Consider the following 144179-nt stretch of genomic DNA (forward strand, 5'->3'; position numbering starts at 1 on the left):
AGCATCCAAGTATAAGTGATGTGCTCTGGGAGTGAGGGATCCTGTCACAGCACACACAAACTTCACTGGAGTACCTCTCTTTACTCCCTCAGAAACTATCTTACCACTTGGATCATATGGATCAGTGGTTCTCAAATTTTTATTTCTCATTACCTTTATACTATTAAAAACTATTGAGGATCTGTCCAGAGTTTTTGTTAATGTAGGTTATATTTGTAGGTATTGTAGGTATTTACTATATTAGAAATAAAAACTAATTTTGAATTTGTAGACCCTCTGAAAGGGTTTCAGAGACAGCCAGAATTCTCTGGACCACACTTTGAAAACCACTGACCTAGATGTATTCAGGGGATCCCAGAATCAGAGAGTTACTTAAATAAGGGAGCTTAGAGGTCCTCTGGCTGGACCCCTTCAGTTTTTCCAGATTATTGTTGTTGATGTGGGGGTCTATCTGCCCATCTTTCTATATGTCTAGGGTTGGGACTGGAAAGTTGCTTCCTCACTCCTGGGATGATTCCATCCCAGCTGTGCTCAGCAGAGAGCTCTCAGTTCTTCAGCCGCTCCCCTTTCCTGCACCTGGGCACCCCTGCTCCCTCCTCCACCACTCCACCCAGCTCCTACAAGGTCTCTTCTCAGCCTTCTGCCCCTGAGCTCCTTGTGTGGTCTGAGCCCTCGGCCTGAGTCCATCAGGGAGGGAGCAACAGGCCTGCTTGTTTACAGTCGAGCATAGCTGAACCTTTATTTTAAATAAATAAAACTTTTAGCCATTTTGTATTTCCTTTTTCTTTCAAAAAAAAAAAAAACTTTTCCCTCCTCCTCCTGGCTGAGTCTCCATCTCCAGGGCCACCCAGGGTGGGAGAGGTGAACTGACAGGGGCTGGAGCTGATGGCCCATAAGGCCAGATAGGTCGGTTTCACACACATAGCTCCCAGGCTCTCCATGAATTCTAGGTATGTCCTAGCCCTGGGAATAAGGGCCAAACAAGAGGCTCGAGTCTTGCCACTAAACCATTGTCTGTCTGTTCTCCCCTGTTATACTGTTGTCCATCTGGGCTCCCACCCTCTCATTAGATGGCCATCCATCTGTCTTCCTATTGGACTGTTGTCCATCTATCAATGGGGCCAGAATGGGGCGGGGGGGGGGGGCTGAAAGGAAACTGGACAAGCTGGACCCATGATCAGTCAAGAATCTGAGTCCAGGAAAAAAAAGAGGCTGGTTGGCTACCCACACTTCTTCCCCCTCCCCACACTCTGTACCTCCTTTCCCGGCTCTCTGTCCCAGCCCAGGATGTCTGTGTTCCCTACCCCAGACTCCCCCAACATTTAATTTACACTTTGCTGAATGTTTTCAGACTGATGAAGTTTCCCCCCACCCAAAAAAGCGAGGGAAGTGAGGCAGCCAGATGTGAGAGCATTTCAAAGATCTTTTTTTGGACGCGGAGTGATGTTAAATAAACACCCAATGATATTCTTTCTGCAAAATGATCCATTTTCATGGCACCCAAGAGTTCGTCCAAGGGTCTCTGGGTCATTGGGGAAAAACGTTCAGTGTGCTTTGGCTCTGCATTCTTCAGGCGGCTACAAAGAGCTAATTCTTCCAATTAAGTGAAGCCCACATTGCTGATGGAGATGGATTGACAAATTATTTTCAATGCTAATTTATTCATGCTGATGGTAGGACTGATAGCTCTGTTGTATTTGGAGATTGTCTCTAGGAGAAAGCCCACCTGCCAAAGACACTGTAGTCATTCACAGTGGCCAGTGGCCTTTGGACCCTCGCTTCTGGTGATGAAGACTCAAGAATCATGTTCTCAAAGTGCAGAGTGTGCACTGTGGATGGGCATCTGTTTAGCCTTCATCTCATCTTCAATCACACGCTAAGGATTCTCTCTATTTCCAACATTTCCCTCCCTTCTATGTCACCATCTTTTTCTCCATTTTGTCAGTTGGAATCCACAACATCTACCCCAACAAAGATTTACTCAGCCTTGAGAAGCATTAGGAAAGGGAAAAGGGGGACGAGAGAGCATCTCGGTGGAAGCAAAAAACCAAGAGATATTGTAGGGGAAGTTGTAAGAGATGCCAGGAGGTGATAGAGGTGATAACTGAATAGAAATAGGAGAAGAGACTAGAAGCCCAAAATTTGGAAAAGAGGAATTGCAGAAATAAAGAAAGAGAAACTAGAAGCTGCTCATGTTTTTGTCACTGTCAGTCAATAAGCATTTATTAACCACCTGCTGTGTGTTAAACGCTGGAGATACAAAAAGATAGTCCCTAACCTCAAGATGCTCACAATATAGTGCATGGGAGACAACAAACAAATATATAGAGAATCTATGTACAGCAGAAATAGGAAACATCACTATAAGATGTAAGAAAAGAACATGAGTGGAGGAGGGAATTCGGGGAAGGAAAATTAGAGGCCAGGAAAGGAGGGAAGAAAGGTCAAGAAAGAGGGAATGGAGATGAAATCTGGGATAAAGAATACCAAGACAGAGAGTCTATTAAGGTCTAAGGGATAAAAAAAAATTAATAGAGTCTGGGGTCAAACAAAATTGGAATGTAGTATAGGATTTTTCTCTTCTTCATTTACATAGATTTAATTTCCTAATTATGTCTCAGATTATACTAATAATTTTATTACTCCCTAAGTATGTACCTGATTGTAAGATGCTGGGTAAAATGGGGACCTAGATTAGATGAAACATTTATTTGAGAAAACACCATAACTATGAAGGTAATATAGGGGATGAATATGTGTGATCTTGAGCAAGTAATTTCTTGTCTCTTGATCTCAGCTCCTTGTTTGTAAAATGAGATGATTAGGCTACTAGATCCTTCCCAGTTCTAAATCCTAAGAGACTCTCAACCCTACATGACTAAGAGCTGACTAAGTTGGAAGCCGTTTTGGAGTCCCTGAAAAGCAGGGACAGTATCATCTGCTCAAGAATCCATTCTTTCCCAGATCTGAACAGTTATTATTAATGGGTCTAGGGGGTTATAAGGCAGTGAATATGAGAATTTACCACAGTAAGGGGTCAGGGGCTGAGCCTTGGGGGACGGACACAGAGGGCAGGAAGACTAAGTTCTAGGGACAGACATTATGGAAGAAGAAGCATTTAGGGACTTGAGTAGTAAGCCTTCTGTACATTATTCTTCCTGAAGCTATACTTTGACCATGTCACTTCTTTATTCAAAAACTTACTGTGGCCACCTATTACATTTAATATAAAGTCTATATTCCTCATACTGGCATTTAAGGCTCACTATGATCTGACTCCAACATGCCTTTCCTGTCTCTTACTCTCTCTTCTTTGACCCCTATAATTATGTCTCCTTGGGGCACCAATTCTCCAGATGCAGATGATTAAAATTCTCTCCATTCTTTAAGTGGGCAGCTAAGTGGTAGATAGAGTACCAGCCCTATAGTCAAGAGGATCCGAGTTCAAACCCAGTCTCAGAAGCTGGCTGTGTGACCCTGCACAAATCAATTACCATATTTGCCTCAGTTTCCTCATCTGTAAAATGAGTGAAAAATAACTGGAGAAAAAATAGCAGACAACTTTGCTATGGATGTTTGGTATATGGAAATTACAACATTTTATCTAGCTTTAGAGTTCGTTTGGGTGCCTCATCTCCATCCTATCAACTTCAAATGATTGTAAGGCTCTGAAGAAAAAAAGTTAAGACTTATAAAATTTTCACATTCTTAGTCCAAAGTCTCAGCATAGCATGAAGGTAATATTGGTTCCTTAAGTCTATGCTCAGAGCACAAACTCCAGGAGACTCTGTGAACTAAAAAGGCTTTGAGTACAGGACTGGTAACCAAGAACCAAGCTAGTTTGGTTTATAAGTGTGTCACCAGCTTGGCTGCCCAGTTTTAAACACTTGTTTAACCCTGTTTAACCACCACAGTTCTTGAAGCCCATGTAAGTAAGAGACCAGTGAAGAAGTATGATAGTAGAGGGTGAACCCAGCCCAACAGGATCACAGATCTTTGAAATATTAATTGAATATCTTCCCTCCATGTCATTCCCATACAGTGTCTGGTACATAGTATGCACGAATAAAGAACTGCCAAATGAATGCATAAATGAAAGTTTAAAAGTCCTGGTCTCCATTGCAGAACTTTGGGTAAGAAAATTTATTATTCTGTGCCTCAATTTCCTGCTCTGAAAAACCTGAATTAGGTCAGGTTCCTTGTAGACTCTGACATCCTAAAAATTTCTCAACCTAGGATGACATTCATGAAATTCACAGTTTTTTCATCACCTTTGTTTTTCCTCCTTCTTCTTTACCTCTAGTCCCACAGCAGTTAATAGACAAATCAATCAACTTCCAAGAAGCTGTCAAATCCAACTCCTTCATTTTACAGATGAGGAAACATCCCAGAGACATTAAAAAACTGACCTGAGGTTACACAGTTAAGAAGTATCTATGACAGGATTTGAACATGTCTTCTTGACTTCAAGCCCAACATTCAATCCATTGTTCCACTAATCATTTATTTATGAGCCTGCTATAAACCAGTTGCTGTGCTAAAAATTCAAATATTAAAGTGAAACAATCCCTGTCTCATTATACAAGATTTTGGGGGGGGGTTTATTTATTTTTATTATGCTTTAGTTGTGCTTCGATCAAAGTCTAAAAAGCTTTAAATTTCATACCATCTTACTGTGGATTCCCTGAAACCCCTTTTGTCCTCCCTTCTCACCTCTATCCCCTTACTGATTACATCTTGTCTCTTCAATATCTTCCCTCTATATACTCAATATTTTCTTTTTGCATTCTTTCAAACTTTTCAGAGGTCACATGTATTCATTTTTTAAACATTTTATAATTCAATAAACTATTTCATTAACATGATTTTGACAGAAAATATTTCTTATGGCTCTTGTTCTGGGTTTCTATCTCCAAGGGAGTACACTGGCTTCCTTCCCTGTCTGGAATGACACAATTCCATCCACAAGTATGCGGAGGAGGGACCTGAGTGTGGAAAGGGTCAGAGTTTCCCTGCTCACACTCTTCAATCCCACACCTGAAGAATTCCTCTCTTTTCCCTCTAAGAGAACAAGACCTACCGCACCCACTAGACATGTTTCTTCAGCCCTATCTCTAACAGAATTTTTCCTCTTCCCAATTCCACTGGTAAGTGGTAAAAAAGCAGTGCAAGGCCTCCTTCCAAATAAGGAACTGCAAGGGATTGTGTCCAGTAGCATTGGGTAACTGGCACTCCTGACACATTCAATTCAATTCAACAAGCATTTTTTACAAAGAAATTATTGATCTTTTCTGTTTTTCTATTGCTTTTCTTTTTGAATATATCTGTTTCCCCTCCCCTACTCTATTTCTTATAACACAAAAAAGAGGAAAGGACAATACAAAAATCAACTGAGACTAATAGGATATACGGTGAAAAACCCACACTTTCCACCCACATCTCCAACAAAGAAGATAAGAGCATATTTTCTCATCTCTTAATCAGGGATAAGCTCCAACAAACATTTAGTAAGCCTTTAATATCTTCAGGACACTGGACCAGGATCTGAGAGTATACAGACAGAATTTGGGGAGCTTACATTCTCATTGGGAGTATACAACACACCACTAATTAAATTTTAGGACATTTTGAGAAAAGAGAAAATACTAATAACTAGGAGGATGCAAAAAGGCTTCCCACAGGAAGAGTTCCCAAGATTGAGTTTAGAAGGAAACTAGAGGTTCTATGAGGCAGAAATGAGAGTGGAAGAATATTCTAAGTCTGGGGACCAGTCTGGGCAAAGGCACAAAGGAAGAAACAGAATGCTTACTTGGAGAAACAGCAGATAGACTACTTTCACTATACCATGGGGAAAGGGAACAATTCAGGGATTTGCTAGAGCCAGCTTGAACCAGAGAGCGGATAGTTAAATTTTCAGTGTGTACATTTATACCTCAGAAATCAGCAAACACTACAAATCAGAGCTTGATTATTTCTTAAGTTTATTGTATGTACTTTTTAAAGTGATGGGGAAAATATTAATATGGATTAAACTTAAAAGCATACCAGATGTTGAAGACTATGATAGTGGATGTTTAATAATCAGTTCCAAACATCCATTATCACAGTCAACACACTGTAAAATAAGGTGGTAAAAAGTCTATATGAAAGGTTTTAAATAATTTTCCATGTTTTCTCATTTCCTTTTATTTCACCTTTGCATATCTATCAACAAATATTTTTTAATTTTCACATCAGAGTTCTGTTTAGAAGTGATTTTTAGTTAGAGGTTTCACTGGGGACGACCAAGAGATGGAACAAACTTCTGAAACCATCTAGTCCAGTCCCCTTATTTTTGTTGTTGTTCAGTCGTTTTTCGGTCATGTCTGACTTTCTGTGACCCCATTTGGAGTTTTCCTTCTCTAGCTCATTTTGCCTATGAGGAAACTGATTTATATAGGATTAAGTGACTTGCCCAGAGTCACACAATTAGTAAGTATCTAAAGGTTTGAACTTAAGGAGATGAGTCTTCCTAACTCCTTGCTCATCACTCTATCCACTGTACCTGCTAATTTTATCAGTAAGGAAATTGAAGTTCATGGAAATTAAATTACTTACTCAAAGTCATATAGGAATTGTGGCCTAGTAAAGACATAGCATAGTCCAGAGGAGAGAGCACTGGCCATAGAATCATAAAGATCTGGTTCAAATACTACCTCCAAATATTATTGTTCCATAAGAAATGACCAGCAGGATGATTTCAGAAAGGCCTGGAGAGACTTACATGAACTGATGCTGAGTGAAATGATCAGAACCAGGAGATCATTATATACTTCAACAATGATACTATATGATGATCAATTCTGATGGAAGTGGATTTCTTCCACAAAGAGATCTAACTCAGTTTTAATTGATCAAGGATGGACAGAAGCAGCTACACCCAAAGAAAGAACACTGGGAAATGAATATAAACTGTTTGCATTTTTGTTTTTCTTCCCGGGGTTATTTTTACCTTCTGAATCCAATTCTTCTTGTGCAACAAGAGAACTGTTTGGTTCTGCACACATATATTGTATCTAGGATATACTGTGACATATTCAACATGTATAAAACTGCCTGACATCCAGGGGAGGGAGTGGAGGGAGGGAGAGGAAAAGTCGGAACAGAAGTGAATGCAAGGGATAATGTTGTAAAAATTACCCATGCATATGTACTGTCAATAAAAAAGTTATAATTAAAAAAAACACTAAAATTTTTTTTAAATTAAAAAAAAAAACAAATACTACCTCCAAGATATATAGGTTAGTCACTCTCTAGGACTCAGTTTCCTCATCTACAAAATGAGAAGCCTGGACTGCAGATGATTTCCAATCTCTGCTCCTATGCTCTGCATGGGGAGAAAAGAGGATAGGAAGGGGAGAACCACATCAATGAAATGACATGTCTTTGAAATATCAAACTAAGTCCAGTTCTAATATGACCCACTGCTATTCCAGATAACTTGAAGAAACACAGCCACTGAAAGGCAGGGCCCAGTTTAAAAACAAATGTGGCTGGTGCCAGAGGTTGAGAAAAGCACACCATGATCACAGCAAGCTCTGTTGAGACCCAGTTCTCACCTACCGCCAACTGTCCCAGGTAGTCTGAACTCAGGCTTACCTGGCGAGCACTTTCTGAACCACACCTTCTGGGACACCTCCCATCTCCACTCCCTGCAGTGATTCCCCAGACTGCCTACTTTGGCAGTTTGGCAGATTTGGCAACCCTTGCAGCTCTGAGCCTGACACCCATGGCACTGCCCAGGTATCAGTCACCCACCTCTATTAGCAGAGCCTGGTCTGGCCTGTAGCAGTATCACCTCTCTTCTGTCACTTATACAGGTCTATAATTGGCATTTCTAAATCTCCAAAGAGTCATATTTTTCATAGATTAATAGCAACTTAAACCTGGCAAGGACCTCAGAGAGAATCTTAATTCAACTCCCTTTCCCCCTCCCCTCTTCATTTTGCAAATGAGAGTGAATCCCAAAGGAGCAAGTATTTTCTTAGAGTCACCGAAGAGTTGGTGGTAGGTTTCTACTGGTTCTTTGGAGTGTTGGAATCAAGAGACACCTTGGCTTGAATCCTGCCTCTGATGCTAATCACCTGTGTAACTAGGACAAGACAAGCCCTCTTAACCTCAGTCTATTTATCTGCAAAATGGGAATGAAATTATATATATATATATATATATATATATATACATATACATATACATATATGTAACATTTTAGAAAATTGTTGTGAGGACCAAATGAATATATATATGTATACACACACACACACACACACACACACAGTCCTTACCTTCAAAGATCTTTACATTATATTGGAAGAAACAAATAAAAATTAGATCCAAATACATACAAAGTAGTAATATCCCACTGAGGGATAGGGAGTAACAACCAAGAAGACCAGGAGAAGTTTCTTCGCTTACAATAAGCGACACTTGAATTGAGCTTTGAAAAAAATTAGGGATTTTAAGATGCGGAGACATAATATGGAATACATTCCAGACATGGCTGGCTGCCTGTGCAAAGGTATGAAGGTTAGAGAGATAAAGTGTCATTCAAGGGAGGAAGAGCAAGAGAGTCTGTTTGGATGAGCTGTAAAATGGATGGAACAGAATAATATACAATCAGTCTAGAAGGGGAGGTTGGAGCCAGGTTGTGAAGGGTGCTAAAAGTCAAACAGAGGAGTGAGTATTATATTCTAAAGGCAAGATTGAGTCATTAGTTTCTTGAGCAGGGAAATTAAATGGTCAGACTTAGGTTTTAGGAATGTTATTTTGGCAGTTGTGTGGATGATAGATTGGAAAGAGGATTGATGAGGAGCAGGGAGATCAATTAGATGGCTATTGTAACAGTTCAGGTAAGAGATGAAGAGTATTTGAACCAAGATGACAGTCATGTAAGAAGAAAGATGTAATATTTATATGTATATATAACTATATATATAGTTATATATACATATATTTCTTATGTATACCCATATATGCACAGTGGAGTAAAGGTAATTGAATATCAGCTGTAATTATGTTGTTGTTAAAGATGGCAGATTTCCTATTTCTCTATGAAATTGTTCGTGATGTGTAGAACAGATATTGAATTAACTGTGACAGAGAAATGGGTTGGTTCCTAAGAAATTATAATCAGAGAAAGGGTATCTTGCTTTTTTAAATAACACTGAATCTGCAGCCCTGACCCACACTCATGGCCATATACAGGACACGTGTGTGCACATATGTGTTTTTGATTGTATAAATACATATGTATTGTGGAAATAGCTTGGCAACTGTTTGGATATGAGAAGTGGGGCAAGAACAAAGTCAAGGATGTCTCCAAAGTTGCAGACTTGACCGTGATATACTCAATAGAAACAAGCAAGTTAGGGAGTGCTTAGGAGGAAAGAAAGTGAGCTCGGTATTAGACATGTTGAGTTTTAAATGCCTGGAGGATATAAAGGGGAAAAAACCCAATGGGTAGCTGATGTTATGGGATTATAGTTCAAGAGGAATCCATAAGGAAAATAACATAGACAGCACCTATTCCTTTCAGCTGCTTTTGTCCCAGAGCCCCAGAGAAGAACAATCATATGAAATTAATAATTTCAAGTTAAAAAGCAAAATGAAAGAGCAAAGTATTCCAAATTAGCAAAAATCTATGAGAATGGTTCATTAAATGAAGAAGATTGAGAGCATCACTTTTAAATTTGACCAACCAGGCTGGAAACTTTTAGTGGTGGAATAGTGGCCCCAGTCTTTCTCCTGTGGAAAGTCACTACATAGTGTAGACTGAACCCCACTGAATAAAAACATAATTTTGCTGAAGAAGATAAAGACTTCCTGAGGACCAGCAACTATGACAATTATCAGAAAAATCCCAAGCTAGGTGCAAATCTATCCAAAAAGATAGTCCTATTAATGAAATAAATTCTGACAAAATAAGTCATTTCTGGAAAAAAGGATGCCAAAACATCACCTCTACTGGGCCCAATTGACACTGGAAGATCTCCCAATTTCCAACAAAGAAAGAAAGGAACAGTCATTCCTCTGCTTTCCTAAAGAAAAGAAATTGCCTTCTTCCCTGGTATCCATCAGGAGAAAGAAGGGTATTCTCCACTGCTTGCCAGGAAGAAGAAAAAAGAAGGGGTATTTCCCAGGGGCTCCCTCCAAGGGTCTCTATTGTTCATCCTGAAGGAAGGGAAAGGATTGGAGGCAGCATCTGACCTTCTGCATTCCAAGCTCCGACCGACCTAAAGGTCAGCAGAGGTGCCCCCTTTTTAAAAGAAAAATCAGTTTTGAATCAAGCAGGTCCTGCCCTGTTGATACCAGAAAGCTGCTTCCTCAACATTGTTGGATGATTTGTGTTAGTGTCCTTTTTCTTGTAAACTAGTGGTCTAACTGAAGCCCTTTAAGGGGAGGGATGTACTGGGGGTGGGGAAAGTTAATTGAATATCAGCTGTGATTATGTTATCGCAGATTCCTAACTGACATTTTTCTATGAAATTGTCCACGATGAGCAGAACAGATATCGAATCAGAAAAATAACTGTGACAGAGAAATAGGGATGGCTCCTAAGAAATTATAATCAGAGAAAGGGTGTCCTGCTTTTTTAAATAACACTGAACCTGCAGCCCTGCCCCACTCATGTCCAGGACCGATTTTCTAGAGCCCATCATCAAAATATTTTATGTTCATTCTGGTATTTGACGTTTATCATCCTTGTCTACTTCAATATAAAGAAATCTTATAGAAACTAGAATCTTCCCATCTTATTTTGCCCTTGAGTTTTTAGTATACGGGTAAAATTTGACTTTTCCTCTTGGTATTACTGGGAGATACTATAAGTCCAATAAGAAAGTAGTCCCATACTTTGCCTCCAGTTATTTTGACAGTTGTGTAGATGATGGATTGGAAAGAGGATTGATGGAATCAATTAGATGGCCATTGTAACAGTCCAGGTAAGAGATGAAGAATATTTGAACCAAGGTAATAGTCTCACCTTGGACTTTCTCTCAGCATTTAAGACCTTCTCAACCTGTAACAAATATCTTCCAATCAAGGCTACTTAACCTAGAACTTCCCTCTGTCATGCTAATCTTCTACTCCCATTGGTGAGATCCACCAAGGGACCTTCATTTTGGAGAGGGATCCAGAATGACCAATCTTTACTCCCTTCTTTGCAGACTTAACACATGACCCTATGTAAGTACTCCCTTTCCCGCATTTCTTCATCTCCTTTTTTTGTATTTTATGTCCTGTTAAAATGTAAACCCTTTGAAGTCAGGATTTACCTCTCTTCTTTTCTTGCATTTGTATCCCCATTGCTTAGCACAATGCCTAGAACATAGTAAATGTTTGAAAAAAAAAATGATTCTTGCCTTGCCTTACCTTACCTTTTCCTTCTGGGAGAAGTTAAAACCTCAAAGTTGCATTTCAAGTCTGGTGAGGACTACATAGAACCCTGTGGGAGAGAAGAATTCATCTGAATCTCCACAATTGGCCCCATTGGCAACCTCAAGCTCAATTTTCCTCTGAGAAGAATCCAGATCATGGAGAGGCACTGGTCTGGAGAACTTTAAGACCCTATGGAAAAGCAGAACCTACTGGACTAGGGGAAAATGTATTAATTACTTATAGACTACTGAGAGACACTTTATATATTGTCTACATTTGTTAACAGCTTATTTCATTTTTTTTTTTGCATTTTCTGTATTTTTCTGTAGCGTGAAATAACATCTGTCCTATATCTGAGAGGCAGTTTGACCTCAGATTCAGGAAGGTCCACATCCAAGTCCCAACTCTAAAACATGCTGGATAAGTCACTGCTTTCAGTGCCCCCAGACAACTCTTTAAAACTATAAATTGCAGGGAAAGCTCAAATTGTACTAGCAGAGGAAAGTCTTCAACAGAAGTCCCCTTCACTAATTAAATTACAGGTCTGATTCAAAAACAGAGTGAAGGATAAAAGGAATTGATCTTTATATTACTCAGAATGCTTATATAGGAGCTGAGAACCCTGTTACTCACATCTGTACAAACTCAGACAGGTGCTACACATAAGCTGTATTTGGTAATTTTCCTGGAGTAAACTCTGGGCAAATGCAATAAGGAGTCAAAAAAAAAAAGTTGCTCTTTTAAGGCAACTCCTGAGGGGATGGGGGAATTATACAAGTAAATAGGGAGTAATTTGAGAAGGGGAGCACATTAACAACTAGAGAGATGAAGAAGTAGCATCTGAGCTGAGTCCTGAAGGAAGTTAGGGATTTTGAGAACCAGAGGGAAGGAAAGGAGTGAACCAGGCATGGAAGACAGTGTGTACAAAGAAATGGAGAGAGGAAATGGTAGGTGGAGTCAAGGGAAAAGCAAATATTCTTATTTGCCTTGAACACAGAGTACAAGGAGGTAATAGGACTCTGGAAAAGGTAGATAAATCCAAATTGTGAAGGGCTTTAAATGCTAGGCTAAATTCCTGTTTTATCTTAGAGGCAACAGAGATATATGGAGTAACATATCCAGGCCTGACCTTGCACTACTGACACCAGGAATTTCTTAGCAAATAATCTGTTGATAGAGAGGGAATAAGGCTGATTATTACAACTAGAATGATGACAAAGCTAAAATATGCCTAAAAGTATCTATGAATATAAGTGAAAGGACTAAAACCATGGGATGGGATAGTGGTATAGAAAAACCATATCAGAGTTAAAAACTTTTTTAACTTTTCCCCTTCCCGTAAAAAAGAAAATAAATCTATAGATGATATTAGTTGTCTCTATATACTAGCTTCTTAAACTTTTCCCAATCACAATCCATTTCCACCCAAGACATTTTTACACACTCCAGATATATAGTATGTAAAATAAGTATGCAAATCAAATATTTACTGATATATCATAAAGGAATTTATTTTAAAACAATTCTTTGGTCTACATATAATTTTACCATTTGCTAGAGAGGAAAGCAATTTTTCATACTAATGAGATGGAGAAATATTTCATACATTTACTGTTGCAAATTTTTGAGACACCCAATTTGTCTCAAAGAATTCAATTATACAATCCTATATGGGGTTGCAACCCACAGTTTAAGAAGCTTTGGTCTATATACAATGTCAAATATTTGGATGAAAGTTGAAAACTTATCCAGTTTCTAAATAAAGTGACTATTTGTAATGGCAGAAGCAGTCTATAATGATTTATTTAGCTCAAAGACAGAGCTGAAGTTCCAAAGGAGACTAGAATTGGTAAAGGTACTGAATTTGGAATTCAAGAACTGAGTTTAGATTCCAACTCTTTGATTTACTAACTACATGTCTTTAGACAAGTCATCTTACTTTGTTGGCCTTTTCTTTTTTTTATAAAGCTTTTTATTTTCAAAAAGACAGTTTTCAGCATTCACCCTTGCAAAACCTTGTGCTCCAAAGTTTTCTTCCTCCCTTCCCCCAACTCCCTCCCCTAGATGGCAAGTAATGCAATATATGTTAAACATTCAAAGAGAAGATCTAACTTAGTTTCAATTGATCAAGGATGGACAGAAGCAGCTACACCCAAAGAAAGAACACTAGGAAATGAATGTTAACCTGCTTGCATTTTTGTTCTTCTTCCCGGGTTATTTATACTTTCTAAATCCAATTCTCCCTGAGCAACAAGAGAACTGTTCAGTTCTGCACCCATATATTGTATCCAAGATCTACTGTAACCTATTTAACATGTATAGGACTGCTTGTCATCTCGGGGAGGGGATGGAGGGAGGGAGGGGAAAAATCGGAACAGAAGTGAGTGCAAGGGATAATGTTGTAAAAAATTGCCCTCGCATGGGTTCTGTCAGTAAAAAGTTATTTTAAAAAATATGTTAAACATGTGCAATTACTCTATACATATTTCCACATGTATCATGCTGCACAAGAAAAATCAGATCAAAAAAGGAAAAAATGAGAAAGAAAACAAAAAGCAAGCAAACAAGAACAAAAAAGTGAAAATACTGTCTTGTGATACACATTCAGTCTCCATAGTCCTCTTTCTAGATGCACTTTGGCTCTCTCCATCACAAATCTATTGGAATTGGCCTTAATCACTTTATTGTTGAAAAGAGCCATGTCCGTCAGAATTGATCTTATTGTTGCTGTGTACAATGTTCTCCTAATTCTACTTACTTCACTTTATCATCAGTTCATGAAAGTCTCTCCAAACCCCTCTGAAATCATTCTGCTGATCATTTCTTATAAAACAATAACATTCTATAACATTCATATATCACAACTTATTCAGCCATTCTCCAACATCCACTTGGTTTCCATTCCTTGCCACTACAAAAAGGGCTGCTATAAACATTTTTGCACATATTAATCCTTTTCCCTTTTATATGAGTTCTTTGGGATACAGATCCAGTACAGATACTGCTGGATCAAAGGGTATGAACAGTTTGATAGCCCTTTGGACATAGTTCCAAATTGCCCTCCAAAATGGTTGGATCAGCCCATAATTCCATCAACAATATATCAGTGTCCCAGTTTACCCACATTCCTTCCAACATTTATCATCATCTTTTCCTGTCATCTTAGTCGATATGAGAGGTGTGTAGTGGTACCTCAGAGTTGTTTTAATTTGCATTTCTCTGACCAATAGTGATTTAGAGCATTTTTCATATGACTAGAAATTTCTTCATCAGAAAATTGTCCGTTCATATTTTTGACCCTTATCAATTGAAGAATGGTTTGCATTCTTATAAATTTGAGTCAATTCTCTATATATTTTAGAAATGAGGTTTTTATCAGAACCATTGAATATAAAGATTTTTGCCTAATTTATTGCTTTCTTTCTAATTTTGTCTGCATTGGTTTTGTTTATACAAAAACTTTTTAACTTAATGTAATCAAAATTATCCACTTTGCATTCTATAATGTGCTATTAGTTCTTCTTTGAGTCTTATTTTTATATATTATAAATTTTAAGGGTTTTATATATAAATATTTTATAAGTATTTATAAAATACATATTTATATATAAAATCCTTAAATATATAAATATTAATATTAAGGGTTAGACCAGATGACCTCAAAGATCCTTTCCAAATCTAACAGAATAAATGATTTACAAGGTCCTATCTGGCTCTATACTATCAAAGATATCCTTTTGAGAGATCCTAATCCCTATATAGGGCCATTAATACCTCCCGAAAAGGAGAAAAAAAATTTTTTAAATGCATGTGTTCCCAATCTTTCCCATTGCATCCTCCCTCCCCTACAATGGGTCATCCAGCTAATGAGCATTTATTAAATGTTTCTTGTTCTCCCGGCATTATACTAAGCATTGAAAGTATCCAAAGAAAAACACAAATAGCCCCTGTCCTCAAGAAGCTTATGATTAAAGCTTATGTTACAGAAAAGACTTAAAAAGCAAGCTCAGAAAAAAAGGCACTAGTTGCCAGGGAGATATGAAAAGGCCTCCCATAGAAGGCAGGATTTGCACTGAGTCTTAAAAAGAGCTCTGGAGAGTAAAAAGTAGAAGTGAAAAGAAAGAGAATCCTAGGCTTAAGAGCCAGTCAAGATGGAGTTACCTGGGCAAGCAACCACAATACAACTGGATCAAAGAGTGTTTGAATAAGATGTAAGACACTGGAAAAGAAAGAAGCAGCCGTATTAAGAAGGGCTTTAAATGCCAAACAAAGGACCTTATATCTGATCTCAAAGACAATAAGGAGTCACTGGAGTTTACCGAGTAGGGGATTGACATGGTCAGACCAACACTTTAGGAAAATAGTTTTGACAGCTAAGTGAAGGATGGATTGGAGTAGGGAAAGACACGGGCACGGAAGACTATAAGAAGGATCCTATAATAGACCAGGGAGAGGTGTTGAGGGTCCAAACTTCCCTGGTGATTGTGGATTAACCCTGCCCCTGGCCCCTCTCCCCAGAGTAGGTCTGGATTCCTACCATTATTTTCCTCTAAGACATTAGAGATAATGATGACTTTGGGATTGATAACACTGACTCTGGGAAGATCCTAGAAACTGAACTTTGTTGTGTCTCTCTAGGAGGTGGTCATGTCTCTGCTGATAGGGATGTGAGCACAGCTAGCTGACAAGTGATTGGAAACAGGAGGCCATAAATCCCCCTAATCCAGCTCTGCCCTGGTAACTGCCCAATGCCCACTGTAATCCTTCAGGGATAAGGAGAAAATCTTCTCATTTCATGCTCCTTTTACCGATCTTTTCATCATCCTCTACTAGGAAAGACAGCTAGGTATAGAAACAGATAGTACAGGGGGCCTCAAGTCACCACCCCTATTTGTCTCAGTTTCCTCAACTCCAAAATGAGGATAAAAACAGCATAGCATCTACCTTGTTCAAGTGTTGTAACAATTAAGAGAGATAATAGTAAGTGCTAAATAAATTCGTGTTCCCTCCGTTTCACACACACATACACACACACACACACACACTCCTCAACTAAAACATATGTTCCTATATTTCTCGTTAGTCCCCTGAAGAGGATTCCTGTTTCAAGTGACTCCTTATTGCCTACTATCTTCACCATGAAGATCTCTCTCTGTCTCTCTGTCTTTCTGTCTCTGTCTCTGTATCTCTCTGTCTCTGTCTTTCTCTATCTCTGTCTGTTTCTGTTTCTCTGAGTCTGTCTCTTTCTGTCTTTCTTTGTCTCTTTCTATCTTTCTTTGTCTCTCTCTGTCGCTGTCTCTTTCTGTATGTCTCTGTCTTTGTCTGTCTCTGTCTCTGATTCTGTCTCTCTGTCTCTTTCTTTCTGTCTGTCTGTGTCTCTGTCTCTCTTTCTCTCTGTGTCTGTCTCTGTCTCTGTCTGTCTCTGTCTCAGTTTCTCTCTGTCTCAGTCTTTCTCCATCTCTTTCTCTCTCTGTCTCAGTCTCTCTCTGTCTCTGTCTCTGACTGTTTTTCTGTCTCTCTCTCTGTCTCTCTTTCTCTCTGTGTCTCTGTCTCTGTCTCTGTCTTAATCTCTGTCTCTGTCTCTCTCTCTTTCTGTCTGTCTGTCTGTCTGTCTCTCTATGTCTCTCTCTCTCTCTGTTTCTGTCTCTTTCCCTCTTTCTCACTTTCACACCCCACACACACCTCACCGAGGTCCAGCCCCCAATCCACAAGCCATCAAAGTAACATCTTCCTTATTCTGATCCAAGATCTACACAGTTCCCCTGGTTCTTTTCACAACACTGGGCTTGGAGAGCATGCCCATTTGAGCTGGGGTGGAGGAGAGCAGGAGGGAAGCAGAACTAAAGCAGATTCCACTTCCCTGATGCAGGGCCTGGCTCTTCCAACAACAGTGGCTGGACACTCTGTGCCTGAATTACAGGAATGGAAAAGAGCAGGTCAGCCCTTGTGGGCCAGCTTCCAGGCATTTGGCTCTGACTGCAGCCGCTGATGTCTCTTCCAATCTATCTTCTCTGAGAGGCCTTCATCTCATCATCCTGCTGTCCTCCCCCAAACTCTTCCCTCACCCGTTCCCACACTCTAGCACTATCAGCCTTACCAATAGGAAGGTCTTGACATGAATTCTTATTTTAAGTTCATTACCTTTTTTTTTTACTACATGTTAATTACTATATTTCAATATCATTGTTTTCTTTTGTAATTTTTGTAGATATTTTTATTTTAGGCATTTAAAAATTTAGAGTATGTTTTATTTTAGGTATTTAAAATTTTTATTCTGAGAAGAGTTCTGCAAATAGCCTTTTACCAGACTGTCGCTAAAGGGGTTTATGACACAAAAAAAGATTAAGAACTCCTGAGCTAAAGATACTAGGATGGGTAATGAGGAAAAAGATATTTTGGGTAAAAAGTAGCTTGTCAATCAAGTTGTCTAATAATAATAACCTATGTTCCAAAATGCACTTTGCAAATATGATCTCATTTGATCCTCACAACAACTCTAGAAAGTAGGTATTGGTATCATCCCTATTTTACATTTAAGGAAACTGAGGCAAGCAGAGTCACATAGTGTTTGAGAAGATGTGAAATCAGATCTTCCTGACTCTGGGTCCATTGCTCTATTCACTGAGCCCAAGAGTCCCCATCATGAAGCTGCTAGTCTTGGAGAAGGGTATTAATGAGAACCTGTTATCTCCTCAGATTGTAACTCCTTGAAAACCTTGACTTCCTTTGTAGCTCCAGAGTTCAGCACAGTGCCTGACACATGATAAGTCCTTAATTAGTGCTTGCTGACTGACTTTTCTTATATAGGCCACCATTAAGTGTAAGAGGATCTTACTCCAGAATAATTGAATTCAAATTCTCCATTAGCAGCTAACCAGGGGCTAAGGACTGTCTGGTGACCTTCCCCACCCAGCCCCTGTCCTTTACCTACCAAGAGTTTATTGTTCTGGGGGGGGGGGCGGTAACTCCTCAAGAGAACTGTGATCTCTCCTATCCCCACTTTAGATTTCTGAGAAAACCATTCAATTTGTGCCTTGAATTTAAGGGAGAGAGGAGATTTTTAAAAGCTCCCCAGAGGACTGACATGAAGGAGGTATGGAAAAGGTAGCTTTGTGCCCACACAGAAAAGTGTACACCAAGTAATAAAGCATTGTAGAATGCTGACAATTTGCTGAGAGACTAGTATTCCAGCCTTGAGGAGATATTTATAACAGGGCTACCAATTAACTAAGGGGTTCAGGGAATAGAGTGTTGGATCTAAAGTCAGAAAAACTCTTAACTGAGTTCAAATCTGGCCTCAGTCACTTACAGATTATGTGAACCTGGACAAGTCACTTGACCCTGTTTGCCTCAGTTTCCTCATCTGTAAAATGAATTGGAAAAGGAAATGGTAAACCACTCTAGTATCTTTTTTAAAAAATCAAATAGGGAAACAAAGAATCAGACACAAGTGAACAAGTCATTAAATATTAATGGAACCACCATTCTCCAAGTCACTCACTCAGGCTGACAACCACTTACTCAGCTCCCTTATCTAATTTATTCCAAGCCCTGTTGGTTTTACCTTCATAACAGTTCTCATATATACTCTCTTCTCTCCTCTGGTTCAGGCTCCCATTTCTTTACACCTCAAATATTATAATAGCTACTTGCCACCAAAACCTCCCTCCCCACTCCAGCCCATCTTCCATTCAGTTGTCAAATATTTATTCTAAGCAAAGCACCTCTGTTACTTCAAAGTCAGCTCACCTGAAACAAAACCCATGATCTACTTCCACCCAACAAACTAGTCCTCTTTACTTGCCTATTTCCATAAAGAAAATGTCTACCCTTCTTTAATTTTGTCCCCCCCCCCAAAAAAAAATTCTTCTTCTTTAAATCTCCCCTTACCACTAACTTTGGGAGTGTTTTTAAAAGTTTTGGAGCTTTTGTTCACCCCTATCTTACTCTTCTCTCATCTATGACTCTTTCCTTTTTTCTTTCTATGCCCAAGATCATCAAAATAAAATAAAACCTTCTCTACATCCTATATTTGCATTTTGACAGGGAAAAGAAAGAAACAGGGGGAGTGAAAAGAAGTTTCCTATCTCAAAACCCAGGCACCCAAGCTCAAAATCTACACTTTTATCCTTTCCTCTTTCCAGCATTTGCATTATCGAGTCCTACAAATTCTTCCTTTCAAAAATCCATTTTCATGTCCATCTTTTCTCTGTACTTCTATGGACGCCACTAAAGTTTAACCCACAGATTGATAACTCACCACACATCTGGATCCTACTAAAGCCTCCTAAACTCCTAGAAATCTTGCTTCTTTGTCTCTCCTCTTCACACAAATGGATTATTTCTCTTTCCCAAATATTACATTAATTGCACTCTTCCCCTTCTCAATAATATTTAATGGTCCCCTATTGCCTACTCAGAAAAATCCCAAGTCCTTATTTTTGCATTTAAGCACTTTCATATTTGGCATCAAGCTACCTTTCTAGATTTGTCTATTACTGTTGTCTTCCAATCCTGCTAAAGTGATTTACTTTCTCTCCTTAAAATCCAGTTTTTGCTCTCCTGGCTCCTTGCCTTTGCTCATACCATTCTTTCCGCAGTTCCTTTGAACAAACACCCTTAACTCTTAACTCTCCGGAATCAGAGACCTGGCCATGTTAAACAGTCACAAAATTCAAGGATAACACAATGGTTGATATTAATAATGGCTGATCATTTAGAACTGCTCAGTATTATTACTCGCATGGTGCAGAAAAAAGAAAACCCTATGATCAAAGAAGCAAAGTAATTTGCACAAAATCACATAGCCTTTCTTGCTGGTTTCAATTCCACTACTCTAGCTACTCTGCCAGGACACCTCTTCCATGGGATAGTGAAGGTGCTGGTGATTTATAATGAAAGGGCTATAATAGAAATAGTGATGTGATGTCATCAGAAGCTCACCTTTTATATAGCATCTTAAGGTTCACAAATTGCTTTGCATGTTATTCCATTAATCAAACAACATTGAGAAATAGGTGCTATTATTATTCCCATCTTGCACATCTTGCAGAGGAGGGAATTGAGACTGAGATATTAACATAGACCTTTTTGATTTCAGTTCTATTATTAGGAAAGGTAATGTGAGTAACTTGATGCTGGAAGCTATAATTAAGTAATGGTAATAATAATTATGATAGGGCAGCATGATTCTTGATTTTTCTGTGTTGTTAGCAATAGCACCATCTTTTCCTCTTAGATACTCTCCAAATTGGCTTCTAGGACTATGTTCTCTAATGAATCTCTTCTTAATTGATTACTCCTTCCCAGTGTTCTTTGCTGAGTCATCATTCCTCTTCTGTTCTATCCTAAACCACCTTCTTTTCAGATATATTTTTCTTTTTGTTCTTTTATTAGCTCTCAAGAGTCCAAGTATCAGCTCTTTGTGGATGACTCTGAAATTTATGTATCTAGCCCTAAACTCAAGTCTAAATATCCCACTACTGACCTGACATCCAAAAGTTGACTTTACTATCTTCCTAAGTTCATCCTTCTTCCTCAAATTTCTTTATTTCATAATATTACATAATTGGAAAAGTACTCAAAGAACATCTAGTCCAACCCCCATCATTTTAAGACGAAAAAAGGATCAGTGAGGTTTGTTCAAGCTCACACAGGTCATGAAAAATCCACCCTGCTTTTTTCAAACTCACCAACCATCTTTTCCCTAAAGTCTTTCCTAATTCTCTATGATAGAAATGATCTTTTCCTTCCTTACATTTTCCTAGAATGGGGATTCCTCCTTTAACCCAGTCACATTATTCTTGTATCATACTTATTTATGTGTACCTCATATCTTCAGTCCTCACCCCTTGCAATCTCCATGAGGTCAGGAATTGTGTAATTTTAAATCTGTGCATTTAAATCAGCAATTTATTTAGTCTTCTTCCTTCTTTCTGCTTCCTAATTTCTCTGGCTCCATTCAGGTCGCAACTAAAATCTCATTGTCTATAAGAAGCCTTTCCTAAAGTTTGGTTATGAAACCAAACTCTTCATCATTTCCTACAGCACAATAGTATTTAATCACAATCTTATACCACAGCTTACTCAGTCATTCCCCAATTAATGGGCATCCCCTTAGTTTCTAATTCTTTGCCACTACAAAAAGAGCCACTATAAATATTCTTGTGCAAATGCATCCTTTTTTCTCTTTCTTTGATCTCTTTGGGGGCATAGATGTAATAGTGGTATTGCTAGGTCAAAGAATATGCACCATTTCATAATTTGGGGGTCATAGTTTTCCTCGTATGTCATTTTATCCAATCTAATGAGCATGAGATGGTACTTTAGAGTTGTTGTAATATACACTTTTCTAATTATTAGCAATTTAGAGAATTTTTCATATAGATATTGATAACTTTGATTTGTTCTCTAAAAACTGCCAATTTATATTCTTTATTTATCAACTGGAGAATGACTCATACTGTTATAGATTTGACTATATATATATTGGAAAAGAAACTTTTTTTCAGAGAAACTTGCTATAAAGATTTTCCTCTTGTTTTTCTTCTAATTTTAGATACATTGGTTTTCATCCTAGTCCTATAAATTATTTCTGAATAGAAGTGAAAGAGTTCATTTATGTCGTTCAATATATCTTGCTAAACTATCATTTTTTAAGTATTATATTTACTGTTCTGTTAATCTGAGTAACTTAGATTTTTATAAATATTCATCATTTCATTTAAATTATTATTTTTATGATTAGCAGAATGATTTCAGAGAGGCCTGGAGAGACTCACATGAACTGATGTTAAGTGAAATGAGCAAAACCAGATCATTGTGCATAACAACAACAAGATTGTACAATGATCAATTTTGATGGATGTGACTCTTTTCAACAATGAGATGATTCAGGCCAGTTCCAATGATCTTGTGATGAAGAGAGCCATCTATACCCAGTGAGAGAATTGTGGGAACTGAGTGTGGATCACAATATAGCATTTTCACTTTTTTTGTTGTTGTTTGCTCACATTTTATTTTCTTTCCCATTTTTTCCTTTTCAATAGGATTTTTCTTGTGCAGCAAGATAATTGTATAAATATGTATGCCTATACTGGATTTAACATATATTTTTACCATGTTTAACATATATTGGATTACTTGACATCTAGGGGAGGGGATGAAAGGGGAAGGGAAAGAAATTAGAATGCAAGGTTTTGTAAGGATCAGTTGAAAAATATGTTTTGAAAATAAAAAGCTTTTGCTGTAAAGTTACCCATGCATATATCCTGTAAATAAAAGGCTATTAAATAAATAAATAAAACAATCAAAAAAAAAAAAAAAGAAAAGAAAAAGCTTTAATTAAAAATAAATTGTCAGTTTTATTAGCTTATAGTTGGGTAAAAATTGTTTTTAATAATTATTTTTATTTCTTGCCCATTGGTTATGAATTCATCATTTTCATGTTTTATATTGGCAATTTGGTTTTCTTTGTCTTTTGATTTTATTGTTTTTTTACTTCCACTTTTATTTATTAGTTTAAAAGTGTTTGTCTTTAAGCTTTCAATTTTGTTATCTTTGATTTTCAGGATTTTTATTTTTTAAATTGTTTTCTTTCTAGTTTTGAAATGTTTTTTTTAGTTGTATTCACAATTCACTGATCTGTTTTAATTCTCCTCCAGATACTGACCTTTGCCTGCATCCCACAAATTTTGGTATGTTGTTTCATTGTTGTCATTATCTTCAATGAAATTATTGATTGTTTTTAAGTTTTGTTTTTCTATTTGCCCATTTTTTAGGATTAAGTTATTTAGTTTGTATTTACGCTTCAAAGACTCTTTATTGAATAAAATTTTAATTACATTGTAGTTGGTAAAAGACAAATTTGATATTTCTGCTTTTTCCATGTTTATGAGGTTTTTATACTCTAATACATGATCAGTTTTTGGAATTACCTTTTTCTCATAGTTAATAAATGAGTATACTCCTTTCTATTTTCATTCAGTATTCTCCATATATCTATCAGATCTTATTTTTCCAAAATTCTATATATCTCCTTAACTTTATTCTTTATTATTTTATGTTAGATTTATTTAGGTCTGAGAGAGTTGAGTTAGATTTATTTAGGTCTGAGAGAGTTGAGAGCCCTTCTATTATAATTTTACTATTTCTTCCTATAACTCATTTACATTTTCCTTTAAGGATCTGGATACTATACTATTTGGTTCATATATGTTCAATATTGATAATAAATCATTGTCTATGGTACATTTTAGCAAAATGTAGTTTTTCTGTTTATCTCCTTTAATTAGATCTAATTTTGTTTTTGCTTAGTCTGAAATCATGATGGCTACCTCTGCCTAACATAAGATTATTCTTCATCATCTTATTTTAATTCTACCTGAATTTTTCCGTTTCAGTTATGTTTCATATAAACTACATATTGTTGGATCATAGTTTCTAATCCATTCTGCTATTCTCTTTCCCTTTATGAGTGAGTCCATCCTATTTACATTTACAAATAAATGTGTTTCTAACTGCATTTCTCTCCATCCTATTCTTTTATCTTTAGCCTTCTCTTTTTTGTCTGGTCACCCTAAGAGTCTACTTTGCTTCTGACCAGTGTCTCCTAAAGCTACCTTCCCTCTTAGCTTTCTCCAACTCTTTCTCTTAATTCCTTTCCTTCCTATTTCCCATTTCTGTAAGAAATAACCACTATAACCACTGTTATAGTATTTTATAATATTTTTTGGGGGGGAAGAAAGCTCTTTTTTATCTTATTATTCAACTATTCTAAGAATTACTTTTAGGTTTGTTTCCAATCTGTATTTTAATATGAGGCTGTTTGTCTTCTGTGTTTATGTCTTGAGTTTCCCTGTCACCAAAGTAGCTCTTTATGATCATATTCTCTTTGTTTGCTCATACTTATTTTTACTATGGACTTCATGTTACACACTGTGTGCATAGATTTCCCTCCTTGAGGAGAAATGAGTGAGGTTCATATGTTATTCACTCCACCTCCCTACTACTCTTTCCATTTTATAAATTCTTCCTTTTATGGCCTATTTGTGTGAAATAATATTTCCTGTTCTTACTCTCCTTTATCCCCCTCTTCCTAACCCTTCTATTCTTCTTTTTGAGATTAACCCAATATCTGTCCATTATTAATTTTTCTTTTTGCTGATGTAATTGGGATTAAGTGACTTGCCCAGGTTCACACAACTAGGAAGTATTAAGTGTCTGAGGCTGGATTTGATCTCAGATCCTCCTGATTTCAGGGCTGGTACTCTATCTACTGCACCACGTAGCTGCCCCTCCCATGTCCTCTAATTAGACTCTCTCTAAAACTCTTGGAGATGATAAAATTCTGAGAAGTTACATGTGTCCTCTTCCCATATAAGATTGAAGACCTCATTTAATCACTTATTATTTCTTATTCATGTTTACTTTTTTTTATGCTTCTATTGAGACCTATGTTTAAATGTCAAATTTTCTATTCAGTTCTGGTATTTTCCTTGAGAACACTTGAAAGTTGTCTATTTAATGCAATATCCATTATTTTCCTCTGTATGACTATTCATAGTTTTGCTGAGTAGGTTATTCTTTTTTAAGCCTAGACCCTTTGCCTTCTGAAATATCATATTCCAAGTCCACTGTTTCTTTAAAGTCATAAATGCTAAAGCTTGTGAGTTTCTAACTGTGGCTTCATGGTACTTGAGGTTTTTTTTTTTCTTTCTTTCTTTCTTTCTGGCTGTTTCTTGACCTTGGAATTCTGAATTTTAGAAAAAAATATTTCTTGGAAATTTCAATTTTAAGTGTCTTTCAGGAGGTTACTGATGGATTCTTTCAAATTCTACCTTGCTCTCTGATTCTAAGATATACAGGCAGTATTATTTTATGATTTCTTGAAATACAATGTCAGGACTCTCTTTTTTGTGATTTTCAGATAGTTCATTGATTTTTAAATTATCTCTTCTTGATATATTTTCCACATCAGTTTTCACATTTTCCTCTATTTTTTTTTCAGTTTTTAAACTTTGTTTTATTATTTCTTGATGTCTCATGGAGTCATTAGCTTCCATTTGGGCAATTCTAATTTTTAAGCAGTTATTTTCTTCAGAAGTGATTTGTACCTGTTTTATCAATCTATTAGTTCTCTTTTCATAATTTTCCTGCATAAATCTCAATTCTTTCCCCATTTTTCTTCTACCACTGTTATAGTATTTTATAATATTTGGGGGGGGGAGGAAGAGAGCTCCTTTTTATCTTATTATTCAACTCTTCTAAGAATTACTTTTAGGTTTGTTTCCAATCTGTATTTTAATGTGAGGCTGTTTGTCTTCTTCTGTGTTTATATCTTGAGTTTCCCTGTCACCACAGTAGCTCTTTATGGTCATATTCTCTTTGTTTGCTCATACTTTTTTTTTTTTTTACTATGGACTTCATGTTAGTAACTACACTCTCTGCTTATTTCTTGGGGGGATGTCTGAGCTGCATTTTTGTCTTTTTATATCTTTTTGCTATTTTATAGCTCAATCTGGAGATTTGCAAGCTTTTGATATTTCTAAAGTGGTCTTTACAGATTCAGAAAGAGGTCTATTCACTATTCTCCTAGTAGAAACTCACTACCTACCTGGTAGGAGGTGGTTCCCCATCCACTTTTGGGACCATTTGATTGTGTGTAATTGAGTTTCAGCAGACTCCTGCTGAACTTAATATTAGCATGGTGGGAGATTCTGTAAATTCTGAACTGTTGGCTCCCCTTGGTCTTGGTCTCCTGGTCTGATTATTTCACTGCAAGCTTATATGTCTGTCTAAATGAGCCTACTCTGTTCTTGGGTTCAGAGTCACCCAATTACATTTTGGCAACTTATTCCCTGGTCCTTACAGAGATAGGGCCTCTGTCACACACAATTGTTCCATTTTACCCTGGAACAGGTGACCCTGAACTGAGTAGTAGGAGACAGAGCTGCAATCTGGCACCTATTCCTGCTCCCAGACTGATTCAGGAGTGCCCTGGGATCTCTTTCTATTCCAGTGCTTCCTGTCCTGCTATTCAGTCTCAACCTCCTTATGGTCCCTGAGGAAGGGGATGCTTCCCACTACTACCATTACAATGATGATGCCCTACTGGCCAGCCTCAACCTTAATATCCACAGACCTTCTGTCTATCTTTCAGAGCTGCCCTGAACTGTGGGGTTGTAATTCATGGTATCCTTTTTTCCCTTTGGCTTTCTAAATCAAAATTCAGTCTGGATCATCTTCTAGGTTATTATGGAGGAGGTATACAAATACCAAAATGGTACAAAGTACCATCTTGAATTCACTTTCATAGAAAACTTTTCTTCTTTCTTTCTTTCTTTCTTTCTATCTTTCTTTCTTTCTTTCTTTCTTTTTTCTTTTTTTTTCCCGAGGCAATTGGGGTTAAGTAACTTGCCCAGGGTCACACAGTTAGGAAGTGTTAAGTGTCTGAGATCAGATTTGAACTCCTGACTTCAGGATTGGTGCTCTATCCACTGCACCACCCAGCTGCCCCTACATAGGAAATTCTTCTTTTTTTAATAATTATAACTTTTTATTGACAGAACATATGCCTGGGTAATTTTTTTACAATATTATCCCTTGCACTCACTTATGTTCCGACTTTTTCCCTCCCTTCCTCCACCCCCTCTCCCAGATGGCAAACAGTCTTATACATGTTAAATATGTCACAGTATATCATAGGAAATTTTTCAAAGGAGTAAAGGGAATATTTCAGTTAGTCAATAAACATTTATTAAATATTTATTATGCACCAGGTACTGTGCTGAATGCTAAGGATACAGAAAGAAGCAAAGTACAGTAAAGGAGCTAATGGGGACTTGGGGAATGGGTAATTTGGTAAATAATTATACTAACCATTGAAATAGCCCAAAATTAATAGTGTTATTGGAGAAAAATGAAAATTTAGAAAGAGATAGTTGGATAAATAATTCTTACTGACCAAAACCAAATGACTGAGAGTTGGATATGAAATCCTTTTAAATCTTAAATGGAAAAAATAAGCAACCGAGTGAAAACAGAGCTATTTCATCTTCACAATAACCAAATTTCCAATCCACAAAGTCACAAAAATGTTGGTGTCTCTTTGGGGAAGAATACCTGACCTTTTCTTACTAAAAGTGCTTGCAAGGCTTTAATTCCATTTAAAACAGCTTATCTTGGTGAATCAGGATTCCCAGTTCTGTTCTCAATCAAATCCAAAGCAAGAAACCAACTGGAGGCTAAACATGATATGAGAGTATCTCTTTCAGAAATTATACCAAGAATCAAGCTGTCAGCTGACAAGAAACAGAATCACGGTGTGCACTAACTGATTTGACTGTGTTTTGACAATAACTTTATAATGCTTTCAAAGGTGTTCTATGGCAAACACATTTTTATTTAGGAAAAAAAAATCTCTATTTTATTTCTTATATGTACATGCATGGTAAACTCTAGAATTAATTTCCTTTCCCATCAAAAGAAGGCATGGGAATGTTTATCAAAACCTAAGGTGACTGAAGGCCAATTTTAGAAATTCATCATAGGCCAGTTTTAGAAATTCATCATATCCTGATTTCAAATATCCTTTTACCCCCTTCTGAAATATATATATATATATATATATATATATATATATATATATATATATATCATATGCTACATATAAAACTATATATATATATATATATAACATATATATTATAATATAAAATATTATATATAGACATAGTATAATCTCACTCACAGAGAGCAAGTATATTTAAACCTTCCCCTTAACTCTCACTGATGCTCTCACTCAGCAGGTATAAATCTATAATAAAATAAATAATAATAAAAAATAAATAAACAAGGAGAAAAGAGAGGAACAAGGGAATGTCCATAGCTTGTGTCTCTCCTGCCCAAAGGCTATATTTCCTGAAACCAACCTGCTCACAAATGTTTAAGTCTAAGGAACTATCCAAGCCTTTTGAGAAATAATGTATCCTTTCAAAAAACAAAACAAAACAAAACTACCTATTTTTGATTGTCTCCTGCCCATGAAACTGAGCCAGGCAAGCAGCCCAAAGATAAAGCAGCCTTTTCCACTAATTAAAATAGAAGGGAGGAAAGGAAGGAGAATCCTAGCATTTAACAGACTGGGGGAAAGGTAGGGCCAATTAAGGAACAAAAATCATCCCCCAACTATTTCTGACAAACACATTGAAGTACAAATACAAGATGTAGACCCCAAGTTTTGTCTTGCCTTTCAGCGAGAAGTGGACTTCCAGGCCAAAATGATCTATTCTATTAGAAATAACAAACAAAAGAACAAACAAAAGAAAGAACAAAAGAGTGCCTAGAAAGGAAGAGCAAAACCCACCTCAGTTTCCATGGTCAAACCAGAGAGAGGGAGAAGCAGGGGCCCTGTCAGAGGACTTAGTTCTCTAATAGGAAAACAGCAGTAAAGTGGACATGGGGGACAGAACATGAATCAAGGGAAGATGACTGTGAATTGGATATCATACATCATCCTGCCTCTCCACCTTCTCAAAAATCTATCCTTTGGTTATGGGAAAGGATCATAGGATCCTAGTATTAGCTCCAAATGGAACTTTAGAGGCCTATTCCAATATCCTCATATAAACAGAGCAGGAAACTGAGGCCCAGAAAGATTAAGTGATTTGCCAGTGGAAAAAGATAAAAGCACCTGTACTTTAGCTGGACCACTTTCTACAGGAGTTTCTTTCATCCAATCAGTACATCTTACTAACAATATCTCTGAAATATCCTACTAAACTAAAAACTAAAATAATAAGGGACTTATTCAATGTCACCCAACTAGTGTCATAGATGGAATTTGAATCCAGCTCTTTGTTTGGGAATTAAGGAATCTCAAATCCCCTTCAGTACTTTTGTTTAATGACTTCTGTGAGAAGTTCATAGTTTCTTATACAAGTCTCCTTATCTTTTTAAAAAAAATATTTTAATGTTTAGGTCTGTTGATGACTAAGCTCATAATTTTAAAAAAAGATAATTTTTATAAGAACCTCAAATCACATGTTGAGAATTCTTCCCTGTGAATCCTGTCAACTCTATACTCTCTGGAAAATGTTCAAGTCTTTTACAGAGATTGTTTATATTTTAGCAGATGCTAGTGTCTTAGATTTATAAAGATTCCTCAAATGTTGGGGATCTCCTCTGATTTTCTTTGGTCAGCCCATTTTGAACCTTTCCCAAAGGCACTAATGATATCTTTAATATGTAAATGGAGTTAGACCCACTCAAATCCCTGGAATTCCACCTCCTGAGCCGGTTTGGCCCTGCCTGGCCTTCCCAGGCCATGGAAAAGGTGAGGCCTTCCCAAAGGGGCCACCTGCTTTGGCTAACAGATGCCACTGTTTTGACCTTAGAAAGACAGCTCCAGCAGAGAGCTGCTGTGGCTTCGGGGCTCAGGCCAGTGGGTGGGACGAGAATGTGGGCCATTGGGGAAGATCGGTTACAAAGTCCATTGTCTTCTGTAGCAAAGGCAACTGAGAAGAATTTAAAACAGCTTGTCCTGGGTCTCAGTGGCCCCTCTGGATGCAGATGGTGTGTCAACAGGTTTCAGTACTGGGCTTGTCATGGCTGCTGGAGACCTGAGAGAGCCTTATTGGAATGCAATTACTCTAAGTGCTTGCTGTTAGGGTGAAAAGGCAGGAATGCAATTATGGAGGGAGCATGGGGTCTGCTTTCATTGATTAGCCTGTCTTGTCTGATTACATTCCAGGCCCAAGGGATTTTCAGTTGCTCAGGTCTGCCTGGCTTTGTTGAACCCCCTGGCCCTCAGGTTTGAGAAGATGGTCACCTCAGTTCCTGAAGATTCCCCAAAGGGGAAAAGAAAGACTCTGGAGGCTTAGGAGTGAGCTCCACAAAATTCCCTTCGGTTTTCAGCATCCCGGAGTCTTGGTTTAAAAATCAGAAATAAAATGTCATTTCTATGTGTGACTCCTCTGAGCTTAGTTTTTGTTTTTGTTTTTGTTTTTAATGAGAATTCTTTTCCCCATCCTGTTGCCCCATGGGGTCCAGAATAGGATCATCTTCCCATATGCCTCAGAACTGACCAAATCCCTCCCTTAGGGTGATAGGTAACATGACACATCCTTTATCACTAGATCTAAATCCAGTAGAGAATTTGGTCCAGGAGTTCTTAACCTTTTTGTTATCATTGACCCCTTTGTCAACAGTCCAGTGAAGCCTATGGTCCTCTTCTCAAAAATAATTATTTTAAAATGCATTACATTTCAATATAATTTATTATATTTAATAATAAATATATTTAAAATGCATAAACCTCATAAGATTATAAAGGAAACCAAATACATTAAAATGGTTATAAAAATTTTAACAAGTTCATAAAATTTAGGTCACTTTACTAATAAGAAAAATGAGATCCAGGTAGTTTAAGCAATTTGCCTGAGATCATGTAGGTGGAAAGAAGCAAAGCTAAAGTTCAAACCCAATAATTCTAAGTGTGAATCTAGCAATTTTTGTCTGCTTACCATGTCTGAGAACTCAGGACTATACCAGGAAATATTTATATAGCAGCTCTTAGAATTCACACACACACACACACACACACACACACACACACCCCTGGGGTCTCGCTCAGGCTTTAAGCTACTGAAGAAAAGAGGTGAAGACTACCTAAGTTTCATGGACATTACTGGTGGCTCAGGTGATGGTCTTCTATTAAAAAAAACCACACACAGAATAAGAACAATAATAATAATAATAATTGGGGCAGCTAGGTGGTACAGTGGATACAGCGCCAGCCCTGAAGTCAGGAGGACCAGAGTTCAAATCTGATCTCAGACACTTAACACTTCCTAACGGTGTGACCCTGGGCAAGTCACTTTACCCCAAGTGCCTCAGCAAAATTTAATAATAATAATAATAGTCACTGAACCACAACAGCACTTCATGCAGCAGAACTGAACTCTGTCACTAGTCAGACTAATCCATCTTTTACAGTAATAAGTCCTAAGTCTTTTGGTTTCCTAAGGATTCCCATTGCAGAACTTCAGCCTGGCTGTGGGAAAATTAGTTAGCTAGTAGTCATAGGGTCAACTGAGAAAGATTTCTGTGGCCCTGGAAAGATAGTTCCTAGGTCAGAACCACTGACCCTCTTCAAGCCAAAGTACTTATTGTGGAACTGAGGAGTCACTGGAAACTTTCTTTCTTTTCCCAATATTGGTAGCTCTCCCCCACCTCTCTCCCCAAAGGTCCCCTCCTGTCTTTGTCAGAACTCCTCCAACTCCCATCTCTTCTTCCATTCCTAACAGCCTACGTAAGTCCCGACTCTCTCCCCTACCATCTAATCTGGGCTAACTCTTGTCCATTCTCTGGACATAAAGAAGGTCCTCTCATCGTGTCAAGCTCTTCTAGGCTTTGGGGTCCACAATAGAAACAACTCTGGCTCTGCCTTAGTCTTTGAGGCAGAAGCAGGTTATCTTACTACATCCTTTTCAAAAGGTATAGACTCACAGTGGTTCTCAAACTTTTATTTTCAGTATCTTTATCCTATTAAAAATTATTGAGGATCTTTCCAAAGAGTTTTTGCTTATCTGGATTATATTTATAGACATTTACCATATTGGAAAACTATTTTTGAATTTGTAGACCCTCTAAAAGGGTTTCAGAGATTCCCAGGATTCTCTAGGCCATACTTTGAGAACCACTGGACTACAGAGTAAAGTTTGCTATCTGTTCATTCACTTATTCATACCATAAATCATTCAGCATATTTATTTGTGAAGAAATCATTTATGGTCATTTATTATTCATTAATTCTTTTTATCATTCAAACATTGAGCATTCATTCTTATTTCAGTCTTAATTAGTATTGTTCCCATTCATTCGAACCTTGCTTCATTCAAATGCAGCTAGCATTTATTCTTTCAGCATTGTCATCATTCAATCTTCCATTCATTTAGGATTCATTTACCATTCATGAGTTTGTCTAATTTTCACTTTGTTTCATTCCACTCGGTGTTTACCTGCTTCAATCTGTCATCTCCAGAGAATTTCTCTGTAAATTAGTAGTTAGGAGGGGGTCAGGGAGGGAAAAGTCTAAAAGCGACATTCTTCACCAAATATCTAAGACTCTTTTGGACCTTCCTATAAACAATCCCACAACCAGCAAGAGTAGCCTCTGGGAACAGGATAAGAAATTCTGGGGGTTCTTTCAGAAAAGACTTCCCCTCTCCATTGTACCCCAGAAGAGAGGAGAAAGTATGACATAGAAGGGGGTGATGCTTACTACAGCCGATGGGGAGCATCTTGGCCTCTGAGTTCCTAAAAGAGGGAAGTAGAGAGAGGGGAAAGGGTTTGTGATCTAGGTTGTGAAGTTTGGGGAAAACAGGGAATTATCTGGGAGTCTGCTTAAGAAGCTTTGGGGTTTTAGGTTGGAGAAGTCCACTTGCTAAAATCTTGAATTCTGAGAAGAGGAGCTTTCCGTCCTCAGTGATTCCACTTTTCCTTCCCCAAGGTAGGTAACATAGTGTATCCATAATGTGCATTAGCAAGAAGGGAGATGCCAGCTTTCATGCTGCTCTGGGCCTGGCCAGCGTTCTGGATGTCATTAGCTGATTTGTTCTGCTCTGCAGAATGTACTTTTCATATTTACGTAAAAAAAACAGCTTTCGATCCGTGTGCCCTTTCTTCTGTGAGCTGTAGCACATGGCTTGCTTATTATGAATTAATCCTCTAAAGAGCATGTTCATTATTCTAATTTAATTGTGCTTCGTTTCAGAAAATAACTGAACCCAGTGCGGAATAAACTCCAATGCCGATCGGTTTTCAAGAAGTTAACCTAAGACAAAATACTGCTAGAGGGCAGCAATTTGGATTCATTAAAGAGAACCCGTGTAAATAATAAAAACAAAACTAAAATGCAGAATTAAATTAAGGGATAGGAAATTAAATTTGTGAATCTAATCTGAAATTGAGGCCTTCAATGTACAGACTTATACTGGTTTGGCTCTTTGCTCAGAGTTTAAGCTGAGGATCTGCGGAAGCCCCAGAACCCAGGGCAATGACTGCGCCTGGCACAGGGACACCCACTGCTCCTGCTCTCTCCCCAGGTACCCAAGAGAGAAGAAGGCAGGGTCTGCAGGGGAGATGCAGGGCTGCCTTCCGGTGATCCATGACCACATCTGGATGGCTCCTGCGCAGCCCAAAGGCTGGGTGAGGGAGAAAAGCTTGCAGCTGTGGCTCGGCAGCCAACCGGGGTGCACAGGAAATGAAGCAGATGGAGGGCGGTGGGACTACATCATCATCATTGAGGCTTGAGTTGATCTGTTGAGAGGAAGCAGCCCTGGGCCAGGCGGGGACGCACCTTGTGTCCATGTGTCTTGGGTTCAAGCGTTCCCTCTCTCCACCCACCCCCCAGCTGGCTCCTGGGCTCTCACAGACTGCAGTGGCCTGGGGGTATGAGCCCATGGCCAAGGGAGACGCCCCTTTCTCTGGACCCTTGAACACAAGCCCCAGCCGCTCTGACCTCTTCTTTGGAAGATCTGCTCCGAAGCAATGAGGCTATGAAATGAGGTTAACGACAGTCACCCCCCGGGTTAGTCCTCAACTGCGAATGAAGTCAAAGGTCAAAAAGGGAGGAAATTGGGGAGAAGAAGGAAGATTCATAAATTAACTCAACCTGAAAAGTTCAAGCAAGATGGCAAAAAGGGAATGTGGAAGAGAAAGTGGAAGAAAGCATTATAAAAACACTCCAATTATGAATCAGAGGTGAATCATAGTTGACTTGAGACCTGAGTCTCTCTCTGTCTTTCTCACTCTTCCTTTCTTATGTCATCTCTCTAACGCCATCTTTTTCCATTTTTCATTCTCAATCTCTCTCCTTCCCCCACTCTTCTCTTTTTTCCCTTTCTCTGTTCCTCTCATTATTTCTCTTGACACAATTACAAAATCTGGAAGGAAACACAGGATACATTTAATCCAGAATTTCTTTTTCCTAGATTTCAGAGGTTCTGTGAACTTGAATAGGAAAAAATAACATTCTTATTTTAATTAACTTCTCTAATAAAAATTTAGCATTTCCTCCTATTATGAATGTGGACAATAACTACTGTTCTGAAATGGGCTCTATAGACTTTGCCAGACTGCTAAAGCGGCCTACAACACAGAAAAGATTAACATCTCCTGGTTTTGTCCAACCCATATATAATGTGTATGATAAGTGGCATTTTGCCCAAAGACTTCAATTGTTGGTTTTCCCTTATATAAAATTTGACAACCTCTGCAACTACTAGCCATTATTACCTATTCAAAATAGTAATCTTCAAGTACTTTTGCAGTGGTTCTCAAACTTTTGTTTTCGGTATCTTTATCCTATTAAAAATTATTGAGCATCTCTCCAAAGAGTTTTTGTTTATCTGGATTATATTTATAGACATTTACCATATTGGAAAACTGTTTTTGAATTTGTAGACCCTCTAAAAGGGTTTCAGAGATCCCCAGGATTCTCTAGACCATACTTTGAGAACCACTGACTTAAAGTATATAACATTTGAGTATGTGACATAGGTGATATCCTCTCCCCTAAGCTAAAAATTCATCCATTCTTTCAAGTAATCCTGTGATATGAGCTTGAGGCCTTTTACCATCCTGATTGGCCTTTTTGGATGCCCTTGGGCTCATTGATGTCTCCTTAAATGGGACATCCCAGAACTCAATATACTTCCTCCGTCTTCTGAACATGACAGAAAACAGGAGGCCTCTGATTTCCCTATTATTGGGCATCTTTCATATCTCCAACTCTGTGTCTGACTTGGCTCTTACAGATCTCTCCAATCCACTCACCAACTTTGCATTTCACTGGGCACTATTCTTCTCACCTTCCACCCCAAGGCAGTCTCAAAATATATACATGTGGTACTTCAACAATGAAGTGAAGAATTCCATCCATCATAAATCTCAAACTAGGAGAGAGATTCAAGGCCTTATAATACAATTTTTCCTTATTACGGAGATCCAGAAAGTCAACTAATTTGCCCAAGGTTATACATATAGTAAAGATAACGGGTAGGATTATACTCGAACTCCCAAAACAGTGTTTTTGCCCTTGCACCATGCTGTTTTCACTCAACAGACTATTTTACCACATGAAACCAAATATCCAAATATTTGGCAATGGATCACTGAAGGATAGATTCCATTTCCCTCTTAGAATTGGGCACTGCATTAACAAAGTCACACTTTCTTTGCTTCATTTGCCCCTTGGAAGCTTGACCCAAGGTAAGAGTGAAGAAAATATCCAAATAATTTAGACTTCAGTGCTGTTGGTTATTTGATTAATTAAAAGCTAACTGCATCTGAAATATTCAACTAACTGAAGCAAAAATGTTTTGTTTTGGTTTTCTGCTTGAATTCTCTGGATAATTTAGCCAATTCCCATTGCTTTTGGCTGTCCACCTAACAAGACCTAAATCTTTAACCCATTCCTGGGTCATGACTAGAATTTAAAGCATCATGCCTTAGCAAATCCCAGTTCCCCCAAAGTACTCCCTAAGCCCCAGTCAAATAAACTGAGAAAGCTAGCCCTGAAAGTGTCAATTAGAAATGGCAATTCAAATATGTTAGCAACCCAGTTTTATCATATCATGGAGTGGTATGGTAGAATCAGACACTTAGGAGAGCCCTCAAGGGTCATCTTGTCCAACTCCTACCTGAACAGAAATTGGCAAACTTAACATGTTCAAATAGATCATTATGGTTTCTCTTAAACCAACCCCTCTTCCTAACTTTCCCATTTCTGATGAGGGTACTACTGTCATTCCAGTTAGCCAAGTCTGTGACCTGAGAGGTCTAATGGACTTTCCATTCTCTCTGACACTCCGTAGCTATTCAATTGTCAAGTTTTGTCAATTCTTACTCCTTGTCTCTTGCATTTATCCCATTCTCTCTACTCATTCCACTCTACTCTCTACTCCATCCTAGTTCAAGGTCCCATTGTATTTCCTTAACTATTGGATCATGGAACTGGAGATAGAAAGCACCTAGTCCAGCCCTCTCCTTTACTGATGAGAAAACGAGGGCATAAGGAGATTTAGTGAGTTACTCAGCCCACTGCCCTAGCCATTAACTGTTCTCTCTGTCTTCAATCTCTTCCCTTTCTAATCAATCCTCTGCAGAGCTGTCAAGTTGACATACCTAAAGTAAAAGTCTGACCATACTGCCTTCCTGCTTAAGAAACTTCAGTGGTCCCTTCTTTTCTACTTCTAGGATAAAATACAAAGTCCTCTATTTGGCACTTTAAGCTTTTCATAATCTGGCTCCAACCTGTCTAGACTAAGTGCACATTACTCCTCCCTCATGCTCTACATGTTCCAGCCAAACTTGTCGACTCGCTGTACCTCATATACAACATTCCATTTCCCACCTTCATGCCTTTGCCCAGCTTGAAATGCTCTGCCTCCTCACCCCTGCCTCTTGGAATACTTAGTTTCCTTTAAGGTTCAGCTTAAATGCTAGCCATGACTATCAATCAACTAATCAATAAGCATTTATTAAGTATATATTACTATGAGTGCCATGTCAAAAGAGGCATCAATGGGTAGAAAACTGGCCTCAGAGTCAAGAAAATGAGTACTCAAGTCCCATTTCTGCTAGGCTGTAAGCAAGTAAGTCACTTAAAGTCTCAGCATTGGCTAACTAGATCCTGGGCAATTTTCTAAGATCATAAGTAATAGAGCCATTGCCAATCTACGTTACTAGAGGGAGTTTTGGCACTGGGACTTCCCTTCAGCAATGAACCTACATATTAGGTTGAAAAAAAGAAAATATACCAGAACACTGTGCCATATGCTGGAGACACAATTGACAAGAATGAAATAGCCCTCGCTTTCTGAGTTTATGTTCTATAGGGCAAACAACACATCCACACATAAGTATATATGAAATGTATACAAGTAATTTGATGGGAGTGGAGTCAGTGACAGATCCAGCTCTTCCAATTTAAAAGCCATTGCTCATGTCAGATGCCAAATGGGAAACCTTGATTCCAATGGAGCTGGAGCTGGGCACACAGAGCCCACTATGTCTAAAAGGAATGCACTCATTTCCCCCGGTCCTAGCTTTGAGTTTTCACCATAAAGAATATAGGATTTACCTGCATCATGGAAGGGTTCCCAGTCAGGCATCCAAATGCCATACTCAGTGAAAGTAACTTCTCACTGTAACTTTCAGGCACCCACAGGACCAATTCAAAGACACACTAGCTCCTTGAAGTCAGTGTTTCACACTGGTCATAATGAAGGAGAGGGATGAATTACTGAGGCTATAGTGATCTTTGGGTTAGCTTCTGTAACTATAATCATATTTTACATGTGTATTACACAAAATAGTCTTCAAAGTATTTTCACAAACATCTCATTTGATCATATATAATATGACTTATAAAAAGGACTTTTTTCTCCTTTTTTATTATTGCTCAATAGAAATGAGACAAAATGGAAAAGATAGCAAATTTCATAAAAATGAACAAATAATATTTTTGAAAGAAAATAAAGAGACATAAAACCAATGTAACATGTCTAAAGCACTCTTGGTGTTTTTATATCCCTCTTGTTTTCACAGTAAATGGCAACAACCAAATGGAATTAGCTTCCATGTTTCACCTTTCCTTAGCATGGCTTAGTTCCTTAGACGAGACATCTGTCTACTTCTTCCTGTGCTCCATAAGACACAATAGGCTCTGATTCTGACTTCCAGGGCAGAAGGAAAGAGCCATGCCAGACTGAAAGCTCTCCTTTATATTCCAGGCATTATTCTTTAGTACACATCTGCAGTGGGCATATGGGCTGTGCTGTGATAGCTGAAAAGATTTTCAATTGTATCTCTATTTATTGGATTTGACCTACGAGCCAAAAGGCGAAGGAAGAGTGGAAAATTAAAGGTGATTTGCTATTAGCTCTCTATTCATATTAGAAAAAGTAAATGCTCTTGCGGTTTTCCTTACAGAGGTGTCTTTATTCATTTGACATGCCTTTAATAACTAATTCTAGTTGTCTGGTTGCCAAGACAGATTTCCTACAGGCAGACTTGAAAGTGCCTCAGTACTTTTTGCATGCCCGGCTTCAAATGATCCCAGAACAGCAAACATTCAACTTCCCTCCAGACCACTGAAGTATGGGAATAACATAAAAGGATGAAAATAATGGGAAAAGTAAAGAAAAGAATTTTGCGTGCACCATGTGTGAGCTGGACGAATGAAGCTCTCTTAACATGGTTATGGCTGTGTCTACAGAGACAGGGCACAAAGAGATGTGAAAATAATATGATGAATATGCTCGGAGGAAACAACCAAATCAATCCACTGAATCCCAGACCTTAAGATCTGGAAAGGACCTCAGAGGCCATCTAGCCCAAGCCAAAGGATACATGTAAAAATAATAATAATAAATTTAAACTGCTTTGGGGTCAGAATGATCCAACTTGACCAAACTTAATTGCTCCATCTGTATAGGCAAGGAGGGAATGCATCAAAAATAAAAATAAAAAATTACCCCAAACGGCACTTACAGGGGCATAACCCAGGAGGGTAAGTTATATATCTTCCCTTGCTGAGACTTTTCTAAGGGAATGAGGTTTTTCCTGTACCTTGTCTCTGTCTCCTCCTGCCCCTGGAGGTGAGGTCCTAGCTAGGAGGAGGGAAGGGAACAGAAATCCAACACTTCAAGGCTCTAGGCAACACCCTCATTGAAAGAAACTCACAGAAATGTACTCTACAAGAAACCACCAAGAATCCTGAATCCAACAGCAGACATAAAACCCTTCCAAGAAAGGAAAAAGAACAAATTTCAGTTCTAATTCTCACTAACTCATCTATACAACTTCAGTGCCTTGGAGAACAGCTTAACCTCCCAACCAGTATGGATATTTTCCTGTTTTCTCCCAGGACCGGTTAAACGTCTTTGGCTGTTCATAACTCTGGGTCACAGAGGCAGCCTTTGGGAGTCCCTGGTAGGATAAAAGATTGCAAGCTCCGTGGCAACAGAATCCCGTGACTGCGCATCAGGCCGGACCTCCTCCATCAGTCCAGACCTCCTCCATCAGCCCAGATTCCCAACAGCAGAGACCACGGTTCCTCCAATCCCCCGAGCACCCAGCCCAGGTCTCCGTCTATGGTCCCACTGAGTCGATGGTGTCATTATGTTGAAGAATGAGGTGTCGCCCAGGAGATCAGGCTGAACTTGCAGTGTTTCTGGGGAGGGAGTTTCGTGGCCCTGAGCCACAAACCAGGGTTTAAACTTGGTTGTCACAATAACTTGAAGCCCATTAAGTTTATTTATGTTCCAAAGCAGGCCCACTAGAGAAGGACCATCATAGTCATAAATATCAGGACTGCCACTCTCCAGACACAACCAGCCCAGCCTCCCTCCCTCTCCCAGCTCTGCATGCCCCAGGAGGGAGCAGAGGCCCTGCTTACACTCACCAGACAGCAATACTGGCTCAGACCACGGCCCGCACCCAGTGTGACCGACAGCACTTACCACTTACCGGTGGTACTCATTTGTGCTATATTTGCAAGGAGAGAGCTTGATATAAGAGAAAACTTCCTGATCATTAAGGCTATCAGAGAGTAGAATGGGCTACATGGGGAGGTACTGAGTTCTCTCAGAAGTCTTCAAGGGAGAACTGAGTGACTTCTTGTCTGGGATTCTTGTTCAGGGACAGTGACCTCTGAGGGCTTCCGTCTTCACAGTTTTATGATCCCATGACTCTGAAAGAGTGTATCTATGAAGAATAGATTCTCAAATTCTCTACATGAAGGGCCTACCTGGAAACTGTTTTTAGAGGAAAGTGCTGAGATCTAGAACAAAAAGGGGATTTGTGATCAAGTCAAAAAGGAGAGCGTTTCTGGACAGCTCCCAATTTCCACTGGGAAGCTATAAAATTATGCCTTACACCTGAACAATAGTCTCTATTTTGGAGAAAAAGCATTACACATACAGGTACATGAAGGCTTTTAGGCCTGCACATAGCATAAAGTGCCACATACACACAAATCTCTAAATATCACATTTGCCCTCTAAATATCACATTTGTCTTATCCTGGGAAGTTTCGTAAAGATCATAGATTGAAAAGAAAAGTTTATGAAGACAGAAGTTATTCTGCCTGACCCTACCCTGCCTCCAGTGAATACTTAATGACCATGGAAACATGCGTGAGCTCAGCTGGGTTGTCTCATACACTTATACATGTCCATGAGGAATTGTCCATGATGGTCTTTCCCCTCAAGCTCAGTTCCTGCCTAGTATGGGGAATTTGGCCTCCACTGAAGCTGAAAGAGAAACTCATTCCCTGCTTACTTTCCCATTTTGCATTGCATGAGACTTTGGGAAGGAAGGAGGGGTGTAGGGTGGGTGTTAGAGAATTGCTGTTCTTCCTTCCTTCCAAATCTGTGCTTTCCCTGTACTTCCTTCCAGAAAAAAATAATAATGAGTTCATATGTCTATAGCAAGTCATAGTTTACAAAACATTCTCCTCACAACAATCCTATGAGGTCAGTTGTCTAAATCAACATGAAGTAATGGAAAGAACTCTGGAGTCAAAATCCTTGGCTTCAATTCCATGGTTACTTATTGCTTATGTGACCTCAGACTATTCATTTCAACTTCCCTTAAAAAAAGTAAAGAAGTCAATTCTAAGAATTATTAAGTGTCTAGTACAGGTCAAGCACTGGGTTGAGTGCAAAGGGTAGGGCTAGATGGTCTCTATGACCTTTCCAGCTCTAAATCTGTAATCCCGTTATCTCCACACTCCAATAGATGAAGTGTCCCAAGGTTAGATAGCTAATGTGAGCCAGAACTCTGAATCAAATCAGAAAGGGGTAATATAGGAGGAATCATAGCTCCATCATCTGAGAGTCAGAGGAGATCTTAGTAAAAATCAAGACCAAAATCCTCATTTTACAAAGAAAGAACCAAATCCTAGAATAGAGGTGTCCAACTGCCAGAAGGTCACAAGCATCTCAAACCAGATTAAAATGTAATTGAGAAATGATTAGAAAATTAATAAGTAAAATATGATACAACATAGATAATGTTAATTTATGCTTTCCTACATCAAAACATGACTCCCAGAGATTTATTTCTGTTTTGAGTTTGACATCACTAGGCTAAAAGTTAAGTGACTTGACCACTTTCACCCTGGTGGAATGTGGCTATTTGAAGCCAGATTCTCTGACTCCAAACTCATTGTATCCTGCTCCTTCAGGTGAGCATATTTGAGGCAAAATAAGGAAACCACTCTCTATAGGTAAGACTAAGTTGGATTCTTTCATGTGGAAGAGGGAAGAAGGAACATTGCTGTTTGGGGTAGTAGAAAAGACGCTAGCCTTGAAATCAAGAAACTTGGGTACAATTTCTGGCTCAATCATTGGCTAACTGTGCAACCTACAGGGAGGACTATGAACCCATTTCTTTTGCAGGAAAACAAGGTAATTATGCCTACAGTCTCCATATCATAAGATTTCTTGCGAGAATCTAGCCAAATAATAAATGTACTTTTTCACAAGCATGATATATGATTTAATTGCTTTTGTGAGTTAAGTACATAGTTTGTTGTGGGGAAGGGGGAGTGAGGAGGGAATTATAACATGAGCCCCTTGCAATTTTTTCCTATCTTGTTGAGCAGGTAGTCCTTGTCAAGGGAGAATGTACACAATGCTGATAAATTCATAAAGTATTTGACCTTTAATCAGTTCTAATATTTTCAATCCACAGAGCCTTCTTAAATGCCTACAGCCCTGGCCCCTACACTCCCATTCATCACAATTACTGCTCCAACTGTCGGAGGCAGGGCATGAAGCACCATTTGCTGACGTCCAATATTTTATCACTAATAAAGAGAAACATTCCAAGTATTTTCACAGTTCTGATACTTTCCAGCACTGGGCCCAGGAGGAATGAGAAAGTTGTGATTTATGCTATTTGCTAGCAATTGTTAATTAGCCATTCTGGGCTTGGAACCTAAGGGACTGACGTTTTTTCCTAGCCTAAAGCTGAAACCAAGGTCTGCTGAGACTTAGAATGCTGTGGAAGGTTGGCCTTGAGGGTTCTGTCTGGGCACACCATAGGCATTTAATATATGCTTTGTGAGTGATTGCTGGTACGAAGCATACAAAGGGCGCATTTTTCTTCCTTAAGGAATTCAAAATATATTTCTGGAATTTGGCAACTTGGTAAACAAATATGTTTGTTAGGAATATAATTACTACCACTTTCAAGGTTCTATTTCTCCTTAACTCTCAACCGACTTCCTTTCCTTCTTATTATTCTTTCTTTCATTCTCTTACTACCCTGCCCCCAAAAAGTTAACATATGGACAGCCACCTTTCTGGTAGACTGTTCCTTTCTCCTTCCCAGTTCTAGGTCTACAAAGGTCAGAAGTTCCAGCTGTGGCATTCCATTGACCCAGAAGCTATGACTATACATCAGTCAAAGATTTGGGTGAAAAGGAAACCATTCAATTATCCAAGTGTTTTCATTCATATCATTCATTCAAATCTATTAAATTCCTACTAATAACTGCTCCAATTTATATATGTCTCTACTGCAAAATACTTTAACATCTATCATCTCACTCACCCTTCACAACAATCCTCTGAGGTGGGCAAGAAGGGATTTTTAATCTCATTTTGCAGATAAGGAAGCAGTCAGAGAAGCAGATCATATGGCTAACAAGAAATATCCTGCTTCTGACTTCTCCATGTTTTGCTGCCATTTGCTTTCTCACCTTGGAGATGCCTGTGGCCAGCTTTGATTAGTAAGTTTCTGATCTGGCCCAGCCTTTCAGAAAATATTCAGGTCGTCCATGATCAATTCTCTACCCTCTTACTCAGTGGTTCTCAAACTTTTGTTTTCAGCATCTTTATCCTATTAAAAATTATTGAGGATCTCTCCAAAGCATTTTTGTTTATCTGGGTTATATTTATAGACATTTACCATATTAGAAATAAAAACTATTTTTGAATGTGTAGACCCTTTCAAAGGGTTTCAGAGATCCCCAGGATTCTCTAGACTATACTTTGAGAACCACTGCGACTTACTCTTCAGATTTTTCTATCTTGTCCCCATGTGGATACCCCTGGTTCCAGCTTCCTTTTATGTTTCAACTTTCCCCTTAGAATAAAAGTTCGTTAAGGGTAGGGCTCCTTTAATTTGTATTTCCAGAATTTAGCAGTGCCTGGCACATACACTTAATGACTACTTTATTTAGCTAGCTTGATAGCTATCTTTCTATTCATCTCATTATCTCAGCAGGGATCATTTCTTCTGATTGCTCTATCTGATCCACTATGGTCTTCTTACTACTATGTTGATGAAAAGAATACAAGATTTAGCATTAAATAATCAGAGTTCAAGTACTGGCTCTGCTGCTATTATTGCTTGTGTGACAATCACTGGCAAATCCCTTCAATTCCCTGGGCCTCTATTTCTTCATCTATACAATGGATATTTTATTTTTCAGCTTACCTGCTGGGAGGATAAGAATATTAAGGGACAAAGAGAGACAGAGACAGAGAGAGGGAGGAAGAGAGAGAGAGAGAGAGAGGATATGTGTGTGTACATATGGATAAAATCATGTATTGTTATTGTTGTTCTGTCACTTTTTAGTTGTGCCTAACTTTTTTTGACCTCATCTAGGGTTTTCTTGGCAAAAATACTACAGTGATTTGTCATTTTGTTCTCCAGCTTAATTTATAGATTTATAGATGAAGAAACTGAGGTAAATAGGGTTGAGTGACTTGCCCAGGATCTCACAGCTAGTAAATGTCTGAGGTCATATCTGAACTCAGGAAGGTAAGTCTTTCTGACTCCAGACCTAGCATTTTATCCACTGGGCCACCAAGATTATATATACATATACATATTATATGTCTGTGTAATATATAAAGAATTATTTATACAGAGTTAGAGATAAAGACAGATAGAAATACACATATTTGTAATTACACTGTCTTAGCTACTTGTGAAAATAATATTCTTATATTTATGGATGGATATGTCTGCATGTACATATTTTACATATATATGTTATGTATGTGTGTGTATATATATATATATATACACACACACATACAAATATATTTGAAGGCATTTTAAAAGTGCAAAGACTGCTAAAAGAGAGACAGTAATGACAGCAGCAGCAGCTGTAGCAGGCCCCATGTGTGTCCCCTAGCCCTAGACAGCGCATATTCAAGGATATTAGCCATAGCCACAGGCTCCAGGAAACAGCCTAAAATTGTCCCAGATGCCCTATGTCCTGTGGGATGGAGCAGCTCCCAGCACATCTCTCTCAGTTTATTCTTCCTTAGAGAGGTATGAGACAAGGATAGAGCCAGTACCAAGAAGAACCCAATAAGGCCTTAGGGAAAGATCAGATAAGTTCCTTATTATAGGTAATAGACCTGGGGGATGACTTAGTTATCTCCAGGGTCTGAAGGTAGAAATTAGCAAAAGGGAAAAAAATCTAACAATAAGAGCTATCTCAAGCAGCAGGAGCAGCATCTAGATTCTCCCTTATTGGAGGTCTTCAAGCAAGAGGAGAGCTCACTCAATTTTGCCTTGGACCAATTGACCCCCAGCTTCCTCCTAACTGAGATCCTGAGATTTTGCTTTTGGAAAGAAATGGAAAGGGATTTCCCTAATGGAAATTCATAAGAATCTAGAAAATTTCTAGTATTTTCATTAAGCTCTCTGTATGAAAGCCTATTTTCCAGGTGATCATCCTTTAAAGTGACATGATGCCCTTCTCAGAGAGTTGATAACACTAACATCCTCTTGGTTTCTACAGATCCACAGCTTCTTTGAACTCCTCCTGACTGACTCTGAACAGCACAAATCTTGCCCCCATTATGTGTAAATGAGATCAGACTTTCCCTTGCCATCCTACCCACTCACCTCTACTCCCCTATCCAGAACAACCCAGTCTTTGCCTCTCACCACAAGGGACAATTCAGACAAATGGGGAAAATGAAATTCACATAGTCATTACAAAGCCGTAAAGGTATATTTAGGAAAGGGAGACTTGAGAATAAATATGTGGTCTTTGAGAGAGAAAAGAAGAGGGGTGAATAAAGGGAAACCTGAAGGGAGAAAGAGGTGTTCTCTAGTAATCTAGAGGATTTCAATTCAAAGAGTAATTAATTTTCAATATCTGGATTCTCCAAGACCCCATTTGAACCCCTTCTCCAGCCTAGGTGTATAAAGCTGAACTGTTCCCAGGACAAGGACTATGAGGTGGCCATTGTTGTTATAATTGTATCTTTGTATCCCCAACCTAACATATTGTCCTATATACATCAGTTAATTAATCTATATCCAGTGAATTGAATTGATTCCCTCATTTGCCCCTCCCTACCAGGGATGCAGTTGCAATGCCTTTTCTTCCCTACTTCCATCCAACTGTACTTCTTGCTGCTTGTGTAACCTTAGTCCAATTACTCCAAGTCTCCATTTTCACATCCATAAGATGAGATGATTGACCTAGATGGTATCTGAGATCCCTCCCTTTTAGCTCTAAATCCTGTGTCCTATGATTTGTAGACACTATCCCCAAAACAGCTAGCAGGGCATTGCGCATGATGGGGAAGGCAAGTGAGGACTGGACTCCACTCCCAGTTCCATCTTCTCTCGTTTTAGTTCTACTTGTTGGAAACTTCCTCTCTCTGTTCCTCAATCTCTCCATCTGTGAAACAGAATCTGATCAAGATCCCAGATCTCCCTAGGAAAGAGGATGAGTTGTAGGGAAGAACCGTGCTTCCCCTAGAGCTGATTAGAATAGAAAATTCGGCTGTGTTGTATAGATATAACTCTGATTGTGGACAGAGAGTCCCCAGCAAAGTGGTACCAGTCTACCCCGTGCTACTGCTAATAGGAAGCCCTGGAGTAGTGCCATCCTATCAAGATTTTAGGGAGGATTCAGAGACAGAAGACTAAAATATGAGGTATTTCTACCCCATCACCACATATGTGCACACACACACACACAGCCCTTACTTTTAGCTTCATGGGTAAGGTTTACATACACATTTTGTATCCCTGGTTTCCTATGGTGGCTTTTACAGGTCTTGCTAATTTATTACCCGTGGTTACACTTTTAATGGAAATCATGAAGAAACGGTAAAGGAAACATGAGCTAATTTTTTTCCAGTGACACATTTCACTGCTATTTAAATAGCTGTTTTGCCAAACCAAACACAGAGCTCACAGCCAGTGGTGACACATGAAGGGGATCACTGTGGCCGCTCTGCCTGCTGCTGCCTTGGATCCAGAGAAGGCGGGGACATTCTCTCTGCTCTCCCCAGCCCTGCTGCCGCCTTGGGGTTGAAGGGTGGGGAGAGACGGACTCGAACGCCAGAGCTTGAGGTGACCACAGCACCCACTCTCTGGCTGGCTCAGGACTGAAAGCCCTGACTACTTTTTGCCTCCTCTGATTGTCCTAATGGCATTGGGGCACTAAGAAGCTCCCATCTCTGGCCAGTAACTGCTGGGAAAGTAGTCAGGAGTCAGATTGGGGGCCCCAGAGCTACCCAGTCTCCCCAGAAGGCTCCTTCGCTTTCCCTGACAGATGATTTGTTCAGTCCCCTAACTCAGCACATTATCAGATTGCCTAAAACCAGAGATAGATCTGGAAGAAACCTTGGCCAGCTTTGTTTCCAGAGTCATGACATTAGCCTGCCTGCACAGGGTACCTTTGTTGGGCAAACTTCACATTTCTGACTTTCCGGCTCGGAAAGATTGGCTTCCAGCATTTCCTTCTGCCCTCGGCCACGGACTCAGTGATGTCACAAAGGCTTTATTAATTTTAAAAGAGACTAATTCAGAGAAGTAAGGGGAGGGCGAAGGGGACTGGAGAGTTGGAGGGGGGAGGGCAACCAAGTAAGAGACTATATCAGGAGAAAACTATTTCTATGACATCTTACCAAAGCTTTTAAAATTAAAATATGAATGGGTAAAAAACAGGGAGGAGGGACTCAGCAAAGAGCAAGCAGCAATGATTCACTAAGAATTTGATCCCTCAGAGGCATCAGACAATTTCCTTTCATCTTCACTGAGCCCAACAGGGACTGACTTTCATGGAGGCAAAGAAAAATCTCCTGCCCATCAAATGTAGTCCTGGCCAAGTAAGTTTGGGTCCAGGTCATAGTTATCCTCCTGGTAGAATGGGAATACTGGGGAAGTGAGGGAGAAACATGGTAGGAGATGGGATAGCATGAGAAAAGGGTGTGGAGAGATACAGAGGAAATGGTCTATGATTCTAAGGGAGAATGATCTAGGACAGCAGCCTCATGACACTTCTTAACTTAGGTCCTTCTACCCTTCTGTGCCTCCGTTTCCCTGTGTGTGGGATAGGCAAGTGCCCACATCCAACTCCCATTCTTTGCTGAGAGGAGAAAAGAGGCTGCTACAGAAATCGGTCTCCAGTCCTCCTGGCAGAGCTGCAGAAACAGCACTACCTCTGCTGCTTTCCAGGGAGCCCACATAAGTGGAGCTCAAGAGACAAGTTAACTGTTGTCTTCCTTTTGCCAAAAAGTATATTAAATTCACTGACCACATTTTTCCAAAACCCCAATGCAGAGGGACATTCTCAGATCAGATGCAAAACGCACTGGCTGAGCTCTGGCATGCCGGGCACCGCACATGTTTCATTTCATGTTATTAATATTTAAACCAAAGCAGCTGTTCCCTGGTTCTCCCTGCTCCCCCTTCTCTTTCTCTGTCTCTCTCTCTCATATACATACAACACACACACACACATACACACACACACACACACACACCCCTTGATCTCCTCTGGGACTCTTCAATCTTCCCAGAATCAATCAGATACCCAGGGAGAAGCCCATTCCTCTGCCCTTTCATGGACTCTTGCCCTTTGTTCTTTGACCTTTTCCAGATCAGTAATTATTGAGAAATGAATTAACTACTACATCTCAAACCTGGTGAGATTATTAGATTTAATGGCTAGTAAGCAGTGTTCTGGCTGTCACTCAAGAGATGGGCATTATACTATTCTTTATTAGTCAAAAACAACCAACAACATCAATATCAATCAACAGTTTTTATTAATATCTTTTCAATGTTTAAAATCAGCATCACATGCATATTAAAAGTCACATACAAAATCCAAAGACAAAGGTCCTGGATCTGTCAACAACATAGTGAGTTTTCTCTACCTCTTCTTCACCACCAACATGATAACATGATATGCAGTACTAAAATGAAATTCAAGAAGACCTGAGTTCAAATTTCACTTCTAACATGTACTAGCTATGTGACCATGGACAAATGGTCTCTCTAAGCTTCAGTCCTAAATATAAAATAAAACCATGGCAATGGCTGTTTTGCCTTCCTCATATGACTTTTTATAAGAACCAATAAAATAATGTATGTAAAGTGCTTTGATGGTATGTAAATGTTAGCTAATTTTTTTTATTATTCATCACTGCAAAAGGCCTCAAGTAGCATATCCAATTATTCCCTGTCCCACATCTGGGTGTCCTAAGTATAAAGGAACTGGATGCTACAGAAACTCTGGGACTCTGGGCTATGAGTAGTCTTTATGAGAAACAATAGCATATTTACCATTTTGTCTGGGAGACTGCTAAGGGGACTCACATGGGTTATGAGAAAGAACACAGTGAGAATGGGCTCTGGATCCCTGGCATCTGGTAATCTTAAAACAAGGGGAGGGGAAAGGGAAAGGACTAGGCAAAAGTTCAATTGGCAAGGCAAACCAATCAAGCAGATGAGACAAAGAAAGAAAAAAGAAAAAACAATTTTAAATTTTGTTGTTCAAAAACAATAGTAATTGTTTGTAGTAATTTTATGCTATTGTATTTTATAGCAAGTTTTGTATGTTGGTGAACATGTGTAAGTTTAATTTTATTATAAGTTTTGTCTAATGACAATGGTAAATATCCTAATAGTTTCCAAAATTTCACTTTAATTTGCATTAGTGACTACATCATTCAAAACTGCTTCCTCAAGTTCATTTCATCTGGCATATAGTGAATTCAGAGCCATCACGGTATGAAATGGAAATGCTTCACCATGTAGACTGATGGGATGGAGGTAGAGAAGGTTAGCTATAAGGTCCCTATAGAGAATGCTGTTAATATAACTTCTAGTTCACTTTGGGATACCTAGACGTCTATTAAAGAAGTTTTTAATTTTCCCTCTGATTCACAGACAGTATTCATTTATTCAGTTCCAATTTTATCCCAAGGATTCCTTATTAGAACTTTCAGATGGGGGTGTAGGATGAGAGAAAGTAATTATTCCATTTGTAGCAGTTACTTCTAGGCAGTCTGTAACAATGAATAATACTGAATATGGAGCCAGTAAAATTTGAAGTCAACTAATCCATTGACCACTTACTAGCAGTGTGATAGTGAACAAGTCGTTCAACCTCTCTGTACCTCAGTTTCTTGGTATATAAAGTGTGGGAGTAGAATTAAATGTCCCCTTCTTAAACCATGGGTTGTAATCCTATATGGGATCTTATAACTGAATGTATATTTATTGTATATGTCATATATCATAATTTACTATCAGCAAATCTTTGATTTGTATATCTGTTTATATACCCAGGGTCATGTAAAAATCCCTCAAGTGAAAAGGGTCACAAAAAGGAAAAGTTTAAGAGCTCTGCTCTAAGATGCCTTTTAGATCCTCCTACCACCTTCTCTCTCCAATGATGAATAAGGCTTGGTCTCAGAATGCTGAACTTCAAATAGAAATCTAAGGAATGACTTTTTTGTATTCCAGGTCATCCAATCTACCAAATTGACTCCACTTCCTTCAGTCCCTGATAACATACACAATAGAAAGTCCCACAAGGATCCTGAACTCCATAGTACACAAAAGACACTTGTACTAAGTCAGTGGTAACTGCTTTATCAAAAGACAAGACACATGGAACTGACAAAAACAGAGATGAAGGACCAAATTCCCGGACACTCTGGGGCAAGAGCAACTAAAGTCCTTCACTGATTTGTTAATATACCCCGTATTATATGTTCTGAAATAGCTTTCTTCATAATTGGGGGAAGAGGATAGGGCTATTATATACTATTAGAATTTACTAATTAGTTCTTACAGTTGGGTATAGCTATGATAAAACCCCCGAGGGCCACACCATATCAGCACCATGGTCAGCATTCTGTTCCTTGGCTTACCTGCTGACACTATGCCTATTGGGCTGTGAGGTTGCATTTGTCAGTTCATAGTGTTCCTCAGAGACCCTAGAGGAAATTCATTAGTCTCATCTTGATGTGATGACCAATATCGCTGGCCCCTCACATTCATATCTACCCACTGAACTATGGGAATACCACTGCCTAACTCTACTAGTAAGGTTTGAAGGAGCTTACTTATGAGCCATCTGATGCCAACAAAGATCATTTCAAAAGAAACTTCTCTCCTTCCCTCCACACACCCATACACACCAGTCTTTGAGAGTTAGACACTGACTGTAATCCAAGTATTGGGGACCTAGCTGAAATACATTGTGGGTATTGGGGAATACTCTCCATTTCCCCACATCCCAGAGCTTAACATTACACTATTTGTATATGCATCCTATGTGTATGTGCACGCACACATACACATACACACAAAGCATTAACCAGCTAGCCAAGACTACCCAAAACTACCCAATAAGTCTCCTATGTCCTTCCCAACTGTCCACAAGAATAAACCCAGGAAGTCACAAAGATACTCTCCCAAAGATATTTTACTAGCCAGGTAGTAAAAAACTAACACACAATCCCTTCCCTCTGAGCTCAGCTACCAAACCTTGCTAGTCAGGAGCATCTTGTTCAGAGACTTACTCAGTTCAGCATTACTTCAGCCACACTAGAGTCTCTGTCCCACAAACATTTTCTGCATTTGCCATCAATTGGAGTGACTGCAAGGTACCTGTTTGTTTCTTATCTCCCTATTTAAACGTAAGCTCCTTATGGGCAGGAACTGTGTCTAATCTAAACTTTCTATCTTCCTCATGTCTAGTATAGTGCTTTGACAATAGTAAAAATTTATTAAATGTTTGTTGAATGAATGAATAAATGGCACGGGGCCCAAGTGGTCATGCCAGATTGAGTCAGACATTATTCCAGCTTACATGCAGTGTTAAAGCCAATCTCAGGGGCCAGAGGCCTGTCAGTGACATCAGTGATGAGAGTAAAAGAGGCCTTTCCCTGGATATTGGTGCTCAGGGCTGGGTGGGACTGACAAGGAGGACAGCATCTTGAGTGGGTAATTCCAGACGACAGCGGGAGCTGAGAAGACTGTGGGTAATTTGGGGAATTTTTGGAAACTGTTAGGGTGATGTCAGCCTCAAGGAGAGAGTAGTCCAGCAAAAAGTGTGTGAAGGAACAGTTTATTAGTCTAGAAAGGTTTTTCAGACTCACAATCCTCCACACCCCACCCCCAACCTTCTCCCACCAGGAGGGTCACATGGATGTAATTATAATACACAAAAGGGGGTGAGCCTGGGCTGAATCCAGGAGAAAAGATGTGAATGCACCAATTTTATTATAGATTATTGATAAGTAGCCAAACACTGCACAGGCACACACACACACACACACACAGCCAACAGAGAGCTAAAGTGTGCAAGATTAAGAATCAGAAAATTAAGTTGAAATGCCAGAGCTGTTACTTAACTGAACCTGAGTAATGTCAGCCTTCTTCATGCTGTCCATTCTACCAAAGTACCTTCTGGACCAGTGATGGAGAAAATGGCAATATTGTGGATTAAATTTTAAGTTGTATCTTGCTTTCTTGAGAACAAGTTGTTAAACATTTACCAACACACCACTCAACTTTGGAACCCCACTGGATCCATCACTCTTGTGACTGGTGAGCATGAAGCTATAATCTCACATGGCCAGCTGTAACTAACTGAGTCCTTGTTGTGATTTCCACTCTAGTCCTTCTTGACATCCACTGTGCATCTGCCTCCATCCCTTATCCTTCCCCTTCCTACTTTCTACCTCTTGCTCTGGAACCATAATCAAATCCATACTGCCATTGCCACTAGAAAGGACCAGCCAATCAACTCTCCTATGATTCTATTCATCATCCTTGCAATAGAATAAAGGCCAGCAAAGAGCACAAACAAATAGAACATCTTTGAAATCTTTCAAAAAGATTCAATTTATTATATGCTTATAAATGAAAGCAAGTTGTATGCAATAGTTTCATATATAATCTGTTTTTTCTGTTCTGCTATGTATGTATATGGAAATGCCCACTTTATTTAATAGTTAAGTCTAAAATTAAAAAATTTTTAAACAAATATATGATCTCTAAAGGTTTTGTCCCTCTAATCTAAAGATCCTTTACTCAGGGCTTAGAGTTAGAAGTTGTGAGAGCATGTGGCATCTCCTACTTCAAAAGCACACCCTGTTTCTCAGTGATATATTAGAGAGAGAATTTAGGGAAAGTCTCCTAGAGATTGAGCCTGGGCTTCCTACTTTCTACTTCCCAGAATGACATAAAGAGCACCTATTTGGATTGTCTTTTTGCCCAACAAAAAGTCATCTAAGTGGACTTCCCATAGTCACAGGCTTTACTCTCAGGATTTCTAGTGTCCACATTTCAGTGTCCAAAGGAACAGATTTGAGATGTCCAAAGGAAGATGAAGAAGTAGAAAGGTAAAAAAAAATAAACAGTAAAAAAGGCATTTGAAGGGCTCTTTGTGAAGATGTATTATAACATTAAGGAGTTCTATGAAACAATGGAAAGGGGATAAAGAAGTGAAGCAGAGTAGTATAAGAGAATTTTAATTTGTTTTAGAGAAATGTTTGAAGCTGGGTCTTAATCCTATTTCTTTGAGAGCTGGTCCTAGTAAGAAGAACCACTGGCCTGGATTAGAAGTCCTCCACAAACCCACCCCATGCTCAGAAAAATCTGACACAGGTCCCAAACTAGTAAAAGCCACAGAAACTGGAAAATGAATGGATGCCCATTAATTGGAGAATCATTGGGTAAATTGTGGTATATGAATGTTATGGATTATTATTGTTCTGTAAGAAATGACCAGCAAGATGAATACAGAGAGGCTTGGAGAGAATTACACAAATTGATGCTGAGTGAAATGAGCAGAACCAAGAGATCATTATATACGTCAACAATGATACTGTATGAAGATATATTCTGATGGAAGTGGATTTCTTTGACAAAGAGACCTAATTCAGTTTCAATTGATCAATGATGGACAGAAGCAGCTACACCCAAAGAAAAAACACTGGGAAATGAATGTAAACTGTTTGCATTTTTGTTTTTCTTCCTGGGTTATTTTTACCTTCTGAATCCAATTCTCCCTGTGCAACAAGAAAACTGTTTGGATCTACACACATACATTGTATCTAGGATATACTACGACATATTCAACATATATAGGACTGCTTGCCATCTAGGGGAGGGGGTGGAGGGTGGGAGGGAAAAATCGGAACAGAAGTGAGTGCAAGGGATAATGTTGTAAAAAACATCACCCTGGCATGGGTTCTGTCAATAAAAAGTTACTATAATAAAAAAAAGAAAAAAAAGAAAAGAAATTATATTAAAACAAACTAGTAAAAGCCATGTCTTTTACTCATTCTCTAACTCCTACTTCCCCTGCCATAGATCTTCCCATATAGACACAATCCTTTCCCTCACTGCCCTGTCACCCCAAAGCCATTATAGTTAATGGCCTCCTAATATACCCCACAGACTAGATTAGTGGTAGCTGATTCCAACTTAATCAGTACCTTCCATCCAAGGGGATACAATAAACATTGAATTTAACTGAATTTTATCTTTCCCTAGGTCTAGCACCAATTTACCAATCCCCAAAGAGGAGTCTCTTAGAGCCCCTAAAAGCTCCCTGGATTCCCCTTTTCCTGACATTTATCTTCAGGTTCTTTTCATTTCAAAGAACAAAAGCCCTTTATGTACTGTAAGTGTTGAGAGCCCACACCTCTGACAAGCCATAGATCACACTACTGGGGAGGAGAGGTGAGTGAGCTGGTGAGCCATCATAGGAGGGAAACAACCCTCCTCTCCAAGGCCCCTTTAAGACATGGAATTTGGGCCTAACTATGTGGAAAAGGAGATTCTATTTCCTATAGAAGAAAGGCTGAAAACTAAGAGAAATAGGAATAGAGGAAGCCAGGAAAAGATATGCAAAAGCAGGAGTAGAGGAGGAATTTGATACTAATCCAGCCTAAAGGAAGGTGATTCTGGGAACAGTTGAAGATAGGGAAACAGGAAGAAAAATAGGAAGAAAAAAAGAAATAGAAGACCTATTTCATTCATTCAAACAAACATTGTTCAAGCATCTATTGAATGTAAGAGACTTTGGTGGGTGCCAAGAGAGATACAAAAATGAATAGCCCAAGTCCCTGACCTCATGAATCTTACAATCTGGTAGAATACATTAAATTAAGGCAAAATATAATGAGTTCAGAAATGCACTTCCTGCAAGGGGAATCAGAAAAAGCTGCATGGAGCAGGTGGCATTTGAGATGAGTTTTAAAGAATGGGGAACATTTCAAAAGAAAGTCATTCCAGGCAGACAGGAAACATGAGCAAAAGTATATAGAGAGAGAATTCAAGGTATATTCAGGTTATTCAAGGAATGCTATGTAGCCGACTTAATTGGAATATAAGATTCATGAATTAGGAAGTCATGAAAGATGAATCTGGGAACATAGGTTCAAGAAGCTAAGTGCCAATTAATTTGGGATTGAATTCAGCAGTCAATGGAAGTCACTGAAACTTTTTGAGCAGGGGAGACAATATGATCAGAGCTGTGCTCTAGAAGGGTGGAGCATAGATTGGAAAGGAGAAATGATGGGGACCAGAAATTCATTAACAAGTTACTAAAACAGTCCATCAGGGAAATAATGAGAACCAGAACTAGGGTTGCAGCACTGGAATGGAAAGAAGAGAAGATGTTAAAGAAACCATGAAGGTAGAATTAATAAAGTATTGGATGAGGGAGGGGAGAGGGCGTGCTGTGAAAGAAAAAGGAGAGTCAAAGATCCAAAGTCAAAGACCTTAGTTTTGAAGGATATCCTTAACAGAAACACTAGTTAGAAAAAGAAGCAGGTTTGGAAGAAAAATGATGCCGATTTCAGCTTCAAAGATGTTGACTCCAAGTGCCAGAGGAACATTTGGGCTGAGATTGCTAACAGGCAGTTTTAAATGCAAGTCTGGATTTCAGAAGAGAGGTCAGGGCTTGAGATATTGGAATCATCTGCTTTGAGGTGATAATTGAAGCCTAGTTAAGGAAAAGAATACAAACATAGTACTCCTTCTGGGCTAACCCACCTCCAACTATACTTGCAGGAGAGAAAAGAATAAGCATTTGTGAAGCGCCTACCAGTACATAAGGCACTGTGCTAAAAATTTATAAATGTTATCTCATTTAGTCTTAACAACTGCCTGCAAGGTAGGTACTATTATTGCCCCCATTTTACAGCTGAGAAAACTAAGGCAAACAGATTTAGTGACTTGCCCAGTTTCATACAAATCTGAAGTAAGATTTTAATTCCACTCTTCCTGACTCCTAATTCACCAGTTGCCTCTACCCTGAGTAGAAAGGCAATTTCAAGATTTTTCTTGTTTCAAGATATTCTATGGATGCAAACTCCTAAAACTTTGTTCCTATGCCCCTACCAGCTCACTTTCCTTTAATAGTCAGTCAGTAAACAAATAACTCCATAAGAGAAACAACAGTTTTATTTTCATTTATTCCCAATACCTGAATGCTTCTGGAATTGAAGATATATTAGAGAGGATAATTGTCAGAGTGAGGCTCTAGGGAAGGATGGGATCAAGAAATAGGTGAAGGAGACCATGTTGTTATTAAGTTGTTTCAGTAGGGTCCAATTCTCTGACATCCCATTTCAGGACCGGTTGGCCATTTCCTTCTCCAGATTATTTTTCAGATGAGGAAACTGAGGCAAACAAGATTAAGTGACTTGCTCAAAATCACACAGTTAATAAGTGTCTAAGGCCACATTTGAACTCCGATCTTCCTGATTCCAGACCTGGAACTCTGTCCAATAAACCCCTTGACTGCCTCTGATGAGACCATAGAATATTGTACAGTTCTTCCTGTAATACAAGAGAAAATGAAGAGAGGGTAAGCTTAGAGAGAAGTTTATAGACAAAGAGGGAAATTGAGGAAGCTGGGAACCTTTATCTGATCTAAAGGAGGAATTGAGAAAATATGCTTAATATATTGGATTCCTTGCAATCTAGGGGTGAGGGGAAGGGGGGAAGGAGTGAGGAGAAGGGAGGAAATTGGAACACAAAGTTTTGTAAGGGTTAATGTTGAAAAATTATCTACACATATGTTTTGAAAATTAAAAAACTTTAATAAAAAAAGAAAATATGTTTAAAGTGAGGTAATCAGATAATTATGTGAACATGGGAAAACCTGAAAGAAATAATGGACCCTTTGGGGATGTCAATGAGAGTTAGAAAAAAGGATGAAATTTCAGAACTTGAAGGAAATCTAGAGACTATCTCCTCCAAACCCCTCATTTAACAAATGAGGAAACTGAGACCCTGAGAATTGAGGTTATTTGCCCAGTTAACTTGGGACCTTGAATTAGAGTCTCCAACCTCTCACTACAAGTCAGGCAGTCTCCTCAGCTACAAAATGGTGAAAGTCACAACATCTAGCTTGGAGGGTGGAGGGAAGATGGATATTTGTAAAGGAGTCATCACAATGCCAGGCACACAGTAAGTACCATATAAATGTCTGTTCTCTTCCCCTCTTCTTCTCACAATATTACAATGCAATAAAGTCCTGGAAAAGGTTAAGTAGCATGAACCTGCAGTGGACTCAATCTGCCCATTTTGTAATTTATTAATAATTTTACATTTACATAGCCCTTACTATGCACCAGGCACTGTGCTGAACATTTTGCAAATATTACCTCATTTGGTCTTCACAACAACCTTAGGAGGTAAGTGCTATTATTATCCTCATTTTACAAAAGGGGAAACCGAGGCAAACAAAATTCAAGTGACTTGTCCATCTAGTAAGCATGTGAAGCAGGATTTGAACTCAAATCTTCCTGACTCTAGACCAGGCAGTCTGCCATGCCATTTAATGATCTGCTTTTCTCCAACAATGGCCAGTAGTCTAGAAATGGAGAAATAGATTATGGAGATTCATGGATTATAGGAAACTGGAGAAAGATGATTTGGATGATTCCACAACCAGGCTTCTACACCATATTCTAGCAATCTACACACGATGCCATCCTCTTTTTCTCCTTTGCCTTGTGTTATCCTGTGCCTTATTGACATTAATGAATTGCTTTCTTGTATAAGTATCCCCAACTCTCATAGTACAGTGCTTGGCATACAGTAAGCACTTAATAAACACTTTATGAATCTATCCATCTCTTCTAAGTGGAATACTCTATTGTTATCCTAAATAAGTATTCTGATGGTTCTGTGATCTCATTGATGAGATCGAAAGAAGCAAATGGGAAACCCATCCATCTCCACTCATCCTGTGAGATTCTTTGAGAAATCTCCTACATGGGAACCATTCAACCCACCAGAAACCTTTCTCCCAGGAAATCCTATGTTCTCCCATATGACCAATCAATCTTTTTTTCTCATAATAAATATCCTTAATGGCATCCTTTACACCACTTTTCCAGCATGAGTCCTCATTTGGAATATACTGCCTCTATTCCCACCCTCTCCATTGCCATTGCCTCCCAGGCAATTCTCGGCTTCAATTCTTTGATTATTCTTTGATGTTTAATGATTTACTCATTATCTACCACTAGGAGAATACGAATGCCAAATAAATGAAGGAATGAATAAATGAAGGAGGGAATGAGATAGATCATTGAGAACCTTATAAAAACTGCATAAATTTCCAAACTAGCCCGATATTCCTCTATGAGCCCAGTCCATTTTCCATTTACAGTGTCTGCTAGTGAACAACATATCCATTGCTGCCCAAAACATGGTCTTGACAAAACATGATCTACATTTACTTACTATCAAACATCCCATATGTTTATTGTTTGTTGTCTATTTTTAAAGCATTGGCTTTAACAGAACAAACCTCCCAAGTAGGAGATTTGAGATTTTGACTCCATCTCCCAGTGGATTCTAAGGGTGAAGACATGTCCATTAACACCTCAATGGGAGCACTTCTCCAGGGTCTGGATACTTGTTGACCCATTCACACCTCATTGAGGATGAGTGATTAAATCTCCTAGATTGGAGACAGTTTGATTGCCTTGGGCTATTACCATCTGTGCCACTGCTTTGCACTGAGCCTATAAAAAGGAGTCTTCAGTGGAGAGTCGTATCTCAGGTATTTCCTCAAAGAGCTCCACACAGACCAGAGGCTGTAAGCAGAACTGAACAAACTTGGGTTCCAGGGAGGTAATATAGTCATCTCCCCTGGGTGGGGAGACAAGTACATAGGTACATTAAAGCTATACAGGTTCTTTCACCTCTGCAGTCCAAGAATGAAGGAAGGAAGAAATAAAAGCATTTATTAAGAGCTTGTGAGGTGCAAAGCCATGGGGATATGAATAAAAGAGTAAGACAGCCCCTATTTTCAAGGAACTCACATTCTAACAGGAGAGATACCACATATGGAAGTCACATGGAGATACCATGGTCCTTGGGGCATAGCAGCAAAGCAGATGGCAATGCTTCCTTTTTAATGACCTTTCTACTGATAAAATCATATCATTTTCTACTGTGAAATGTTTGCTCTTGCCAAGGACTTTGGCAAGCCAAGAGCTTTCTTTTTCAAGTTTCCAGAGGCTATGGCTGCAGTTCCAGAAGGAGCAGTTGCCATCTCCACAGGATGGTGGATGATGACTGGATATAAGGGGAGATGGGTGATTAGACCTGCCTAGCACAAGATTCCCAATGTCTCCTCTCAAGGTGTCTTGCTGCTTCAGCTAGTCTGACTAGGTGCTTTGTGGTGATAGCTGGTTGGCAGTTGGTGGGAATGGCTGGTGCCTTCTCAAGAATTGAAAATGCCTTCCCAGTTGATAGTTGTAAGAGTTGGACAGGAAACAGGATCAATAGTTTGGAAGTACTGCCATCCCCAGAGCTCCTGTACCTATCAAGACTGATATGGAGATGCAGTAATAGACTAAGTGGACAGATAGCAAATAGAGCATTGAGCTAGAATCAGAAAGACCAAGGTTCAAAGCCTGCCTCAAATTTTAACAAGCTGTATTACCTTCAGCAAGTGTCTCCATCTGCCTCAGGATCTTGATAGTACCTATTCTGAAAGGTTGGTACAAGCATCAAATTAGATCATACTTGCTTAGTGCAGTACCTGGCACACAAAATGCCCTTAATAAATGCTTGTTGTCTTTTCTTCTCCCCGAGTTAGAGGAGAGCAAAAATCTAGACATGGCCCTATGCTTACCATCATTAATTATTTGAATGATATAAATCCAAAAGGAAAGCAACCGCAAGCTTGGGAGTTTGAGAAGCTAATAATATTCTAGAAGAATATGGGTGAATTACTGGACAGCACCAGACTCTTAGAGAGGAATGGGAACTGGAAGAACAATAAGGGACAAAGTCACATGAAGAAGCAATAAACCTTAGACTTGGCCTTCTAGAATGACAATAAGAAATTCAGATGGTACAAGGGTAATGGAAAAAGGGTTGCCTCTCTAAAATTTTCAAGTTTATTACTTTACAGGGGAAATCCAAGCTTCTATACATCCCTAGAGAAATTCTAGCATTTCCTAAGCAGGATCCATAATCACTCACTTAATTATAATATATAGACTATTGACTGGTTTCACGCTAAATACTAGAAGCAGGAAACCAATTGTAGATACTCACAGACACCACTCTGAGACTCAAAAAAAAATGCTGCATTCACTGCCTCATTTCTCTGAGCAAAACAACTCTGTCCAAGCCTATCCAATTATCCAGACACAGATAAACCCCCGAGTCCATTCCCTTATACAGAATTGCCTTCCCATCTATCTTTTCCCCAGAAATGAAAATGAATCAGCATGAGAGTCAAGCTTCTCACTTGACCCACCTGCTCAGCTCTCCGGAAACACAGACAAAAATCCCCAACCCAGTGCTAACTCAGTTATCTCTGGAATCTGGGCATTAGGTGGATAGGGCAGCTGAGGTGCTAGGACCCAAGACACCACCAGAGAAATAGTTTTACTCATCCCTTGTCTCATGTCACAGAAATCCTGAGTGACAAGAGCAGCAGGATCAGGGGGAACATTTGCTAATCTGAATGAACCTTTGGACCAATAACAATAACTCACAGTGACTTAAGATTTACTAAGGATTTTCCCCATAACTCCATGGAATAGTCTACCAGTATTCCTAATTTGCAGAATAAGATTCAGAGATTAAATGATTTACCCGTGCTGACACAGATAGTAAGTCAGAAGAAGAATTTGAATCCAAAGATCCTGAATGAAAATCTGGTGCTCACTCCACTATTACCATACTGTCTTACCAGAAAGAGGAGCATTGGATTTGTAAGACCCAGATGAACTTTGAAGTTATCCCAAAAAGCCTCACCTAAATCTTTCAGCCATATATTAAACTTTAACCAATAATCAACACCAAAATAACTCTAAATCCAATCTTAACTCAAAATCTTAAACTAGTAATCACTCCAATTTAAGCTAAGCCTTACCCCTTACAAATCCAAAGCAGCTTCATGGGATTAACCAATAGGAAGTGCATGAGATAGAAGAAGATGGGGTCCTTTTCTGTTTAAGTTTATGCAAGTGGGTATATCAGAACAGAGAGCCAACAAAGTCAAGGAAATAGCATTACTCAAGAAAACAGGCAGTAGACTGATAAAACAACATCAATATTGACAGAGGAAGAGCAGGAAGATGATTGACAAATGAGGAGATGAAAAATTGAGAAGATATAATAGATAAAGAGAAAGCTAGAGAGATGCTGAGTTCCCTACCTATGTTGGAAAAATTAGTGCCTTGATAACTCCTTTACATAAGTACTCACCCCACCCTTCTATGATTTTTGAAGTCAACTGACAGACTATACAATCCTAATGCCAATCCCAACTTCAACCTACACCCAGGTAAAATAAAAATCAAATCCCAGCCAGACCCAGTTCTAGTTAGAACCCTAACCTAAACCTAATGTCTAACTCATCCCCTGATCTAAAAAATAAATGGGAAGAAAGGTTCTTTGAGGAGAGAATAACCATGAAACACGACCCAAGAGCCAGAGCAGACAGCTGTCTGCTTTTCATAGTTTGAAATATGTCTTTAACAATTGTCCTTTGGTTTTGAGTCTGATAGTAGAATATTAACATTATTAAGGGATTTCATGCAGGAAAAAAAAAATTTGTTTAAGAGAACCAGACTTTGCCGATTCATGGCTAAGAAAATCAGGCACCTGTTAGTTATTTCCTCAGTGAACAGCAAACTAGGATCAGAGTTCATAAGAAACCCCCCTTTGGGTTGCCAAGATTCATCAGGAAATGGGATTACCTGGAATTGGAAAATGATGAATAACTGCTTTAGACACTGACCAGCTTCTAAGCATAGAGGAGACAAGGACATCATGTCTCAGGTATATATGCCTCCAAACATTTTAAAAGATGTCCCAGAATATTTATTACTTGCTTGTTTCTTAGGAGAGATTCATCTAGTACTCTTCATTTTTTACTGTAGTCTAAACTATTGGAAATGTTTATGTGTATATGTGTGTGTGTGTGTGTTTGTATGTGTGTGTGTGACTCCTTTTCCCTTTCATTTGCCCAAATATCAGATGCCTTTTAAAAGAAACTATGTTTTAAATGGTTGAGATTTATGGATCCTGATTCCATTTCCAACTTTGCCAAAGAGATGTAAATTCCATGGAATGTTCAAAGAGACTTTCGAAAACTTCTAGTTCTAAATCTCATTTTACATATAAAGAAACAGTCTGGGAGAAGGGAAGTGATTCCTAAGACCAGGCACTGATGAGTACCTGACATTGGGGGCAGAAATAAGACTTATGCAGAACTGGACCAAATGAGGCAATAATTGTGGAGCATTAAGGACAGTGCCTGGCTCATAGTAAATACTATTTAAATGTTAAGTTATTATCATTGTCATCATTATTCCTTCCTCTCAAAGAGCACATCTTTGTGACTAAATCAAAAGTCCAAGAGTTACCCAGAAAATATATTAAATATATCTAGATCTAGATTTTTATCTTTATCTAGATCTAGATAGTTATCAATATCTAGAGATAGCTAGGAGACACAGTGAATGGGATGCTGGTCCTGGAATCAGGAAAACTTTAGGTCAAGTGAAATGTCAGATGCTAGTTGTGTGACCCTGGTCAAGTCACTTTCTGTTTGCCTCAATTTCCTCATCTGAAAATGGGAATTCTACCTCCCCGTGTTGTTGAGAGGATGAAGTGAGTTAATAATTATAAAGCATTTGGTACAGTATCTGTCACATAGTAAGCACTCTGTAAATGTTAATTAACATCATCATCATCATCATCATCATCATCATCATTATTATTATTATGAAAAATACCCTTAAGAACCTCTCCACATTCCACCCATAATCTTTACTTCTTTCTTAGAGGAAGATTCCCACACCACTAACAACCACTTTTCCACTATCTCAGATTCCCCATGGAGATAGTAACAGGGTCATAACTTCCTCTTCTCAGTCTTTCCCACTGAGTCAGCTACTGAAGAGCTCCTCAGAAATGAGAGCTAAATGTGATTTGGAGAATCAAAACAAGAATCAAATCAAATCCAAACAAAGATAACTTTATGGATATGTCTCCCAGGGTTAATGCACTCAATCTAGATACTATTTTGATTGGGCCCATTCTTTAGCCCTGATGCCTGAGCAGTCAGTTTCCCCCTCCCCTACAAAGTATAAACATCCAGCTTCTGGTGTCTGTGAGGGCTCAGTCCCTGGCCCCATGGCATTGTATTTTTTCACATGAGCTTCTTAAATCATTCTGTAAAAACAAAGCAGAAGATAGCACAGCCTGTGAAACCACTGAGGAAGATCACTGGGGAACCCTCTAGATTCCAGAATCATCCTAGCTAAGTTAGCTTTTTCCTGCAATCTTTCAAGCATTCATAGACGGGACAGCTGGAGCCAGGGCTACAAGGATTAACTCATTTAAAATATTCACAGTTGGTTAGAAACTCTAAGTCTCCAGGAAAGAGCATGAAATTCATAGACACAAAGAATCTTAGAACTGGGGTCATACCACCCAATATAAGCCCCCCTTACACAACATTCCTGATATCTCGATCTTCTAGCCATCACTTAAATAATTCCAGTGACAAGGAATTCACAATCTCACACTTTATTTCATTTGTAGATGAATTTAATTGTTAAAAAGTTCTTCATATTGAAGGAAAATCTGCTTCCTATAACTTCAATCTGTTCATCATAGTTCTGTCCTTTGGAATAACATAGGATAAATCTAGTCTGTTTCCACATAAGCCATTAAATATTTGAAAATAGTAGCATTAAATTTTCTCTTCTCCAGGCTAATCATCTCCAGCTCCTTCCAACTTTCTTGTGATCGGAATGCCAAAACTGAAAGAAACTTAGAGATTATCTGGTTAAACTCTGTAATTTTAGTAAAAGGACACTGAAATCTTTTCCTCTTTAGCACAATTTTCAGACCTGTTGCTATACAAATTACTTTCTTCTACACTAGTTTGTAAATGCCCTCTTGAAAACATAGTGCCCAGGAACTAGATATGATCTGATCAGGACAGTATATAACAGTACCATCACCTCCCTTTTTCAGGAGTACTAATTGCACTACGTTACCTGATGGGATTGACATTAAGGAATTATGATGTCGAATTTATGCTGAATGAAATGAAGAGGACTAGGGGAACATTGCACATAGTAACAGGAACATTTTTCAATGATCAGCTATGATTAACTTAGCTCTTCTCAGTAACACAATGATCCATCCAAAAGACTCAGGATGGAAAATACTGTCTTCATCCAAAGAAAAGACTATGGAGTCTGAATTCATGAAAGCATACTATTTTCACTTTTTTTAATGTTTTTTTTTTCCTTTCTCATGATCTGATTCTTCTTTCACAATATGATTAATATGAAAATATGTTTAATATGATTGTTCATGAATAATTTAGAAGATAATAAAGAAATTACCTTGAAATACTGAAGAAATGTGAGTTTCTAATTCTCCGAGTTTAAGTGATTATTTCAATAACTACTTGTGTACCATTGGACTATCAGGGCATACATGATTGTTAATGTAATTTAATTGAATTTTTTAATGTTTTAAGTTCAGAATAAACTAACAGTAAAAACGCATACTTAAGATACACATAAGCATAACATGCTATCTCTTACTAGTTGGACAAGCTAGACAATAAAAGTTAGAATAGCAAATTATTTGGGGAGATCAAAAATTGTCCAATTCCAAGGAATACCTCCTGATCTCATACTTATCTTAAGGAATAACATTTGATATCATGATGGCGTTCCAGTTCTTTCTAACAATATCATCCAGAAGACACAATCAAACTATTCTCTGTCCAACCAGATCTATCAGAGCAGAGAGTTCTCAAGTCCAAAAGCTTAACAGAAATCTCATGCAAGGTATATATGTAAAAGGAGAAATTTCATGCCTGGAGTTTCATCCCCCTGATGAGGTTTATTGTCCACCCCTGGCACCATGGGATGACTTTTGATTCCCCTAATAATCAGTCTAGGAGGGGATCCTCAAATTTGAAATGATGCTGAAACCCTCTACATTAGAGAAGTTTCCCAAGGCATTGCAAAAATGTGTTTCAACACCAGAGTAATAAATAGGCTTTGCTGTAACTGAGGGCTTGGGTGTAAAGGCGTTATTAAATAACTTAAACCAAAAGAATAGCCCTGCTCTACTTATAGAGAGACTAGATCTAATGGTCCCTTTACTTTGAAGGACTGACTTCCTCTACCCTTCACACCCCTACCTCTTCTCCTAGGATCCCCAGCTCCCCTAGGTCCACATTAGCAATTTTAAAAGATCTCACTTGGTCCATATTTCCTGCTCCATGCTTGACCTCTTGCCTGTAACATTAGCATTCCCCAAATCCTCTTAGCATATTCTCTCCAGTCCAGTTAAAGACATCCTTCAATCCACACATATTTGGAAGTGTGGAATGGGTTTGCTACATCCCAAAGGCTTGTCCCACTGTCCCTCCTTCCATGTAAAAGGCAAATCTTATTGTTCTGTCCTTCCCTCCCACCATTCCTTCTTCTAATCTTTCCTGTTCTGACCCATTATCCCTCAGTCCCTCCTCCTCAGAAGCTCTCCAGTAATCAGGAGGCATCAGTGGGCTCTAATCAACCCCCTGTTTTGACTATTTTAACAGCAATAAAAGGGCCATAAAGAGAAAGTCACAGGGCCCCACTGGAACTTTGAACGCCTTCTCCTCAATATAATTAAAAACACCAAGTGCTTATTTCAAAGCTGTAAGTGACAGCTCTGGCAGTGTGCCTATTGGAGGAAGCCTAATTATGCTATAAATTAAAGGACCTTTTTTTTACCCAACATTATGACCTTTAATAAGATTGTTTTTACAACCAGCTGTCAATAAATCATCCAGGAGCACCAGTGAGAAGTGTTCTCAGAGAACTTCTGTGAATTTCATTAGTTGCCGTTTATTTGGTTTGGGCCAGCAATGATGTTTTTTAAATCTCAAATTAAAAGCTCTGAACCATAAAAGCTAATTCAGAAAAGTTCCCATTCCAGCCTCTGAAAATGAACCTGCCTAATTGTAGAAATTAGTCCAGACAGGTTTCAGCCAGAAGGTCATTAACCAGGAGGCAGTGACAAGTGTCTAGAGATCAGTGAGCAACTGGTCCTTCAGGTGACTGGCCTTGACAATGATCAGCCAGCTCCAATCATGACTGACAAGTCCTCAGAGTGACCAACTGGTCTCCCAGGAGTCACCCTTAGGCAAATGGATTAGGAAATTCTTCAATTCTCTCCAAACTAGGGACTATTAACTTTTTTTTTTTTTATCACAGACCACTTTGGTGACAATATGGTGAAGCCAAAGGACTCCTCAGAATATCTTTTGCCTGAATTCATGATGGAAGGAAATTCCAAATTTCTTTCAGAAGTTGGTGAAAATAAAGATTCCTTATCCATGAATTGTTAGAGGGCCAAGTTAAGAACCCTTGCTCTAACCTGATTTGAAATTGTTTCTCCATCTTTCTACAACTGTGATTTCCATAGAGAGGTACATGATGAAGTCAAGTTAACCAGCATGCTCCAGGGTCATTGTGAGGAAAGGCTCTTGAAAACCATAAAGTGCTATAGAAACATGAATTATTACTGTTATCACCTTTTTTCCTGAGTATGTCCCTCAACCCTTTGTCCCCCAGCCAGATGAGGTACAGAATGTCAACACAAGACAAAATTATTCTACATTCATTGCTGCATGATGGTGAATACAAACACAGATAGATGTTTGGATATACAAGTTTCAGAGACACGGCTGCATTTTAGAATAGAAAGAACATTGGACTTGGATCTTGGGAATTGAGAGATCAGGATTCCACCCATCACTCTACCATCTACTACCTATGAGCTATGAGATTTTGGCCAGATTTTGGTCAACCTCAATTTTCCTCATATAGAAATGGGAATGATATCTCTATCACCCATGGCATGGTTGTTTTATAAACAATGAAAGAGCCAGGAACTGAACCTGTTATTTCAATAGCAGTAAAATCCCGAAAGAGTAAATTCCTTCTATCAATGCCATCTCTTTGCAGTTGATGGTCTTAAGAGAGTCATTGTGAGGTAAAATGACTTGCCTATTGAAAGGATAAATGACTTGTCCAGAGTCACACAATCCATAGGTGCCAGAAATGGGATTTGAATCTAAAGTTTCTTAAATCAAAGGCACACCCTTTATCCATTATACCACAATCCTTCTGTAGAATTCTCTATCTAGAAGGCTTATAATTCCATAGGGAAGTGGCTCATGGGGGACAGTACATGGAAATTTAGGATAAGAACATGTCACTTGAAAACACGCATATATAGACAATACACAATGTATAAAAAGAAATATAATTTGTAGTAGAAATGTGGTACAGAAAAAAGCACAAAGGAGGAAGAAATGGGATTCAGGTTCAAATTCTGGCCTTCCATTACTAACTATATGAATTTTAGCAAATCCTCTGGGCTTCCATTTCCTCATTAGTAAAATGAATGAGCTGCACTCAGTGATCTCTTAGGGTCCCTTTCAGCTCAGTGTTTCTATGATTTTACGACACAGAAAAAATATTATATGCAAACATAGTCTATAGAGATGTTTCATTTATATTTGATTTGTTACTAAGCAGTGGTGTTTTGTTTTTATTTTAATAAAGTATTATTATTAGAAGGGTGTCAGGAAATAAGCCTGTTAACACATCACTCTATAAGCTCCTCATCTCACCCCCACCTCTGTCCACATAGAAAGACTGTTGATGAAGACTGAAGCAGAGAAGTCTTTTCTGTTGCTGTGAGGAAGTCAAGACTTGGACCCAAGGGTAAGGTAACAGAAGGGTTGTCATAGTCAGTGTTTGCAGGGAAGATCTCTCAGAATCCCTCTTTATTCATTCTCTACCACACCCCCCACCATGATCTCATAATTGTACCATCCCCCCTCAATGAAACCCCTAAGCCCCTTGATTTTTCCCCTATGACAAGAACTTCAGTGGTTCTAAAATTTCCCAATGAAAACCATCAGGGAAGTCGTGCTTGGGAAATGAAATGCCAGCACATGAGTCCCAGTGACTGTGAAGAGTCCCATTGAACTGACCTGCGCTCTCTCTACTTGGAGTCATTCATCAATCTCTGGGTCATCTGGAGCGTCTCACCTCAGGCTCACAGATCTGGTTTATGTACAATACACATTTTTTCCCAGTTTTTATTTCATCTGATTTCTTCAAGCAGCCATTCCATTATTCCTTAACATTTGAGTTGAAAAATGTAAATTACAGGCGCCTGTGGATTGACGTAATGTGAAAAGAAGGCAGCTGTTTTCTCTCTCTCTAAACCTGGAACATGGTTTTAAAAAAAAAAACTAATAAACCCCTTGAACCCCATGAAGACCATTTTGACTTTTTAAATGACCATTCCCAGAAGGAAAGCAGGAAAAGTGTTTTCTTGGTGAGGAGAGACTTGTCGTTACATCCTTAGGGGAAGATAAAGCTCATGGGCCTGCAGAGACTCTGGGAGATTGCCCCAGACCACAGCCATGCTCAGTGACACGGTCTTTGCCTACTCAGGCTAAGGAGGTAGATTCTGTGGCCACAGAGATACTCTGAAGGTCTTAGGGAGGGGTCTGTGGTTACTTGTCTGGCTTAACTAGGCCTTTACTCTCCAGGGAGGGGCAATGGAAGAAAACGATCAGCAATGACAACCTCTGGAGCGGTCATTTTCTAGGGGATTAGGGTGTGTGTGTGGGGGGGGAAATGAATGACTTCAATAGGACAAATGAGAGCTAAGATGAAGAGAGCATCTACTCTAACCCCTTCATTTTACTGATGAGTAAATAGTTGTTGCTGTTTGCTTGTTCAGTCATGTCTGACTCTTCATGAGTCCATTTGGGTTTTTCTTGGCAAAGATACCAGACTGATTTTCCATTTCCTTCTCCAGCTCATTATAAAAACAAGAAAAGTGGGGCTTAAATTAAGTGACTCATCCAGTGTCATACAGATAGTTTCTAAGCTCTGATTTGAACTCAGGTCTTAGCTGTCTCCAGATTTAAGGCTCTGCCCAGGGCACCCAGAGCTTCAAGGAATTTGTGACTTGCCCAATGCCAACTAAGTAGTAGGACCCAGGAAAACCTAAATTAATCAGTCACTCATCTAATCTACTTTATACTGTCTAGACCCACAGCTCCTGCCCAGTACCTTTAGACCCTATTTCATTAATCTCGCAGATACATTTTGTTGATTATTTAATCATCAAGGTGCCTTCCCATTTCACCAAAACCTATTCTTTGTGAAGGTTGAGTTGTCAGATGCATAATCTTTAACCAATTTTTAAGATAAAATCTACATTTGAGTGAAGCCTGGTGCCTTCATCCATATTTTCTAGTTGATATCCTAGGAATAGTCTAGTTGACAGTTCTGGTGACTGCTCTTGCCTTTGGATCATTAAGTCCTTGATTTTCTTAGGACATAACTTTTTTCTTTAAACCTCAGCCCAATAGACATCCCAAATAAGTCTGATTTCTGGTCTAAAGTATACTTCAAATCCTAGTTCATTTTTGCAACGCAGAAAACCCCAATAAGTGATCTCAGCTTGAGTGATCTCTACCTAAGAAACCAGCTACATCACTTCCCCAGCTCATTTTTTTCGTAACTAGCTTTTCTAGTGCCCCAGGGGAGCAATACACAGAACTCTATCTTTGAATTTAGTAATATGACAAATAGTACTAGGCCTGGAGTCAGAGAGACTTGTGTTTAAATGTGGTCTCAGATACTTCCTAGCTGTGTGACCCTGGGCAAGTCATTTAACCCTGTTTGCCTCAGTTTCCCCATCTGTAAAATTACCTGGAGAAAGAAATGACAAAACAACTCTAGTATCTTTGCCAAGAAAAGCCCAAATAGGATCATGAAAAGTTGGACATGACTGAAACAACTGAACAACAACAATAAAAATTTATATTCCAAGAGGAGCTATTTCATGGTAGGTATAGTAAAGGTAGAGAATGAAGACTTTATGGATTTGGCTTTTCTCAACAATGCAGTTATTTAAGACAATTCTAATAAATTTGGGGTGGTAAGTTCCTTTCACATCCAGAGAGAGAACTATGGAGACTGAATGTGAACCAAAGCATAATATCTTCACCTTTTTTCTATGTTTATTTGGTTTTTTTTCCTTCTCATGCTTTTTCCCTTCAGTGTGATTTTTCTTGTATAACATGACAAATATGGAAATATTTTTTAAAGGATTGTACATATTAACCTATATTAGATTGCTTGTTGTCTTGGGGAAGGGGAGGTAAGGGTGAGAGGGGAGAGAGAAACATTTGGAACACAAAGTCTTACAAAATTGAATGTTGAAAACTGCTTATATATGTTTTTGGAAAAATAAAATACTATTACAAAAAAAAAATGAAAACTCTAAGGTCAGTGGACCTTGGTTAAAAGGTTGTTTCTGTTGCCTATCACCAATGTCATCTGAGGTCAATCATTTAATCTGTCTTGATCTGAGGTGGGGGGGGGGGAGATTGGACTAGATAGTCTGAGGTTCCTTCTGGCTCAAAATAATGATACTATAACTCCTAGAATTCCATTTTATATTTAACAATTTGATAAATTTGATCTTATGACAATAATGACAATTATAATGACAATAATAATCAGTTTTCTTATAATGACAAACTCTATCTTTTAATTTGACAATATGACAAATTGAGACATATACTAATCTGCTAATTTCTGCCCTGAAGAAAAAATATTTAACAGATGACATTTGGAATAAGGATAAAAATACTGACAATCTAGAGCATTTGGGTCAAATATAACTTCAACTTCTTACTGCCTTCATGACTTTGGGCAAATGCCTGAGCCTTCTATGTGCCATCATTTTCCTTATTTGTAATATAAAAGTATCAGATTAATGACCTCTAAGGATTTTGTTGTTCATTTTGCTTTGTTTCTCCCCTCCTCCCAAGTTATCCATCTATAATTACAAACAAATAGGAAATTTGGGAACAGAGGTTTCAGATCCCCTAATTTTAGACATTTCATTCCTGATAGATTCCAACAAAGAAATCTTTCAAAAGGAGAAAATGAGAGATTAAAGATGATAAATAGGGACACAGGATTATTTGCAGACCATAACCCTGGAAGAGATGAGAGTAGATGGGATCAAAAGTCAGCTAACCATGCATACTTGGCTTTTGTTGTCCTTGTCAAGAAGAGATAGCCCACTCTCTAAAGCTGGAGTTACAATGAAAAGGCCAGAAGGTTATTGTAGGAAAAGCAAAGAAGAAACTACATTAGGGAGCTCAGTCAAAGATTGATTGTTGAAATATAAGGATGATTTGAAAGAACTGAGCATGTTTAGCTTGGAGAAGAGAAGAAGCAGTGGGAACATGATCACTCTCTGCAAGTATCATGTGGAAAAGGGATTAGATATATTCTGTTGGCCCCAGAAGACTGAACTAGCAGAAATGAGTATTGAGTTACAAATTAAGACTTGATGTCAGCAAAAACTTTCTAATAATTATGCTTGTTCAAGAATGGAATGGGCTTCCTGGGGAAGGAGTGGGTTCTTCTTGGAGGTCTTTATGTAAAGGATGGATGATCTCTTGTTGGGGATATTAGATGGGGATTTCTTTTGTTGTGAGTGGATTGAATGGCCACTGAGGTCCTTTCCAAATCTCAAATTCTGTAATACTCTATAAAGAAAGAAATGAGCTCATTTTCCAAGAGAGGCTTAAAAGAGAAGGCATAAAATAAGATTATGAGGAATATTAGGGAGATCATAGAAGAGGAAAAAATTGATGAAAAAGATTGACCCAAAGCCACTGGCTTTCTAGTTGTTCCACAAACAAAACATTTCATTTCTGTTAATTATTTCCTAATTATCCTGATTATAGTTTGCTTCATATATATTTGTTTGCATGCTGTTTCCCTTACTAGATTGTAAAATCCTTGAGGAAATGAACTCTCTTTTTCCCCTTTCTGTACCTTGGGTGCCTAGTAGAATGCCTTATACATAATAGGTATTTAATAAATATTTAATGATTGATTGATTGATTCCAGGAACAACCATAGATAAGTCTCTCCAAAAGTTTCCTCCAGAAAGCCCAGATTTTATCTATAATTAGAAAGTCCAGAATTAATTTTCCAATTTTGTTTTCTCAAGAGACTTGAATATGACTGTTGATTGGATACTCAGAACTATGTCTGCTGTGAGATGAAATATAGTCCTCTGCCTCCAGAATTCCACTGAAGAGAGGTATCAGAAGACAATGCTACAGTATTTATATGAAAAACAAACTGATCAGTATTCCTACCAATACCCAAGGAGGCAGCATGCTAGAATGAAAATAACATTGACTCTAGGAATTGCATTCAAATCCTGCCTCAGATGCTTAGAAAAACCTTTCTGTACTTCAGTTTCTCATTTGTAAAATGAGAACTTTGGACTAGATGATCTCTGAATTCCTTCCAGCTCCAGATCTATGATCATACAATCCTCAGCTCACCAACTAGTTCATGGTCAGTAAACCTGAGGGAGAATAGGAAGGAGGAAGCTGAGGGTTTGGGAGGAGGAAAAAGAGAAGTGATTGCTTGAGTTTTATTTGTGGGACTGTATTACACAGACAAGAGCTAGCTTATCAAGGACAAAAGTCTATGTCTTTCTTTGGAGATTGAGCCATGTTTCATTTCACCTTCCTATAGCCTTACATAAGAACCCTAGCAATGATATGCAAATAAAAAGAGAATTCCAGAGGAAAAATGAAGAGCTAGAATGAACCTTGGTAAGCCACATAGGCCCAATCAGACAGTAAGTTACTTTTTAAAAAATAATTCAGACCTTAGCAAGTCCTAGATTCTGCTTCAGACTCTAATCTGAAGTTTCTGCCTACATCTCTAATTCCACCTCAGCCTCTTACTTACTCTAACTTACTTACTCTAACCTTCCTAACCTAAGTATTAGCCAAACCGTAATCTCAGATTCTAAACTTACATAACACTACAACTTCAAACTTAACCCTAACCCTAACCTTAACCCTAATTCTAACAACACCTGACCCTAAATGGATATAACTCAGATCTTAACAAGTCCTAGATTCTGCCTCAGACTTTAACCTGGTCACTATCTACATCTCAAACTGTAAATTTTTCAAGAACAAGGATAGTGATTTTTTTTTTTTTTGCTGGATGTCCTATATTATCTAATATTATGCTATGCAGAATGATCAGAAAACATTCACTGAATGAATCAATGAATACTCTCCTTCCAAACAATTGGAGTCCCAGATAGATGAAGTCTAGAGTCATACTGACTGGGTGAATATGGGCCCCCTTGTTTGAGACTCCCTGGAGTCTCCCCTAATGCTGATCAATTCATATAGACTATGTGAGATTTAAGTCAGACTTTTTCCTGTCAAGAGCACTTTTATCTCAGGAGTGAGGCTTCCTAACTGCTGCATCCTACTCATCCTACTTGTATGTAAGTTCTTTTTGCTTCAGTCTCTGCCTTTGTTTCTCCTTTTCCATCTGCGAGTGTATCTTTCTTTGTGCCTCTCTATGTTTCTGACTCATTCTTTCTCTCTTGATCTTGAGCTTGGAAGGCTAGGACTTAAAAGTTGAAAAAAAAATTTTAAACTAGGAGAGTAAATGTGGAAATTGTTACAGGGAGAAGGGGAGATATAAGAAGGCCTTATTGCAGTGGCTGATGAACTCCTCAGACACATCAAATGTCAGTCTGTCTCAACCAGCCCAGTGAAAAGAAGTGCCAAATTCTCCTTATAAATCCTGAAGGAGAGAGAGGGCCCTAAAGTTTCTAGATTTGTTCTCTCCAGCTGGTAGGAACATACTGGGTCTCTCCAGAAAGCCTCCTCCCTTCCAGTCTGGTTCCAAACAGGCTTCTCCCAATGCCTCCTGTTGCTGCCTGTGTGGCAAGGCTTAGAGCAGAGCTGTGCTGGGAGGGCCTTTCTTCAATTTCAGAGGCTTATAGAAGGCAACCCTGAGGGATTCCAGGAAATGATTCTCTACAAAGTGTCTATGGTTATCAGGATTTGGGAAGGGGGGAGGAGAGGATTTGAACTGACGAGAATGTTGGTAATTGTCATTGTCCTCTCCCCAGTTTATCCCAGGGAGAGAGAAATGGGTCAGTACCAATCTAAGAAGGTCACTCCAAAACAAGAAGGCTTTTTTTCCCCCTTGTCAAATTGAAACATTCTTTCTGGTTTAAATTGACTAAAAATGTTCTCTCTGTGCCTCACTGCCCTTGTTTGGGCTATATTTTAGGGAGCAAAATGTTAGGTCCTCAAAGACGTTAACTGAACATTGTTAAGTTAAAAATAAAATCTCTTTTTAAAAAAAACAGCTGTTCCATCCAGTCTATTTTGCCTTTCATTGTGATGTGAAAAATTTCTCTTAGGAAGATTTCCAAGAAAAGGTTAGAGGTTCCTATCTATGGGGCTTATGGGTCTTGATTGTCAGAAATCAAATCCATCAAATGGCCAAACAGGCTTAGCCAGCCAGCAAGTCTTACAGGTGAATGGGAATCTAAATTGGATCAAAATTCTATTTCAGGATTTTGTTTTAAACCATTGGGACAGGTTTGAAAGCTGTCAGTGTACTAGAAACACCACATCTGGAATGGCAACTTTGGCCTCCTGTTGGCTGATATAACTCAACATGTCTGTCAGACTCTTTTTTTCCCTCAAATGGCCACACTTTATTTGGCTTCTGTCCCTTTTATCCAACTCCTGATTCAAAGATGGTTGTTAAGTTCTATATTTTTACCTTCATATAAACTGCAAGCTATATTTTACCACTAAGTTGCTTTCTCTCTCCTTAGAAGTAAAAATGGTAGAAAAAGAAGTTAGAAACCAAAATTTATACTGATTACCAAACTCTCCCAGAAGAAACTGAAAAAAGAGTACCTTGTAATTTTCTTAACTATAGCTATATATCCCCTGTAATATTATAAAAGTTGTTCCTGGGAAGCTTACCCTGAAGACGTTCGGACCAAGAGCAAGGCCTTGGGTTGGATTTAGAAATGTTCTATTCATTGGAATGGGAGGCTATTATCTACAGCTTTGCAGCAAGTGAATGAGTTTGGAATACAGAAGTGATCAATTCCTAGTCTTAAAGAGACCAGGGAGAAAAATGAATGGTTAGGTCTGGAGGAATCAGATCCATGTTTTGGCTGTGGTCTGACATCAGCTTTGACCATAACGTAATGTCTTTTTCATGGAAACCCACACTTTGAATTCACTCTGAAGTTAAAGGCGAGAGCAATATAGTAAACGTTTAGTAACAACTCCCCCCACACACATACCTAGATTTATTAGCCAGTTAAAACTTTAATGGTTAAATCTGAAAACCTTTTATTTCAATGGCCCCAGGGATGTGCACAGCTGGAATGCTGAGTTTAATATATTCAAATTGGAATAAAAAACCACGGTAACTAGGAAGTTAACTTTCTTTCTTAGATGCTGTTCCCAAAAGACCAAAGTGGGTGTTGGAAAGCAACATATACAGGATATTCACACAGGCCCTTCCATCTGGCCCAGTGGTAATAGAGTGAGTGGCAAAGGAGACAGGGAGGTCATGTTAAAGGGAGCACATAGAATGATTCCCTTTCCACTTATATATATTGCCTAGCTCCTTTTCCCTCCTGGCATGATACTTAGCAATTGGGCTATATCCATAGTACTCCCAAATCCAGACCTTCATATTTGAGGATAAAAGCTCCTCTCTGAAAGTCATCTGTGAGTTGTGGGAGGTTTTTTGGAGATATGCACTAACAAAGATTATAAAAGAAACAAAGAGACGGTGACAATGGAGAGAGATGTTCACCATTTCCTAGTTTGCATTGCCAGGCTTAGAAAACCTATATACCACTAGCTTGCAATGATAGTCAAAGAAGAGGTAATTCAGACTTTGATGTGAGTACTGAATAAATGAATGAAATGCATACTATACCTTTGGCACTAAGGATACAAATGCAAAAGTAACATAGTCCTTGACCTCAAGGGACTTACATTTTAACATAAAGAATCAAAATATCTGCGAGATTGTGGCCAAGAAAAGGAGTTTTAGTCTAGGGAGTCACAGGAATATTAAGTAGAGCTACAAGATAACTGATTGCCATACACTCTCCTGAACCAAAGATAGTAAGTATTGTTTTGATTGCTGTTCTCAAAGAAGTTGAATGGGAAAGAAGAGAATGAGGTAGACTGAGGAAAACAAAAACATATGTTTACCATATACATGATTCCAGGGCATAGGGAGAGATGTCTAGAGTGGATAACCTGAAAAGACATGAAACATGATCAAGGATAAGCTAGGTAGAGGAATTTGGGGATGTTTATACTTAACCACTCCCCTAATCAGAACAGCTCATCCTCAGGGTGAAGTTTTGGAGCTTAGAGGATTAACTCCCTCATGGAATGGGATATGGTCTCTGGAGGTCTTATCTAGCAGGGTTCTGTGCTAAGCAGAAAGAAGGGGAGTAAAGAGTGAGCAGACAGCAAGATGAGTGGAGAGTTGGATGGGTAAAGGCATAGCACCCAAAGACAGTGGATGACAGAGGCAGATCCTAAGCTACATAAGCTAACAATTTGACCGTGTCACTCTCCCGATTGGTGTGCATAGGTGACAGGAAAAGACCAGATTGGCTAATTTAGAGCCAATCTCTAGTATAAATAATGTTGCTGCTGTAGACTTTTTCTGTAATACTTTTCTAAAGTACCATACTGAATGCCACCCTTGCTGTGATGTGGAAGCAATCACTGAGACAAGTGCTGTTTCCTTCACCAATAGGAGATACATGTAGAAAAAACTTAGCCATTTTGATGATGAGTACAAGTAAATTTCTTGGTAAAATTTAACCTATTGTTGTTTACTTTGCCTTTTATTTCAAGAAAGAATATTATAACAATAGCGGCTCACATTTTTTATAATAATAATAATTTCATAATTTTAACTTTATTACTAAAACAAAGGATTACATAAATGTGAGCTGCCATTATAATAATATCCTTGTCCTCACATACTCCAATAACTACTCTATTACAAGAAATCTTAGATTTAATTGGATTTCATACCACATACTCTAATACATGGGCAGGAATAGAGGCAAAAGGATGATGGAACCACAGATGCAACATTTAAGTATCTAAAGTATGCCCTGTGAGAGCTGGAAGCTACATCTCAATCAACTTTACAGGCTTTATTTGAATTCCTTTATTATCACAAGCTCTCACTTCTGGGTGACTTGAACAGCCTTACTCTTCTTGTTGTTCATGTATTTGAATCTCCAAGTTGCTTACTTTCATGGTGAACACAATCGCAGTCCAGGAGCTGCCATGGGGAGAAGTCACAACCACCCTATAATTACTCCTCTGGCTGACTTCCCAGTGGGTCAGCCCAGAACAATGGTATACTGTACAAAATGCCAGCATAAAATAGACTCCCAGGTTACCCACACAGCTGCAGCTGCACACTTCCCCAGGCACCAGAAGCTTCCCCAAGTTCAGTTCCTCTCCCCACAGCTAAACCAATTTTGCCCACATGCAAGGGTTACAGCCAATTTTATATCAGCAACAATAGTAACTTCCTTCCCATTTCCTTAAGTACTCTACTGGGTCCACATGCCAGAATGTTGGACTAGATGTCCACCGAATTTTCAACTCCATCACCATTCTGAAATAGCAAAATAATTATGTACAATGGACTGCAGTTCTTTCTCTTATGCTGCTCCTCTTCTGGGCTGTAGGGTTGTTGGGAGAATTAGAGCTAAATGCAAATCTAGAAGGCAGATTCCTAGTTCAGTGAATAGAGCAGTGGGTCTAGAGTCAGGAAGAACTGAGTTCAAATGTGACCTTAAACATTTACCAACTGTGTGATGCAAGGTAAATCATTTAACCCTGTTTGCTTTAATCCATTAGAGTCAGAAATGGCAAAATACTCCAATATATTTTCCAAGAAAATCCCACATACAGTATTGTATGGTCCGTGAGTCATAATGAGTGAGTCACAACTGAACAACAACAAAATGCAAACCTTGAAGTTCAACATAAATGCCAGGTATCGTCATCATCATTACTGTTATTAATACAGCAACAATATAATGCAAGAAAACTTTTATTAAGTGCCTACTGTGTTGTGTACAATACCATTGGTCCCTGAACAACAAACACAAAGTTCAGATAAAATACAGCTTTTAACTTACATTCTACTACAGAGATAAGACACCAACAGAGAAAATGGCAAGGTTTACTATTAAATAATAAATAAATAAGAGAGTTCTAAAACAAAATGCTCTGGAGTCTGGGGGAAGGTCATTACCAACCAAGAGGAATCAAGAAAGGCTTCTTAAAGTTTGCATTCAAGTTGGGCTTTAAAGGATGAGTTGGGGGAGGAGGAAATTAAGCAAGGCAAGAGAAAATTTCATGCATTGAGAAGAACTTAAGAAAAAACCTAGGGATGTAAGAGCACAGAAAATGTTCAAGGAGAAGGCAAACGATTGTTCTGCTATAACAATGAAGTGTGGAAGGAAGTGAGATGAAATAAGATTGGAAATGTAGGCTGGCAACACATTGTGAAATGCTTTGAATGCCAGGCAGAGGAGTTGGAGCTTTTCTAATAGCAATAGTAGTCATATGCATGCATGAAAAAAAAAACTTGCTGGCAGGACAATAAAAATAATTATTATCATACCTATATATCATTTTTGTTTTCTTAATAATAGCTTTTTATTTTCAAAATATATGCAAAGATAGTTTTCAGTATTTACCTTTGAAAAACTTTGTGTTCCAAATTTTTCTCTTTCCCTTCCCCCCTCAGTCTCTCCCCTAAACAGAAAGTAATCCGATATAGGTTAAACATATCATACCTTCTTTAATATATGTGTTGATATGCATATTTATACCTTTAAGTGTTCATATTTGACTGCAAATGTGAATGCATATATTTATATTATTTGCATATATTTATTTAAATATAATAATCATAGCTTTTTATTTGTATGCTTATATAGCTGTTTTAAACAGTGCTTTAAGATTTATAAATTACTTTACATATGTTTACTCATTTGAGTAAAGTAAGAGAGTAAGAAAAAGCCTAAAACAACTTTGTGAGATAGATGCTAATGATATCTCCATTTTACAGGAAAAAAAAAAAACGCTATAGCTGAGAAAAGTTAAATGACTTACCCAGACTCTGCAAGCTAGGAAGTGTCTGAGGCAGGATGCATACTCAAGACTTCTTGACTGCAGACCAACATACTTTACTCACCACAACAGTAAGTTGTCTTTTGAATGAAAAATAGATTGGGTAGGAGAGGTAGAAAGCTAACTACCTGTTAGGATGCCATCACAGTAGTTGAGTAAGGGGGAAATAGCCTATACTCAGGTGGTAGAAAGAGAAAGAAAAAAGGGAAAGAAAAAAAAGAGAAGAAAAAAAAAAGAAAAAAAACAGAGAAGAGAAAACAGATATTAGAAACATTGCCAAGCTAGTATGAGACTTGATGGCTAATTTAACATCAGAGTTCATAAGAGAGAGGAGTCAAAGATAACTCCAAGCTTATGAACAGAGGAGATGGGATGAATGTCATTCCTCATAAACTATGATAGACAGAAAAAAAGAAGTGAGAAAAAGGAGCAGGTTTAGAAAAAAAGACAGAGTGCTACTTTGGACATGAAAAACTTGAGTTCTCGAGGGACATCTAGGTGAAGATAACCTGTACAAAATCAGAGATTCCAGTGATGGGTGTATGGGAGTGTAATGGAAGTAACAGAAGTGATAGAGGCAATGGGAAGCTAGAGGAATCAGAAGTAATATGGGACTGGGATGTGAGGTATGGAGTCTATTAGTAAGTTATTCCTGAAAAAGAACCAGCAAAGACAGGTCCATATCTGTCAGGAAACCTGCAAATTAGAAAAGAATTCCTTTCCATTACTCATACACACAATTTCTTCCTTCTTCTGCATCACATACATATATACATGTACATGTGCATACTATTATACACTATAGAAACACATATTTATTTATACAAATACATACAGACAAGCTTTATATACACATTCACAAAATCTCAGTGCTGGATGGGATATACATCCACAGGGATGAGAAGGAAGCAGAGAAAGATGGACATGGACATGGAAATGCCAGAAACATTGTCTATGAGATGAGCAGTGTTCCTCAGTTCCATTCCAGATTCTCAGTCCAGGGATGGTCAACCCAACTTCCACCCACGGAATCACAAATCAAAGGGCAAGGATTTTCCTCATCCCAGAAAGCCCTCAGTTCACACTGGCCATCACAGCCAGCATCTAATGTACCGTGGTTTGTGGCCATGAGTATTTCACAGATAGATCCGTCAGGGAAACATGATCAGAGCCTGAGATGAGAGGGGTCTCAAAGGACCTGCAATCTCTGGGTGTATTTTCCAGTTCTAAATCACTAATATGTCTCATATGGAGGCACATGGACCTTCACAAGGTTTTCGATTTCAAGGCCATTTTGGGTTTTTTATGGGGTCTGACATTCTCCGCACAAACGTTTCAGAATTGACAAGCAGGCCCCAGAGACCTGCCTTGGACATCAGTGGGCCCTTTCCCAAGGGGCAGAATGGCCCTTCAGCTAATCTCACCCTCAAAGTCATGAATTTCAACTCCTTGGCATAGATACTTTACCAATCGCAGGAAGTTGGGAAATAAAAGGAATTTTTCAAATAAAAAGATGTCAATTTAATGGCCAAGGACCTGGAAACAGATGTTTCTCACACAGCTCAAGAGCTGCCCACCCTCCCATCCGTCCTCCAGGTTTTCAAAGTCACTTCTTGTCAGGTGCCCTGGTTAAGAGGCAAAATTAACGAGCTGTGCTCCATTTTACTGCTGCCGTCTGATGTGGGAGCCTCACTCCGGAGCCACTCGGAGGACCGGCGCTCAGCCCCCAGACCCTCCTCCCAGCAGCACAGCAGGGATCAAAGCTGAAAGCAGCTCAGCTTTTATGGCAAAATGATTAAAACCACGTGAGGCTTGTTTCCTCACACGTGACCTCCCAACAAAGTGCAGGAGAGCAAGTAGATAAAAGGTGAAGTGGGGGATACCCATGAGTAGTAGGCCTCTATACCCCTAGGCCAAGGACAATTCATTCTAGACCTGTTCTGGCCTAGAAAAGTATAACTAGAGTGACAATGAGCCATTACACACAGAAAATCTGCAAACAGATACACATATACATGTGCACACACACAAGTGCATTCATATGTTAATCCAACTGCATTCAATCACAATGAGGGGAGACATAAAATGCATCCTTCCTCTTGCCCATGATGCTTCTCTCCACCTAATTTAAATCCTCCTCCTCCTAGATGAGCATTCCATCTGCCCACATTCTATGTCCACACAGCACAGAATGAAGTCCATTTGGCCAATCAGTTCTGGTAGATGGCTGAACTAGATAACTCCAGTCTCTCAAATCCAGAGGACACACTTCCCCCAGGGGACAATAATAACCAACATTTATATAGGGCTTTAAAGCTTTCAAAGCACTTAAGGTAACATTATCTCATTTGATCCTTATAACATTGTGAGCTAAGTACTAAGGTACTATCTTAAAGTATTTTAAGTACTATTATCCCCATTTTAAAGATGAGGAAATTGAGACACAGAAAAGTAAAAATTAGCTCCTATTCTCACAACTAGCATCAAAGCTTGAAACCAAGATTTCTCCTGATTTCAATTTCAAAAGTTTCCACTAATTGCTTTGCCTCTAAATACTAGATCCCGTCTTCAGATTTCCCCCATTGTAGTACAGAGACCACTGATTTGGAGAGCTCACCCCCAACATCATTTCCCTACCTCCTTTTACACTCCAAGGACCTGGACATCTGTCATTCCCATAAGCTCAAATGTCAGCCCCTTCTGGAGGAGACTGGTAAGGGAAGAGCTTGTCCCTCCTTTGGGGATGTGGAATTATAGCTAGAAATCTGGAAGGATGGTTATCTTATGAGAGAAACTCCAACTCCCTCATTTTACAGATGAGGAAGCTGAGGTTTATGTTAAGTTACTTGGCCAAAGACATAGGATTTGAACACAGAAACACTGACTACAACTGGTATTCTTTCTACTACACCACAATACCTCCCATGGGTTCAATATAAATGTTGATATTTATCAATTCTATGTGATGTTTGTTATAACCGAAGAGGTCACAGGGCATATCTAGGAGAGAACAGAACTTTGTTTCAAAAGGAAGTAGCTCTGGCCGAGAGGAATTGAGGAACAAAGCCCAACTTGGTGATTTCCAGTAAAGGGAGGATGATACTTGTAGTGGAGGTAGGGGAGTAAAAGAAAAGTGTTATAGATCAGAGCTGAAATCAGTCATTCCAAAGTTCTTTCTGGAGGATACAATGTGTGCCCAGTGGCAGTAGGGGGTATAGAAACTGTCATCCCCCTATCCAAGAACTTAGTCTCTCTCACTGATGAGGCACATCCTAGAGACATGAAAAGATAATCATGAAAAGATCAAGTTGTGGCTGTCTGTTAGTTCAGTGCCAGATGAATGATTTAGATTATAGGGATGGAAGAGATCAGAGAAGGGAAAGCTCAGTGTGGGCTGGGTGGTCAAGAAAAAAAAAAGACTCACTAAAAGGAGAGAAAGTTGGAACTGGACTCAAAGTCTGAATGGGATCCAGATAGGGGGAGAGGAGACAGATGGGGGAGTCTCATCAAGAGAAAGAGCATGCGTAAAGGTGCCAAGACAAGGAAGCACCTAAGCGGGGGTCCTCAAACTACGGCCACAGGCCAGATGCAGCAGCTAAGGACGTTTATCCCCCTCACCCAGGGCTATGAAGTTTCTTTATTTAAAGGCCCACAAAACTAAGTTTTTGTTTTTCACTATAGTCCAGCCTTCCAACAGTCTGAAGGACAGTGAAGTGTCCCCCTATTTTAAAAGTTTGAGGACCCCTGAATTAAGGTATTTTAAAGAGAGTGAGCGGAATACTGTGGCTCAGGTCAAAGATACATGGAGCAGACTAATGAAAGATACCACTGGAAAACAGGAAGGCAAACCATGGGAGCAGCAGCCAAGAGTCCCATTTCTGGTCTCTGCTTTGCTCAGATGCATTACCCTCAACACCTCCCCTTTGTCCCCCTCCCCCTTTCCTCACTCCCACTCTGTCTTTCCACTGATTTCAAGATTTTAGAGGACTGAGAATTTCATTTCTTCTTATAAAGAGGTTGAGATACCACTCTAGGAAGTCAATGAAAATTCTCAATCAAAGCACTAAGCAACATTAATCTAGAAAATGAGCTCCTGCTCAGAACCACCATTTTGAGAGGCTGAGGCTTTGTGAATTTTATTCATACAGCCACTACTCCCTCTATAGAATTCTTGGTTTCATCAGCATTACAAAACAGACTATCCCACCCCGCCCCCACCTTTGGGACCCACCATCTCCCACCTCCTACTTTCTAGCTCTCCTTTATGTGTTGTTTCTCGCATTCAAATTTAAGTTCTTTGAGAACTAGAACTACCTGTCTTATTTCTGTTTCTAGAGGACTTCCCAAACACAAAGTAAGTATATTTAAAATGCTTCACTCATCTATCTCTGTTTCCTTCTCTCTATCCCTATATTCTCTCTCTCTAGTTTTTTTTTTTTAATCTATCTTTCTACCTATCCTTCTGTCTATCTATGTGCTACAGAGGGAGAGGCCAGAAGCAAAGAAACCAGGAGGCTGATGCAGTAATCCAGGCATGAGGTAACTGGAAGGAGGGAATCGATCAGTTGTATAAAAATATAGGTCAGCTCATTTGGAAAGTGACTGAATAAATTATGATATTTGGATAAATTGGAATATTACTGTTCTCTAAGAAATGATGAGCAGGCTGATTTCAGAAAAGTCTGAAAAGACTTACATGTCCTGATGATAAATGAAATAAGCAGAACCAAGAGAACATTGTACATAGTTAACAGCAAAATTATGTGATTATCAACTGTAATAAATCTGGCTCTTCTCAGCAGTGTAATGAGTGAAAGCAATTCCAATAGACTTGAGATAGAAAAAGTCTTCCACATCTAGAGAGAGAACTATGGAGACTGAATATGGATCAAAGTATTTTCACCCTTTTTTGTCTGTTTGTTTCTTACTTTTTTCCTCATGATTTTTTCCCTTTTGGTCTGATTTTTTCTTGCACAACATGACAAATATGGAAATATGTTTAAAAGGATTGCACAATCTAGAACTATGCTCAAAAAGCTATTAAACTGCGCATACCCTTTAACCCAGCAATGTTTCTACTGGGCCTTTATCCCAAAGAGATCTTAAAGTTGTGGCAGCCCTTTTTGTGGTGGCAAGGAACTGGAAAATGAGTGGATGCCCATCAGTTGGAGAATGACTGAATAAGTTATGGTATATGAATGTTATGGAATATTATTGTTCTGTAAGAAATGACTAGCAAGATGATTTTAGAGAGAGACCTACATGAACTGATGCTAAGTGAAATGAGCAGAACCAAGAGATCATTTTTCACTGCAACAACAAGACTATACAATAATCAATTCTGATGGATGCAGCTCTCTTCAACAATGAGATGATTCAAACTAGTTCCAATTGTTCAGTGATGAAGAGAGCCATCTACACCTAAAGAGCTGAGTGTGGACCACAACATAGCATTCTCACTCTTTCTGTTGTTGTTGTTTGCTTGCATTTTGTTTTCTTTCCCAGTTTTTTTTCTTATTGATCCAATTTTTTTCTTGTGTAACAAGATAACTATATAAATATGTATACATATATTGGATTTAAGATATATTTTAACACATTTAACATGTATTGAACTACTTGCCATCTAGGGAAGGGGGGAAGGAGGGAATAATTTGGAACAGAAGTCTTTGTAAGGGTTGATGTTGAAAAATTACTCAAGCATATGTTTATAAATAAAAAGCTTTAATAAAAAAAAGTAATAATAAAATAACAATAAAAGGATTGCACAAATTTACCCTATGTCAGATTGCTTGGGGAAGGGAGAAGTAAGGCATAAGTGAGAAAAATTTGGAACGCAAAGACATATATATGAATGTTAAATACTATCTTTACATGTATTTGGAAAAATGAAATACTATTGAAAAAAATCTGAAGGAAGGAAAAAAAAAAAAATCAGTCAGGAGCAATTCACGCTGCCTTTACCAGATGCACCTCTAACAAGTTCAGCATAGAGCCCTACAAATCAAGCAGAATCCTGGAGTGTCACAGAATCATAAGATGAAATACTGAAAAGGACATTACTGCTCATCTAATCCATGTACTAAGAGGTTCCCAAAGGACTATCTTAGAAACACAGATGGTCACTTTCCTTAGGGTGCCAACAATCCTAAAGGTGCCCCATTCTTTGTGACCACCAGGACAACCAAGGCCCTGCAATTCAATCTTCCCATTAGCCATCTATGTCCTCAGATTTATTTGACTACAAGAGAACTAGCTTTCTTTCGCTAAATCAAACTTTATCAGACAGTTTTACTGTCGGCAGTTAAACTGAAATGTGTTTGTGCAACAGTAAACACCTTGTTACTGTGGGGAAGGATTATATAAACAAAGGCCTCGGTGAGGCACTGACTCACTGTATCAGGAGGAAGCAGCAAGCTTGGAACACAGACTGGAGGTTCCCTAGGGGTGTCTCCGGGGCATCCCTGGAAGCATCTCTCTTTCTCATTACTGATTCCCCAAGGAGCATCCTCTGGTTGGGCTGTCCTGCTCTCATCAGAAGGAAATTCCAGGCAAATGCGCATCTGTGACAAGCCATTTCCACAAATGATCTCAGACAACATAGGACCTAGACTGTCTGGGAGTGACTCCAAGACAAGGTTGAGAGAATAAGCAGGAAAGCTGAGGAAGATGGAGATCAGGGTATGAGTAAGTAAAGGAAGGATGAGGCTTGGGATTCAAGTTTCTTTGGGATTGTGCATATGATTGGGAGGGGGAGTAGTCAAACAAGTGGGAAGAGAAATAAGTATCCAATTCTTCTACAATGGGGCTAGCAAAACAAGGCTAATTCTGACAAGAGGACTCAGATAGTGAGATGAGATCAAGCTATCTGATCCAAGAATAAGGATGAGAGAAAGAGAACAGCTCAAGAAAGAAAGATGGGAAGTACTGTAGGAGCTCAGTCAGGACAAGGACAAGAGACAGGGGACAGATTAAGCTACCACTTTCTTAATCTCCAGTGAAAATCAAAGGAAACTGATCCTGAAATGGAGAGAGGAATAAGATAACTAAACAGAATCTATCGATTCCTCAAGAAATTGAGGATGGAACTCATCTCAACTCAGTAAACATTTATTAAGCATCTTCTATGTACAGAGCACCATGCTAAGCATTGGAGCTAGGAAAAATTCCAAATTTAAATGACACAATACCTGCTCTTGTGGATTTAATAGTCCAGCCTCTGGAGTTGGAAAAAGATCTGAGTGAGATAAGGCTCCTGGGGTGGCCACAAATAAGTTCTGCCTCTCTTTATCACTCTTTGGTCCTTTGATGCCTCCTTGGACAAAATCTATGTTTCAGTGTCCTTTATGAAGGGAAAGAAGGAGCTTTTACATCATGAAGTTATGTGGTTAGAAGGAGACTAGGAAGGATGACTTGTTCTGAGGAGGTGGTTGGGGGAAGCAAAGATAAGCAGAAAGCATTGGGGGGGGGAAGCAAAAAGGGAACAAGGTGAATTGAAGATTTTATACTAGATATGGGGCATTCACAGCTCTTCCAGTAAGAAAGCAGATTTCACAATATGAGATCAAAGATCAGCAGTTTGGCTATGTTACCTGGACTTTTGTCCTGTTCTCTATCTGTTCACAGCCTCCCTATCCCCTTGCTGTAGCTTGAAAGTGTCTGAATCAGAATTTGAATTCAAGTCTTCCTGACTCCAGATCTAGCACTCAGTCCACTGAATCACCTAACTGCCTTTGAATCCACATAAGAATTGGGACTCTGCTAAGAATACCTGGTAGCCTCCTGCAGTCCGAAAAAACAGGAACACCTAACTTTGCTCCCAGCTTTTGCTTTCAAAGATATTGTTACTTAGGGCCCTTGCTTCTGCTTATCTCCCCAAAGCCAAAGCTAAGAACCTGGACTTCTATCTATCCTGTCATTGGCTTTTACACTATCCTCCCCACATCACCTCTACCATATTGGTCAAGGCTAAGCCAAAGATTTCCCAGAGTTTCTCTGGTCATGGAGAAAGAGATCACAAAGTCTAAAGAGACTATAGCCACAAAACCCCAAGGCACCATAATCATGGAAATATGTCACCACACTCACTTCCTGATGACCCCAAAGTCTTCAAACTCCACAGTTTATAGAGAAGATCCCTTTCACCACAGGAAGACCAAGAGGTTAAGCTGAACCAGGCCACAGTCACAGTGATGCGCCATAAATCTAGCTGTTCATTCCAAGGAAATCATTGCCATACTTCCCCAGTCTCCAACAGACATTCCCAAAAGAGCAGGGAAGGGGACAGAAGGAACTGTCAAAGACACAATATTATTGACTGACCTTAAGACCGCTATCATCACCCAAATTCTCCAGGGGTCTCTGTGTCTAAGACCTCAGGGAGCTTGCAGCCTAATTTCATGGCCAGCACTTTCCCATAATTACATATAGTAATGAAAGGACCACTGACACAGGTAGTCTAGACCAAATTCTTTTCAGTTCACATACGGATAGAATGAGCTAGAATGGCTGATGGATCCATGGGCCCAATTCTTAAGACCAAGCCTTCTGTTTCTCTTTAATTGACTTACTCATGATTGCTATATTCAGAGATATCTTGGGTCTGCTTACCCTAGATTGTTTCATTTGTAAAAGGCTCCAAATGGGTCCCTCTGTATAAAAGGCTCGCTTTGTCTACCTCCAAATAAAATCCCACAGGCCTGAACCCCACAAGGCCATTTAATTTACATGGACAGAACTGAGCTCATTGTCTGGCTTGTAGTTACCCCAGTGGTTTTACTTCCGAAACTTTGACCAAGAGTGAGACCTAAGGATGGCAGCAAGGAGGAAGCAGGTGTTTCTTTGATTCTTTTTATGTGAATGAGTGGTGTATGTTATCAATAAGGGCTATAATTAACTTAGAGAGGAATGTGATAGTGTTGCTATTCTTTGCTATTTAGAATCAGGCTAATGAAAGCACCTAGAAATACCAGACCTTCCTCTTCCCCACTCCACCCCAGAGATGAACTATTCTGCCATGAAAACATTTTACCTTATGTCAACTATTTTGCCATGAAAACAGCTTACCACCCTTTCATAATCAGTTTGGCAGTCACAGAAGAGTATATTTAAGAATTCTGTCTCAAGATTTCTAGATTTCCTTACTTCCATGAATTATTCTATGCAGCCTAAGAGTAGGAGAGAGTCTAACAATTATTATTGTGTGTGTGTATATATATATATATAGAGAGAGAGAGAGAGAGAGAGAAATATATAGATATATATTATGGTATCTATTTAACCTTTTATGGTTTGCAATATATCTTATTTGATCCCCCAACAAACCTGTGAGGCAAATACTATTATATTTCCCATTTTACATTAAGGAATTGAGACTGAGAAAGAAAAAATAATTTGCCCCGATCCAAAATTCACTAAGACTCTAACAAAGCATTTAAACTCAGGTCTTCCCAATTCTAACACTATCCATTGAATAATATAGTGCCCTTATTAGGGTTATTGACAGCAGCTATTGTTTCCTAGTTCCCACAGCTCAAATATCCTGTCTCTGTGATCATAACAGGGGAAATAATAAGGTGGGATGATTCAAAACATGGTGCTGCACAAAACTCAGTGTAGCCAGCTCTAATTCCTTTGGGCAGCGCCTCAAAGTTCAACAACAGGGTCCCGGATGGAGCATCCTGTGGCTAAGTGCCCAGAGACAGTCTGGTAGGTCAAGTGTATGGATGCACTGGGGCAAGGATAATAGCTGTTCCCACAACAATAATGGAAGCTAAGAGCTGGGACTGGCGCCAGGGACCAGATAGCACTTGGGGAGATTCTAGTATTTTGAGGATGACTGGACTAAGGGGCCCTTAACCCAGAAATGATGTAATTTAATCAAAAGAGATTAAATTATATAAGAGAAGGAGGAAGTTTTTTCCACCTTCATGTGCTTGCCCTGATATTGAATAATATTCTCTCCAGTTTGTATAACTTATGAGCAAACAGCCATGTAATATCTTAGCACTTCCAATTACCCATGAGATCTTGGGCAAATCACTTAGAATTTCTGGGTCCCAATCTCGTTATCTGCAAATAAAAGAGAAGGCCTATAGCATTATAGCATTCCTTCTAGCTCTAATTACTATAAACTTGGGCTAGTTTCATCAGTAAAGTAAGGGAAGTGAACTAGATAATCTTTGAGATCTCTTCCAATGATAGATTGATTGATAGATTGATAAGCATTTTATAGCATCTACTATGTACCAGGCACTCTGGTGGGTTCTCTGTTGTTGTTAACAAATATTATCTCATTTGATCCTCATAACAACTGTGCAAGATAGATGCTATTATTATCATCCCCATTTTAGTTGAGAAAGCTGGGACAATAAGAGATTAAGTGATTTACCCAAGATCATATAGCTAGTCAGTATTGGAGACTAGTGTTGAATCCAGGACTTCCTAACTCCAAATCCAGCTATCTACTGTACCCCTAAGTAATAGGATTGGTGAAGTCAGAAATCAATAGATGGGAGAAGCAAAAAACAATAATGGGATAATCTAAGTATCATGTCCATGATGACCAAAGCTTACAAAGACAAAATCTACAGAAGTTATTGTTGGAGCTAGCACCATCTTTCTAGGAGAAAAATAAGAGCAAATGAAGATGTGGACAAAGTCAAAATTCTCAAAACCTGTATTTTCCAAGATCCCAAAACACATCTCTCTCAACCAACAAAGTCTATCTTTACCTCAGAGAACTACTCTTGATCATCTATCTTCCTACCCCTTTACCCTTTTCCTGTCCCTACTCCTCCAATACTCAATAGTATATGATCAAAAAACACATGTGTAACTCTGTTTAATTAAGAAATGACCTCAACCAAATCAATTCTAGCTGTTTTAAAGTACTGTCACTTGTTCTAGTGATATAGGGATTGTCATCCTATGGTCCAGTAACAGTCTTTTTATATCCTATATCAAAAAGAAGGGAGGAGAGAGAGAGAGAGAGAGAGAGAGAGAGAGAGAGAGAGAGAGAGAGAGAGAAAGGGAGGGAGGGAGAGAGGGACGGAGGAAGGGAGAGGGAGGGAGAGAGAGAGGGAGGAAAGGAGGGAGAGAGAGAGGGAGAGAGAGAAGGAGAGGGAGAGGAAGAGGGAGAGGGAAAGACAGAGAGAAGGAGGAAGAGAGGGAGAGACAGAGACAGAGACAGAGACAGAGACAGAGAGAAAGCTATAAACATTCATGAAGGTGTTACTGTTTCAACTCCTGAGTAAGATTTACCAAAATGTAGCCTCTTTGATAGCACAGTCCACAGGGACATCTGTTTATGGAATCCACTTTGGGTGGTCCACTGACAAGGGCAGAGAAATCAACAATGAAAGAAAGATTCTGACTGAGCTGGAGAAGACAAGCTTTTGAAGTTCTGGCTCAAAACCTTCTGCCCAGGCCTTCTCTGACATCTCAGCCCTTGACTTCTGGCTGCAAAATCAGCTTGGGGTGGTCTCCCATTACAGGCACATACCCAGTCTCCATAGCAGTAAACCAGTGTCATCTGTGTTGTATCTTTTCCAATGTTATATAATATGTTACACTATTGTGATCCAATGCAGTGTTTGTCAAATCAGAGTTACTTATTGTTTTACTTAGAATCTTTATAACTAAATAATTAGCTTCTCTGATCCCCTCAGCAAGGAGGGCTTTTTTTCCTAAGTTGATGTCACATCAATTTATATTTTTCCTTATCTATTTTTCATATTCTGCTAAATATTGCATTTGCCAGTAATATTCCTATCCTGACTCCCTAGGTAGTATTGACAAGATTATAATTTTATTGTAACTGGCCTATCTCTTAACACAGCGTATTGTATATTGCAGGTGCTTTGTAAATGACAGCTAAAAACAAACAAGAAAATGGCATAGAATGAGATATTTCTATTCAACAGGCCTTTGGAACAAATTGTTCTCATCCATCCATTCTGTCAGGAGGAAATCTTCACATGCTTGGGGTAGACACCCCCCTCCCAATACCAATGGGTTTGAAGCCTGTCAGTTACCCTCAACCTGGTTTAGCCCATCTGCCAAGATAATTTTAGTGAGATGTGCCTACTGTGGTGCTACAGCTTCTTGCAGTATTGCGTATTATTGTATTATGTACTGGGAATTAAAAAAAAAAGAATTTGCAAACTATATACAAAAAAAAAGATACAGACAGAATAAATTGAAGATAATCAACAGAGGAAAGGCACTAGCATTAAGAAGGATTAGGAAGATTTCTTAAAGAAGGTAGAATTTAGCTAACATTTAAAGCTAGGAGATAGAGATATGGAAGAGTGAGTCACAAGCATAGGAGACAGCCAGTGAAAATGCTCAGAGCTGGGAGAGAGAGTGCTTTATTCAGGGAAGAGCAAAGGAGTCAATGTCACCAGATCACAGACAATGTGAAGGGGATCAAGATAGAAAAAGGTCAGGTTATGAAGGACTTTGTACACCAAACAGAGGATTTTCTATTTGATCCTAGAGATGATAAAGAGCCACTAGGGGGTTATATGGTGTGATCTGAACTTTAGAAAGTTCATAGATGTGTGAGTGGAGGATAGATTGGAATGGGGAGAAACTTGAGGTAAGGACACAAGTTTGAGGAGATTAGGGTCTGTACTAGAATGATGGCAATGCCAGAGGGGAGGAGGGGCTTTTATGAGAAACCCTGAAAAGGTGAAAACAACAAGTTTTGGTAAAAGATTGGTTATTAGAGGGCAAGAGATTGGCTATGAGAGAGAGAGAGAGAAGTTGAGAGGGATTCCTAGGTTGTAATCGTAGGAGACTGGGAGGACAGTGTTGCCTTCTATAGTAATATAGCGCATGGAAGGAGAAGATAGTTTGGAAGGAAAGATACTGAATTCAGTGTTAGACATAATGAGTTTAAGATGTCTACCGGACCTCTAGGTGGAGACCTCCAATAGGCAGTTGGAAGAGAGTTCTTAGTTTTCAGAGGTTCTGTTTCACTTATTTTTTGTCAAATGTCTAAACAAAGATTACAAAACTACTCAAGATGGTTTTTTTCTGTGCCAGCTTTCAACTATGGATATAGGTGTTGATATTTTTGAGTTGCTGAAGAGATGTACTGTACTTTAAAAAAAAAAAAGGCTGAGAATGAGGGTGGAAAAACTTCAGTGAACTCATCCAGATGGCATTTGTACCAATGGAACTTTTGGAATGGTAAAAGGAAGGAATGACTAGTTCAGGACGAGAGCAGTACTTAATTGTAAAAGTAACTTTAAAAAAGTAAAGTGATAAAATTCAGCTACATCATTGAACCCTGGGCGGGACTTAGTGTCCTCATTCACAAAATGAGAGGGTTGGACTTGATGAGTTCTAAAATTCATTCCATTTCTAAACCTATGATCAGAGCTATGATCCTGTAATTGAATCTGACTGTCTAAATATCAGTAAGATTCAAGCTCAGACACAGAGTCTTTTGATAATGTTCCAAGAATTCTTTTACGAAGAAGCAAATTGTGGAAGATTTCTGCTGCATGGTTTTGATGATACAATAATGATAATAATGATCACTTATGTAGTGGTTTAAAGTTTGCAAAGCACTTTATGAATATTATTTCATTTGATTCTCACAACAACCCTGGGAGGTAGATGCTATTATTATCCTCCTTTTACAGAGGAAGAGAATGACCTGTTAAGTGATTTGACGAAAATTACACAGCTAGTAAGTGAATGAGATAACATTTGAACTCAGGTCTTCATGATTTCAGGTCCAATATTCTATCTACTGCTCCACCTTTATGGTTCTTTAATCAACTAAAGGACATAGAGTTCTTAAGGTTGAAGGATCAAGTTACATAACTTGGGGGATGAAGAAATGAAGTCTATTGAAAGTGAACAAGAATAGATTTGGAATTTAGTTTCATGGTATCCTTACTAATATTATGTTCTGTGGCCTCATCACTTCATGGAAATAATTCTGGGTTCTTGAAGATCATGTGAGCAGAACACAAGCTCTGGCAGGTAAAATATTACCATAAACATCACCATAACCATTATCATCATCATCATCACCATCACCATCACTATCATTATCATCTGTACTTAACACTGATCCATGAAAATTTAAAAACAACATTTTAATAGATGCCAAATGTTCATTATCTCTGATTTACATGGAATGAAAAGCTTTCAAAATGCTTTTCAAAGAAGATCAAAATCATGTGGGAAGAGGATGGAGGGCATATCACTTTCATTGTCTTATCTGCAACTGGAGATGAAACAAGGATACTTTCAGTGATGTTACATACTAACAATTTTATTCAACTACAAAAAGTAATTATATATATACCTTTGCAATAGTCCATAGAACAACCTATACAAAAGGATAAAAATGAATAGCAGCTTGCTCCAGGATATTCCCTCCCAAAACTGTATCCAACGAGATAATATAAATAATAATAACAAAGAACTAATGTAAGAAATCAAAATCACACTGGAATAGGAGAAAGTACTAATTATCCCTAATTATCTTCATCCTATCTGCTACAAGAGTTGTCCCATGGATATTTTCAGTGAGCCTACAGAGTATGAGGTTTGAGTCCAATGATTTTATTCAACTATAAAAGCAGGGGTTTTTCTTTTATCCACCCATGTAATAGTCTGCAAAACATTAAAAATGAAAATAATAATATCAGGAAAACTCCTTGTCTTTAGATTATTTCTACTTGATACCCATCAAATATAAATAAAAATAGATAAAAAATATTAAGAAAATGAGCTACATGGATATAATAATATAATATATGGTGATAATAAGATGAGAAGATGAGATGATATTAATAATCATGTTACCTAAAGTACTAGTAAATCAGATTGTAGAGATATAACTTATTGACTTACCATCCCAGCACTATTGATTACTGTTCATAATAATCAAAGTAGAAGAAAGGATAACATAAGATTTACAGGCTGAATTTACTTGAAATTGTCATGATAATTATTTTAACACAGAATATAGCAAAATGAATGAGCATTTTTCTTTTTAGTACCACAAGAAAGCTAAATAAATGGGAAAAATCAAAAGTACCAATGCCCCATCTGATAGAATACTTCAGTGTGGATAGCACTGACCAATAAAGTAGGGAACCATAAGGATGAATGAGATGGATTGAAGATATGCATAGTTTCCTTATATGCCAGAAAATATAATAAAATTAGAAACAGATTTTTCCTAGTTATAGGAAAGGGGAAAGGCTTATAGTGGGTATGAGCATGCTGCAGAATATAAGTCTCTACAGGATTAGGGAACCATAAGGATGAATGAGATGGATTGAAGATATGCATAGTTTCCTTATATGCCAGAAAATATAATAAAATTAGAAACAGATTTTCCTAGTTATAGGAAAGGGGAAAGGCTTATAGTGGGTATGAGCATGCTGCAGAATATAAGTCTCTACAGGAAAAAAAAAATGGAACTAAAAGACAGAAAGGAATTAAATGATAAGCAGAGAAAACAAGAGGCTCAGATGGCAGACATGAGGAATGAAAGGGGAATAGTAAGAGTACCCTATTTGTACCCTTATAATGTCAGGAAAAAGTAAAGAAGGCCAAGAATACATTGGATGGCCCCTGGCAATAAATTTAAACTCATCAAAAATAAGAGTTATACAGGATATACAGGCACAGATGAATTGCAGTTTGCATAATTGGAGAGAATATCAGAATCAATAAAACCACTGTTTATTTGAGTATTTCAGCATAATGCTAATGCTAGTTTATTTGACATCCATATGGAAAACTTTTCTCAATTTAAAATACTTCATCAAAAGAACTATATCAAGAACAATTCATAAAAAATATGGCATTTTTTAGGGATGTAATATAAGCCATTATGGTTCTACCTGGCCTTAAGAACATTATCATTTCTTTAAGATCTCTTTAAAATAGAACTAAGCATGGTTTGTAAGTTGAAGAATTCACAAATACATCTCATTAATCACTTGATGTATCTCATTGAGCTATAGGACTCCACTAATAAGTCACCCTGATGACCAACAAATACATTAAATAGCTCTTTCATCTTATGAAATCCTGTTACAATGACAATAGAATATCATTTGGACTTAATAAGTTGCAAAATTCTTGACATATGCCAAGGATCAATAAAGACAAAAGGTTCCAAGTTTGAATCTAATAATCAAATATAATCAATAATAGACAAAGACCATACTGATAAAAGCTTTGGCATTTTTTAGGCAAGATATGTCACACATAAAACCAATTAAGGAGAAAGGTGGGGTTAATGGAATCATTATTGCCATTATGAATTCAAAGCTCAATGACAAGAATATATTTTGAACAATTAACATCTACATGATTCATATCTTGATGTTCATCTTCAAAACCATAAAATGGACCATAACAGATTTGGAAAATATGCTAATAAAAGCCTATATCACCCTAAGGCAGCAATAGAAAAAATAATACTTTCTCACCCCCCAAAAAAGAGAGAGAATAGGATTGTTTGACATTTTTAGAACAAACAGCAAATAGAACAAAAACCTACAGAAATATTTTTTTGGAATGAGCAGTATCACCAATTCATCACTGAGAAATATAAAAGGCTGATAGCTAGATATCACTAAATTTACTGAATATTGTTTAAAGTTATTTACCTCCAAGTGGAACCCTTGAAATACTCCAAGAATGGACTAAAAGAGCCTTAAAAGAATAACATGCTTATGAACCTGGCCATCAATATGTTGGCCAAAAAAATAGTATGAAGTAAATGGATAAATCAAGTGAATTTGTTTATGGAAACAAGGAATTATGAGAGTCATTTGAAAGCCACTCATCACCATCAGAAATTATAAAAGGGTTAGTTATAAAAAGCCCAATCAGCAATCAATGCAACCTCTACAAGGAAATAAAAAACCAATTCATTTTCACAGCCTAATGAATTAAAAAAATCTATGCATTTTTATAGATCACTAAATATCTTGAGAATACAAGCAAAAAACTATGCTAGAATCAAATGAACAGCTAGGTTGCATAGTAGATAGAACAGAACCTGAAGGCAGGAAGATTCATCTTCCTAAATTCAAATCCAGCCTCAGACACTTAACAGCTTGTGACTTTGAGCAAATCACTTAACCCTGTTTGCCTCAGTTTCCTCATAAGTAAAATCAATTGGGGAAAGAAATTGCAACTGTTTCTGTATTTTTGAAATCCCAAATGGGGTCACAAAAAGTCAGACATGACTGGAGCAACTGAATAACAACAAAAAGAATCAAATCATTATTACAGACTGAACTATTTCCCCCAATTGCCCAGATCTGATCCAAAGATATCATGATACCAAAATAGTCACCACCTCTAAGCCACATGGAATGAAAAGTTTTCAAAATAGAGACCTGGCAAAAGATGTCAAAATCATCTGGGAACAGAATGAAATACATGTTATCCCCATCAACCTGTCCACTACCAGAGATGTGTTGAGAATGTTCTCTATGTACCTATAGATTATGAACTTTTATTTTTATTCAGTTATAAAAGCTGTTATACTCCCTTATACAATGGTCCATAGAATAATCTATATAAAAGAATACTAATAAGATATGACTGATTCTCAGGACTTTTTCTATCAGAATTCAGCTTTTTAAATTAGAAGATAATAATAACCCTTTTAAACCCCCTTATTGAGGGGGGACACAATGTATTGCAATGCCAGCCAAAATGATACACAATAAGAATTTGTGACATTACAGTGGTAGTAAATGAGAGTAAAAACCTTGAAATGCTGTTAGACTCTAGTAATATCTCTGATTGATTTAGCAACCCAAGCAATATGATGAAACTTTGAATCAAAAAAAAAAAAAATAGTGGCATAAAGTCGCAAACTGATTCTTCTAAATATCATCCTTTAGATCAACTTAACACAGAGGGCAGCAGTGCAAGTGGTATTTCTCATTCTAGCACCACAAAAAAAGCAAAATACATCAAAATAAATTAGAAATACCAATACTCTCCTACTGAAAAAGCTCATTTTTACTATGGCAATCAAGAACAACACATTATTTCATATCATTTAAAAGAAAATATTCAAACATTTTAGAACCTGCATATAGCATTAGAGGCAACTACCTTTGCCTTGTTAGGGGGAAAAAAAGTGGAGCTATTAAATATTCCCCATGGGCAGATGTTAATTAAATACCATCAAGATCTACAAAAAGTGGTGGGAATATTCTGCCAAAAAACAATGGGCACATAAAATAGAATACTTGAATGACACATTGCCCAACAAAAGGCAACAAAGAAATGCATAAAGAAAGGAAACTGGAAAAGAAAATCATGTCAGAAATTCAAGACTCCCTTAATAACTGAAAGTAAAACTTGAAAGGTGAAGGAAATATGTTATAAGGAGTAAAAACAATGGAAGGAACAAAATAAACAATTCAACATTAAAACATTTACTACAGATGCTTGAGAAGAAAGAGGAACAATGAGTCATGATAGAAGTGTTTTCTTTCTAAGAACTGCTCCAATTTATTTTATATATATCTTGTTTGTACATAGTTGTGGCTATATTTGTTTAATTGTTGTCTCCCCATTAGAATGTGAACATCTCAAGATCAAGGACACTTTTTTTACATTTTTATCCTTAGCATTTAGCACAGAAACTGGCACAGACTTAAGTGCTTAATAAATTCATCTTGACTGAATAACTGGTAGAATCCTTGAAGAAGGAGGATGTTGAAAAGATCTGGTCATCTATATGGTTACAAGATGTCCAATATAATGGATACACAATATTGTTGAAATAAAAAAAGAAATCTTGTGCACAATGAGTATGATGAAAAACAGAACAGTTATATACAATGGCCCTTCTCCAAAACTGGAAAGTGTCAGAAATGAAGAAAATATAGATTTATTTAAGTGGTTCACACTGATAAAAGAATTACTAAATAGGCAATTTATTAACTTTCTCTTGGAAGAACATCTGATCCTGCCTTTCTTTATATCAATAACTAAAAATTCTAGTGACCACTCAAAATATATACTTTATACAAAGCATTTACAGCTTATATCATAAACACACACACACACACACAATGCAGTGACTGAGGAGAAAAATAGTGAGGGAGAGAGCACACTTGAAAAAATTATAGTAATATAAGGAGCAAATTATTACTAATTTTGTAATTACTGAACAAACTACTCCAAAAGCCATTAACACATATGCTGCTTTTGTTAATTACCATGAAATCTTTGCATCAATTCAACATTTACGTGTTAATCATATATTTCAAATATATAAAATAAATACAAGCATAATTTTTTTAATTAGTTCATCTGATATCCATATGGAAAATATTTCTTTATCTAAAACAATCTACCAGCACAATAATGTCAAGAGTAATTGATATAAAATGTAACATTTCTCAGGGAAACAGTCCATTATTGCATTATTATCTTTTCCAAATAAAAGGAAAAGTGGCTTCCAAGTTAAAGTAATTTATTAAAACATCTTTCTAAGCACCTGATGTCTATAGTTGGCATCAAGCTATAAGAATACCACTGAAAGACAGATTAAACATATTAAACAGTTCTTTCATCTCATGAAATCCCTAATAATATAAATGTCATTTTTCTCATTAAGTATAAAATGCATAATGTATACCAAGAAAAGAGAGAGATCAAAGGCTTTGAGTTTTAATTTGGAGGTCACACTGAATCAACGAATAAGATGATACCTACAAATACCTTGATAATACAAATCAAGTATAAAGTCATCAAGAATAAGTTTTTTTCTGAATATATTAAAAGACTTACTGGCATCCTGAAATCAAAGCTAGAAGATCACATTTAAAGCAATTAAAATATATCAATATCATTCTTGATGGACATTTTTGGAAATATAAAATGGATATGGAACAGATATGTAATAAACCCTCTAACAAAAAGTTCATATAATATTAACAAAATAAAAGCCCCATAACCCTAAAGAAGCTATAAGATTATTCATAGTTCCATGATAAAAAGAAAAAAAGAGTACTGGATTAACATTCAAATGTCAAAGACAATCTGTGGATATTGACAAACAGATCAACAAATTACAGAAATATTTTTGAAATAAGAAGATATTGAGCAAAACTAAAAACTCATAACAGGAACATGCTACTGAACTTGTTGAACATTGCCAAAAATCATTTGTTTCTAGATGGATTCTATGAAATAACTAAGCTCTAAAAATGGAAACAAAACATCCTCCCTGAATACTCACATGAATTTAGCCAACAATGTGTCCACATAAGCATCAAATAAATGATGAAATCATGCAGATTTTTAATGGAAACAAAAGAATTAAACAAACGGCAATTCAGACCCCACTCCTACCAAAAATTATATTGTGATTTTATCCTCAAGTTGTCAGGATTCAATGATCAATGTTGATTATGCAAGGAAATAGTAAAGACAGTGTAATACACAACTGGAACCTACAAAAATATAGCACCAATTAAATACCTAGCAACTCATGATCTAGTAGCTGGAGTTATATAACTCAGAAGTTTGTTACCTTTCATGCACCAATAAACAACAAATCCCCAACAAATACAGACCTAAAAACACACTAGAGCATTCAACCAAACAAACCAGTTGCAGACTCAACTATTTCCCACAATCACCTAACGCTATTATTATTTCATAAAAATGTATAAACAATATTTTAATAGATGACACCATACCAAACACCAATAATTTCTAGGCCACATGGGATGAAATCTTTCATAGACCTGGCTAGAGGGTCAAAATCATGCAGAAACAGATTTCAGCGGAAACTCAAGACAAATCTGTTGCTCTATTTGCCACTGGAATTGTACTGAGGATGCATTCAGTTATCCAACAGAAGATGGGTCTGATACTATTATTCAATTGTAAAAAAAAAAAAAAAAAAAAAAAAGCACTTAATGCTCAATAGTCCATAGAATATTGATTATAAAAAATAGCAAGCTAGCAACTTGTCATAGGATCATTCTATCTGAACCCCCAAAAAGATGTGAAAATGAGATAGTAATATCTGTACGGGAAACAGCATTTTTCACAAATAAAATTATTGTCTATAATCAGCCAAGAATAACATTTGATTCATAAAAATTAAAGAATATATGTTTAACAGATGTTACCTAGCAAATATTTATTGGAATGCAATGAAAAGCTTTCAAAATATAAATACAGCAAAAGAAATCAATGCCATTTAATATGTGTATGTTTAATACTGTGGTACCATTGATTGTAGGAATATTCAAATAAATAGATATTAGGCATGATCTCAAAGTCAGACAGGGTATGCAATAACTGAGAGATGACCAAGAAATCCAGGGGGAAAAAGCTGGGTTGCCAGAATAGTATTATAGGATCATAGCTGTAACTGAATCCAGAAGAGCACTCCATGCCAACAGGAGTAACTGGAAGCGGATGTGAGGATACCAAAGCCAAGCAGATCATCAGTAATGGTTGTCATGAACACCAACACTGGGTCAAAGGGTCGAGGGGGCAGTCAGAGATGCAGACCAGAGAAGAGGAAGAACTGGGATCAAAGTAGAAACCAGATACCAGGAAGCAAATAAGCTTTGAACAACCTTCAACAGGATAAGAGGAAAGTAACAGTCAGTGCATAATAAAGAGGGATTCCTTTAGCCTTTCCCCAGTGGAACACAGTCTATTTTCTACATTAGTTACAAATGCCTAGCACAGTGATTTACACATACTAGACACTCAGTAAATAATTTATGAATATCTTCATGAATACATGTCAGTAAAGGACTTTAGAAACTCCATAGATTTGGTTCTTCTAGCATGTGTGTTCCCTAATTACCCCGTCTTCGTTTGAGTGTATGAGATCAAGTCAATAAACATTTATTAGATGCCTACTATCTGCCAGGCACTTTGCCAAGTGCAAAGGATACAAATAAAGGCAAAAAATAACCCCTGCTTGCAAGGAATTCAGCTTAGTTCAGTGTAATGGAGGAGGCAATAATGCAAGCAACTATTCACAAATTAGAACTACTCATAAATAAAATAAAAACAGGCTAATTTGGAACAATGCACAGAGGGGAGCCACTAGCCTTGAAGAGAACTGGAAAATAGTTCATGAAGAAGATAGGATTTTAGTTGAGAGTTGAAGGCAGCTAAGGAAACTGGAGATGAAAATTACTGGTCATTGGATCATAGTAAACTGGTAAATGTCTTAGAGATCATCCCAATTCAACCCTTTTGTTTTATAAATGAGGAAACTGAGGCCTGGAGAGATAAAGTGTCTTGTGCAGAACTATATCTATAATGTCTGAAGTGGGATTCCAATTCAGATCTTGATTCTTACCCAGAGTTCTGTCTGCTAGCCACATCTGTGATACTCAAATTTTGGTCCAGAGAATTCTGAGAGTTTATGAAACTCTTTCAGAGGATCTACAAATTCAAAATTAGTTTTTATTTCTTATATAATAAATATCTATAACTATAATCCAAGTTAAAAAAAAATCTTTGGACAGAACCTCAATAGTTTTAATAGTATAAAGGGATACTGAGGGAAAAAAGTTTGAGAAACACTGAGCTAAATCATACCATATATATTTAAGAGGAAGAATAATTTATCATCATCCCTCAGCCCTAAACTTTCTAGATTTCCAATAAAAATTCTAAAACAGAAAAGATAAATAACTGCCCACAATGAGTTTCTTAGAGTTAGGACCAAAACCCAGCCAAAGACTTTAAGAACAATTTTTATTCTGAGAGATGCACAAACTTACTTATGGAAAAAGCAACTTGAAATGTACATTCAGCCCAGGACACCATTTTAGGATGCCTTAAGATTTCTGGAATAGAGTTTTTCCTGAGATAAAGCACCAGAACAAGTAGGTAACTGAGGAGCTTTCAAATCTAATTCTTCTTGCTAGCCCAGTACCTATATCTGAAATTGTTTGTTTTTTTCTGAAGAAAGAATCCAAGTGTTTTTAGAGCCTTCTACATTTGGTGCCTTGAGGAAAAACTCTCATCCCACCTAAATAAGTATTGCTTTGCACCCAGGCTAAGACACTGTCTGAACCACCCTGAGGCATCTTCTTGATCACATCTCCCTAAGCAGATGTACCTAAGAAACAAGTAAATAGGAAAAGGCTCCAAAACCAACCGGGCAGCAAATAAAAAGAGAATCTAGGAATCCAGGATAAGGCAAATAAAAATTAGTAAAATAAAAAGAAGTGCTGTCTTTTAATGATTATGGTTGTCATTTTTTTCTTTTCTGGGCCTCGGTTTCAGCATCTGTAAAATAAATTAAGGGTTGGCTTTTCCTCTTAAATTCCCTCTCAGGGGACAGCTAGATGGTACAATGTATAGGGAACTAGCCACTAAGCTAGGAGGACCTGAATTCAGATCCACATCAGTCAATTAAGTCTTACTAGCTGTGTGACCACCAGCAAATCACTTAACCCCAACTGCCTAATAATAATAATAATAATAATAATAATAACAATGAATGAAGATTCCCTCTCAGATCTAGATTTATGAGCCAGTTATATCCAGTGACCAGGAAAGTCTGAAGTTCAGTCGGAATATCTCAACCCAGCCAGAGGAGGGACCTGAGGCTGAAGAGTTCAAAGAACGCCCAAGACTAGGAGGTAGGAGGTGGAAAGGATGGTGGGAGAGGAGCCAAGTACCAGCGGAAATTGGCAGCGAATCCAACCCCGACCTCTCTGGGAGCTGGGGAGAGATTTGGGCCAGGAAGTAGGGGGTTGGATTCGATGGTTGGATGGCATCCTTCATGGAAGGAGCTCAGCAAAACTGAACTCTCAGTCCACATATTAGTGATCTATAAAGTTTTCGAAATAGCTCAAATACAAAGAGGGAGAACAATGCTCGCGTCAGGATGTCCAACCTGAGAGTGGAGGGGCACGTGTGTGTTTGTGTGTGCCATTTCAACCTTTTAAGTGATTCCTTCCTCCCTATCCCCTGATGGATGACGTGTTCTCTGAGAGGTCCTGTCCTGCCACCTCGCACAAAACCTGGGAGGTATATTCCCTTCTCCATACTGAAATCAACCGACTTCCCTCGCAGAGAAAACCTTCTCTTCCCCGGCAGACTGGCAAAGATTCGTTTTTGTTTCAATTTTTAATGGGGAGAGAGGGGGTGCTTAGTGTTTTATGCCGAAGGATAAAAGCCAGGGCTGGGAGTGGGGGGGGGCCGAGGGAGAGAAAAGGGTGAGGCACTTGGACAAGACTGGGAGCCCCCTATTTCACACCCATTTCACCACCCCCACCCCCCACCCCCCACCCCACTGACTGGAGGCTCCAGAGGGAAACATGACACCAAGGCTAGGGCTGGGGCCAGGGCGGAGGAGGGAGTAAAAACGTCTTCCCGAGGCAGGAAGTGAGGGAGAGAGAGCGAGAGTGAGAGCAAGTGGGGGGTTGGGGGAGAGTTCTGTTTTCTTTGGCCTCTTCCAGCCCCGGGAGGGAAAGGAGAGAGAGGCTGAGGAGAAGGAATGGGGCTGGGCATGGAAGATCCTGCCTCCCCCTTTTCCCCTGGAGATGTGGACCAGAAGTATGGGGGAAGGGGAGGTCCGGGCATAAGCATGGTGGATCCAGCTTTTGAGGTTTTCTGGGAGATATGGACATTTAGGAGTTGGGATTCCTGGTTGGGGGATCCGGCTGTCCAGGACAAGAAGACTGAAGGGCAAGTAGATTAGGAACTGGGGATCAATCCCTAGAGTCTACCCACCAAAATACTTTCAAGCCCAGTCCTTTAGAGCAAATCTTAAACTGTGGGTCACCATCCCCAAGGGGTCGCATAACTGAATGTGGGGGTTACTTAAAATTTGGCAACAGCAAAAGTAATCAAATATTCTGCCAAGATTTAATTCTTTTATAAAAATAAGCAAACATGTCCATCTCATAGATGTATGCAAGTATGTTTTTGTCTTAATAGAATGATAAAATTATATGTATCCCAAAGAATTGTTTTAAAATAAATTTCTTTATGATTTATTATCTATCATTAAAAGTTTGATTTGTATACCTATTTTATGTACCTACATACTAAGAGTCATGCAAAAATTTCCCAGGGGGAAAAAAGGTTTCAAGTGGAAAAAGTTTAAGAAGCCTTGCTTTAGAATTCCTTCTTTCTCCAGAAATTCTTCAACAAGAATTTATTAAGCACCTACTATATGTCAAGTATTATATTAAAATGAACTCAATGGATCCAAAGCTGTGTCATTTGGGGATGTGGATGTTCTGGCTTTGGTTTATCTCAATGTCATAACAAATTTGCTTATTTTAACCTGAACTTAAATTCCAATCCCTCATCTCCTCATTCCTAGCCTCCTAAAGTTAACCTCCATTTTAACCAAAATCCTCTATCTCACACTTGCCTAAATCCAAAGCCTAACCCATATCCTAGGTGTGAGGAAACTTTTCAGGTGTCACAAATGCTTTTCCATAACCTTCATGGATTACACCTTCAGCACGGCAGCTCTTTCCAACAGGCAGAGAGCAAGGAGAGCGCTTAGAAAATGGTTTGGGATGAGGAGGGAATTGAAGGATTCCAAACTTGGCTCTCAGTTAATAGCACCAGCTTCTGTGGTCACTAAGGTCAATGGAAGGACCACACAAAGTCTTTTGCCTTTCACTACTTTTTAAACCTTCACTGTCAAACAATCGACCAATCAGCAAGCATTTGTTAAGCACTTTCTATGTGCTAAGCACTGAGCTTAAACTCTGGTGATATAAGAAAAAAGCAAAAAAACAAAGAAACAAACCCTAGTCCTTGCTCTTCAGGTGTTTACTTTCTAAGAGAGCTGACAACATCCCAACCTGAGCTTTTAGGCCTCCAAGGGTACTTCCTTTGAGATTACTTGGGTCCTTCAGTTCAGAGATCTATCATGCTCAAATCCTAATTACTCCTTCTTCTTCTTTGTAGTTACTACAATAACTTGGCTTCAGATTCTAAATACTCCAGAACATAAGCTGTTTTTTACGTCGAGTCTGGGTTTGGATTTTTTGTTCTTTTTTCACAAGGGAAAAAAATGCATGTTCAGAAATAATACAGCAAAGTGGCCAACTAGAATTATAAATATAAAAACTACTTAACCTCAAAATAGGTGACCACAATCTTCTTGATCTAGAATGGCCTATCCTGATTCTCCCTAGACTAGAACATTTGGTTCCCACTAAAGTCAGTCAGTCAACAAATATTTATTAAGCACCTACTATGTGCCAGGCATATCAGCAGTTTGTTTGGGATTTTTTGTTTAATACTCCTTACCCTCAAGGAGCTTACAGAGGAAGTTTAAAAGTTGGGGGGGGAAGAGAAAGGGGCTGGAGGTACCCTTATGGGGAGCATGATGGAAGGTTCAAAGACCAAAAGCAGTGTAGATGATAGGAAATGAGGAGCAAACTGTGCTCAAGTAGAAGGCCTTTGTCAAGGAGAAGCCCTGGAGCTCATGGCCCTGCCCTCCAGTCAGATGGTCCATTACCAGGGCAGAGGCTACTGAGGATACTAAGGCTAAATAAGAGTAGAGTTTTTTATCCTAAAAAAACTTCCAGCTAATTCTGAAGATCTGCTCCCATAGACACATGGAGCAGGTTGAGGAATCAGTGCCCCTCGGCCCAAAAAATTATTTCCATAATCAACCACAGGCTATGATGAGCTAAAAACCAGGTCCAACAACCTCCCACTGCTTAAGTTCTATAAATTGATAATTTTGTATGGCTCATGAATGTTATAAATACCCAAATGGCATTTGGCAGGAAAAAAGTTCCCCACCCTTGCTATAGAGCTTACTGGCTCCCTCTATAATCAGGCACTCTCTCAACCAATCAGGAAGCCTGATTAAATGGTGGGCTAACTAGTTACAGAATCACTTAACCAATTAAATATTTCCCTTTTCCCCCTCAAAGGAAAACAAGGAAATAAAACTAGGACAGACCTATGTTCCAGTTACCTCAAAACCCAAAATGATTCAGTTTAACACAGGATACCCCTGAAGGTCATAATAGACAACTACTTTCCTTCTGCAAGGTCAAGATCTGAAGTGGGATGAAACCCAGGATAGGTTTCTATTGCAGTGACAGCTCCCATCAACAGCATCACTGAGAGTGAGGTTAGGGCTTGAGCTCCGATGTTTTCTGTCTGCACTGGGACGTCATAGCTGTTAGAGAATCCAAACCAAACCCCTTCAGATGAGATCCATATGGATTTCTGTGCAGATCTTCTATGAAGAGCTCAAAAGTGGGCTCAAACTTCTTGGATAGCTCTGTTGTCAATGACTAGTGTCACCGGTTGGATAGGATGTGCTAATTCCATAAATATAAACCCAAGGTTGATTAACTCCAAGCTCCCCTAGACCAGGGCCCCTTAAACTTTTTCCACACCCTTTTCATCCAAGAAATTTTTATATGACCCCATGTATATAGGTTTATAAAATAGGTTTACAAATCAAATATTTATTAAATCATAATTTCATGACTTCCCACATTCAGTTACAAGACTCCATATGAGGTTGCAACCCATAGTTTTAAAAGTTAGGTGCCAGACTACCCATGAGCCTATCCCTTCATCCATCCAAGACCTCCATACCAAAGGGTCATGCCCATATGAACTAATATAGCTACTGTTCCAGATCCAAAACTAGAACCCCTTGCTGCAGAGCACAAACTTCAGGAGAAATGATTGAGAGGTATCTTTTGAATTCAAAGACAAACTAAAATTGTGATTGTGTAATCTGGCAACAGGAGAATGGCAGGAAAACAAATATGTTAATGGAAAACCTTCTATCAGAAAACAGCCTTCCAAAGGTAGATGGGTCAGTTAGAACTCCCCATCACTCACTCACACACACACACACACACACCCTCCAAGTTACCCTCCAAAAGCCCCAGATGAGCCAAATCTAGCAATGGCTTTTATCATGAAGAAGTTCAACTACTTCTTGTAGTAATACAGATTAACATGCAGAGGCAGCAGTTAACTATCAGCCAATTTTTTATATTTTGAGAAAGCATCTATAGGTTTCACTTGACTGCTGAAAAGGTCTCTGACATCAAAACAGATTAAGAATCCCTGTCCTGACTCATCTCGGACAGCTTCTCAAGCCCATGTTAATGGACTCCACTTAAGTTTAGCTACAGGAATCATAGCTCTGTTATAGTATGCCATATAGCTGACCCCCACATTCTCTCCCAGCATCAATCTTTTCTCCCAAAAAGAAGAGATCTGATAGAACAGCTGCTGGCCTCCCCTTCCCACTCCATTTTGGTCTATAACTGAAACAGAAGCTCTGTGTTCAGTACTTCTGCCCAATTTTTTAGTGAACAATAGCAAAAAGCAGGGGATCAGAAGCCACAACCTTGCAGATCTCTGAGCTTCCCACAATTGTGGGAGAAACAGTCTCTGCCAAAATATATTGATGGACAGAAACTGGTCGGAGATCAGGAAGGGCCCTTTAAATTCAGAGGGCCAGGCCAGATAAGACAAAATTAAGAAAGTAAGCCTGAGCTTTCAGTTTTAGAAACAGCCAAAGCCCTTGGGCTAAGGACCTCCCCTAGCTGGTACAACCTGAACCAGCAGGTTCCAAGGAATCTTGCATTAATCTTGCAGGCCCAGTTCCCAGTACTATCCAATGGACATTCTAGTCAAACTGTGGATGATCCTGAAAGACTCTCCCACATTACCTCAACTGTACCTCAACAGCATCACTCTCACCACCACAGCCCAAAATAGCTAATTGACTCTTTTATTAACTATTTAAGACTCCTAGTTAGAAGCTCACAAATGACTAAAATTTGTGTGTGAAAAAGGAGATAAGGGACCTTAGGGTGTTCCTAGAACATTTTCAGATTGCCTACATTCAGGTCAGAAGCTAGAACCCAAGCTGTAGAGCAAAGAGAAAGAGAATAGTTTGTAGCCTCTCATGGCTTAGACATCCTCTTAGTTCCTTTAGATCATATGAGCCATTATTCTCAGGACTCAAATATTGTCTTCATAAAACAAGAGGCAACTCCTCTTCTCTGCAGCCCCCAATCACACACATACCCACTCCCACATTGTTGAGTAACCCCCAGAGGCAATGCCTTCAAGAGAATCAATGGCTCCAGTGGCTGGGAATCTGCCATCCGTAGATTCCCCCCACACTCCACAGATGCAGATAAAAGTAGGAACAAAAATAACTGGCTTTGGGTGGGGGAGGATGCAGATGTGGCCGTCAGGCCCCCAGATGTGGCTGAGCCCCAGTGCTGCTGCTGTGATTAGGAATGTGGACACAGATGGGGATAAAGGGTTTCTGGGTAATGGTTTCCTAGAATCCACCCTCCTTCAGCCCCTTGCTCCTCGTCCCACCTCAGATCAGGGGATGAAGAAAGGGCCTACATTCAGTGAGATTCTTCCTTGTTGGTGGCCTGAACAGTTTCCAATCTGGGATCACCTCCACTGGGGGCACCATGGAAATGGAGATAGGGTTGTGAGGCTATACTTTTACTTCAGAAAAACAGATGAAAATGTAATTCACAGCTGAGACTTGGGCTCTACCCTAAGCCCCGATAATACCTGGTACTCAGGGATGCCATAAAGATGAATGGGTTCGTGGCCGGGCTCAGGGGAACCCAGCGCATAAACACCCCCAATGATAAAACACCGAGTGCCATAGCAAGTCCCACTTACTTTTAACTTTGTTTTGAATTTTCAACTTGGGAGAAGTTTGCAAATCACTAACAGCAGGAACTTTACAGAGTTGCAGGATATAATCGGCACATTCTCAGCCTTGCCATGCTCAGGGAGGATTCCCCAGGGACCCACATACCAGTGGGCTGAAGAGGCAGACAGAGAGCACTCTGGGGCTCCTGGGGTGGGTAGAAAACATGGAAGACAATCTCATCCATCCCCCTGCCTCTGAGCCAGCCTTTTTTGTCACCTAGTCTCTGTTCACAATATATTTTTAAAGACAAGAATTCAGGAAGCTCTTCCTTAAATATAACCTAAATCCCTCCCACTGGAGCCTTAACCATTTCCTCCTATTTGGGTCTCAAGAGAGATGGAGAACAGCTGTTAGCCTCCTCTGTCAGAGTTTTCTGTGCAGGAACTGAGGACAGGTTTGAATGTGACTGTCAAGTCTCCAAACACCTCATCTTCCCTGCTAAGCTAAATATTGTGTGTGTGAGTGTGTGTGTGTGTGTGTGTGTGTGTGTGTGTATGTGTGTGTGTGTGTGTGTGTGTGTGTGTGTGTGTGTGTTTTACTGGGGCAGGGATAGTGGAATCAGCAGACCCTGGGAGAAAGATTTCAGACTCATCTAAACCTTTGCATTAAATCTTTGAGGATCATCCAGGCTCTCAAAAGGGAATCTTTGAGTTAAGACATATTGCATTCCTGGAAGGAGAAAAAAAGAATCCATATTCTTTCTTCTACTCTCTATTATCTTCCCCACACTCCACTGCCATGGAGAAAGCTGGACTGTCCCCTGAGACAGGGAACCCTGAAGTTCTCTTCCCCGAGCTTGTGTACAAGCACAGCATGTAACTTCATCCCCCGTCACACCACACATCTCCCCATCTCCACTGAGTCTATGTTCGTGCTCCAACTGCTGCACATCTGTTCAGCAAGACAAATACTTCATCATCCAATCCTGGAAAGAGATACTTAGGGGAATTATGCCATTGGATGCACATGCGGGTACCAGACAAGGGAAGACAAGATTCCAACTGGACAATCAAGGCCACTAAATTTTTGTACATGCCAAGGGAAGAGACTAATGATCTCTGACCTCTGCCTCCACCCAGAACTACCTCTCAAGATTTTCTTCCAAGCTGTCTTTCCATCTTCTTGGCTACTGTTCTCCATTATTCAACCAATTCCTAAAATAGTCCCTCTTTTAGGAAAGAGTTTGTCCCTGCCTGAAGAATTAATTCCTGTGACTGTCTTCTCATAAAGGAAGCATGGGGGCTGGGGAGGGGAGTAGTGATTGGGAATCAAGATTGAATGAAGTTAAATAGACAATCTTTCCTGAAGGAGATGAGTCCTGAGCCAGGTTTTGGATGAGGGAAAAATACAAAGGTGGAGGTGATCAAAAAGCCCAAAAGTCCCAAAAGAACCAAATCCTAGTGCATTAGGGGAAGCACAAGAATGAAGCATTCATTTTAGAATGTGACATTCACATATTACTATAGACACATGATATGTGAGGAATCACTAGCCTATCCATGGGCCCCCAAAATCAGAATCCAGGATCCCTGATGCCCAGGGGGAGCCGATGCAGTCCCTGCTCCCAGACTCAGCTCTACATTCCACGCATTCTTTACGCTCAATTAAGGAGAAATAATCAGGGGGACTAGGCAGAGTGCAGTGGGGCTGCCATGACCCGTGTAACCGGGATCATGTGCTAAGGAAACTGCCTTGGTCAAAATACAGCAGGCCAGAGACTTCAGGGGGTAGGGGGGACCAAACTACAGGGACAAAACATTAGGGCTCCTCTCTGTTATAACAGAAAATGCAAGGAAACAGCATTGACACATTGGGACAGAGTAGGAGAGACTGCATTACATACAGTCAGGTCAGAGGGAAAGGTGTGTGTGTGTGTGTGTGTGTGTGTGTGTGTATGCATGCATGTGTGTGCGTGTCTGTATTCATCATCATCAAATTTGCTGAGTCCCCATTACATTGTGTGCCAAACCAAAACCCAGAGAACTAGGGAGAAAGATCTCCTTTCTCTACCCCTCCATTGTCCAAGACTGTTCTGCTCAGCTGAATCAGTGTTAATTCAAATAATAATTAATTCATACAATAGGGGGAATGCCACCTATATCAGTGGATAGAACCCTGGACATAGAATCAAGAAGACCTAAGTATCCTAAAAAAATGAAAGAAAGAGAGAGAGACAGAAAGAAAAAAAAGAGAGGGGGAAAGAAAGAGAGAGAAAAAGAAAGAAAGAGAGAGAGAGAGAGAGAGAGAGAGAGAGAGAGAGAGAGAGAGAGAGAGAGAAAGGAAGAAAGAAAGGAAGAAAGAAAGAAAGAAAAGAAAGAAAGAAAGAAAGAAAGAAAGAAAGAAAGAAAGAAAGAAAGAAAGAAAGAAAGAAGGAAGGAAGGAAGGAAGGAAGGAAGGAAGGAAGGAAGGAAGGAAGGAAGGAAGGAAGGAAGGAAGGAAGGAAGGAAGGAAGGAAAAGAAGAGAGAGAGAGAAAGAAAGAAAAGAAAAGAAAGAGCTAGAAGAGCAAAGGGGGGACCAAAACAATCCTCAAACCAGGTAACAGGTCTCACTGGTACTTTCTCATGTCATCCTATATCTAGTCCAAATTTCAATCTTTGTAGCTTCTCCACCTAGACTATGGATCAGGACCAGTATCAAGCAGAATGGGAAACCAGAGTAAGGTAATGAGAGTAGCAGGTGACCTCTCATAAGGGATGCTATCCTTGTCCACTGGAGCAGCATACTCTCTCTCTGAAGGATGGAAGAGGACAACAAAGTGAATGGCATATATATATATATATATATATATATATATATATATATACACACACATATGAGACATTACATTTTATTTGAAAGAATGCTAATATTGAGCCAGCAAGGTGGATAGAATGCTAGAACAGGAGTGAGGAAAAGTCGGGTTCAAATCCTATCTACTTCCTTTGCTATGGCAAGTTACTTACCATGTGTTTACCTCAATTTCCTCAACTGTAAAATAGGGATAATAATAGCATCTATATCTCAGAGTACTTGTGAGGATAAAATGAGATAATATTTGTAAAAGCCCTTTAAGCTATATATACAAGTTAGTTATTAGTACTAGTACAAATAATTAGGGGCAATAGTAGCAATAGCAACAGCAACAATAGTAGTAGTAACAGTAGCAACAACAGTAATAGTGATGGTGGAGGTAGCAGTAGCAGCAGCAGCAGCAGTACAGCAGTAATAGTAGTGGGAATAGAGATGGCAGTAGTAGAAGTAATAGTTGACATCATCAGTAATTTTCAAATTAATTGGATTTAAGTGAGGTAGTCATCAGTAAATATAGTAGTAGTAGCAGCAGCAGTTATGGTAATGGCAATGATAGTAGTAACAGTGGTAGTAATGGTGGTAATAGTGGTAATAATAGTTGACACCATGGGGTGATTTGCAAATGAATTGTATTTAAGTGAGGTACTTATGTGTAGTTATAGTAGTAGCAGTAGCAACAGCAGTAATAGTAGTGATAGTAGTAGTATTGATAATGGTAGTGGTGATGATGGGATGGTGATGGTAGTGGTAATAATAGGAATAGAGTAGGAGTTGGAGTAGGAGGACCTGGATTTAAATCACATTTCTGTGTCCTACATGTGTGATCTTGGGTGAGTCACTCCACTCATCTGAGCCTCCTTTTCCCCAACTGCAAGAGTGATCTGGACAAGATGATCTTCCCAGTTCCAGATCCAGAACTCCATGATCCTTGACTAGATCTCATCTAAGAAGCCTTCCAGATTCTGATTCTATAATCATCTGGTAACCAAATGTGAGACTTTGCAGTGAATGCTTTTGTGAGAGTTCGTTCCAGATTGTGCCATTATTTGCATAGCAATGTGACCTGCTGGGATACCCGTATCACCCATCATCATCCTCTTACATGAAGAAGATTCATTCTACAGATTTGAGTAAGCTCTCCAGAAACCACTGGCAGGTGGCTCCCACATTCATTACATTCATAAGGCTCCTCTCCAGTGGGGATGCTCTGATGGACAGCAAGATGGGAGCTATATGTGAAAGTCTTTCAACAATGACCCATCAGTGGGACGTGGATTCCCAAGCTGTCACCAGTAGTGAAGATGGACTGTGCAGAAGCATCCACTCAAACAAAGTCTCCATTTGCAAATAGTTATGTGATCAGCAAATTGGCTTGTGGCCAGAATTAGGGGCTTAGTCAATGGCAGGATTATGAGGTCAATCGGTGGCTAAACTGAGGGGGTGAGCTACAGCTAGGGGCCCTGTGTGTGACTGGAGAACATAGGAAAGCTAACTGACCCACACAGCTTAGCTGAACCAACAGAAGGCAGAACAAAGGATGAACATTCCCTGCTGGATGAAGGAAAAAGAGAGGGTGGTGTCAGGGAGACTTGATGCAGAATCCCCCTGGTTCCCCAGGGGGTTCTGAGCTTTACAGGGGAATGGGAAGGGGAGGAAGAAAGGGATATGTATTTGGGAGGAGATGAAGGGGAAATAGTATGGCCATGAGTATTGTAGGTAAAGGAGCAGAAAGGACTACACAAGGTCTTTGTTGTCTGTGCTGTATAATACAGAGATTATGTATTATGTGCAAAGTGCATGTATGAAGATTGTATACATGTGTGTGTGTATGGGTAAGTGGCAGGTTGTGTGAAATGTATATTGTGTGTAAAACATATGGAAGTACATTGTGTATATGAAATATATGACATAGGTGATAGGCAAGCATATGCCCAATATGGAGTGCACAGTGTATAAGATGTGGGTGTCTTATGTGGGTGTGTGAGCACACACCTGTAATAACATTGGCTTCAGTCACTGGAAGAGAAGAAATTCCCTTGACTGTTTTATCAGAGCCGAAGTTACCAAATTACGTTGTTGTTTTAAATTTGAGCTTCTCTCCCAGAAAACAGGAGGCTCTCAGGTTCACGGACTTAATGCTTGGCTGGTCCTAGAGCTCTGCTTCCCCAGCCCAGGGCTCCCCGGCTCCCAGGCTCCCAGGATAGGGGGAACAAAAGTTCCCTCTCTCCGAGCTTTGAAGTGGAAACACTAACTGTTCCCTTTAATTAGAAAGAAACCCCCTATTGTTCCTGCTTTATTACTTATAGCTAAAGACATCAGGGGGGAGGGGAAGGGACTGAAGGGGTTGGGGCCCCAAGAGTCTCTCTATCCAAGAGACAATTTCTATTCAGTCCCCCTTCCCTCCCCTGGCTACTTACTCCTCTATCAGTCCTCATCCATCAATCAATCAATCAAAATTTGTACTGAGCCCTGCCCTGTGCTGTGCCAAGCTGGATGGGGAGTAAGGTTCCTGCGTGATAAGGAGATCCAGTCTCTGCCTTCAGAGCGCTTACAGCTTGCTTACAATGACAAGAATAACACTCACAAAATGGAGGATAATTAAGTGTTGAACTGTGTGGTACATTCACTGCCTAGTGCCAGATTCTGAAGAAAACAAAGTCTAGGTTTGAGAATGGGCACTGCCACCAACAACCTAGGAATCTCTGACCAAGTCAAAATCAAATCTCTTTGAATCTCAATTTAATAATAATTAATATTTATATAACATTTTATAGTAATACATTGTTTTATTTATAGTAATACATTGTTATTGTTATCATAACAACCTCATAACAGAAGTACAACAGTTATTATAATCTCCACTTTATAGATGAGGCAAAAAAAAAAGCCAAATAAATTAGCTGATTTGTCCATCATCACACAGCTAAAATGAAAAGTGGGATTTGAATTTGTATCTCCATGACTTCAAGTCGTGACTCTATCTACTATGCAATAGTGCCTCATTGTCCTCATTGGTCAAATGAGAGGACTGAACTATCTGATCTCTAGTTTTAATTCATCCGCTTTTGACTTTATTACAATATCCATGGAAATAGAAAATAAATGACAGATATTTCAAAGGAAAGAACAACAGGATGTGTTGATGTATAGAAGACATAAAGGAGAGAGAAGAAACAAAGATAATACCAAGATATCTATCCTGAGCAAGCAGGAGAATGTTGATTTTTAATAAATGGATAATTAGGAAAGTTATATTTGTGGGTGTGGGGTTTTTTGATGAATCATTCTGATATTTAATTTTTAATAATAGCTTTTTATTTTAAATATATATGCAAAGATAGTTTTCATCACCCTTGTAAAAGGTGTTCCAATTTTTTCTCCTTCCCTTCCTCCTACCCTCTCCCCAAGACAGCGAGCAATGTGATATATGTTAAACATGTGCATCTCTTCTATACATATTTCCACATTTATCATGCTGAACAAAAAAAAAATCAGATGAAAAAGGAAAAAATAAGAAAGAAAGAAAGAAACAACAACAAAAAAGGTGAAAATACTGTTTTGTGATCCACATTCAGTTCTCACAGTCCTCTTTCTGGATGCAGATGATTCTCTTCGTCCCAAGTCTATTGGACCTGAATCACTTTATTGTTGAAAAGGGACACATTCATTAGAGCTGATCATCACATAATCTTCTTATTGCATGTACAATGTTCTCTTGGTTCTACTCATTTCACTCAACATCAGTTCATATAAGTCTCTGCAGGCCTCTCTAAAATCATCCTGCTGATTGTTTCTTATAGAACAATAATATTCCATAATATTATTATACCATAACTTATTCAGCCATTCTCCAATTGATGGGCATCCACTCAGTTTCCAGTTTCTTACCACTACAAAAAGGGCTGCTACAAATATTTTTGCACATGTGGACCCTTTTCTGAAAGTCATATTTTGTTTTAGACATATCTATTTGGAAAGGAGGCTGGAACATCCACACAGGAGTCTCCTGTAAGTTAGAAATGGGAACTGCTCAGGGCCAGAGATAAAGATCTGTGAGTCATATGAGTAGAGGTGTAACCTTGAAAGTGTAATGACATCACCAAGTGAGAGAATCTAAAACAGGGCCAACGACTGAACTTTGAAAAATAATATGGGATCACAGAAGTCAGGGAAGGAGAAAGTTTTGGGGACCATCAACAATGTCACATGCTACAAAAAAAAGTCAAGAACAATTAGTTCTGAAGAGAACCAATCAAATTTGGTAATTCAGTGTCCATTGGTGAGCAGAGAAGCTTCAGTAGATTAGTAGAAATTTCATGGTGTTAAAGAATTGGAATTAGGAAAAGGCACTAAAGATAGTGTGATATAGAACACTCTGAGTTCAAAACCTATAACTATCTATATGATCCTGGAAAAAGTACTTAGCCTCCCTGAACCACAATTTCCTTGCATAAAAATTGAACTAGCTGGTCTCTTAAGTCTCTTCTAACTTGGCAACTCTGACCCTAGGGAGTGAATATAGAAAATTCATAAAAGTTGGTGTCAGCAAAATGAATGGTGATTGATTGGAAAATTAGTGTTAATGCAGGATCTTTTCAAGATAGTTGAGATCTGTGCATCTTTATGGATAAAGGAAAAAAAGGAGATAAAGAGGGATAAATTTAAAAAGATGCAGAGGAAGGGAAATTAAGATCCTAGATGAACAAAAAAAATGGTTATAAGTTACGAGTTTGTTATATTTTCCTATGTATATTGGTTACAAGGATTTTGTTTTACTTGCTTTTTGTCAATTGAAGGGAGGAGTAGAAGGTAAATTTTAATTAATTAAACATAAACGTAAATTTAAAAAGAAAAGATGATTATTCTTTATTATCTATTTAGCTGTGTTCATCACATATCTGTTCCCTGGTTATCTAAGCCTCACAATACCAGAGGAAGAATCTTTCCATTGGAGTAGGATTTGATTTTGTATCCAGATGGATACTAGCCAATGTTGGGGAGACAAAAAGAAAGAAAAAATTGCTCCTATTCTCTTTAGAGTAAAGAAGTTTAGTCTAACTGGGTATCTAAGCCCATGAAACAGTTAAGTAAGTAACAATATAATGTAGCAGATAATTAAGTGACAAATTGTGTGGTTCAAATAAAAATGCCTCAGGAATTCAGAGAAGGGGAAAATGAGCTAGGCTATAGTATCCAGGAAAGACTTTAAGAAGGGAGAAAGCTGAATATGGGCTAGAAGAATGTATATCTTTGGCTAAATGAAGAGAAGGAGAGATGTTCTCAGTGACTCTGGACATAAGGGAGATAACTATAGGACCAGCATCTCTTCCTCCAAGAAAGTTCCTGCAATAAAAGTTGTTTCCTATTGGGATCCCAATCATAAATCAACCCTTCTCTCTTCATCTCCTCTGATTAAACACTCTCCTCTGTCTTATCCTACCCCTCTTTATTATCACCTTGGGCAGAAGTTCAGCCCCAAACTCTGGAGTAGGTTGCATCTACTGCAACAGCTCTTTCCCCCTACACTGGAAAAACCCTTAGTAGAAGAAAACCAAAATTAAAATCTTTCCATGTGCTTACTTTATACTCTGCCAAGTGTTTACACAGATAGGGTCTTATTTGACTCTTGTAACAAACCTGTAAGAGAGGATGGAAGCTATAGATATTATCCTTATTATACAAGAGGAAAGGAAGGTTAACTTACTAGCCCACAGTCCCATTGGCATAGTGAGCAAATCTTGTGGAAAAGGTTCTTTGTGTTCAAAGTAGCAATCTTTGTGATAGTAAGAAAAAAACAGAAACTAAAGAAATGCCCATCAATTGAGGAATGACTGCAGAAATTATGGTATATCAATGGATGGTGTACTATTGTACTATAAGAAAGAAAGAAGTAAATGATTTCAAAAACATATGGGAAGACATAGAAACAGATAGGACAGTGAGCAAGTCCAGAAGAATAATTCATACTTTAGAATAACTTTGAAGGGTTTGAAGAATGAAAATGAGCAAAGTCAAGAGAACAACCAATATAACAGTAATCATATTAAGAAAACAAACTTTGAAAGCTGTAGAATTCTTACAATGAACAGTGAAGATTCATAATTCCATAAAATCACATCCCCATAGATTTAGGGTGCAGAGACATATACATATACATATACATGTGTATATGCATACATGCATATAATATGTGTATGTGTCCTACTCTCCACCTCACTGAAAAATAAATTCCTTGCAACAGAGTCAATCACAACAAATTTCCTCATTGGTTATTTTAAAAATATTTGTAATAAATATATAAAAATATGTACATGTACACATATACAGTTATAACATGAGGTATGTATGTATATAATATACAAAATGGCATATGTAAATTGTATACTTCATATGTAAAAGATGTTATAAATATGAAAATATATTTTATACATAGTTTAACATAACCAATGAGAAATTTTATTGTATTTAACTTTGAATATATATGAATATTACAATTAATTTATTTTTCAATGGGTTTGGGAATGGAAGAAGAAAAAAGATTTTTGTTAATTAAAAATATTAAAAATGGAGATATGGGGGGAGGGGAGCAACAGATATGGAATTATGTGTTTTCTTTCAGGAATATAGGTTAGTTTTGCCTAAATGTTTTACTTTGTTACAAGAGATCTTTTATAAGGTAGAGATAATCTAGAAATATTTGCTATAAAAATAAAACACATTAATAAAACTTAAAAATAGTGAAAAGGGGAGTGGACTAGAGATAAGTCTCCATTCTTTGAGCACAAAAAGGTTGTCTCCTACAGACCACACTGCCTGCTGGCAGAGCCCAAGAAGAGGAAGAGGGGGTTGCCTTGGTTTCCAGTTGTTGGGAGCAGACAGGAGATCTGGGGCTCAAAGAAAAGGAGCCAACCCCCCCCCAACTCCAGCACCCCTACCACACCCCCTCCCATGTGTGTCAGGCGTAATGCAGGAGCACAAGGCTGAAACGCCAAGTCCAATCAGGCCTCACAAGCCCACAGATGGTTTGAATAAAAATGCTACCTTGATAGGAATAATGAGCCATCCTGAAGACAGTCTTAGCTGCCTCCATCTGAATAGGGAACTGTCTCTCTTTTCCAAGATCATTTCTTCTCTGGCCAGTGTCTCATCTCTAGATTTCCCACAAGTCCTTTGTCAAGGAGTCTGAGGTCTCCCATCTCTGCACACATGATCCCAAGGAGAGGGTAAAGGGGATAGAGGATGGATTAAGAGCTTCCAAAACTCCCCTTTGATTTTCTGATTCAGTCATCTGTGACTTTTGGTACCTTCCCTAAAGTAGAAAAACCTAGTCCTTGATGACTAATAGAAGGGATGGAGAGAAGCCGGAATTGAGCCAATGAGGTGGGAAAAGGGTAAAGCAGATTTCCTGAGGACAACTGTATAGAGAAAGAGTTTCCAAACATGGTATTCTCTTCACAATACTGGAAAAGTCTTTACTTTAGGAAAATGGCTCAAGTAATGCTAGGGAGTTTAAAAACCCTATGAGGCATAGAAAAACTCCATGGGTAGCCTATTCTACTACCTCTCTGACCATCCTGCAATATTCCTTGGAGAATCATCAGACATGTTATATCCGGTCCCTGTCAGTGTTTCCAAGGTTCTATCCTGGAGTCTCAAAAAAAAAAAGGCATTGGGTCTCAGAGAAAAAGGCAAAGATGTGCCTTCCTTCATCTAGAAACTCACTGTCTAACTGATGCATTGAGACTAACATACATGCAACAATTAGACATCAATTTTCTGGGTTGCAACAATAAGGAATATTCCCATAAGAAAAAAAAATCCTATTGATCTAAAAAAATATGGCAGTTGCCAAGCCCTTACCAGAAGTCATTAAAAAAGACACTCCTTTAATTACAGAGAAACAGAGAACTGAATTCACAAGTTACAACTAGAAGATTACTTTTCAGAGACCTATTTTGATGACTATCTCATCTATAAAGATGAAATTTAGGGAAAGGACTGAAATCTGAAGAGAACATACACTATGTAAATTTTTGTGTGTGTAGGATCTACTCATTCACAGAAAAGTTTGAGTTGTATCTTAAACAAAACAAAACAAAAAAAGCTTTGACTTTAATTAGGTTTTAAAAACTTTATTTTTGTTTTTGATAAGCAACATATATTGTTTGTTTCTTGTCTACAGAAGACTCCTGAGAAAAATTCGTGAAAATTATCTGAGGAGAGAAAGAACTAAAACTCCCATATTTCGATTAGCACATTAGCAAAATTGTCTTATAAAATTGATTGTCATCTTGGAAGGCACAGGAAAAGGGTCCTGAGAAGGCTGAAACAAGACAATTGACTTTGGGACAGAAGGTTATTCTCTAGTGAAATACATAGGGCACAGTGTTGAAGTTGAAAGGGAAAGGATACTGGTCTAAGGCAGGGATGGACAAACTTAGCCAGAATCATAGTTTGGACCAAGCAGTCTACTATGTTGTCATTAGAGTCTACATTTTCTCCTTCATCTCCTTCATCATTGCCTAATTGAAGCAATAAAACTGATACATGTAATTCAAACGCTATATTGTAAGGCACAGAGAATCGGTGTTCTATGAGTTTATTGTAGGGAAGTAGATTTGTATAAGGTTATTATTAGTTAAGAGGAAGCTAGGCTTAGACAGAAAGAGAAGAATATTTCTAGAGATAGGAAGAGCATAACCCAAGATAGATGAAGGAGTGAAAAAGCATGGCACAAGACAATAACTGGAGAACAGACTGACTAGACTTGAGTATCCACGTTGATAAATAACAAATAGGACACAAAGTTGGATGTTAGAAGTTTGAGACCAAATTGTGAAAGATTTTGAATATTGGGTTAAATTTATCATCCAAGATTTAGGGAGTCCCTGAGTGTTTCTTAGATAGGAAAATGACATGATCATAAACTAACTCGTGACCTCTTTTCACTCAAGAACTTTTTACACAACCTTGGGTATATAAATATATAAAATAGATATACAAATCAAACATTTACTGATAATAAATCATAACTTAACCACCTCCACATTCAGTTACATGATCTTGTAAGGGATCTTGACCTACAGTTTAAGAAGCTTTGATCTAGCATATGCATGATGATTACCAGGGATGGAAAACTCCTTTGACAAACTACTCTACTTTCTCTCTGACTATTCCTTCCCAATATTCCTTGTATTTTATATAGCACTTTACATCAGGCATGTTATGTCCCCTAGCTGTGAGTATCTCCAAAGACTCTATTCTGGGCTTTCTTCTCCTTAATCTCTATACTCTACCACTTGATGATCTCATCAGCTTCCATGGGTTTAATTATCAGCTCTATGCAAATGACCCCCCCCCATTTTATTTCTAGTCCTACTGAATTTCCTGAGCTTCAATCCTTAATCATGAATTACCATCAGACATTTCAAACAAGATGTTCTGCCTTTCTGCTTAACTGGTTGGCTCTAGAGTTGCTGATTCTATCAGTTTCATTTCTGTATGATCCCATTCTTTCCTTTCTGCATCTCAGTATAGTTCTAAGATAGTTCCTCCTATTTATACAAATGCCTCACAGCATGACCCAGTCAGAAGGGGAGGCTAAAAGAGTGGAAGCATCTGTAGTATGAAAAGGGTCTTAAGGTGGAAGTGGGAGAGTGAGAGTCAAAAGTTAAGCCAAGTTAGATATATACATATTTGATATATACTTATAATATAATATAATAAATAATAAATATTTATAATTTATATAAAATTTAATAAATAATTTATAATATAATAATAACTTTAGCACTTTAAAAAGGGATATGCTGGTCAGTGTCACTATTGGTTGGGACTATATCCCAAAAAAATCATTAAAAAAGGAACAGAACACACATGTGCTAAAATGATTGTAGCAATTCTTTTTGAAATGACAAGGAACTGGAAATTGAATGGATGTCCATTAATTGGGGAATGGCCGAATAAGTTTTGGTATATGAATATAATGGAATATTATCTTCCTATAAGAAATGATAAATATACAGATTACCGAAAAGCCTGAAAAGACCCCTATGAACTGAAGCTGAGTGAAGTGATCAGAGCTGAGAGAACATTGTATATAGTAACACGATTATGTGATGATCAACTGCAATAGAGTTGGTTCTTTTCAACAATTTGATGGTTCAAAGCAATTCCAATAGAATTAGGATACAAAATGCTTTCACTTCCAGAGAAAGAATGGAATATGTATCAAAGCATAGTAATTTCACCTTTTTTGCTCATTTTTTCTTTCTCATTTTTTCCTTTTGTTCTGAATTTTCTTGCAGTACATGACAAATATGGAAATACGTTGAAAAGAATTGCATATAATTAACCTATATCAGATTGCTTGCTGTCTTGAGGAGGGAGAGGTAAAAAAGAAGGGAGAACTATTTGGAACACAAAGTGTTATAAAAATGAATGTTGAAAACTATCTTTACATGTATTTGAAAAAATAACACACTATTGAAAATTTTTAAAAATTAAAAGCATGTACTGTTAAATGTTTAACATTTACTGGTGATAGGAGTGTGTACACATGATACACTTTTAAGTAGAATCTTCATTATTAACCTTAAGTCTAGACAATTAACAAAACAATGATTTAAGCCCTGATTTGTTTGTTGATTTCTGTGGTATAAATGCACACAATGAAAACTTAACAATAAGTTCCCAAGGACTTGTTCAAGCTGGTTCCAGCATATATATACCTTGTCATAAATTTTGCATAGTACTTTACAAATGTTATCTCATTTTATCATCATAACAACTTTGGAAGGTAGATGCTATAATTACTCTCATTTTACAGTTAAGAAAACTGAGGCAGACATTAAGTGACCTGCCCAGGATCACCCAGCTGGTGTCTATGGTTATAATTGAACTCAGCTCTTCCCAAGTCTAGACCCAGTACTATATTCATTATGCCACCTTGATGCCTCTGTTAATATCCTTCCTTTGTAATTTTCTTGAGGGAAGAGGTTGTTTCATGTTTGTCTTTATATTACCAGTATCTACTTCAGAGCCTGGTTCATAGTAGGCATTTAATAATTTTTTTTCATTGTTTGATTGACTGGTTTTTTTTTTAAATCACTGGTTCAACCTTCTACCCAAAGAAATAATATCAACTAGTCCATTTTTCTTTCCCAATAAAAGGGTCCTCAGCATCCCTTGAAGCAATCAGATAGATGAGACTGACTAAAACACAGGTTTTATTTACCCACACACACACTCAACAAAAAAATTGCAGAATAAGCTTGAACCCCAGCCCGTCAATCATCAGGAAAATTCCCTTCCCTTTCTAGAAGAACTAAAACAGCCCTTCTGACTTAGAGAATTGCACTGAGTAGCCCAAGATCAATGGAGATTCAACCTTTCTTCCAAGATTTTTTACCCAGTTGATATGATTCAAAGTAACTATGAAGGAATGGCTCCTTAGAGTAAGTGGTTTCTCTGCTGGACCTAACTTTCTAGTTGACACAAGAGCCAGGTCCACAGATTCCTCCCCATTGTGATTCTGTCACCATTTCAACAATATCATCTGGCATAGGCTCCTCAGTGCTCATGGTTCCCTCTAGGGGTTGCACGAACGTGCAGTTCTCTCTCCCATCCAGCTCAACATCCATATCTCCTCTTTTCACAGACCCTACTTTCACTCACATCTACAAGCTAATGTCTAGGGCACTCGATCCAGAAGGGACCCAATAAGTAAGGAGGGAGTGATTTAATTGCATTCCTCCTATAGTTACATCAAGCTGAAACTTCTAATCATATGTCCTAGCTCTTCCATACCCAGGCAAATACAAAAGGCTTAGTCTTTCTCCTGTAAAGTGTTTGAATTTGCAATAAGCAAGACAAATTGAAGATCCTAGCAAGAAAGGAAATGCGAATTCATAAATGTCATTAATACTATAATATAGCTCTAAAATAGGAATTCTTAATCTGAGGATCCATAGACCCTTCCTTAAAGGATCTATAGATAGATTTCAAAATTTATATCTTTAATTTCAATATTCCATAAATGAAATTTAGTATTTCTTTCTATTTGTTTTATGTCATTTTTAAAAAATATTATTCTGAGAAGGGATCCATGGGCTTTACCAGAATGCCAAAAGGATCCATGACACACAAAAGGGTAAGAACTCCTAATCTAGAAGGATATGTTGTTGCTGTTGATGTTGTTATTTTTCGCTAACTCTTCATGACCTCATTGGAGTTTTCTTGGCAAAGATACTGGAGCAGTTATACATTTCCTTCCTTAGTCCATTTTACAGAGGAAGAAAGTACAGCAAAAAGGGTCAAGTAACTTGACCAGGATCACATAGCTAGTGAAGTATCTGAATATGAATTTGAACTCAGATCTTCCTGACTCCAGGTTCAGTACTCTATCTATTATACTACTTATCCAGTTGTCCCTTCAAAAGTCATAGTTTATTCAAAAGAAACAAGATGTGGATATGAGGAAGGATCATAGTAGAGTTGCATAGAAAGAAGATAATTAAATGAGAAAAATCAAGGAATCAGAGAAGGAAAGTAAGGTAAAGAGCACACAGGTGAAGATCAATGGATGCAAAAAATAGAAATAATATTATCACTGGAATATATTACAGACCACTTGGACCAAAGAAATAAATAGGCAATATTTTAAAAAATCACAGTTCTGGCACAGAGAGCCCTTTCCTAGTAGTGATTGAAGACTTCAATTATCCAGAAATCTATTAAAGATAGAATGCTTTCAGCCAAAAGTAGAAACATAAATGACTTACGGATTCACTTTAATAATTTAATCTTTCAAAAGATAAAGGAACAAAGAAAAAGAAATACTATTCTGGACCTGACTCTTATGAATAATACAAACCTGATTGCTAGAATGGAAATTTGGAAAACTTTAAGTAGTAGTGAGCACTCTATCTTCAAACGTATGATAAAAGAAAAGAAAACTGGGAATAGTGTATCATCTATCCTAGATTTGGGAAGAACAAATTTCAAAGCATTCAGAAAAAGCATAAGAAGTGTCTTGCGGACTTAAATTCTTTGAGGGACATCCTGTCAAGAGAAATAGAAAGCAGGCAAGATTAAAATAGGTACTCAAACAAAAAGACATAATAAGAAACAGCTTTAATGTATAAAAGAGAAAAATAGCATTTACATATAATTTAATTTGTGTCAGGCACTGTCCTAACAGCTTTATAAATATTATCTCATTTGAGCTAAAGAGACCAATGTGGATGCATAGGGAACTCACCAGCCATTTTAGATTATAAAACAACAGACCTGAGATGGAAGCAATGACACAGAACAAAAAAATGAATACAAAATCACACTGGTACTGTAAGAATAATGTATACAATGCAAAAACCTGGAATGAACTGGGGCTAGCAAGGAAAGTAAAGGGAGGGGTGGCTAAGCTATAATGGAAAAAAGAAAATAAAAAAAAAAGAGGGATCTCTGCTCACAATGGATGGAATAAAAGGAAATAGAAAGAAGGCATGGTTGTCTAACTCTCATTTTGATCCAGGTTCATTTGTTTGTTTTCAAAGATAATGTTCTTTGGATTAAAAAGGACATATCAAAAATGGCTCATATATCATTTGATAACCACAATAAGGAAGAAGATAGCAGTAGAGTACCTAACTGCCTTTGATGAATTCAGATCACCTACCAAAAATGAGCTCTGAAAGAAGTTGCATGATTAGAAAATATTGTTAAAGGAATGACTGGTGGACATTCAGAATTGGAAATTAGGATCACTGAAAATAAAGTCAGCATGATTTCAACCTCTTCAGGTCCTGTCAGATGGACCTTAAATTATTTTTTTTTTTGACAGAATGAATAAACTGGCAAGTCAGTGTCATGTTATACATGTAGTTAGCAAAATATTTGACAAAACTTATAATCCTCTTCTTTTGGAAAAGATGGAAATGTAGACTAGATGACAGCACAATTCAATGATTTGGTACTAGTGAAATGACCAGGATTTTAAGTATTTCTTTGTCAGTTTGAAAGGAAGTCTCTAGTAAAGAGTATATGCTTGTTAAACATTTTTCTCCTTCACTTGGATTAAGTCTTATTACATTTATAGATGATATCATACATGATGGACAACAGAATGAAAAGTCCAAAAGATCTTAGGCTAGAATGTTATATGAAACTGAATCAATCAATCAATAAAGTACAGTGAATAGAGAGTTGGACCAAAGATCTGAGTTCAAATTCAGCCTTAGACATTCACTAGCTATGTGACGCTGGGCAAGACCCTTAATCATGTTTGCCTCAGTTTCCCCATCTGTCAAATGATCTGGAAGAGAAAATGGCAAACCACTCCAGTATTTTTGCCAAGAAAATTCCAAATAGGCTCATGAAGAGTATGACTCAACTAAAAAAATGACTCAACAACAACTGGCACTGTATTATGTACTGGGAATAAATACAGAAATTCTACACTTCCCAAAAAGTTACATCCTAATGAGAGAAACAAATGCATATGTAACTATAAAAAGCATAAATATATAGTGAATAAGCAGAAATAAGTAAAAAATAATTAAATATATGGTACTTCAGGAGAAAAGGCACTAGTAATTAGGGAAAATAAGAAGGGCTTCAACCGGTGCTCTATGAGGTAAGAAAGATGTGCATTTGGAAATCCATTGCAAAGGCATGCTGATGGGGCATGGAGTGTCACATGGGAAGTAAAAAGAAGCCAGTCTAATGGGATCATGGAGTTTGGGAAGGAGAATAATGTCCAATGAGGCTGGAAAGATAGCTTGAAACCGGGTGGTATACAGCTTTAAAAATTAAACAGAGGAGTTTATATTATATCCTAGAGGCAACAGGAAGCCATTGGAATTTTACTGAGTAGGGGAATCACGTGGTCAAACCTGTGCTTATAAGGGAAATTACTTTGGCAGCAGTGCACACTGAGAGACTCGAGGCAAGGAGACCTAATGGGAGGCTGTTACAGTAATCTAGGTGAGAGGTAATGAGGGAGGGCCTGAACTAGGGTGGTAGCTGTGTGTGGAATAAGTCAGATGAGAAATGTGGCAGAAGAAACAGCAAAATGTGGCAACTGATTGGCTATGTAGAGGGGGAGGGAGAGAGAAGAGTTAGGATAACGCCAAGATTATAAATATGTGAGACTGGAAAACTTGCAGTGCCTTCAAGGAAAATAATGAAATCAGGAAAGAGTAAGAGCTTGAGGGTAAAAGCTACTGAATTAAGTTTTAGAAATCTTATGTTGGAAATATCTTTGGGACATAAAGTATGAAAGGTCCAATGGGCAATTGCTAATGCCGGGAATGAAACTCAAGAGGAAGGCTGAGGGGGTGTGTGTGGGTGTGTGGGTGTGTGTGTGTGAGAGAGAGAGAGAAAGAGAGAGAGAGAGAGAGAGAGAGAGAGAGAGAGAGAGTTCAAACCTATATATAGTCCTTCTACATGTATATTGCAACTTCTTGGAGGTGGTAAGTAAATCCATGGGAGCTGAAGAAATTACTCAGAGAGTATAGAGAATGAAGAGAAAGCCTATGATTATGTGAATATTATATGATAATCTCATTCATGGTGGAAAAGGAAAGTAAAAAAGGGTTAGTCAGACAAATAGAAGAAGACCCAGGAGAGTCAAGTGTCACAAAAGCTCAGAGAGCAGAAAGCATCTGGGAAGAAAGAGTAGTCATCAATGTCAAATGCAGCAGATCATTTAAGAGATCATTGGTAACTTGGGAGAGAGCTGTTTGGGTTGAATCCATCATCAGGAAACATACTGCAAAGAACTGAGGAGTTAGTGAGAGGAGGGGAAGTAGAGACAATAATAGATGGCTTTTTTCAAGAAGTTTGGCTGAGAAAGGAAGGAGAGACATAAGATGGTAGCCCGAAAGCATTGTATAAGAGAATATAGTGATTTTTAAGGATAGGGAAAACTTAGGAATGTTTATAGGCAAAAGGGAAGGAGTCAAGAGATAGAAAGAGGTAGAAAATTTTGAGAAAAATATGAATTATGATGCAATCTTCAAGAAGAAGATAATTGGATCAAGCATACAGGCAAAGGAGTTGGCCTTTGAAAAGAAAAAGACCCTTCTTTGTCAGAGACTGGGAAAAATAAAAAGGGGATTATTTCAAAGGATTTTGAGATAAAAAGAATAAGAGAAGAGGTTTCTTTTTCTCAGAAAAAGGCAAAAGATATAGGGCAGCATGTTTGAGGTTTGAGGAGAAAAAGAATACCAATAATAAAATAAAATAAAATTAGTATAAATGCAAATTCATAATTGGATTCAAAAATCAATTTCATGAGTATATGATGAGGGAGACATTATTAGACAGCAGTTAACCAAAAAAGTTCTATGAGTGAACTGGATGTCCAGTGGACATATTAAATTCAACATATCCAAAACTGAACTTATTATGTTTCCCCCTAAACCGTCTCCCTTTCCTAACTTCTCTACTGCAGCAAAGGATACAACCATCCTCCTAGTCCTCAGTGTTCACTGAGGTGACAACCTGGGTGTTATTCTCAACTCTTCCCTTTCTCTCAGCAATCCAATCCATTGCTAAAGCCTATCAATTTCCCTTTGTGACACCTCTCCAACACAACCCTTTTTCTCCTCTGATACTGATGAGGCAGGCCCTCATTACCTCTTGTGGGACTATTGAAAAGTCATAAGGCAGATAGGTCTGCCTGAATCAGATCTTTTCCCCACTCCAATCCATCCTCCATTCGATCACCAAAGTGATTTTCCTAAAGTGGAGGTCCAAACATGTTATATACACTCCTGCTAAATAAACATTAGTGGATTCCCATCACCACCAAGATCAAACACAAAAGCCTCTGTTTTGTATTCAAAGCCTTTCATAATTCTTCCCCCCTCCTGCCTTTCTAGTCTTCTTACACCTTATTCCCTGAAATGTACACTTTGATCCAGTGATGCTGACTTCTTAACTCTTCTAGGAATATAACAATCCATCTCTCAGTCCTGGGCATTTTCTCTGTCTCCCATGCCTAGGATGCCTAGAAAGCTCTTCCTCCTCATCTTCACCTATTGACTTTCCTAACTTTTTTCGAGTCCCAACTACAATCCCTTCTTCTATGAGAAGCCTTTCCCCATCCCTCTTAATTCTAGTGCCTTCTCTCTTTTAATTACCTTCTATTTATTCTACATATTGCTTTCTTGTACATGTTGTCTTCTCCATTAGGTAGTGAATTCCTTGAGACTAAGGAATATCTTTTGCCTCTTTTTATATCCCCATTTCTTAGCACAATACTTGGCTCACAGAAGGTACTTAATAAATGGTTTATTGGCTGGATCAATAAGACTTACTGGGTAAAGAGAAGTTAGTGGAAAGCAAGCTCAATATGAGTCAAAAATGTGATATGACAACAAAGGAAACAAATACAATATTATGGTATTGTATCCAGTACATAGTATCTAGTACAGGGGAGGCAACAACTTCATCATATCATAACATTAGACCATAGCTTGTGCTCAGTTCTAGGCACCACATTTCTGAAAGCTCTAGAACTGCCTAAAGCTGAAAAATATGCTTAATTCCAGACATCACATTTCTGACAGTTCTAGAGTTACCTAAAGCTGAAGAATGTGCTTAGTTCTGGGTACCACATTTCTGAAAGATCTAGAGCTGCCTAAAGGTGAAGAATGTCCCAAGAAGGTAAACTAGAATGGGGACAGATCTCAAGATAAGGCTATATAACAGACTGAAGTAACCATGGGATGTTTATCCTAAAGACGAAAGGATTGGGGAGGGGAATGGGGAAAAGGGAGATGCAATAATTGCCTTCAAGTGTTTGAAGGGCTATCATGTGGAAAATAAATTAGTCATATTTTCATTGTCCTCAGAGGCCAGAACTAGAAATAGCAAGTAGAAGCTGAAAAGAGGTAAAATTAGATTTGATATAAAGGAAAATATTATTAATTTTAAAATGGAATAGATTGTCCCTCCCTCCCATTCAGTAGAGATCTTCAAGCAGAAGGTGGGTGACTACTTGTCAGGTATGTTTCAAAGGGATAATTCTTCAGGTAAAAGTCAGATAAGATAGCCTCTGAGGCCCCTTCCAATTCTGAGATTCTGTGATTCAGCTATATTGTCACCCCTGCCTAGTTCTTTGTCAATAGTACTTCATAGAATGTGATTTGAAGTCCCTTCACCTTCCTACCCTCCTTCTTTTGAAAATGCAAGATGTCCTTCCTACAATGTGATTGGAACTAAATACAGTGTTCCAAAAGTAGTCTAACCAGTACAGAATATAATAACAATAACAATAGACAACAAAAAGGTTTGCAAAGTGCATAACATTGTCCCATTTTATGTTCACAAAGAATATTTGGAGATAGGTGCTGTTATTATTATTCCCATTTTTCAGATGAGAAAACTGAGGCTGACAGAGAATAAGAGACTTGGCCAGTATCACACAGTTAATAAGTTTCTGGGGCTAGAATCGAAGTTAGGTCCTCTTGATTCCAAGTAAAGTGCTTTCTCTATTGTGCTACCTAACTGTCTCTATACTTTTATGCAGCAGGACTATCACTTCCCTTGTTCTAAATAATAATAAATTATTAAATAAATTAATAATTTGTCCCTATATCCACATTATAGTATTGACTCCCATTGAGTTTATGGTCTGTTAGCATCCCCACATCTTTTACACATGAATTTTCTAACCTGTTTTCCAATTCAGTCCTTGTATAGCTGATGTTTTCAACCCAAGTACAAGATTTTTTTCCATTCTATTAAAGAACCAGCTTTACCTGGCACAGGGAGGTTCATCCCCAGTAGGCTAATTGCTTACTCATGAATTAAAGATCCTTAATCCTGTGTGATCCTCTTCTGATTTTACAGTGATAGTGGTATAATCTACACATGTATCAAGGTCATTCTTATTGATGGTTGAAGAACAAATAGGCAATCTTTGACAAAAGATATTCTTTATCTATTAATCAGCAAGCATTTAATAAGCACCTACTATACATATAATATATACTTACATACACATACATGTTATAATACATATGATGTGCATGTGTATATATGCAAATACATAATAATTATAAATAACTCTACATAGCTCTCTTTATATATATATATATATATAATATATATAAAACTCTTTCTCTACATATATACCATATATATATATATATATATATATATATATATGTATGTGTGTACATACAGGGCTTCTTTCTGCTAGGTACAAAAGATTCAAAGATAAAAATGAGTATCATTAGGGAACTTATATTTTATCAAATGGGACAAAATGAACATGGATAACTATATGGTATATACAAAATAAATATAAACAGAGACAGAGGGTATAACATCTGGGCACATAAGAGAATTGTCAGAGATAGAGTTTGTGCTTAGTGAGAAGAAAACTAAAGTTTCTATGGACAGGGCAGGGGAATGCTGGGACCAATAGACCTTGAGAGCTGATTCTTAAGTTTTCAGTGTGAGCATGTACATCTCAGAAATCAGCAAAAGCTACAAATCAAGGTTTGATTTACTCTTTTACTGGCTGTCTAGATTTCAGGAAATAATGGAGAAAATGTTAATAGCAAAAATTAAACCTATGAATTTGCAAATCATTTTTTTTCTTCCAGATAGCTAGTTGTTAAAACATTTTCTAGTAAACCTCCAGGTGAGGGTTCATTCTTGACATGTGCACAACCTGCACAGAACACAGAGATGTGCTCTAGAACATCATGTGTGAGAAATGGCAAAAAGGTGGATTTGGCTAGATTCTAGATCAGTGATGCCAAATTTAAATAGAAACAGAAGCCTTCTAAAGAAGCCTTCATCATAAATGAAGGCCACATTGTGACTTTGAAAACCACATATTAGCATTATGGATGCTCTATTGTATTTAATCTGGTTTCCTCAACTGTAAAATGGAAAAATAATAGCATTTACCTCATAGGGTTGTTGTAAGGATCAAATGAAATATTAGTAAGTTACTTAGTATGATACCTGGCATATAACAAGCATTTAATAAATGCTTGTCCTCTTCTCTTTCCTTAATGAAGTATCTCCCATATGTGGAAAAAAGCATACAGCATACAAAAATACTCAGGATTATATTCCTCGAAAGATGTGACAACTGAGATAACTTTGTTAAATGTAAATGGCCTTTTGGTGACCCACCAAATAGTATGCTTGCCAAAGATGTTTGCACTCTTATAGAGGATATCTAACAGATTCCAATTTGAAGAGACTGCCAGTCATCATGACTTTTATCTTGCCATTGGTCTTCAGTGATTTTGGAGGAGAAAGTGAGGCTGATGACTTTGTGCAACTTTGCCTCATTTAAATCCAATTCATGTGCAAGTCAAAACATCACCTATAATGTCATTGGTCCTCTTTAAGAGGAAGGATAAACAAAATCTACATGCTCCACTAGTATTTAGCATTACCTGCTTCACAAAGTTTGGTAAGGAAAGTTCTTAGGAGACCTTAAAGAGCCATGAAAATGTGAGTTGTACCAAAAAAAAAATCTATATGTAGAAATGCTGCCATTTTGGACATGTGATCCTTTTAAAGTTGATTAAGCTCACTCATATAGACAAAGAAACTCAGAATGATACTAACCATTTGAATTTTGAGAGTCACTGGGATTGGATGGATTGTGCTGGCTACCCTCAGGGCAAGGGTTGTCTCCCTTTCCACTGGACCTAAATACACATACATGCCCAATCTAACTTCCCCTCCCCCCACTTTTCCTCTCTCCCCCTGATCCTCCTTCCCAGAGCCAGGATTGGGTAACCAGAGTTTTGCCCCCAGGTAAGAAATGAAGCAGGCACAAAAATCCAACCCCTGCCCTTCTTCAGCAGAGTAGAAGGAAGTGAAGGGTGTAAGAGGTCAGATACTTTCCAAGAAAGAGTCAAGACACAGTTCTAATTCTGCATTGCTTTGAGGATAATAGGCCTGTTTGTTCCCTCCATTCCAATAAATTGGATTCACTCAATCCCATTACTTCAACAGGTTTTGCTCTCTTTTATCCTATACCCAAAGACAATGAAACTTCTACCTAGAAAGGGTGAGTACTTTCCCTATCGTTCTGTGGGAAGGTACTATTGGAGGCCTCTCTTTTAGATTACCAGAGGTCCCCAAGATTATACCTGAGATTCCATGCCCTTACTCATCATAATAACTCATTCCCCCTCTCATTTGACTAAATTTGTCTTAATTAATTCTATTATTTTTATATCGTAAATTCCAAAGATGATCTGAGGGCTATATTTTGAACCACTTGATCATTAGTAAGGAAATGGCTAGTTATAGTTTGATTTTCTCCTCAGTGAGAAGAACCCATCTCTCATCATGGGTTTAGGTTAGTGGGTCACTTCATTTCTCAGTAATCATTAGCCTCGTAGCCTATAACCTGGACTGAGTAGAGGGGAAAGAGCAATGATTTCAGGACTGCCACAGCTGTGAAATCTTCAGAAAGTAAGTCTCCCCTATCATCCCAAAGACCTCTGGAATTGCTCTCTACTTCATCCCATCACACCTCAGAAAGAGAATAATGCAACAGATTTTTCCAAGTCTCATTTGTTCAGATTTCTTCTTGAAAACAAAGAAATAGAGATAATGACCTACCCTGGCTAATACAACTAAAAAAAATTTTTTTTCCTCTGTCACTATGACTTTCATTTTTTTTCCCAAACCAGCTTCTCCAATAGTGTGGAGAACCACTCCCTTGCAATAAACTTGGACAAGCCTGGTCCTCTACCTTCTCTTAATTGCATATAGACAGAATGGGGGAGGAGACTACTCTGAATCCCTGAAAAAGAAAAAAAAAAGGATCTGGGGTTGGAATTAGGGGGTGGAAGGGAAGAACAAGAGAAAAGGAGGCAATGGGCTCTTTGGAATGGGGGATCAGGAAACAAGAGAGCTTACCCCACTACCCCATTCTCTACTACCCCCAGGTAGGAAGTAAAGCTGACGTCCCAAATATAAAAAACAGATGATGAAGGTCGGGTTTCCTTAGTGAGAGCAAGAGCCCCAGAGTCCTTAGGAAATCTTCAGACATAGAAAAAGAAGAAGACCAAGAAAATGAGAGAGACGCAGAGATACAGGCACAGAGACAGAGTTGGAGGGTCATAAACAGCTTGAAGAATAGGTCCCCATACTAACATAAAAGAGAATTCAACAGAGACAGACCCAATGACAGAGATTGAGAGACACAGAAACAGGAGGGGAAAAATTCCACTGGTTACTGGAAAAAAGCTTAGCTCCTCTCCGTGGGGTCTCAGGATGGGAACATGAGATATTTCTTTCCCAAATGGGCTATCAGAGGGCGAAGCCTTTCCAGAGCCTCGGAACTTTGGGGATTCACCAAATCGCAGAGCTCATTCTGGTTTTGTCACTTTGTCTCTCACTCTGTGTTCCCATCTCAGTCTTTCACATTCCACCTCCACACACAAATACACACACACACTCCTTATTCTCCCTCCTCCTTTCATCAATGTTCACATACCAATACACATACATTCTGTTACATTGTTTCTCTTTCTCAGCCCATTTCCTGGCTCCCTGAGATGTGCCCCTTTCCCCCTTTCCCTTTCTCCCCCTTTCCCTTTCTCCCCCTTAACTGTATCCTTTGAGGAAGGAGGACTCTGTAGCTGGTAAAGCCAGGTCTAATGGCCCACAGAGGGGGAAGCATCTGTTTAAGAGAGTTGAGAGGGTGGGCTCAGGTTCCCCAGGAAAGGAGATAGAAGCCTTCGTGGGGGGAGCCTGCTCCAGTAGTCTCTTTGCAAAAGGGACAGTAAAAGGGGCCTGAGCCCCTAGCCACATAGTTAGGGGAGGAGCCAGCCTAGCTGGTTTACCTCGGGAGGAGAGAGGAGAGCCCCTCACCCCTACTAAGGTGCAAATTAAGATCCTAGGGTTTCTAGATTAGTAATTTGACCTCCACCCCACCCCCAGTCTTCAGTGTTCCAAGGAGATCTATCCCCTGGATGCCCCAACACACAATTTAAAACTCCCAAGGATATCTCCTTCCTGATAAAATTGAGGGCTAGGGATCCCTACGACTGAACAGAAAGATGGACAGATGGTTGGATAGATTCACTGGGATGGAGTTCAGAGGATTCAGCAGAGCCAAGTAGGTTTCTGATATCACAAAGAGACCTTTGGCCTGGGAAGAAGGGGGCGGTGGAATGAAGATAGATAACGAATCAGAACTCATCCAAAGTAGACTGGACAACTTCTCTTTCAGTCAAAGGTCAAGAATGAAAAACTGGCTCTCTGTGAACAGCCTCCAGGCTAAAGTTTGGAAAGTGGAGAGAAAGAGAAAAGGGATAGATGAAAAAAGCTGACCAATACAGCTTGGTTCGGGAGGAGGGAGGAGAATTTAGCCTTTCTTTCTCCTTTAGGAAATCAAATAATAACTTTTGTAAGTACCTACTATGCTAAATGATATGAAGGAAAATAAAAGACAGTCCTTCCTCTCAAAGAATTTCTCTAATGCCTTTCATAAAACTGAACACAGAAGTGGGCACATAAGGGAATTTGAGGTAAACTTTCTGAATTGATTTACTGTCTGTCACCCAGCCCCCAATTACTTTGCATATATTTACACTACATATATATATATATATATATATATATATATATATATAGTCTCTCCTAAGAGAATTTAAGCTCTGTGAGGGCAGTAACCATGCTAACTTTGTCTTTGTAACCTCAAAGGTATGTAACGGGTATTTTAATAAAAACTTGTTGATTGATAAAGCTGAGGATGCCACAGGAGAAACAGAAGACTAGGCAGTTCATGCACAACCAACACCAACAGGAAAATTATGTTAAGTGCTTTAGTAGATAACAATGAGGAAGGTGTCTAGTCTGTAGAGAAGGCTTCATAAATGGGACTGATATTCAATTTAATTCAAATCAAATGCTTGTTAATCTGGAATCTTGAAATTGCCATTGGATCTTTCTGCCCTTCCAACATGGGAATAACTCTTTGCTCAGATCTAAAGTTGACAGTTACTTCTTGTTGAAATAACATGTAGCAGATGCCCCATGCTGGTTTATCAGTGACTCAAATTGGCATGATTGCATCAAGCTTAATAAAGTATTAAGTGTCTACTATTCCATCAATATTAATTCAATAAGCATGTATTAAACACCTATTTAAGGTATTATACTCTGCTAGTTAGGAGAGAGAGAGAAAAATGACAAACTAGTTCCCTGTCTCCAGATTCTGAAAAAAGAGATAGAATATATATGTAAACAAATTAGAATACCATACAAGGTAGCCTGATCTAGTGGGTAAAGTATAGATCAAATTCCACTTCTAGTACTTATTATCAGTGAGGCCTTGGAGAAGTCAATTACCTTCTTCCTTGTAGGTGATTCTCTGGAATTTATATGTCAAATCACAGATCTCAAAGAGTCTAGAAAATAAGAAACCAGTTAGGAGGCTACTGTAATCAGTGATCAGTCATGGGGGGAGCTGAATTCGGACTGCAGTGGTGGAATGTGAAAGAAAGATACTTAAAAATCAATCAATAAACTGTCTTCAAGGAGCTTCAAGGAACTATCACAATCTGATAGAGGAGACAACATGCAAGTAAATATACTCAAAGTGAATTGTACACAGGACAAATAAGAAATAATTAACAGTAACAGCACCAGAATTACAAATTCTGAGACATTTTAAGGGAAAGAGGATTATGGTCTATATCTCTTCTTCTCCCCCTTTCCACTGGGACTCTCTTAAGCCCCTTCCCATTGAGGCATTCTCAGAGACAGGTCATGGTCATAGCCCTGGACCAGTCTCTGAGCAAAGCACAGGATCTCATTTAACCCTTTCCTCCAGCAGTCTGCAGCTCATAGAATTATTGGCCCAGTCTGCCTTTCTATTAATTTAAGAAGGCTCTGATCTGAGGCTTCAGGTCTGAGAATTCTAATTCCAATATATTCCATTCAATTCAACAAATAGGTATTAAGCACCTACTGTGTGCAGAGTATTATGCTAGCTCTGATAACAAAATATACCATTTCAAAACTCACACTGCACAGTCCCAGGCACAATATTCTTTTGGAACTAGATACATTTATATAGAAAATTGTTCAGCTGTGGGGATGGGAAGGAAAAATCCTGAGGACTTTAGGTTGGAACATTTTAGGTTAAGGATTCCCTGTTGAAGAGATGTGTGCCTGCAATGTTTCGATTCCTTCAATTCTTTGAAATGTCTTTCTCCCTGGGTGGCAAAAGCAAGCAAGCTAAATTCAGTTAAGAGCTCAGTCACCAATTCGGAGCTTCTAAAGTGGTTCAAAGTTCAACTCTCTGCTTTCCGAGCCCAAAAACCCATTTGCCATTTTATGTGTGCACATGCACATGTCTGTGTGCATCTTCACGCCTAAGTGCTTTTGTGTCTTCCAAGACAAAATCTCGATGTAGGGAGGAGGGATATAATGTGTGTCTTGGTCTCTATGCGTATGCATGTACATGTATCTGTGCCTCAATATGCACTGAAATTTCATAACCATAACAGAAACATTGTATCTTGGCAAAGATATCATAGGAATAATTATCTAATTTTGGAACATGTTATTATAATACCTACATGATGTGTAAGGAACATAACAATGTTCAAGTTGTGCTCATAGTTTTGGAGCTGGAGACCCGCAAAGCCAGGAAAAAAAAAGTTAGAGCCTTTACATTTCAAAGTCGGCCCTCAAACCTGATCTGACCCTTAGGACAATTCTGACCCAATACTCAGAAAAGCTTCTCCCAGGAGTGAGAGTTTTATGCAAATTTGTGGGCATGACTAGGAACTGGGAAGTGGAATATTTAAAGATAAGCATAATGATTTCCCCACCCCCAATCCAGAATAGATTGGACAGTGGGAGCTAAAAAGGGGGGGGGAAAAAAAGGATCTGAGTTCTAATTCCCTTTCCTCCACCAATGAGCTAATCAATTCTGGGCAAATCATTTAAGACATCTATCAAAGAGTGGGAAGTGAGGAAGAGGTGAACTAAATCACTAAGAAAAATCATTCTTCTAACTTTAACATTCTGTGATCCTGATTCATTGAAGGAGAAGGAAATATCCAGATTTTGCTGGCCCTGTACAATCCACTGTATATGACCCATAGACTTTGGGAGTCCTGGTATCAAACAGTTTCCCACTACCCACCCCCCCAGCCAATTCACACTGAATTGGACTGAGACTTGAGTGTGAGGAGTGTATTTGCTGTTTGCCACTGCTCGTTGTTGACTTTAGCCAGTAGCTCTGTTTACAAACCCAGGTTGGTTTTCCCAGCACAGTTAATTAGACAGACCAAAGACATCTGGTGTGAGGACCAGGGAGGGCATCTGCTCCTTCCCCTCTTTCTTTTCACTACTCACCCCACCCCCATTCCCCTCCCCCCACTACAGCCAAGGGGCTCGGACTGGACAGAACAGTCCTAATCAGGACCAGACCCCAATCCCAGCCAGACCGTAGGCCTCTACTGGAAGCCTGCCTCTCCAATCCTGTCACTTCCTATCCTCCAAAACTGGGAATCCAAAGGGCTAAGCTAGAGTTCTTTGGATCTGGGGAGGCTGGATGCTTGGGGTTTCTCTGGATCTAGGAAATCTCAGGGAATCAATGCTGGGAGGGAATGGCATTCTGAGGATCACATGCTGGGAGAGCAATGAGAAAGAATCTGATACAGCTTTTGCCTTTCTTCTCCCCTCACCCCAATCCTAGAGCAAAAAACGGAGGAAATCTTGTTCCATATTCCCATGGATAGAAGCAATGATTATGCAATTATACCAGTTTCCCATACCCCTAAAGGAGTTTGAAGATAAACTTAAATCCACACCCAACTCCTGGGCATTCCAACAAAAAGACCTTTGGGGGGGGGGGTTAAAAAAAACCCGGCCCCAACATCATCACCCAAAAAGGCCCCTCATTTTTTCCTCATATGCTTCTACCTTAAACTCTTTAACCCCACCCTCTTAGTGGTGAAGGCCCAGTACCTGTCACCTTTGGGGGGTTGGGGGTGCAGCTAAGGAAGGAGGTTAGCCAGACTAGGCTCAGGAGGGAGGCAGGAAGGTGACCAGAAAGATGATGGGGGCTGGGTGAACAGACCCAGGGTGGTCGGGAAGTGGAGTGCAGGAGCGGAGGAGGGGGAGGAGCAACGGCTTATCTCTCTCAGGAGGGGGGAAGCTCACTCCAAACAGCTAATGCACTGGGGTGTGAAAGCCCCTCAATTAGCACTAATGATGCAATCAGGGAGGGAGGGGGAGGGATTGGGCATCTCAGTAGAGTTAGCTCTCAGGCACACACACACACACAACACACAGTGTTAAACACACAAACTCATATACACTGACACCCAGAAAAGTGGACTATCATAGAAAAGCGACTCTTAAAAATTCACTTCAATATGCGCATGCACACCTGTAGCAGTTGCACAAACATTAAGCAACTCAACCAAGTTCTATGCATGCACACACACAGGATGATGTGCACACGCAGCTCCTGTTCTAGTTCCAGAATCCTCCAGATAGCTAAAAGATAGGTCCCTTTACATAGAAGCGATCATAGAAGGGGTGCCTAGAAGGAGATGCCTCCTTTGGTCCGGGTGGCTTTAGAGAGGCCTTGAAAGGACCTTATGGTAGGGGGGATGGGTGGAAAGATTCAAATCCGGACGGTATCGTGATACCCGGCTTCAAACACCTGAACAATCTTCACCCCCTCTTCTCCCCAACCTTACACGCAGGTGCTTAAGCCCCTAGCTTGAGGTCGCTCGTGTCGTTGCCGAGGGCCCCAATACTCTCACCCTCGCCACAAGCGGGGGGATGGATGGAATGCTGAGTTAACAGCGCTGAGTATTGTCTGGGGCCTTCCCCTCCCAGAAGGGGAACTCCAGCTCCCGGGCCCAATAACTTTTAAAGTCTCCTACCTTCAACACCATTCTAATTTGCTGCCTGTTCTCTACACCTTTATGTGACCCTCCCCTCTTATCCGCAGCTCGCCGCCCTCCCCCACTCCCAGCCCCGTTACCCGCCTCCCGCCCAGGTCCCGTTATCCGCCTGCCTTAGCTCCGTTATCCACCCTCTAGCTCTGCTCCACAGACCCTGCTCGCTGCCCGGTCAGAATCATACGCTGCCCTTTCTGTCCTTCTCCCCCGAGCTCTCTGCCCGGTTCCCCGCATCCCGGGGCCACAGAGCTGGGAAGGGCCAGAGCTGCCTCCGCTCCGCTTCCCAGGCCGAGGAAGGGGAGGGGGGGGCGGAGGTCCCGCTGTCAGTCAACGGGAGAAGGACGGGCTGGGCGGCCGGAGGGGGCGGTGCCGGGAAGCGGACTCGGGCCCCGGGAGGAGAGAGGCGGGGGCGGGGGCGGGGTAGAGGCGGGGGCAGCTCCGGGCCTTATAAGCAGCTGGGGGAGCGGGGGGGAGGGGGGAGCAAGAGGGAGGCAAGTGTCAGGCTGATGCGCCGCCTGCGAGGGGCCGGGAGCTGGACCGGGACCGGCGGGGCCATGCGCGCGGGCTGGGCGGGGGTCCGGCGGGGCGCCGAGCGCAGTCGCCTCGGAGCCTGAGCGATCCGCGAACGGGGCCGGGGGGAGAACGGGGCTGAGCAGAGCAGAGCAGAGCCGGGAGGAGAGGGGGGCGGGAGCGGTGATGCGGCGCCGGCGGGCCGCCGTGGCCGCGGGCTTCTGCGCCTCCTTCCTGCTTGGCTCGGTCCTCAATGTGCTCTTCGTGCCGGGATCGGAGCCGCCTCGGCCAGGCCAGCCCCCCGGCCCCTCCCCAGCCCCGGCCCCGGGCCGTCGCGGGGGTCGCGGGGAGCTGGCGCGCCAAATCCGGGCGCGCTACGAAGAGGTGCAGCGCTACACTCGGGGGGGACCCGGGCCCGGCGCGGGCCGGCCAGAACGGCGGCGCCTCATGGACCTGGCCCGAAGCGGCCCGGGCCTGCAGCGTCCCCGTCCCCCTCGAGTTCCCCGGGCCCGAACCCCGCCCGACGGCACCCTGGGCTGGCCCCCAGCCCCTGACCCCCCGCGGCTGGGCTGCGCCGCGCTCCGCAACGTGTCCGGGGCTCAGTACGTGGGCTCGGGCTACACCAAGGCAGTGTATCGGGTCCGCCTGCCTGGCGGCGTCGCCGTAGCGCTCAAGGCCGTGGACTTCAGCGGCCACGACCTGGGCAGCTGCGTCCGAGAATTCGGGGCTCGGCGGGGCTGTTACCGACTGGCAGCGCACAAGCTGCTCAAGGAGATGGTGCTGCTGGAGAGACTGCGACACCCCAACGTGCTACAGGTATTGGGCCTCAGGGGACGGGGCACCCTAGTGGGCAGTGGATCCTGCAAGAGCACCCACCGCAGTCCAAGAGCACCCACTTATTAGACTGCGGGCAGGGGACACCTCAGCGTGCTGCAGACAGGACACCTCTAGTGGGCTGTGAGTACTGGATGGGACACATGCCCGATAGACGTCTGACAAGAGACAACGCGTTTCCTAACTAGGGACATAACCCAGCAGGTAGCTAGGCGTGGGCCTGGCATAGCTAGCATCTGGAGGAGGGCTGTGGGATTGCTCTGCCCGTGCCTTTTCTCTGGGGCCGTTCCTGGTTGCTATATGCTTCCTCCGGCTGGAGCCATTAGCTTCTTAGGTCCTGATCTAGCAAGTCCTTGCCAGCCCTGAGATTCTTGGTAGAGAAGTAAGTACCAGGCTACACCAGGTTTCCAGGGACTTAAGGATTTAAGGCTGTGTGCCCCACTCCCAGGCAGGGTCAAAGAGCCTTGAGCTCTGGGAATGACCTGTAAACAGTACATATCTAAGGAAAGCTCAATCTTGATGGGATTGTCAGCTGAATTTAAAAGGGTGACAGTGGGGGAAGAGCATGTCCTTCTTTGGGACCTGAGTCCTCATCCCACTGCCAGTGACCTTGTCAAAGCTATAAAGTAGTCAGGTGTCAGGAGCAGTGATTGAATCTGGATGAGCTAGAAGGGGGCCCCAGTGCCAAGGCAAGTTCGAGAAGTGACCTCACATCACTTTCAGTTTCTGCCTGAGGAGCCAAATTTCCCCCTGATTTCCAGCCCTTGTGTGGATCTGTGGAGCCCCTAAGATTTAAGGGTATTTGGGAGGGTTAAGGGAGGAGGAAATCATGTAGCTCTGAGACTTAAGGGAATTGTGGAGAGTTTATTTAGAGACTTTAGAAGCCTGCCCCATATCTGACTATGACAGAAGCAGCAACACTGAGAGTCTTGTGTCCAGAGCTCAGGGTGCTCTGAGAACTGAGCTTTGAGAACTCCAAGAGTACAAACAAACACCCCCAGCTCAGGTCTCCTACCAGGGCCTGGATTGGGGTCCTGACAAGGAGGGGGAGCGCACAGCCTGGGGGGATGCAAGGATAGGCTGATTATGTCCAAGTGACCAGAAGAAAGAGAAGAGCAAGTCTGAGTTCCAAGCCTATCTTTTGTCTGCTAAACCCTGCTAGAGGCAGGGAATGGGGAGAAAGACAGGGAATTGAGTAGAAATGAACAGGGGAAAGACAGAACTGCCTTGTTTCCTCCAAATAGAAGCTGCATCCAGTCCCCCATAATCTCAGGCCTCCCTATGCCATCTACCCCTCCTCTAGGGCGTGCCTCCCCCTAAAAGTTCAAACCAACCTTCCTCTTACCAACCCAAAGCATGGACAGAGATGTGCTTAATAAGTGTTTGTTAAACTAAATTGAGGGGAACTGTTTATCTCGGGCTCCTGGGGTGTATGGGATTGGAACAGATACTCCAGCTGAGAAAATCCCCACCCTTGGTGATTGCCCAAGCTCCCAGGAACACAAGTGAATGCCCTTCTAAATGGACCTGTTATCCCTTGTCTCTTCTACAGTTGGAGTCTGAGGAGGGGGGAGCTTGGGCCCCCTGTGTCTAACCAACCCAATTTTCTACTGAGGCACAGAAGTTTCCTCTCATACAGTGCAATAAACTGAAAAGGGAGGGAAGGGGAATAGAGCCCAACTAGGGGCATGGGGGGAAAGGGAGATATTGATGGCAATAGTTTAACACTTGATGGGTTAGAGCTGACCCTAGAAAGCTCATCCAAAATCTTCCTTTGTCCAACTTGAGGTGTGGCCCGATTGATCATCCATGGAGCGGGTGACTGGATTGTCGGGTTGTCCCTAGCACTCAATTCGCTATATGGCCTGTTTCATCTGGGTGTGTCCCACTCCTTTAACTTCCAGGGAATCTTTTTGAAAATCCTCAGGTATAACAGACTGGACACTACCAGAGCAGAGCTTTTTTCTTGTTGTTGCCATTGTTTTTCCCCTTCTAGTTTAATAGAAGGAACTCTTATTGTGAGCTTTGATCTATTTTCCTGTTACCAAGATGGATTGGGGAGAAGGGGAAAGATCAGGACTTTTTTTTATTTTTTCTGGAGGAACTTCTCTATCCCTACCCCGACTTCCACCTCAGGCATGATGACAAGTCGAGTTAACTCTCTACTCCCTTAATTTCTCCCTCGTTCTTCTTTAGCCTTCGGTGTTAACTCTGGGACAAATTCCCAACCCACCTCTTAGGAAGAGGTTCTAAACTAGGACTTTAAGGACATCCTTCTGTAGATTTCAGAGGAAATATATGAACTAGGATTGGGTGGAGGAAGAAATCCCGTTTTTATTTTTACTCATTTTTGCTTTTCCTTGTAGTTTTATGTATTTTATGCATTTAAAAATATCCTTCTGAGAAGAGGTCCATGGGCTGTCCAAGGGGTCCAAGAGAGAAAAAAGGTTAAGAAGCCTACTCTGAGAGGTCAAGAGGTCATGAAAGTTCAACCAGGAACTTTTTCTATCCCCTGAGTTGACCTTTACTCTGTCCATTTGGGGCTCACACCAAGTCTAGTATGGGGTCAGGATTTTTGGCACTTTGTTTATTAAATATAGTGATAGAGCAGGATTAACTCACCCTAAAAGGAAATCTACCTGGGTCAGCTCTGGAAATTAAAAAAAAAAAAAAAAAACAATTTTAAATTAAACCTTTAAATTATTTAATTTTATCATTTAAAACTAAAAACAAGCTTTGATTGTTTGCTGACTCCGGAGAGCTAGAAAATAATCAAAACTAAACTTTATAGCATAATAAGATTTACAAAACTAATCTTTTACAAACCAATGAGGCAGTTAATCTTTATTTATTGCATGCTTACTTTATACTAAAGTGAGTCACTCAAACTTTTTAAATAGGGGGCCAGTTCACTGTCCCTCAGAGTGTTGGAGGGCCAGATGATAGTAAAAACAAAAACTTTGTTTT

The 144179-nt window shown here is 39.0% G+C and overlaps 1 protein-coding gene across 1 annotated transcript in view; it reads left to right on the plus strand.

The window, feature by feature from the left end:
• The first annotated feature begins 140349 nt into the window (after positions 1–140349).
• Positions 140350–144179, plus strand: part of PKDCC (protein kinase domain containing, cytoplasmic) — a 14197-nt gene continuing 10367 nt past the window's right edge. Inside the window, exon 1 of the mRNA XM_031950405.1 lies at positions 140350–141194. Within this exon, the coding sequence (XP_031806265.1) occupies positions 140565–141194 (630 nt within the window). The 5' untranslated portion in view covers positions 140350–140564. The remainder of the gene's footprint in view (positions 141195–144179) is intronic.

The sequence above is a fragment of the Sarcophilus harrisii genome, chromosome 2, assembly GCF_902635505.1.
Source record: "Sarcophilus harrisii chromosome 2, mSarHar1.11, whole genome shotgun sequence".
In the NCBI taxonomy this organism is placed as follows: domain Eukaryota; kingdom Metazoa; phylum Chordata; class Mammalia; order Dasyuromorphia; family Dasyuridae; genus Sarcophilus; species Sarcophilus harrisii.